General features: G+C 45.4%; 1 protein-coding gene and 1 long non-coding RNA gene across 2 annotated transcripts; one reads left to right on the forward strand and one right to left on the reverse strand.

The window, feature by feature from the left end:
* Nucleotides 1-414: 414 nt before the first annotated feature.
* LOC138916191 (uncharacterized) lies at nt 415-40,134 on the reverse strand. The gene is made up of 3 exons (XR_011423092.1): nt 40,006-40,134; nt 1,413-1,477; nt 415-597 (listed from the first exon to the last, which is right to left on the reverse strand). It is a non-coding gene; the product is annotated as an uncharacterized lncRNA (long non-coding RNA).
* Nucleotides 39,722-81,201, forward strand: HS3ST3B1 (heparan sulfate-glucosamine 3-sulfotransferase 3B1). Its single transcript, XM_001918383.6, has 2 exons — nt 39,722-42,203; nt 77,243-81,201. Exons 1-2 carry the CDS (start codon nt 41,650-41,652, stop codon nt 77,859-77,861), a joined length of 1,173 nt encoding a protein of 390 aa, XP_001918418.1. The 5' UTR covers nt 39,722-41,649; the 3' UTR covers nt 77,862-81,201.
* Nucleotides 81,202-144,179: the final 62,978 nt, after the last annotated feature.

The raw sequence follows: 144,179 nt of genomic DNA on the forward strand, positions 1-144,179 counted from the left end.
GGAGCCCCTCCTCTCCTGCGGATCTCTCCTCAGTGAGTCCTGTGAGCTCTGCAGTCTGACCCTGCCCAGCTCCGTCACAGCGCCCCTCCCCTTGTTCTACTTCCTGCCACAGTGCTCAGCACTTTCTAACGTTCTGGATAACTGACTTGTGGATTATGCTCTTGGTTGTCTGTCTCCCTCACTCCCTCCTCTCCTCATTAGATTGTAAGCGCATTAGGCTATGAATCTTTGTCTGTTTGGTTCATTTTTCAATCTCAAGGTCCTAAAACAATGCCAGACCCATCGTAACCTCTCAACGAAGTGTTATTGCATGAAAGATGTTGAGAGAGCGGCGAGTCTTCTGACTAGAAAATGTTTTCATACAGCGCATTAGTCTTCTCTTACTGCCTAACAAATTACCACAGACTTGCAGCTTAAAATAACACACATTTATTATCTCAAATTTCTGTGGGTCAGGAGTCCAGGCACAGCATGGCTGGGTCCGCTGCTCAGGATGTCACAAGGCTGCCGGCAGGTGCTGGCTGGGGCTGCGGCCTCCTCAAAGTCTCCACTGGAGAGCCTTCCAAGCTCCTCCTGGTTGCTGGTAGGATTCACCTCCTGTGATCGAAGACCGGGGTCCTGTCGGTGGGGGCAGCTCTCAGCTCCTGGAGGCCACCCACACTTCCACTCCTCACATGGCCCTCTCCATAAACCCTCTCATAATGTGGCAGCTTGATTCCTCAAAGCCAGCAAGGGAGAATCCCTCCAGTGCAGGAGACAATGTTTTCACGGGCATGACGGCTCATCACCTTGGCCGTAATCTGTTGTTCAGAAGCAAGTCACAAATCCTACCCACTTTTATGAAGGGGAGGCGATTAAATAGAGTGTGAACATGGAGACATGTAATTTTTCTCTCCCCTCCTCCAACCTTTTTTCCTCCCTGTATTGCATCCTTTGTCTGCCACACAAAGGACTTTAGAAGGTGTTTCAGCTAGGATGAGCTAGGTTATGCTATGCAAGAAGTAACCCCAAAATCTATTGGTTTATTATTTTTTAATGTACTTTTAAAAAATTTTTTGTTCAAACCACGTGTACCACAGGTCAGCTGGGGGCTCTGCCACATCTCTCTGGACTCTGTCACCCAGACCAATAGAGGAGCCATCATCTTAAACGTTGCTGATTACTGTGGCAAAGAGAAAGAAAGGCCTAGAAGGTCTCCCATTGGCAGCCAAGTGCTCCAGCTCACCAATGTTACACCTCACTTCTATTCAAAATGCCCCGCAAGGGGGCCGGCCTATACAATCTACTGTTTCTAAGGGCAAGAGCTGGAAGGGTTGGAGGACAGCACCCCTGTCGCCCCTAGAAAGCCTCTTTACTGAGATGTGGCCCACAGGGAGTTTGTCAATAAAGGAGGTTCAAAGAAGAACAGTTACCTGAAGGACGTTTCATGTCAAGCAGATAAGAGTTACAGAGCTCTCGGCAGTCTGCAGGGGTCCAACTTCAAGGTAAAATGTTCAAAATTAGTACTAGATCATTCACTGATTGGTAATAATGAAAAATTAATAAAGGATGGCTAATTGCACCTAAATGTGCTTGCTGCTTCTTTAGGGTTCTTGTTTTTCATTTGCGTTTGCACTTTGTTTTTTTAATGTACCACAGATGTCAAAACTTAGCTTCCAAAGTATCTTGTCATCATTGTTTCCTTAATAAATTCTGATTGCTCCTGAAGAAAGTACGTGGTACCCGGAATGAAATATTACAAATGACAGTCCTGCAATGTGAAATATCTGAGTCAAAGTGAGCAGGGGTCCTTCTATCTCTGGTTGGGACATTGGAAGTCTTTGTTACCTTGTACTGTAGTGGTTGGTTAAATGTTGGGTTAGGTATCTTGAAACTCAGCCCATAGGCTTTCTGGAAGCTACGAATTTTGGGCTACTTTCCAAAGACTTGCTGGACAGAGGAAAAACCTGATACAAAATCTAAAGTTCTTTTCAACTCTGATATTCTTAAATATTCTATTATGCTCATCCTTGAGCAACTCATTAATACATCATCAAGAGAACTGCCTTGTGAATTGCCCTAAGCTAGTTTTATTCATAACCAAATATTGCCATTGTGACTCAAACTTGTAAACTGTCTCGAACAAGATTCAACAGTGACAACAGACCTGGTTGTGAGTTATAACCCTGACTCTACTACTGACACACCAGGGAGGGCAACTTGGGTTTGCCAAAGGTCAGCATGTGCCTTGTACTACATAGGTACAGTGGTCACTAGGTAGACACCCTCTATCCGTTCTACTCCGAGGGCTTAGGCTCCCAACCCAACCATTGTGATCCCACTTCATTGATAAGGAGTTGGTTTAAGAATGGGCATGTGACTTGATGCTGGCCAATGAGATGTGAGGGGAGTGTGCTAGGTGGCTTCTGGGAAAGGTCTCCTCATTTGTAAGAAATGGGGCCCCTTCTCTTCCTCTAGGCATGTGGTACCTGGATGGGATGCCTGTAACTATTGCAGGGAGAGCAGAGCCAGGAAGCCTGCGTGAAGTAAAACTAGGACCTCTGGACCTACTGTTATTTGAGATAATAAATTGCCTATTGTTTAAAACAATTTCAGTCATTGGCAGTCAAAAGCATCCTAATTGACAACATGAAGGGAAATTGCACAGCCCCTTGCCTATCTTCATTTCCACACGGCGACTATTGGAGGCCCCAAGGAATGTGCTCCAGAAGCTCTGAGCCTGGTGCCACTTTACCAGCCAATATGGACAAAGGGACAACAAGGCAGATGGGTAGGCAGCTTCCTCCGAACACTGCATGGTAGAATTGAGAGACTACGCTGAGCCCCTTGGCCACTCTGCACCAAGATCACAGGCCAGTGCTCACCATCCGTTGTATTAACTATTGCCCATAATCTTGATCTGTAAGATGCCCACTAGGGGGGCTGGCCCCGTGGCCGAGTGGTTAAGTTCGCGCGCTCCGCTTCAGGCGGCCCAGTGTTTCGTCGGTTCGAATCCTGGGGGCGGACATGGCACTGCTCGTCAGACCACGCTGAGGCAGCGTCCCACATGCCACAACTAGAGGAACCCACAACGAAGAATACACAACTATGTACCGGGGGGCTTTGGGGAGAAAAAGGAAAAAATAAAATCATTAAAAAAAAAAAAAAAAAAAAAAAAAAGATGCCCACTAGGATTTTCCCACCTAATTATTTTGGATCTCATATGGTCACTTGGATGATCACAATTCCTGATATATGGATGGATGGGGCTGGAAGGTTAGCTCAAGAGTTACAGGAAGCAGGGATGCATCTGGGGCCTCTTTTCCATCTTAAAGTGCCAACAGGGATTCATAAACTGCAAGGATGTGAACATGCTCAGCAGACATGGACAGAAAGCTTTTTCTCTTTTCTGCTGAGATGGGTCACAGCTTCCATGGCTACATTCTAGGTCTTAGAATAGGGTTTCTCATCCCCAGCACTACTGATGTTTTGGGCCAAATAATTCTTTGTTGTGGGGGCTCTCCTGTGTATCATAGGATTTTAGCAGCATCCCTGGCCTCCACCCACTAGACGCCAGTAGCATTACCCAGTTATGAAAACCAAAAATGTTTCCACACATTGCCAAATGTCCCCTGGGGACATAATCACCCTCCAGTGAGAACCACTGTCTTAGAATGACTCTTAAGTACCCATGGATAAAATATATCTATGTAGTGGACATCCTGTTATTTTCACCCTCAAACCATCCATTCACCTTTATTCTGTTAACAGCACCCTGACTTCTCTGTGCAGAACCACCCCTCTTCTGCTCTCAGCCCACTGGGCTTGGATGGGGCTGGCTCTAACCAGGTACTACAGGGGACTTGTTACCTGGGCTTGATCAGTGGGAGTACAGCATCCTCTTGGCCACAGTGATCTGTTCAGGACTGGTCATGTGGTCCAACTCACGACCCTGAGAGTCAGGTCCAGGACTTTGCCTTGAACTGTTGGACTTGCACTTAGGAGAATATAAGCCTAGAATTGCTGGCTGTCATCTTGTCACTCCAAAGAGAGGGCATCTCTGAGGAAGTAGCCACCACAGATGAAAGGAGAGCAAAGAGAAGGCGAGAGGCTAGTTCCTGACGACATTATCTGAGCCCCTGAATCCAGCAGTGTCTGATGCTAGGTGTCTCCCCTGGAACTTTCTTTTTCTTTTCTTCTTTTTTAATTGCAGTAACATTGATTTATAGTATTACATAAATTTCTGTGTACGTCACTATCCCCTGGACTTTCCACAATGTTCAGCCAATCGATTTCTGTTGGGCTTAAGCTGTTTGTGTTGTGTTTTCTATCACTCACAGGGGATCCTTCCTGCAGCATTTGGGGAGGTTTGATCCGCTTGCGATCTGTAATCTGGCTTCATCTTCCCAATATCCATGCCTTTTTCTGCATCAGGGTCATGGATTACCTGAAGATAGCGTGTCTCTCTTTGCTGGCTTCCCTACCTTTAGGCAATTCTCAAGGATTCTTAGGGGTTGAAAGACAAGCTTGAGGACAGGGAGAGGAGTTCACTTTAGAGGAAGCGGGACTCTCTCCCTCTGGGCCTAGAGAGAAGGGAAACCGATGGGTGAAGAAACAGAGGGTATGATGGTTAATTTTATGTGTCAACCTGACTGGGGCATGGGATGCCCAGAAGTGTGGTTAGATATTATTCTGAGTATGTCTGTGAGGACGTTTCTGGAGGAGATAAACATTTGAAGCAGTAGACTAAGTAAAGTGGATTCCCTCCCCAATGTGGGTGGGCCTCATCCAGTCTGTGGAAGGCCTGAACAGAACAAAAAGGTGGAGGAAGGGAGAATTCACTCTCTCTGCCTGACTATCTTCAAGCTGGGACACCAGTTTTCTTCTACCTTCAGACTGGAACTTAGACCAGCTCTTCTGCTTCTGTGGCCTCAGACTCAGACTGGAGCCACAGTCATGGGCCGCATAACGACGCTTCGGTCAATGATGGACCACATATATGACAGTGGTCCCATAAGATTAGTACCATATAGCCTAGGTATGTAGTAGGCTAGACTATCTAGGTTTGTGTGAGTACACTCTATGATGTTCCCACAATGACGAAATCACCTAACAACACATTTCTCAGAACGTGTCCCCGTCCTTAAGTGACACGTGACTTCGTAGTCTGAGCTCCCCTGCATCTCCAGCTTGCCAACTGCAGGTCTTGGGACTTCTTATCTTCCATAACCAAGTGAACCAATTCCTTCTCATCAATCAGTCAGTCTTATTGGTTCTGTTTCTCTAGAGAAGCCAGACCAATGCAGGGAGGTTTGGGCAGCACAGATGTGGGAGGAAGAAATCTGTGCCTTACTCTGACTCTGGTTCTCTTTCCCATACCTGTTTACACTTCTCTGTTGAAGATGAGGTCACCCTGGCTACTAGCCTTTGCCACTTCACCAAAGGGAGCCTAGTGCCTTAGAAAGAGTCAGTGGAATGAGTAGGGCATGCAGACACAAGGCTTTAAAGAATTTTTTTTTCCTCCCCAAAGCCCCAGTGCATGCTTGTATATCCTAGCTGTAAGTCCTTCTAGTTCGTCTGTGTGAGCCACTGCCACATTATGGCAGCTGACAGACAGATGGTGTGGTTCCACTACCGGGAAATGAACCTGGGCCATCGAAGCAGTAAGAGCACCAAACTTGAACTACTAGGCCAATAGGGCTGGCTCTAAAGAATTTTAATAAAGTCAGTACGTAGTTGGGAATGACTTGGTAGCTTCTACATTTGTTTTGGGGGGCACCTTTTATGCCTTTATGTCATACCTACATGTGACCAGAACTGCCTGGACAGGAGTTGCCTAAGCTGAAAAATAAAACAAACATATTTATATGTAAATTTTATAGACTCCTCCCAAGCACTGTCTTTATTTGTGGGTTATGGGCAGCTAGCATTATATCGAGAAAGACTGATGATTACTCATAAAACCTGGATGGTTTCCTATGTCTAGAGCAGGAAGATTAACAGATTTTGAGACTCCCATAAGAGATGAGGCCCTTACCACCTAGAATATGAACATAGGCCCACACAGGTTTGCAAACAATTTCAGAGCGCCCATGGATTCCCCAGAGAAATCAGGCTACGGGGAGAAATCAGACCGTCTCTGACATGGTGAGGTGGTTTCTTCACAGAATTTTGCCCTGTTCTTTTCAAGTGCCTTAGTTCCCCTGACACATGCTTTATCTCAGGCAGACTGCTTCAGAAGTTTCAAAGAGCACAGAGATTCCTTCAGTCCACGTACTGATGGAAAAATCATGCATTTAGGAGTCAGATCTGAATTCGAGCTCTGGTCTGCCGCTCAGCCGGGTGACTGTGGGCATGTGCACCACCTCTTTGAGCTCCAGCCTGTTTCCCCATCGGTACTGTGGTACAATTCCTAGCCATTTCAGAAGGTAAAGGAAGGATTGCAATACGGTCATGCACCACCCAACGACATTTCGGTCCATGATGGGTATACCACGGTGACCCACAAGACATAAGGCTACTACCATAGAGCCTAGGTGTGTAGTAGGCCATCCTGGCTACATCTGTGTAAGTACACTCTGTGATACTCATACTATGAAATCACCCGACAATGCATTTCTCAGCATGTGTCCCTGTCGTTAATCAACGCACGACTGTAAATATTTGTATTCTTTCCTCTATACTGTGCTGCCTCCCTGAACTTTAAGTTTGACTAATAATTTTGTCGAATTGCCCAATTGTTTTGGCCTCATGCAGACACAGCCAGAGGCTATGAAGTAGAACAAGATTGACAACAAAATCATAATGCCTTGAAGTGTAGGTGTAGGCGTGTGTGTGTTTGCATGTCAGTGTCTGGCTGGGTTTCCTTGTTTGCATCACCCACTCATGCTAGGCAGCTGGTGCTTTCTCCTTCTGCTTAGGTGCTGAGGTCACGATCTGCCCCCACTACTTCTGTCTTCACACAACAGGGCCTCCTGAAGAGGACCCAAATCTCCTCCACGCCCTGTTTCCTCCTAAAGGCTTCACTGTGGCCTTTAGTGTGCCGTATTTCTGTCCTCGTCTTTCAAGGGCACCAAACAACACCTGCTGACATTTATTGAATTGAATCTTCAGCTCTCCAGCTTTCCCTTTCTCTGTGCATGCCCCTAAATTCTCATGGCTCCCCCTTCATGCAGGAGTCATGGTTCAGGGTGCGTAGGCAGCCCTTGCTTCCTCCCCGTGTGTGTTAGTTTCCCGGGACTGCTGTGACAACACACCACAAACTGGGGGGCTTAAGCCCCAGAACTGTTCTCTCACAGCTCTCAGGGTCAGAAGGCCCCTGTCAGCATCCCTGGGCTGAAGTCGTGGTGTCGATAGAGCTGTGCTCCCTCTGGAGGCGCTAAGGGAGAATCCTTCCTGGCTTCTTCCAGCTTCTGCTGGCTGCCAGCATTCCTTGGTTTATGGCTTATGGCCATATCACTCCAAATTTTGCCTCCTTTGTCACATTGCCTTCTCCTTTGTGTATGTGTGTCTGAATTCTCCCTCCACCTCTCTCATACAAGGACATGTATCCTTAGTTAGCACTTCCCCAGATAACCTCCCCATGTCAAGATCCTTAATTTTATCACATCTTTTGCTATGGAAGGTAATATTCACAGTTTCCGCGGATTAGGGCCTGATATCTCTGGGGGAATTTTTCAGCCTACCACACTATAGACAGCCCCACTGAAGGGGTGTGCCCAGGGGGCTGTGTTATTCCAGGCGACCCTATCTACCTGGTCACGGCTGGCTGGGCAGAAGTGGACTCCTGACTCAGGAGAAAGAATCCACAGGCTGGATGGAGTTAATCAGATAGGGTGCCAGGGGCCCAGTTTCAAATTCCTGGGAAAAAGAGTGTCCCCAGCAGCTCAGACCCATGCATTAACATAGTATACGTAAGGTCAGGAGGTGGTAGGCCATGGTGGCAGCTTTACCCACCTGGGTGCCAGCTACAGGTAAGAGACAGCAAGGGCACGAGCAAGGGCTGGTCCTGAGTGGAGAAGGAGCATGGAGGAAATGTACCCGATGGCTCAGACAAGAGAGCCCTCAGCCCCTGAGAAGTGAAAGCCTTCTTGGTTCTGGGCTTCTGGTTCTCGTCCCCTGTGTGAGCAGCCCACTTTTTGTCTCTGACACATGGACATCCATGAAGTTAGCTCTTGCATCCTTTAAAAAAAAACCCTGCTGTATTTGAAGTAGGTTAAGTTAGCTGCTGTTCTTCGCAATCCAAAGACCCCTAACCCAGGCTCTCCTCTCCATCTCTCGTGGCCTCGGTGGGGCCCCCTGTTTTGTTGAGGGGAAACTCTCTTTTACCTTAAACCTGTCTCTACCTCTTCTCACTTCTCGCTCTAACTGCAGCATCCCCAATGGCGTCGACCCACCACAGGCGCGCTGACGCTCTCTCACAGGGAGAACGGAAGGGTCTCCTTCTCCCCCTTCTGCCCCTTCTCCACATCTAGATCAGTCACTCCCGCCAGTTCCCCATTATTATCACCTGAAATTCAAGCCATTCATCTGTTCAATTCTTGCCAAATAATCACTGCTCACAGGCCCTTCCCACCAGAGCTCGTCTCCACCTCTTAGATCATTTCAACCCTGTGTTTATCCTTCTTTTTCTCTTTACATCCCCTGCCATAATCCGCATTGACAACAACATCCATCTTTAATGAACAGTAACCCCTTTGATCTCACGGCTCCCAGCCTCCCAGCCTTGCTTGATTTCCAGCTCCACTTCGCATCGCCACCCACAGGCAGGGCTGCGTCCTTAGATCTCGTTGCTCGCTCCGTACAGGTCCGGAAGAGGAGTCATATCCGACACACCTTTTGCCCACCTCTTACATCCTTACCTGCCCTCTCTCTTTCTCCCTTTCTGTGGACAGCTCCACCTGTGCCTAGCCAGCCCTTTTGTTCATTTCCTAGAGCTGCCATAACAAATTTCCACTAACTTGGTGGCTTAAAATGATGGAGTTTGTTCTCTCCCAGTTCTGCAGGTTGGAAGTGTGAAATCATCGTGTCGGCAGGGCCTCACTCCATCTGGAGCTTCTAGAGGAGGATCCGTTCCTCACCTCCTCCAGCTGCCCGTGGCTCCAGGCATTCCTTGGTTTGCGGCCGCATCACTCCACTCTCTGTCTCTGTCTTCACATGGCCTTCTCCTTTGAGTCTCCTCCCCTCCTCTTACCAGGGGAGGATTTAGGGCTCAATCCTAATCCAGGATGATCTCTTCTCAAGATCCTTAACTTCTGTAAAGACCCTTTTTGCAAATAAAGTCATGTTCACAGTTTCCAGCGGGCAATCTTTTGGGAGACTGCCATTCGAACCACTGCACCTCTCCCGTTTCAAATTTGAAAAACACGCCACACTGTAGGGCCTGGGATCTGGCTTCCTACAGCCAACAAGGGGACAGGCAAAGCAAGCTGGATGTGTGAGGAAGTAACTCCCAACTGACGAAGCTTGACCAATGGAAAACAAGAGAAAGAAGAAACCAGGGAGATGAATCTCGCCCTCCCTGGCCCTCCTCCCACCCCGCTGAAGAAGGCTTACATGTTCCAGCAAGCCTGCCAGCCAAGCTGCCCAGCTCTTCCAAGCTCTTCCTGAAGACAACCCCTTCACCCCCTTCTTCTTCCCTCACCTCGCTTCCCACTGCGGCTCATTCACACCTCCCAGGGCTTGTGCTCTCAAATAAATTGTTAGCACCTTATTCCCTGTCTCAAGCTTTGTTTTCTACAGGAATCAAGCTACAACTCTAGCCGCCTATGCCCTGAGTTTCCATTGAACGGGAAGTGGCACCCTGATCTCCTCAGATACGTTCTTGTTTCCTGTGCCCCTTGTTTCCCACCACAGCTGATTGAGTGAGAGGTCTGTAGGCTGCCTCCTGCCCTGTTGGAAGCTGTGTGATGGACACAGCCAGCAGAGTGAGGAGAAGCAGGAAGGCCGGGAGAGGAGGCAGGAGCAGAAACAGATACGAGAATGACACAACGCTGGCGTAGGATAATGGGGTAGATAAGAGAAGAGATTACTGGGGGCTCATGACTGGAGAGAGGCAAGAGGAGGAGGGGGACAGGTTGGGCAGCTGTGCCTAGACCTTGAGAGATATGAGGGTGACTGCAGAGTGCCTCCCGCACCTCCTTGGCCCTCGGAGTCCGTACGTGAACTCCTGCCACTTGAGCTAAGGAGGGCATCCTGACTCCCGCAGCCTAAAAGAGCTCACTTAACGCGATTTCCTTGGCCCTTACCCTAGCTGAAGGCCCACCAAACATGCTCTTGGCTCCACCAGATGTTTAATCATTGCGCCCTTCCCCAAATGAGCCACTTTCATTTTACCCAGTTCACCACTTCATGCCACCATCATTGCCATCCGAGGCTTTCTTCTCCTCTCAGCTTTTTTCTATGTCACTCTTCAGTCTTAGATTCATAGATATCTTCTTCCCTCTGCTTCTTTTTTATTGTACACACATAAAATTTAGCATTTTAACCATTTTAAGTGTATAGTTCAGTGGCATTGAGTACATTCACAATGTTGTGTAACCATCGCTACTATCTGTTTCCAGAACTTCTTTATCATCCCAAACAGAAAATCTATACCTGTTAAATAGTAACTCCCCCTTCTTCCCCACCCTCAACCCCTGGTAACCTCCATTCTACTTTCTGTCTCTTTGAATTTGCCTATTCTAGCTACTTTGTAGAAGGGGAATGATGCAATATTTGTCCTGTGGGGCCTGGCTTGTTGCACGTAGCACGTTTTCAGGTTCATCCATGTCGTAACACGTAACAGAACTTCTTTCCCTTTTATGACTGGATAACATTCCATTGCAGGTGTGTGCCACATTTTGTTCATCCATTCATCAGTTGATAGACACTTGGGTTGTTTCTACCTTTGGGCCATTGCGACTAACGTGGCTATGAACATTGGTGTACAAGCATCTGTTCAAGTCCCTGTCAGTTCTTTTGGGTATATAGCTAGGATTGGAATTGCTGAATCAGCCAGTAATTCTATGTTTAACTCTGTAAGGAACTGCCAAATTGTTTTCCCAAGCAGCTGCACCATTTTACACTCCCACCAGCTGTGCATGAGGGTTCTAATTTCTCCACATCCTCACCAACACTTATTTTTCATTTTATGTTTGTTTTTGTTTTATGCTAGCCATCATAATGTGTGTGAAGTGATATCTTATTGTGGTTTTGATTTGTACTTCCTCAGTGACTAATGATGATCTTTTCATTTGCTTATTGGCTATTTATATAACTTCTTCAGAGACATGTCGGTTCAAGTCCTTTGCCCATTTTTGAAGTGGGTTGTTTGTATTTTTGTTCTTGAGCTGTAGAAGTTCTTTATATATTCTAGGTGTTAATTCTTACCAGATAGATGATTTGCAAATATTTTCTGCCATTCTGTGGGTTGTCGTATTCTCTTGAGAGCGTCCTTTGATGCACAAAAGTTTTTAATTTTGATGAATTCCAATTTATCTATTTTTTCTTTTATTGTCTGTGCTTTTGGTGTCATATATAAGAACTCATTGCCAAATCCAATGTCATGAAGGTTTTCCCCTTGTATTTTCTTCTAAGAGCTTGATAGATTTAGCTCTTAAGTTTAGGTTTTTGACCTATTTTGAGTTAATTTTTGTGCATGACATAAGGTAAGGGTCCAACATCATTCTTTGCACGTGGTTATCCATTTTCCCGGAACTAATGTTGAAAAGACCGTCCTTTCCCATTGAATGGTGTGGAACTCATGTTGCAAATCAATTGACCACATAAGAGAGGGTTTATTTCTGGGCTCTCTATTCTATTCCATTGGTCTACATGTCTGTCTTTATGCCAGTACCACACTCTATTGATTACTGTAACTTTGTAGTAAATTTTGACATCAGAAAGTAGGAGTCCTCCAAGTTTGTTCTTCGTTTTCAAGATTGTTTTGGCTATTTAGGGTCTTTTGAGATTCCATATGAATTTTAAGATGGATTTTCCTATTTCTGCAAAAAATTCCCATTCGAACTTTGATAAAGGATTGCATTGAATCTGCAGAATGTTTGGGGTAGTATTATCATCTTTACAATATTGAGTCTTCCAATCCATGAACACAAAATGTCTATTTATATCTCCTTTAATTACTTTTAACACTGTTTTATAGTTTTCAGTGCACAAGTCTTTCACCTCCTTGGTGAAGTTTTCCTGTGTTTTATTCTTTTTAATGGTATTGCAAGTGGAATTGCTTTCTTAATTTCTTTTTTGGATTGCTCATTATTAGCATATAGAAATGCAACTGATTTTTGAGGGTTGATTATGTATCTTGCCACTTCGGTGAATCTGTTTATCAGCTCTAACAGGTTTTTGTGGAATCTTTAGGATTTTTCTACGTATAAGATTATGTTATCTGTGAACAGAAATCATTTTACTTCTTCCTTCCTAATTTGGATGCCTTTTATTTGTTTTTGCTATCTAGTTGCTCTGGAAAGAACTTTCAATACTGTGTTAAATAGAAGTGCTGAAAGTAGGTCTTTGTCTTGTTCCTGATCTTAGGGGAAAAGCTCTCAGCCTTTTGGCATCGGGTCTCATGTTAGCTGTGGCCTTGTCATATGTGGACTTAATTATGGTGAGGAAGCTCCCTTCTATTCCTAGTTTATTAAGTGTTTTTTTAATCATGAAAGGGTGTTGAATTTTGTCAAATACTTTTTTCGGCATCAATTGAGATGATTATGAAGGTTTTTTTTCTCCTTCATTATATTAATGTGTATTACATTGATTAATTTTCATATATCAAACTATCCTTTCATTCCAGGAATAAATCCCACTTGGTCGTGGTATATAGTCTTCTTATTATGCTGCTAAAGTCACTTTGCTATTATTTTATTGAGGATTTTTGCATCAATATTAATAAGGGATAATTTCATTACATCCCATAAGTTTTGGTATGTTGTTTTTTCATTTTCATTTGTCTCAAAGTATTTTTAAATTTCCCTTGTGATTTCTTATTTGCCTCATTGGCTGTTTAAGAATATGTTGCTTGAACCTGTTAGAATGGCAAAAAATATCCAAAACCAAGAGTGACAAATGTTGGAGAGGCTGTGGAGAAAAGGGAACCCTCATACACTGTTGGTGGGAATGCAAACTGGTGCAGCCACTATGGAAAACAGTATGGAGATTCCTCAAAAAGTTAAGAATAGAAATACCTTATGACCCAGCCATCCCACTACTGGGTATCTATCCTAAGAACCTGAAATCAGCAATTCCAAAAGTTCCATGCAGCCCTATGTTCATCGCAGCATTATTCACAATAGCCAAGTCATGGAACCAACCTAAGCGCCCAGCAACTGATGACTAGATAAAGAAGATGTGGCATATATATATACAATGGAATACTACTCAGCAACAAAAAAGGACAAAGTCATCCCATTCACAACAACATGGATAGACCTTGAGGGTATTATGTTGAGTGAAATAAGCCAGACAGAGAAAGACGAACTCTGTATGACTCCACTCATAGGTGGTAGTTAACATACGGACAAAGAGAACTGATCGGTGGTTGCCAGGGGAAAGGGGGGTGGGTGGAGGGCACTAGGGGTGAAGTGGTGTACCCACAACATGACTAATAATGATGTACAACTGTAATTTCACAAGGATGTTAACTTGCATAACCTTAATAAAACAACAACAACAACAACAACAGAATATGTTGTTTGATTTCCATGTATTTGTGAATTTTCCTATTTTCCTTCTGTTATAGATTTCTAGTTTCATTCCATTGTGATAAAAAGATATTTTGCATGATTTTGATCTTTTAAACTTATTAAGACTTGATTTGTGGCCTAACACATAATCTATCCTAGAGAATGTTCCATGTGCTCTTGAGAAAAATCTGTATTCTGCTGTTGTTGGGTGGAGTGTTCTGTATGCCTATTAGGTCTAATCGGTTTATACTGCTGTTCAAATCCCCTATTTCCTTATTGATCTTCTGTCTGGTTGTTCTATCCATTATTGAAAGTGAGATATTGAAGTCTCCAACTATCACCAGAATTATCTGTTTCTCCTGTCAATTCTGTTAATATTTGCTTTGTTAATTTTGGGAGTGGGTGTCTGTTGTCTGGTTTGTCTGTGTTTATAATTGTTATATCATCTTGACGAATTGACCCTTTTATCAATATATAACGTCCTTCTTTGTCTCTTATAATAGTTTTTGGTTTAAAGTCTATTTTATCTGATGATAGTATAGCCACCACAGCTCTCTTTTGGTTACTATTTGCATGAAATATCTTTTTCCATCCTTTCGCTTTCAACCAATTTGTGTCCTTAGATCTAATGTGAGTCTCTTATAGACAGCATATATTTGGATGATGTTTTCTTCATCTACTCTGCTTTTTGGTGAGTTTAGTCCACTCACATTTAAAGTAATTACAGGTACAAAAGGACATCTGCCATTTGCCATTTGTTTTCTGTATGTCTTATAGCTTTTTTGTCCCTCATTTCCTCCATTACTACCTTCTTTTTTATTTAGCTGATGTTTTTGTAGTGATATATTTTGCTTTCCTTCTCATTTCCTTTTGTGTATGTTCTATAGATTTTTTTTGATTATCATGACATTAACATTTAAAATCTTAAAGTTATAACAATTTACTTTTAATTGCTATCAACTTGACTTCAATAGTATATAAAAACTGCTCCTATACAGCTGCTTCTCCACCTCTTTATGTTATTTCCGTTACAAATTACATTTTTATACATTGTGGTTCCAACAACATAAATATTTATTTTTATGCATTTGTCTTTTAAAACATGTAGAAAATTCTAAAAGTGGAATTAAAAACCAAAATTACCTTAATACTGGCTTTTATATTTGCCCACATATTTACTTTTATTGGAGATTTTTATTTCTCTACACAGCTTCAAGTTGCCCTGCAGCATCTTTTCATTTCACTCTGAATAAGTCCCTTCATTATTTCTTGTAGGGCAGGTCTGGTGGTAATGAACTCCGTCAGCTTTTGTTATATAGGAATGTTTTAATTTCTTGCTCATTTTTTTTTGGGGGGGGGGAAGATTAGCCCTGAGCTAACTACTGCCAGTCCTCCTCTTTTTTGCTGAGGAAGCCTGGCCCTGAGCTAACATCGTGCGCATCTTCCTCTACTTTATACGTTGGACGCCTACCACAGCATGGCATGCCAAGCAGTGCCATGTCCACACCCGGGATCCAATCCAGCGAACCCCGGGCCGCCAAGAAGCGGAACTTGCGAACTTAACCACTGTGCCACCAGGCCGGCCCCAATTTCTTCCTCATTTCTGAAGAACAGTCTTGCCAGATATAGAACTCTTGGTGGACAGTTTTTCTTTTAGCACTTTAAACATATTGTTCCTTTGCCTTCTGGCCTCCAAAGTTTCTGATGAGAACTCAGCAGATGATCTCATTGAGGATTGCTTGTATGTGTTGTCGCTTCTCTCTTGCTGCTTTCAAGATTCTCTCTGTCTTTGTCTTTTGACAGGTTAATTATAATGTGTCTTGGTGCCAATCCCTTTGAATTTATCCTACTTCAAATTTATTGAGCTTCCTGGATTTGTATGTTCATGTTTTTCATCAAATTTGAACTGTTTTTGGCCATTATTTCTCCAAATAATCTTTCTGCTCATTCTTGGACTCACATAATGCAGTGTTGGCCCATGCATCTGATGGTATCCCACAGGTCCCTTAGGCTCTATTCATTTTTCATCATTCTTTTTTATTTCTACTTCATACTCAGGAATTTCAGTTGTTCTATCTTCAAGTTTGCTGATTCTCTTTTTCTGGTTCTTCACATCTGCTGTTTAACCCCTCTACTGAGTTCTTAATTTCAATTATTTTACTTTTCAGCTCTAGAATTTGGGTTTGATTCTTTTTAATAATTTCTGTCTCTTTAATGATATTCTCACTTTGTTTATACACCATTTTCCTGATTTCCTTTAGTTCTTTGTCTGTATTTTCCTTTAATTCTTTGAGCATATTTAAGATAACTGTTTCAAACTATTTTCCTAGAAAGTCTGATGTCTGCCATTTTGCAGAGACAGTTTCTGTCAGTTTATTTTATTCCTTTGAGTGAGCTATATTTTACTGTTTCTTTGTATTCCTTGTGAATTTTTGTTTTTTAAAAAAAACTATTATAGTGTAACTCTGAAGATCAGATTCTCTCTCTTCCACTGGGTTTGCTAGGATTTTTTGTTTGTTTTTTGTTTTGTTTTGTTTTATTGTTGAAGGATTTTTTGTTTGTTTTTTGTTCTGTTTTGTTTTATTGTTGAAGGGTATGATAGCCCATCTTCCACTGGGTTTGCTAGGATTTTTTGTTTGTTTTTTGTTTTGTTTTGTTTTATTGTTGAAGGGTATGATAGCCCATCTGTTTTGAGACTTTTCTAAACTATTTTTGCAAGGACTATTCCTTGTCGTGTATGGTCGCTGAAGTCTCTGTTCCTTTTTGCTGATGATTTGACAGAGATTTCCTTGGGTATCAGGAACTAAAACACACACACTCACACAAAAACAAAACATCTCTCCTTGTCTTTGCAGATGGGCTCTGTGCTGGGCGCTCCTTCAGCTCTCAGCTAGGCTCACACTGAGCCCAGGGATCAGCCCAAGGTGAACTCTTAAGGTCTTTGTAGGTCTTTTCTGAGCATGTGTCTTGCCCTGGGCATGTGCATGGCTCTCTAAATCCCTCCACATATATGGCAGTTTTTGAATGCCCTAGTTTCCCAAAGAATCTCACCCTAGCTTTCCCTCCAGATCCTGGTAATCCATTGTTTGTCTCAACCCATCTCTTGCCGCAGACATCTGTGGGTCTTTAGTCCACCTTTTGGTTTTTATGAGCAGTGTCCACCATTCATCTTACCTGAGCTCCAAGTTAAGTGAAACAAAGATGAGTGCCTTGCATCAGGTCCTTCAAGTATCCCCCAGACAGGTTTAGAACAGACATACACAAGAATTTGTGAATGAGATCTCCTCTGCAACCTCCAGTTTAAAAGATGGGGTATCGAATTGGGAATACAGGCTGCTGCTACTTCAAGACTAAAGCTGTGCTGGGCCAGGGAGGGACTGGGGTGAGGGCAAATAAAAATGCCACAAAACTTTCCTACCACCTTATAGATGGCTTTTCTTCTTTCTATTTTTGATTTAGTGTAAATATTTGACTTTTGTCCCAAGTTCTGACAAAGTTGATTCAGTCAGTTTCTGCTTTTTTTTTTTTTTTGGTTTTTGTGGTAGAGCAAGAGCTTGGAGCTTCCTAGTCAGCCATTTTTCTCTGCCCTTCCCTCTAGTTTTAGCACTCTTTCATGTGAAAAAGACCAATCACATTTTCTGAGTACCTCCTATGTGACATAAGTACTAGGGAGATTACAGCAAACAAGGTGGACACAGTCCTTGCCCTCATATGGCAAGAGATCATAAAACAAATAACTGAGATAATTGCATTTCTAATGTGCACCGTGAGCTGGGGGAAGGCTAATATAATATAGAGAATGACAGGACCTGGTGGGGTTTGGGAGTGTTGTTTTTCTAGTATGCCAGGGAAAGGCTCCTTGAATTGGGATATTGAAGTGAGAAAGCAGCCCACTCAGTAAAGAGTGGGGACAAAGAGGATGCCAGGCTAATGGGCAGCACTGGTCAAAGCCATGATGTAGAAACATGCTTGCAGGACTGAAAGGCAACCACTGAAATCGCAGGACCCTGAGTAAGGAGAGGAGGGCGCAACACGCAGCAGGGGAACAGGACAGCAGTTGAAGGCCACTGGAAGTTCAATGGGAAGCTGTATTTTAAGCAGAGGAGTGACACAATTTGATTGACCTTTTAACATCCCTTGTTGCTGAGTTGAGAACTGAGTGGAGCATGGTTTTGTGGAAGCAGGGAGGCTAGCTGGGAGGATGTTTGTAACAGTCCCAGAGAGATGTTATGGTGGTGTGCACTGAGGCGGTGGCAGTGGAGATGCAGGGAAGAGGAAGATGTGGTTGTGTTGTGGTAGAGGATGTGGCAGGACTTCCTGACGGATTGATTGGATGGATGAGGGGATGGGCAAGGGAGAACTTAAGGACAATTCCTAGTTTTCTACAGGTGATGACTAGATGATGGTGCCACTTACTGTGGTGGGGGAAGTCTGAGAGAGAAAGAGTGCTCTCAATTTATCTTGAAATATCTATAAGACCTACAAGGGAAAATGTTGAGAAGGGAGTAGAACATTAAACTGTGGTTCAGAGATGAGAAGACTGGGCTAGAGATGTAAATTTGGAAGTCACCAAAATATAAATGATATTTAAACCCATGGGAATTAATGAGATCACCTAGGGAGAGCATGTAGAGAGAAAAGAGAAGGGACAGCTCAAACCTAACATTTAAAGGTCAAGCAGATGAGGTGAACCAGCAAAGGAACTGCCAAATGTTAGCAGGACCCTAAAAGGTGTCCAGAGCAGAGCCCCTGAGCCTGCATTCACTGAAACAGACTTGCTCTGGAATCACCCAATGGCGTCTAATTGCTTGAATTGCTTAGATCGTATCTGTGTTTACACTCAGGAATTGTGGAAGGCGAAGGCAGATGGAAACGCTGCTTTAAAAGGTCAGTGAATCTTCCTGGGTGGGGCCAAGAGATCCCCAGAGCTTCTTCCAGATCTTTGCTGCTATAATGACAACCCGCTGTGCAGGAATTATTCAGGCTTCCTCAGGTGCTTTAGGAAGTAACTCTTTGTGTCTGAGCCACCAAAAAGGGAAAAGAGGGCTGGAGAGAGGTTCCTTGTATACGGCTGTCTCAGTTTCCACCTGAGTTCACTTTTTGTGTTTACGTACTAAATTAGTATGCCTTTTTCCCTTTTATAATGAATATATGCCTTTATAACATCCACATTTAATGCTGTCAAGATTGCTCTGGGGCCAGCCCAGTGGCATAGCGGTTAAGTGCACACATTCCGCTTCAGCGGCCTGGGGTTCACTGGTTTGGATCCCGGGTACGGACATGGCACCACTTGGCAAGCCATGCTGTGGTAGGCGTCCCACATAGAAAGTAGAGGAAGATGGGCACGGATGTGAGCTCAGGGCCAGTCTTCCTCAGCAAAAAGAGGAGGATTGGTGGCAGATGTTAGCTCAGGGCTAATCTTCCTCCAGCCAAAAAAGAGGAAGATTGACAACAGATGTTAGCTCAGGGCTAATCTTCCTCAAAAAAAAAAGATTGTCCTGTAGATCGTGAGCTATGTGAATGCCTGGACTGTTTCCTAGCACAGTGCCTACACCTAGCCCAGGGGGTAGCTCAAGAAAGGCCACGTGAATGAAAGAATAAACAAATGAATAAAGGCTCTGAGCCAGAGGAGGATCCTAAACTCATTTGCTTTAGAATCTAGAGGGTCTAAAGCAGACCACAAACTGACATTTTCCATAAGTATTTAAACTGTTGTTACTCTGATGCAATAATCCAGCATGTTTAATTACATTAATTACTTTGAACAACAACAATTTGTTGGCCACTTAGTGTAGGTCTAGGATGTGCGAGGCACCAGGGCTGGGGTTGGAGGAGGGTTTACACAGAAGGAGAAGGGTTGGCCCCTGGGCGGTGAGCTAAGACACGCACAAACAGAAGAAAAGGAACAATGCAGGAGCGGTCTGGGCATCTCCCTAAGGGGAGTCCTGGGTCCAGAGGCTCTCGGGTGGTAGAACAGAGACATGGGCGAGAAAGCTCTGCGCGGCCTCTTTTGCTGAAGTCTTCAGTACATAGCTGTATATTCTTCATTGTGGGTCCTTCTAGTTGTGGCATGTGGGACGCTGCCTCAGCGTGGTTTGATGAGCAGTGCCATGTCCACGCCCAGGATTCGAACCAACGAAACACTGGGCCGCCTGCAGCGGAGCGCGCGAACTTAACCACTCGGCCACGGGGCCAGCCCCCGAAAAGGAGCGTTTTGACTCAGTGCACACAGAAGTCCTTTTGACTCTAACATTGTTATTTTCCTTGTCTTCAGGAACCATCTGGAAGGCATGGGGGTCTGCACGGGCCAGAGGTCAGAAGGTGGAGCCCCACAGGCCTCATCTACTTGTGTTTGGCTCAGATGTTAATAGCCCTCAGGGCTCTTTTTAAATTCTATTTCAAATTTGTAACATTTAAAATCACCTCATATTTAAAATGCAGGAAATTTCGCATAAAAATCCAGTTTTCCAGGTTTGCTGGAAATCAGATCTAACAACACCAGGAAATGCTAGCTCAGAGGTGGTGGGTGCTGCTTTCTTATTTACTTTGTGCCTCTCGATGGTTTCTTACCTGGCCTGGCTTGGTCTAACTGTCCAGCAAATTTCAGAACAGGTATCTGGAACAGGAGGAGTGCAAATTTATCGGGCAGGCAAGTGATTCTCATGGGGTACGTGCGTGGGGTGGGGAATGGGAGAGTGCTCCCTGGTGGAGTAGATCAGAATGTCAGAGCATGTCTTCAATCCCAGAGATTCTGCAAGCGCCCTCTTCCCACTCGTGGGGCACCATGAGCCTCAGCACAGATGAGAGCATCCAGGTAGGGGGAGGTATGCAATGATCATTTATGTAACGATGAGAAGCGCTGGCATCCATTGAATGCCGGCACAGGTGTGGCACTGCCCTAAGCCCTTACCCCATTTTAAAGATGGAAACTGAGGCACAGAGATTAATAACTTTCCAAAGAATCCTGGGATAGCAGGTGACAGAGCCAGACAGTCTCGCTCCAGATGAACTCAAGTTGAGAGCCACAGGTATACACAACCAAGAACCATGGAAAGTCTCTGGGTGGGAAGGTGACAGGTAGAAATTGTGTTGGTGAGCAAGATGAATCTGGGTGGGCAGAGCAGAGCCTGGGGGCTAAATACCAGTCGAACTGACAGTAATGGCTAGAAAAGCAATTTCCAGCAGAGAGCCTTTACTCCACTACAGTGTGTTACACACTGTTAACCTCCTCGAGACAAATTCTTCAGGAAACCAAGTAAGAGGCAGCCCTGGGTTTTATAAACCAATTTCATTTTGGGTAGATTTATATTTGTGCTTTTGTGCCTACCATATGGAATGGAGTTGAAAGTCTGATAATGGCCTCTGGAAGTTTAAAAGCTGAGTGGAACACTCTGGAGACAAAGCCCACTATTCAGTAACGTAACTGATTTTCATGGATGGCATATGAAAGCATCTTTATTTTATACTCACACTCTTTAATTCACAAAAAGTACCAGGCGTCCCTATTTCAAACAGGTTTCCCAAAAACTCAAAGTTAAGAAACTCATAAAGTGCTAATGGAAGTCAACAGGAAGATAATATTCCTTGTATGGCCGATTTTCCCTTAATGCACTTAGCAAAGCGAGGGAGACGGCCGTAGCATTTATGACGACAGGAAGCTCACTCATCTATCACTTCAGCCTGTTTGGTGACTGTTGGGAATTGAAAATGAGGAATAGGTTACAAAGGTGATTTCCAGAGGGAGAAAGAGTGGAAAACAGAGAAGAGTGCTCAGCAATGAAAGAGGGAAACGCACTGACAGTGAAGTGGGTGTGGAGTGACAGCAGCAGGGAGAGTAAAGGGACGGCGAGGCATAGTGTGGAAACCTCCGGGATCAGCAGCCTTTGGGATGAGAGAAAGTGAAGGATAGTGTACATGTGCATTGTTTAAAAGCAGGCTGGAGAACCTGCTGACTATTCACAAAAACAGGGTAGCAAACCCCTGGCTGCAGGGAAAATTCCAGGGTGAACATGTTTCAAGATTCAGAAAGGATCACAAGTTACATTTCAATGGATTTGGTTTGAGAAAAATCCCCATATGACTTCAGCAACTGTAGCTGTTGGTCAGTAAAACACTGTGGCCAACAACGTCCTGCTGCTTTCAGAGGAACTGGATGGGAATATCTGGTAACTATATGCAGACCTTCAGGACAGAGCATAGAAGAACCACCGATGCTCACAGACACAACTGAAATTTTCCTTTCAATTAAAACAAGATTCCTTTTTAGCCAATAAGTACGTAGAACCTGGTTCACAGGCTCTCAAACTGCCACCTGTGACTTCAAAAGCTCCTTCAACTCCCTGAGCAATTTACTGAAGGGTGTCTGCACTCGTAGGTGTGGTTCCTGCCATTTCCAGCCATGCTCTCTCTCCTGGAAGGAGGGGTCAGTCAGTGAAGGTGGGTTTTCAGAATGGACCTGTCCACATAGGTATCTCTCAGGCCTTGTGGCTGTGATAGGGGAAGTGCGGAAAACGTCCTATTTTGATGGCTGAAAAATACTGATAGGTCAGGATTTTAAGGGCATAGATAGGAAATCTGAATTTTGGTTCAATTTTTAAAATTAAATATTGATGTGACTGAAAATTCTTCATCTGTGTTGCTGCAGATAAGTCTGCTATCCTATAACTGGGCCCAAGTATACTCTAAGGCACACTAATTATTAGGGAAATGAAAACCAAAAAAACCACAATAAGATACCACCTCACACTGATTAGGATGGCCACTATCAAAGTAACAAGTGTTGAAAGGATGTGGAGAAAGCAGAACCCTTGTGCACTTTTGCTGGAAATGTAAAATGGTACAGCGGCTATGGAAAACAGTATGGTGGTTCATCAAAAAGTTAAATATAGAATTACCATATGATCCAGCTATTCCAAAAGAATTGAAAAAAGAGTCTTGAAGAGATATTCGTGTGCACCCTTGCTCATGGCAGCATTATTCACAATAGCCAGACAATGGAAGCAATCCACATATCTATCGATGGATGAATGGATAAACAAGATGTGGTCTACAAATACAATGGAATATTATTCAGCCTTAAAAAGGAAGGAAATTCTGACACATGCTGCTACAACATGGATGAACCTTGAAGACATTATACTGAGTGAGATAAGTCAGACACAAAAGGACAAATACTGTGTGATTCTACATACATGGTCCCTAGAGCAGTCAAATTCATAGAGACAGAAAGTAGGATGGTGATTGCGAGGGACTGGGAGAGAGAGAATGGGGAGTTATTGTTTAATAAGTATAGAGTTTCACTTTTGCAAGATGAAAAGAGTTCTAAAGATTGGCTGCACAACAATGTGAATGTACTTAACAATAGTGAACCGTACATTTAGAAATGGTTAAGATGGTAAATTCTGTGTTGTGTATATTTTGCCACAATTAAGACAAAAACAAAACCCTAAAGCAGTGGTTCTCAAACTCAGGCACACATCAGAAGCTACCTAGAGGTCTTGTTACAACACAGACTACTGGGCCCAGCCCGCAGAGTTTCTGCCTGTTTTTTCAGCAAGTTCCCACATGATGCTGATGCTGCTGGACCAAGGACCACACTTTGAGAAGCACTGCTCCAAAGGTTCCATAAAATATATCTATTTTTTCTTTCAAAAATAATGGGACTTTGAATAGGAGAGTGAGGTCAGCATCATGGCAGAGTGAGATTTTCCCTTAGTCTCTCCCCACTAAGATACAATGAAAAGGACACTATAAACCAACAGAGGACATTCACACAAAATAATAGATGGCTAAGAGATACACACAGCCATACGTCTGAAGGTGGGGGTGCTGGACACCCCCAGGAGGAGTGGAAGGAGGTAAGCAGATCTCCTTTCCCTCCCCAGCAGCAGCAATCTAGGGTATGGGACCTCTCGTGGTGGCCAGTGCATGACTCCAAGAGGAGAGAGGGGAAAACGCAGTCCTCTGCAGGAATGCTTTCTCTCTCAAAGGTGCCTCCCAGCCCATGGGAACACTCCACACTGAGGCAGCTAAGCAACTGTGGGAGCATCTCCAGTAAGCTGAACAGCCCAGGCTGGCAGACAGTGAGTGCAGAGTGGGATCGTGCACATGAAAGAAAGCACCCATCCCCCCTTCCTGCCTGGTGCACCAGCTCAGCCCATGGGCCAGAGCAGGGGATCCCTGCCAGAGTGCCTGCACTATGTGTGTAAAGCAGGGGAAGCCAGTGGGCAAACATAGATGGACCCTAACAGCACAACTGCCAATGGACAGACACAACTGCTGGGGGGCAATGGGCTCAGAAATCACAGTTCCTGCTCCCATCAGTGGTGGCAGGTGGAATCTATGACCAGATACCATCACTGTGCGATGGCAAAAGTCCAACCCATCCAACAGCATGAAGAATTATATTAACACTCCAGACTAGAAGGAAAATGACAAGTACCTGAAGTCACAGTAATTTACAATCAAAATGACAGAGAATTCAAAATAGTTATCATAAAGAAACTCAATGAGTTACAAGAAAACTCAGAAAGACAATTCAATGAACTCAGGAATAAAATTAATGAACAGAGGGAAATCTTCACAAAAGAGATTGAAACTATTTTTAAAAAAGATCATAAATGTTGGAGATGAAGAACACAATGAATGAGAGAAAGAAAAATCTAGGATCCTTAAAAAATAGAACTGATATTATGGAGAACAGAATTAGTAATTTAGAGAACATAAATATAGAAACACTTCAGATGAAGGAGGAGAGAGAACTAAGACTGAGAAGAAATGAAGAAATTCTCTGAGAAATATCCAACTCAATTAGGAAATGCAACATAAGGATTATAGTATTCTAGAAGGAGAAGATAGGGAGAAAGGAGCAGAGAGCTTGTTCAAAGAAATAATAGCTGAGAACTTCCCAAACCTGTGGAAGGAGCTGGAATTACATGTAAATGAAGCTAATAGCACTCCTAATTACATCAGTGTAAACGGACCTCCAAGGCATATATTGGTAAAACTGGCAAAAGTCAATGACAAAGAAAAAACATTAAGGGCAGCAAGACAGAATAAAATAACCTAGAAAGGAACCCTATCAGACTTTCAGTGGATTTCTCAGCAGAAATGTTACAGGCTAGGAGAGAGTGGAATCATATATTCAAACTTCTGAAAGACAAAAACTTTCAGCCAAGAATACTCTATCCAGCAAAACTATCCTTCAGATACAATGGAGAAATAAAAACTTTCCCAGCTGAACAAAAGCTGAGGGAGTTCATCGCCACAAGACCCCCACACACAAGAAGTGATCAAGAAGGCCTTCACACCTGAAAAAAAAGAGGGTTTACAAAGCCTTGAACAAGGAGATAAATAGACAAAATCAGAAAATTGCAGCCCTCTATCAGAACAGGTTAGCAAACACTTAATTATAACATTAAAGATAAAGGAAAGGAAAGCATCCAAAATAACTATAATCACTTCATTTTAATCACAAACTCACAACACAAAACAGAATAAGTTATGACAACAATAACTTAGACAGGGAAGAGGAAAGGAATGGAACCTGCTTAGACTAAGGAAATAAGAAGCTTTCAGAAAATGGACTATCTCATCTACAAGGTCTTTTATATAAACCTCATAGTAACCACTAAATAAAAAATCAGAACAGAGACACAAATGATAAATAGAAAACTGAGAAAACCATCACAGAGAATCGCCAAACTGAATTGGCAGTCAGAAATACCTGGAGCCAGAAACAAGGGAAATACAGAACAACTGGAAAACAAGCGATAAAATGGCAGTAGTGAGCCCTCATATATCAATAATTACCCTAAATATAGATGGATTGAATTCGCCAATAAAAAGACACAGAGTGGCTGGATGGATTAAGAAACAATACCCAGGAATATGCTGTCTCCAGGAAACACATCTCAGCTCCAACAACAAACACAGGCTTAGAGTAAAGGGATGGAAGATGATACTCCAAGCTAATGGCAAATAAAAGACAGCAAGTGTTGCCATACTTGTATCAGACAAACCAGACTCAAGATAAAAAAGGCAATGAGAGATAAAGAGAGGCAGTATATAATGGTGAAAGGGATGCTCCACTAAAAGGACATAACACTTATAAATATATATGCACCTAACACAGAAGCACTAAAGTACACAAAGCAACCATTAATAGACCTAAAAGGAGAAATTAACAGCAACACAATAATAGTAGGGGACCTCAACACCCTACTTACATCAATGGATAGATCATCCAAACAGAAGTCAACAAGAAATAGTGGATTTAAATGAAACACTAGATTAGATGGACTTAATAGATATATAGAGAACATTCCATGCAAAAACAATGAAGACACATTCTTCTCAAGTGCATATGGAACATTCTCAAATACAGACCATATGTTGGGGAACAAGGCAAGCCTCAATAAATTTAAGAAGATTGAAACCCTGTCAAGCATCTTTTCTGACCACAATGCTGTGAAATTAGAAATCAACCACAAGAAAAAAGTTGGGGAAGTGACAAATATGTGGAGACTAACCAACATGTTACTGAACAACCGATGGATAAATGGAGAAATAAAAAAAATCTGGAGACAAATGAAAATGAAAATACACCATACCAACTCATATGGGATGCAGCAAAAGCAGTCCTAAGAGGAAAATTCATAGCAATACAAGCCCACCTTACAAATAAGGAAAATCTCAAATCTAAACTACACCTAGCAGAAATAGAAAAAGAAGAACAAACAAAGCCCAAAGTCAGCAGAAGGAGGGAAATAATAAAAATTAGAGCAGAAATAGATGAAATAGAAACCAAAACAACAGAAGAAAGGATCAATGAAACTAAGAGCTGGTTCTTTGAGAAGATAAACAAAATTGACAAACCCTTAGCCAGACTCACTAAGAAAAAAAGAGAGAAGCCTCAAATAAATAAACTTATAAATGAAAGAGGAGAAATTACAATGGACACCATAGAAATACAAAGGATTATAAGAGAATACTATGAGAAAATATATGCCAACAAATTGGACAATCCTAAGAAATGGATAAAGTCTTAGACTCATGCAACCTGCCAAAACTGAATCAAGAATAAACAGAGAATCTGATTAGACCAATCACCAGTAAAGAGATTGCAACAGTAATCAAAAACCTCCCCAAAAATAAAAGCCCAGGACAAGATGGCTGATTTGGAGAATTCTACCAAACATTCAAAGATTTAATACCTATCCTTATCAAACTATTCCAAAAAATCAAAGAAGATGGAATGTTTCCTAACTCATTCTATGAAGCCAACATCAGCCAGATCGCAAAGCCAGACAAGGACACCACAAAGAAGGAAAATTACAGGCCAAAATTGCTGATGAACATAGATGCAAAAGTCCACAAGAAAATATTGGCAAACCAAATACAGCAGTACATTAAAAGGATCATACACCATGATCAAGTGGGATTTATTCTAGGGAAGCAGAGATGGTTCAACATCTGCAAATCAATCAACATGATACACCACGTTAATGTGGAATGTGTGATCATCTCAACAGATACAGAGAAAGGATTTGACAAGATCCAACATCCATTTATGATAAAAATAAATAAAATGGGTATAGAAAGAATGTACCTCAACACAATAAAGGCCATATATGACAAACCCACAGACAATATCATACTCAATGGGGAAAGACTAAAAGCCATCCCTCTGAGAACAGAAACAAGACAAGGGTGCCCACTCTCACCACTCTTATTCAACACAGTACTGGAGGTTTTGGCCAGAGCAATTAGACAAGATAAAGAAATAAAAGCCATGCAAATTGGCAAGGAAGAAGTGAAACTCTCACTGTTTGCAGGCTACATGATTCTATGTACAGAAAACTCTAACGAATCCATCAGAAAACTATTAAAAATAATCAACAACTACAGCAAATTTGCAGGGTACAAAATCAACTTATAAAAATCAGTTGCATTTCTATCTCTAATAACAAACTAACAGAAAGAGAACTCCAGAATACAATCCCATTTACAATCACAACAAAAAGGATAAAATATCTAGGAATAAATTTAACCAAGGAGGTAAAAGACCTATACAATGAAAACTATAAGACATTATTGAAAGAAATTGATGCTGACATAAAGGACTGGAAAGATATTCCATGCACATGGATTAGAAGAATAAACATAGTTAAAATGTCCGTACTACTTAGAGCAATCTACAGATTCAATGCAATCCCAATCAGAATCCCAATGACATTCTTCCCAGAAATAGAACAAAGAATCCTAAAATTCATATGAGACAAGAAAAGACCCTAAATAGCTAAAGCAATTCTGAGAAAAAAGAACAAAGCTAGAGGCATCACAATCCCTGACTTCAAAATATACTACAAAGCTACAGTAATCAAAACAGCACGGTACTGTCACAAAAACAGGCACACAGATCAAGGGAACAGAACTGAAAGCCCAGAAATAAACCCACACATCTACGGACAGCTAATCTTCGACAAACGAGCCAAGTGTCTACAATGGAGAAAGGAAAGTCTCTTCAATAAATGGTGTTGGGAAACCTAGACAGCCACATGCAAAAAAGAATGAAAGTAGACCATTATCTTTTGCCGTACACAAAAATTAACTCAAAATGGATTAAAGACTTGAGGGTAAGACATGAAACCGTAAAACTCCTAGAAGAAAATGTAGACAGTACACTCTTTGACATCAATCTTAGAAGCATCTTTTTGAATACCATGTCTACTCAGGCAAGGGAAACAAAAGAAAAAATAAACAAATGGGATGACATCAGACAAAAGAGCTTCTCCAAGGCAAAGGAAACCAGCAACAAAACGAAAAGACAACTCACCAACTTGGAGAAAATATTTGCAAATCATATATCTGACAAGGGGTTAATCTCTAAAATACATAAAGAACTCATACAACTCAATGACTTAGCCATAAAAAAAGACAAAATTGTCCCATTTGCAACATGGATGGATCTTGATGGCATTATGTTAAGTGAAATAAGCCAGACAGAGAAAGACAAACATGGCATGATTTCACTCATATGTGGAAGATACACAAAGACATGGACAGAGAGAACAGATTAGATTAGTGGTTACCAGAGGGGAAGTCAGTTGAGGGGTGGGCATAAGGGGTAAAGTGGCACATATATATGGTGACTGACAAATAATAATATACAACTGAAATTTCACAATGTTATAAACTATTATGACATTAATAAAATAAATAAATAAATAAAAATTTTAAAAAACAATGGGACTTTGCTGGAATTTTCACAAACAATCCATAGTACCTTCGTAGAAATAGCCTCATTCTCAATGAGGTGGAATTTAATTATTGCTAAACCTGTACAATGTGTCAGGTGTATTATTAGGCACCTTATTTTAATTTAATTCTTGCAAACTATTTCATTTATTCAACAAATATACATTGAGAGCCTATGCTATCCAGGGCACCATGCCGGGTATTCAATGATAAACAAAGCAGGATTATTTCTAATGGGGGAGAATAATGACACAACATGTGAACAAACAAAATAGCAACATAGTTATAAATTGCCAAAAGTACTGGGAAGAAAAATAGTGGAGTTGAGCTAGAGAAGATAAACTTTTGATAAAAAGATCAAAAAGGAAATCTAAAGAAGTAACATTTAAATTGAAAATTGAAAACTAAAGATTAGAAAGAACTAGTTATTCAAGAGTGACCAAGAAAGCAATTATAAGGAGAGAAATCAGCACGTGCAAAGGGCCTGTGGTGGGGGAAAAATTGGGGATATTTAAGAAACTAAAAAAAGGCCAGTGTAGCTGGACTGTAGTGATTAACTGGAGTGTATAACAAGGTGAGTTGGGAAGGTCAGTAGAGCTGGAGCACGCAGGAGTTTGTAAGCTGTGGTAAAGAGTGGGGATTTTACTTTGAGTATGTTGGGAAGACACTGGTGGCTTGTAATCGAGCCAAGATTAACAACCTTGCCTCATTTGCGGGCTCATAGGGACACAGGCTGCTGTCCCTCCGTCCATCACAGGATGGCCATCACCTTTAGTACCACAGAAGCAGGAACTGAGCCCCACTGAATGGATGTGAAAAGAGAGCAACACACCAAGGGGACTCAGCTGGAGAGAGAAGGAACAAGCAGAACCCCCATGAGAGACCCTTAGCACAATAAAACCATGAGGAGGACAGACAGACTTCAGTGAAGGAGAGCAATTTAGGACATGTAAGCACAGCACAAACAAGGCAGTGTGGGTTTTTAAAACCAACGATTTTGAACTAAAAATTCTGTAGATGAAGGAGAAGATGGACACTGGGAGTTCCAAACGAGTTGCTCGGATGACCAAGTGAAAGAAATATCTCAAAGAGTAAAGCAAAAATCCAAAGGAAAAGAAAAGAGGAAGGGAAGATGGATAGTTGGAGTTAGACCCATGAGATACAACAAGCCTAGCACAGGCGTGCCAAAGGGAGTGAAATAAAGGGAGGGAGAGGCAAGAACTCACCTAATAAAGGAAAATTGCCTTCGCGGAAGATCTGACTCTCCCCTGAGGAGCTTTACTAAGCTCCTGACAGGATTGTTGAGAAAGTTTCCTATCCTCAGACAAGTCTACAACTCCCGGAATAAAGAGAAATACTTCCAGCTTTTAGACAACACAGTTACTTAAAAGGAGGAAAAGAATCAGAATGGCACAGAAGTCAAAAGTTTCTGAAAACATATCTACAGACAAATGAGCTCTTTGAAAAAAAATAAGACTTTCCTGCATCTGAACATAACGAATTTAAGGATATCCATGGTTTCTGTTGTCAATTGCTGCATAACAAATCAGCTCAAAACTTCGAGACTTAAAATGACATTTTAATATTCCTCATGATTCCGTTGGTTAGCTGGGTAGTTTCTTTACTAGTCATACCTGTGTGGCTTGCATTAACTATATTTTCTTTTTTTTTGGTGAGGAAGATTGTCCCTCAACTAACGTCTGTGCCAATCTTCCTCTGTTTTGTATGTGGCACGCCTGCCACAGCATGGCTTGATGAGCAGTATGTAGGTCCGCCCCTGGGATCTGAACCTGTGAACCCTGGGCCGCCAAAGCACAGCACGGGAGCTTAATCACTATGTCACCAGGCCAGCCCCTTAACTATATTTTCTTATTTTCTGTCTTCTGGATACTCTGGCATCTGGGACCTCACTGAGCTGACTGGGGAGAGATTGCTCCTCCCTGGGCTAGCCATTTCTTGGAGACGGCAAAAGACTGCCCAGGAGGGTGCCTATCATATGCAAACCAACCCAGCCACCTCCTCTCTCTGGCTCTTACACTGCAGGAGGCAATATTCCTCTGTCCTAATCACCTAGGGCCAGGTACCAGATTACAAGGGACAGTCCCTATGCCCCAGAGCCCCCTGAGATTATTCAAACTAGCCACTCCTAAGCCTGCTTCCTTGCCTTGCATGACCTTTCCTGCAGAAACCACAATAAAGGCTCTTAATCAAGCTTTCTCTCACTCCCGGTACCTCCTGACCCACACTGGTGCTCTGTCATGTGCCTCCTGCTTCTAATGAACTGTGGGTAAGAACTTCCTCCTCCGTGGCCATCATTCGCATGTCTGCAGGTCTTATAGATCCCGGATATACTTTAAAACATGGCGTCTTCCGTTGGAGGGTCAGCTGGGGGTTGAGCTCAGCTGAGTCTCAGGGCAGCTGAGATGGTTGGCTCTCTCTCTCTATGTGACCTTTCATTATTAGGAGGGTGATGCCAACATTCCAACATGCCCTAATGTGCTAACACTTCTCAAGCCTCCACTTGAGTCATGTTTGCAGTTGTCTCATTGGTCAAAACAAGTCACATGGCCAAACACAGACTCAGTATAAGAGACGACTACATAAGGGCCCAGATTCCAAGTGGCAGGCTTTATGGAGGACCATTAGTGCAACAGTCTGCCACAACCATACAACACATGTATTCCATGTGGAATTTCCAAATCAGTAAAGCAATAAGGGGAGGAAACAGAGAAGCACAGTCCAACAGAAGATCACAAATGAGAACAAAGAAGCAAAGATAACGGATGGTAAACAGAATCTAGAATAAAATAGAAAAATGAGTCTGTGTCATTAATTAAAATAAAAAGGCAGACTCAACTGTCTCTAGAATATTTTATTAAAAAAAGAAATTGTGCTAAAACTTATGGATAGTGGAGTCACAGACGTTTCTTATATTATTTTCTTTGTTTTTCTATATGTTTGAGATATTTCCTAATTTAAAAAATATATATTTAAAAAAGAGTAAGAGAAAAAAGCATACCTCACAAGAGGAATGAGTTTAAAAATCTTATAACGGAGTGAGGAGTAGATAACACACCACATGCTAGTGAGGATGTCAAGCAACAGGAACTCATTCATTGCTGGTGAAAATGCAAAATGGCGCATCCTCTTTGGGAGATACAATGGTCGTTTCTTACAAAAATAAACATATTCTTACCATATGACACAGCAATTGCACTGCTTTGTAGTTACCCGAATGAGTTGAAAACTTATGTCCACACAAAACCTGCACGCACATGTTTATAGCAGCCTCATTCACAATTGCCAAAACTTGGAAGCAACCAAGATGTCCTTCGGTAGGTGAACAGATAAATAAACAGTGATACATCCAGACAATAGACTATTATTCAGCAATAAAACGAAATGAACCATCAAGCCATGAAAAGACATGGAGGAACATTAAATGTGTCTTGCTAAGTGAAAGAACCAGTCTAAAATGGCAACATTCTGTATGATTCCAACTATCTGACATTCTGGAAAAGGCAAAACTGTGGAGACAGTAAAAAGATCAGTGGTCGCCAGGGGCTTGAGGGGAGGAAGGAATGAATAGATGGGTATGTTTAAGGCAGTGAAATATTGTGTACGGTACTGTAATGGTGGATACACGTCACTACACGTGTCGAAACTCTCTGCATGTATAACCCAACGGGTGAACTCTAATGTAAACTCTAGACTTTAGTTAATCACAATGTGTCAATATTGGCTGATCAACTGTAACCAATGTACCACCCTAATGCAAGATGTTACTAACAGGGACCTGTGTGTGGGAGTGGTAGTGGGGGCGATATGTGGGAACTCTGTATTTTCCACTCAGTTTTTCTGTAAACCCAAAACTGCTCTAAAAAATAAAGCCTATTAATTAAATAAAAGTTAGGAATAAGAATAATAATTCTCTAAACTCTCAAAAAATTATAAGTAATACAATCCTTCTGAAAACAAAGTCAAAGAATAGATTCAAGGGGCCAGCCCAGTGGCTCAGCGGTTAAGTGCGCACATTCCGCTTCGGTGGCCCGGGGTTCGCCGGTTCAGATCCTGGGTGCGGACATGGCACCTGGTGGCATGCCATGCTGTGGCAGGCGTCCCACATATAAAGTAGAGGAAGATGGGCATGGATGTTAGCTCAGGGCCAGCCTGCCTCAGCAAACAGGGGAGGATTGGCGGCAGTTAGCTCAGGGCTAATCTTCCTCAAAAAAAAAAAAAAAAAGAAAAAGAAAAGAAAGAAAAGAAAAGCAGCCTGCTGATAGAGACCAGGAAAGAGTGAAGGAGGAAGAACAAAGTGAAGAAATAACAAAAAGGAAAACAATTGAATTTATTTTCAAGGCTCTAGTAGATAGGCTAACAGCAATTATACACACATAAAACCTGGAAAAAATCTAAGATTTAAAATCATCATAGAGAGAAGGATAGGTATGAACAACAAAGATATAATGTATGCATAATTAGTATTCTTGAAAAAATAGAACAAAACAGCAGAATACAAAGAATGCTCAATGTTACAAAACAAAGATATGTTCCTGAGAAGATGAAATAAACTGTAAAGCTGAAAAGTTCTGTTTCAATTAGAATTGATAGAGAAAAGCCACTATCAAGATGCAGGCTGGTGACGTTATTCAACTTTGGAAGTAGTCGGTAATTGGAATCCAGGTTTTGGACAAGCACGTGTTCCAGACTTTCTCCCTTGAATGAATTCAACCCTGAATATGCCACAGAAGCAAGAGATGCCAGTACATGGGGTGGAGGAAACATGAGAAAGCCTTAGGAAGGTAGAAGGCTTTTAGGTTTCACTGTGGGGGAGGAAGATGGGAGCCTAGAGTGGAGGAGGGACAGGTGCCTCAGGTGGGCCGGAGGGGGGCTCCTTCCCCCGTGTCTGTCCTCCACCAGCTCTCTTGACAAGGTAGGCAAGCGGCAGTCAGAAACACCCCAAGCTCAGGTCCCTGCAGTTCCCCTGAGAGGTGGACGATCTGAAGCTGGGAGGGCAGGAGGCTACGCAGGTGGTAGTTGAGTCCTGTTTATAACAGCAGAGCTGCTTTTCCACCCTGAAAAACACATGGAGGGGCCCAGGCTAGGGCCTGGGGTCCTGTCTTTCCCCAGCTACTTATTATCAGCTGATAGCCCCAAGAAGCATGAGCTCACTGAGAAAAATTAGACAATTGAGGCATGCAAACAAGCAGCTAAAAATAATAGACGCCAGATATAACATATACGATGATTGAAATATCGTACTCAGTAGATGTGCTGAGTCGCAGAATGGATGCCATCAAAGGATGAACTAGCAGCCTTCTATGCCGGGAGAAAGCAAAATAAGTTTCACAGGCTTCTAAGTGGAAAAAAGTGTAACCCAGGAATTTTATACTCAGCCAAATTTTTCTTCAAGTCTAAAAAGGCAACAGACAGACATTCTCAAGCATGCAAGATATCAAGAGGTACAGCATCCATAAACACTTCTCAAAACAATATCAACGATAGCCATTTATTCCATAATTCCAGCCAACTACAATATGTATCAAAGATAAAGCTCTCAGATGTCTTGGTTCCCTTGAGTCACATAAAAATAAAACTAAGAGTAGACAACTCATGGAATTGTGGCTAAGAGTGTAAATATTATCAACCTTAAAGTGAAATAAAGTATACACTAGTTAATTTCTTTAAGGTTAGAGGGGTGAAAACAAGTGAAATAAGTGTGCTACTTGATCCACTTTTCAAAGCAAGGAGCGAATAAATACTATCTAACGGTAAAATATGTAGTTTAAAAAAATATGACTCCAAATTCATGCATTTTATTCTCTTCCTTAAAGGTACCTTTTAGGAAACCATACTCCCAAGGATAAAGAGACATTTGTTACTTCAATAATTCCCTCTTTTTTTGTGTGTGAGGAAGATTGTGGCTGAGCTAACATCTGTGCCAATCTTCCTCTATTTTGTATGTAGGATGCTGCCACTGCATGGCCTGATGAGTAGTGTGTAGGTCCATGCCTGGGATCTGAACCCATGAACCCCAGGCCGCTGAAGTGGAGGGCACGAACTTAACCACCATGCCACTGGACCAGCCTCTATAATTCCGTCATTTTTAAATTGAAGTTATATATAAGTTAGCATTTTTAAACACACCCACACACTGATATAGAATGGTCATGGCAGAATGTTACTATTTACTGCTCCCATTAGAAAAAATATATACTTGTTTTTGCATGAAATATTCAGCAACAGTGGTTGCCTCTGGAGAGAGTGACTTGGGGGTTGGGGTCAGAGAGTCATATTCAATTCTGCCTTTCTGACAAATTTGATATTTTCAGTGTTTGTATAAATTTTTCCTTCACTGAAGAAAAAGAAGAAAAAAAACTAGCATAATAAAGAGGAAATGAAAAGAAAGTAGAAACTGTACATGTGTTTGGCTATGAAGAGGAGCGAAAAAATCGGACTGTGTTTGGATGCTGATGCAAACCACACCATAGAGAGGGAGAGTCAGGGTGGGTTCCCAGGCAAGGGTACAGGATGTTTGTGAGGGAGCGCCCTTGGGACCAACACCTGCAGGAGGGAGGAGGAGGAAGCAGTGGCAGAGCGAGAAGGCCAGCTGTGATGCAGGCCCAACATCATTTGCCAACCCCGAAGGAGACTTTGGAGCCGGACTGCCCTTCAGAGATGTCTGGAGTTGGCTGGGATGACCAGCCTTTACCACGCCCCCCCAGCCAGTCATTGGATGAGGACCACCTGGGGGAGGGGCATGACCTTCAGCTGCTGTCTGCAGCAACACTCAGCAACTGTGGAGGGGCTGACAGTGGAGGCTGTGCGCTGACAGCACATCAGCAGCTGGGGCAGCATGTCCTTCACTGACGGGGTCTGGGTGGCACATCAGTGTCCACCACAGGGAGAGAATGATGGCTCAGAGGCCAGGAGATGGGAAAAGAGACATCCTTGAGGTGGGAATGGCTGACATCCAGAGCACCACTGGCGGTCAGGCTGGCCTGCAGCCTCCTCCAGTGTGGCAGAGGGAAGAAGGGGATGGGGAGTGGGTGGAGGTCAGCATGGAAGTTTGGTGGTGGGAAGGTGTGACAATCCCATGTCAGCATCTACCTTCTCAGAGAAGCTTTGAGAAATGCTGTCTCTTGTGGGAGAGAAGGAAAAAATGCTTGTCTCGGGGATTCAGAAAGTGGGCCTCCTGGAGATGCGTGGGAGAGTTGCAGGGCGCCTTTCTGTGCCCAGAGGAAGTTTGTGGTGGGAAAATTGAAGCGGACCAGTCATCTCTAGAGTGTGACTTCCTCCCTCAATGCAGCGGCTCGGGCCAGGAAGGGTGAAGACAGAGTGGGCTTTGGAGGATCTCCATTGCCAGGAGAGTGTGATGGAGGAGGGGCGGGGCTGCAGGCATTTGCCAAAGAGGAGCACGATGATAGACAGGGGTACTGAGGCTCAGAAGGGTTGTGTTTCTTATTCAAAGTCACACAGCCAGGAAGTGGTTGGGAACCAGATGAGGAAAAGTAATGCAGCTCTGCTGAGTCACATGTCAAGGTTCCGGCTTAGGGCACACTCTGGGGAATTTGGGGAGAGTGTTATGAAAGGACTACTTACAAAGGAGCTGGAGGAGAACAGAACGCACAGGAACAGCATAGGACCTTGGCGCTCTAAAGGGAGCCGCCTTTACGGCCCTGGCCCTGAAGAGGTGAGGGGGACAGCCATTGCAGAGCCTGGTGACAGCAAGGCTGTGTGGACAGGACTCCCTGACACGAGCTGTGTCTTCCAGGAAAGGGAAGCAGCCAACCTTTGATGACCCAGCCAAGTGGGCGCCTGGGGCATAAATACCTCTCCCTCAGTCTCCCACCCCCTTCTCTGCCCATTTCCCAGAGGGCGAGGCAACCTTCGGCCCAGAGCAGGGCGCAGCGTGGAGGAAGGATTAGGAGTCAGCGCACAGCCTGGACTCCTCAGCACGCAAGTCTCCAAACCAATTTGGGCATCACACTTCTTTTACTTCCAAGACAAGAGCGATCACCCCTCTCGTGTGATTTGCAGAGGGCTCCCCGTACATGGCAGCCTCACTGTGAGGACCGCTGCCCGAAGCCCGGGCCGCGGGGCGCCGGGTCCATCTGCGACCGCTCCAGACACGTTCCCTCGGGCGCAGATGGAGCTCGGCGCAGGGAAGCGGCTCCTTCCTCGGGGTGGAGCCTCCAGCCACCGCTACGAGGAATTTCTAATCCCCCGTCTGCGTGTGCGGGGCCCACCTCTGGCCGGGAGCTCCCCGTGCGGGCGGCGCCCTCGACCCCGGAAGAGAAGCGGGTACCGAGCGCGGAGACACCCCAACCTTGAGCGGCCGCAGGGGTCCGGAGAGCGCGGAGGCGCCGCAGGAGCCCGAGCTGAGGGTTGAGTCGCCTCCCCCGCGTGCCGGGGAGCCCGGCGGGCCCCGCCTCCCGCCGGCCGGCAGCTGCCGGAGCGCTCCCTGGCGGGCGGGCGTTGGAGCGGCGCCCGGCCCGGCGCCCTTGACCCCGGCGCGGGGAGGAGGCTCGCGAGCTCGCAGCTGTGAACCCCCGAGGGACGGCCTCGCTGGCGGGGGGCTGCGGGCGGGAAGAGGGTACGGGTTCCGGTGACAGGAACCAGGCTGCGGCCACCGGCTCCGGCAGCCCCAGGAAAGGCATCCTCTGCAGCCCGGCATGGAGGCCCCGGGTCAGGAGGCGGAGCCGGCGGTGCTTGAGCAGCTGGGGGCGCTCCCCTCCCGAGCCCGGAATCAGAGACCCTTCAGGCGGAAAATATCCCGGGGATCTTTTGGCTCAAGTCCCCTCTTTTACAGATGGGGAATTTTAGGGCCAGAGAGTGACACGACTGGGGTCACACAGCGGGTCGTTGGCAGCAGGACCTGGGGGAAGAGGAAAAGGAGATGGCCCCTTTCTAAAGGAGAGGGGCTGCCTGCCAGATTAGAACCCTCAGAGGCCCTAGGTGAGCACCCCCATTAGGTAATCCCACACAAACCAGCCAAAAGAAAACATAAAGCTAGAGGCCGCCTGTGGCCAAGTGGTTAAGTTCGCACGCTCCGCTTCGATGGCCCGGCGTTTCGCCAGTTTGGATCCTGGGAGCGGACCTAGCACCACTCATCAAGCCACTCTGAGGCGGCGTCCCACATGCCACACTAGAATGACCCACAAGTAGAATATACAACTATGTACTGGGGAGCTTTGGGGAGAAGAAGGAAAAAAACAGAAGATTGGAAACAGATGTTAGCTCAGGTGCCAATCTTTAAAAAAAAAAAAAAGAAAATATAAACCTAACAGGTGTGCTGAAATTAAATTCGCTCCTTTCTAGATTTTCCGAGTAAAAAGAATCTGAAAAGTTTATCAAAGGTAAACCTTGCTCCCCGTTTGGGTGGCCGCGCTTTGCTGATGGCCAGGCTCTGGCGTGGGGGGACCCGGTACCGCTGAGCAATGGTTAAGGGCAGAGGTGCAAACTGGGTTCACAGTCAGCTTCGCCACCCGCTCGGTGCAGGGCTGGGCCGGGCCTCGGGTTCCGCATCCGCAGAATGGAACGATGCGGGAGAGGGCGTTTGCCAAAGACTGCGCCTGTAGCAGCAGCCGTGCGTGGGGATTTCGGGGCCCATCCCCAGCGCAGCGGGCGGAGCAGCCAAGCGGGCGAAAGGGCCACAGCGTCGGGTGGCGGCCCAGACCCTGTTGTGCCTGCCGCTTCAAAGCCCGCCCGGGCGCTGCTGGGGCCCCAGATGAGCAGCCGACCTGGGGCCGCAGAAACCCGGGCGGCGCTGCGCACCCCGGGCTACCGCATTGTTCCTCGTGGTGGCGACTGAACGCGCGCCGGCTCGACTCGGACGACGACTCGGCTCTGGGGTGCTCAGTCCTGCGGAACACTCCGGGCAATTTCCGACGCCCACATCTTAGCTTCCACTTCCTCCCTCCCTTCACCCCCGGAAAAAAAAAAATCCTAAAATACCCAGCAGCCTCGATTTGTAATCGCTCACTTTTCTTTTGCACAGGACTTTGCTAACCCTTGGGACAGAAACCATTTTTATTCGGATTATCAAAATCTTTTTTGAAAAACAACTATAAGATTCCCACCCATCCAGGCCTGAAGTTAGCCACATGGGAGCTACGATTCGCCTGAACACACACAAATCATAAACCACCACCAACCTCCGCACAAAATCCACCAAAGTCAGCACACTCGTAGCAACCTAAACATCAAAGACAGTAACTTCATTTCCCCCCGAAATAACGTGAATTTGAAGACACACCCTTCGGAGACACTAACGTTTCCCCTCTCACATATCCAAAATAAAGGGTCGAGTAAGGCTCAGAAATACATTCTCATGTTTTAGAAGTTTAAAAAAAGCAATTAATTAATTAAATTTTAAAAACTAAGGGTGAATAAGTCACTCCGAAGAACAAACACAACATCCAGCGAAAGGGGAAAAGAAAAGCTGAAAGAAATTCCTCCTGCGAATACAAAAGGGGGAGGAAAATCCTCTGCCTAAATTATTTCCCCCTCAATAGTTTTGTAGGAAAATGTCTTGGGCTCAAGGTAGTGACAAGGAGGTCGCGCAGAGCACATCCCCGGCGTGTCGGTACCTCGGTGGCCGCTGAGTTATCTGAACCCTCCCGGGTCATCGCCGCCTCTCTCGGCACATTTTCGAACCCGAGGCCCTAAAGGCAGACTGACTTTCTCAGTTTGCTCCCGACAGAGGGGAACCGACCCCGGGTTAGGGCTGCGGGGACTCTGGACACTTGGGGATATTTACTTAGCAGGAAAGTGAGAGCGCGCGGGGCTGGCGGCCGGTGGCCAGTCCGGGACAGCGCGGCAGAGCGACCAGGGCTCAGGTCGGTTCCGCCGCGCCCAACTGCGCGGTCGGTGAACTCCAGCGCGGGCGGCGGCTCTCGGTGAGTCACCTGGTGGGCGACACTCAGCTCCGGGGGCCACAGTGGGGTTGGAGTCGGAGGGAACTTTCTGTCCCGGGATGGCGCGCAGCCGGGGGTTGGAGGCCGGTTGCCCCGCAGGGGACAGGTTGCAGGCATCGAAAACTGTCTGAACACCACCAGGATGAACTTGAGCATCCCGAGCTTCCTACCTCCAAACGCCGGGCAAGAACGCAGCAGGGGGCGGCACCGCTCGCCGCGCTTCCCCAGCAGCTCCTTGGAAGCTCAGATCCTCCGCCCTCGCCCCTGCCCGGGGCCGGCAGGTCATTTTACGAAAGGGAACAGGGGAGAGCGGCTTTCAGTGGACCTTTGACTATTCAATAAGTGCAGCTCAGTGATCGATTTGCTCCAAGTTGACGTTTGACTTAAAAAAAAATATCGGTGACCAAAATCAACACCTATTAGAGTAACAGGTCAGCAAACCAAACTGTCCGAAATGAAGGCAAATGTTGGCTTTAATATTTATTAAGGGAAAAGGCAAGATAGAATTTTTTCTTAAACCTAACGTCCCCAACAAACCCATGTCGGGACAAAACTTTCTACATGTGACTTTCACAATCTCTTTTCGACCGTGAAACTTTACCAGTCTCCACCTCCCAGTTAATTCCTCCCTTCGCTCTCCCGACCTTTCCCCAGCAGTTTGGGAAGCTATGGAAGATTTTTCCTGAGGACAGTTAACCGGCAGCCCGAGAGAGATCAAGTCCTTGCAAAGAATAAGAAGGAAAGACTTAAAATTAAAAAAAAAAAAAAAAAAGTTGACAGTGATTTCCAAACATGCTTTCTTTCCATTTAAACTTCCTAAACCGGTGTCTGTCCGGGAACGGCCCCTCTCTGAGTCCCAGCGTGGGATGGGGGAGTTCGGGGGCCGCGTGACTCTCGCTTCTCCAGCCCCCTCCCTACTTCACTACACACACACACATATCACGAGCCTGCCCGCGAAACATCTGGATGGGGATTCGCGTTCCGAAATCAGGGCAACTACAGCCAAGGCTGGTTCCTGGGGAGCGAGCGCGGAAATGCGCGCGGGTGCCGGAGCGCACCACTCGGTAGGGGCAGAACTCTCCCAGCACTGGGTCACTCCAGCATCCTTCCCACCGTCTGCTCCTGTCAGCAGCCTCTGGCTCCGCCCCTCTGAGCCCGTCTCTTGTCCTGCAGCCAATAGCAATCCCGAATCGCTCTCTACCGCCCCAAACTCTTTCCACACCCCCACATACCGGGAGCCGGTTGGCTGCTGAACCCGCAGCGAAGCGCCCGTATTTGCATGGGGCTCTGGGTTTCTGGTAGGTGGAGCGACCCGTCACTCCGGAAGGCCGGGCCCGCCCACTCCAGCTCGCCCCGGGGCTCTGTTCCTGCGCAGTTTTCCTTCGCAGCCAGCGCCGGAAAGTGCCGGGGCTGCTCTTCAGGCTCAGTTCGCAGGACGGCGAAGGGGCAGCCCCGGAGAGCGGCCGTGCGCACTGTCTGGAGCGGCCAGGGCGCAGAAGTGCAGCCTTCTCCTGGCCCCGAGCGGGGCGTCGCGCCGCAAGAGCCGCCCCTCGGCCAGCAGTTGCCGCCACCCAGACTTTCGTTCCAGTTGCCGCTCCTCCCGGGCAACATGTCAAAAGCCGCCGCCGCTACGGCTGCCGCCGCCACCTGGGGAAGAGCAGCAGCAGCAGCAGCGGCCGCCGCGGGCGCGCGGGGGCAATAAACCGAACCACCCGGGCGTCCACCCGGCCAGGGAACTCTCTCCGCACTGACTACTCCGGCGGGACCGGCGCCATGTGCTGAGCCATGCCCCTCGCCGCGCCTGCGGGCAGCGCATGGGGCAGCTCCTGAGCGGCAGCCGATCCTGCCTCGATGTCCCCGGCCGGCTCCTGCCGCAGCCGCCGCCGCCCCCGCCACCGGTGAGGAGGAAGCTCGCGCTGCTCTTCGCCATGCTCTGCATCTGGCTCTACATGTTCCTGTACTCGTGCGCCAGCTCCTGCGCCGCCGCGCCCGGGCTGCTGCTGCTGGGCTCGGGGTCCCGCGCCGCCCACGCCCCGCCAGCCCTGGCCTCGGCTCCGGACGGGACTCCCCTCAGGCTGCCGTTCCAAGCGGCACCGGCCACCCCGTTGACTGCGGGCAAGGAGACGGCCGAGGGCGCCGCAAGCCAGGAGGAGCAGAGTCCCGAGGCGCCGGACTCTCCCAGCCCCATCTCCAGCTTCTTTAGTGGGTCCGGGAGCAAGCAGCTGCCGCAGGCCATCATCATCGGCGTGAAGAAGGGCGGCACGCGGGCGCTGCTGGAGTTCCTGCGCGTGCACCCCGACGTGCGCGCCGTGGGCGCCGAGCCCCACTTCTTCGACCGCAGCTACGACAAGGGCCTGGCCTGGTACCGGTGAGTTTGCCCGCCAGGGTCAGGGGCGCCAGCTGCGCGATCCTGCCCGGGAGAGAAGAGAGACGTGGCGTGTGCTGGGGAAGTGACATGGGTACAGCCTGGGACCACCGGGGGAGGGAAGGGAAGCGCGGAGGAACGACCGCGCGGTGCTGGCCGGCGGCGCCCAGGATCCTGCCCCAGCCCGGTACCGGGTGCGCCGGGCTTCGCTCTCGCCGCAACCCGTAGAAACTTCTCGAGGTGTTCTGGCGGCTCAGCGGTCCACGGTGCCCTAGAATTCATCAGGCGAGCTCTCCTCAAAAGAGGGGGTGGGGGGGCCAGCGACTGAGACGGCGCTCAGGGAAGGGCGCAACCCTCTAACTGTGGTCGTGTCCCAAACGAAATCAATCCAGTATTGCTCGTATTATATTTTTCCTCTCGGAGCCCGGGACGTTGTGCGCCCCGCTGGTCGCGGTCTCCGCCCTAGACCGACTTCCAGAGCAGCTTCTGCTCCCCAGATGGGGATGGGGGATGGGAGCGACGCAGTCTGCGAGGTCGCGGGGAGGCTGTTAACTTTTTCGTTACAGTCCTTCTCCTTGCTGGAACCCGAAGAGGGTCAGACCGGCTTCGCGGGTGAGCAGCTTGGGCTCGGGAGGGTGAGCTGGGCGAGCGGCCGGCGCCTCCGCCTGGCGGGCGGGTGGCGCGCGGAGCGTGGAGCGGTGCTGGTCCCTGTCGGGCAAAGGCGCGCACTGCAGCCGGCGCGGGCGGCGCGCGGCTTTGAAGGCTTCGCGGCGCCCCGGGCGCGACCGGTCCCTTTCCGCCTCCTGCGCCCGGGCGCCGGGAGAACGAGGGCAGGGACGCGTGTGCCCGCAGGCCCTTTACACGTCCGGGCTCAGAGTATTCGGGGGCCCTTTGATTGAGAAATGCGGGCTGCCAGGAGGTCGGGGCTTCCGGAAACTTGGTTTTGGGGTCGTATTTTGGGTCCGGTTCCAAAGGGACAGCAGCTCCCGGGGTCATAATCGCGACCTCTGCCCAACGCTTCCCGCAGCTACTGGTGTTTGGGGTGAGCTGTGGGATGACCGAGCTTCCAGTGAGGTGCGAGTGGGCAGGGGGTCCAGACTCCGGCCTTGGGAAACCTCGTCGCTAACCAGGGGCCTGGCCAGCGGCTCCCACCCCTTCTTTCCGGTCATCACCCCCCAACCCCTACAAGCGCGACTCCCTCGAGTCCTCAGTACCCCCCCAGGTCCAGTTAGCCTCCAAAAGGCTTGAGACTATGGAAAACAAAAGGGAGAGTCGAACCGAGCCCCACTGCCTGCCCCCGTCCCCCCTTTCCCCCTTTCAGGACCCGGAGAGGCTGGCAGATAAAAGGGGGCTGACCCGGCGGATTAAAACCGCTCTCTTCCCAGCCTCGCCCCCACTTTTGTCCTTAATGTTTTCATTATTGTCAGGAGTTGCCCAAGTCTCGAAGTTAAGCCAGCCGTGACAGTCACCCTTCCCGCCGTCCCGGGCGGTGGACACCGGTGGTGGAGAATCGGGGCTCTGGAGTCCGACGCCTGCACTCCCGTCCTGGCTCTGGCAGCTCGCTAGAGGCGTGAGCCTCAGTGCTCTGTTCTCCGCAGTGGGTTCTCCACAGGGCAGGAAGGAGCGAACGCGCGGGTGCGCTAAGGTGCCGCCGGGCTGGCACAGGGGGTTCTCTCTAATTGTCAGCTGTTGTCTTTATCGATTGTATTGTTATTATTACTTCTACCCCCACGCCTCCTGCTCCTTCTGGGATGGTGATTCCGGGTGGCTGGGATGGCAGGCTATCGCTAGCTCCCTTGTAGTTGGAACCCACCAGAGGCCGGAGGCAGCCCGAGATTTTCTGAGATCAGACACATTGGGGGCCGGATTGGGAGGAACTGGCAGGAAAATAAGGGACTCCTTAATGTCGGGCGGCTTCAGAGGCACCTGGGGCAGGCTGTGGAAATCCCCACAGGAAGATGCGCGCAGTCTCTTAGGCGGCCGCCCTCCACCTGCCACGTTCCTTTTGATTGACTCGAAAACGCCCAATAAAGAGCCGAGGCGCCCTGGAAACCCTCACCGCGCCTGCAGCGGGGAGCGCAGCCCGGGGCCTCGTGCCGGACAGGCGTCCGGGGCGCCATGCGAGCGGCCGCGCGGGGCAGCTGGTCTGGGGGACCGCGGGGGCTGGGCCGGGCCGCGGGAGGTGGGAAGTTCATCATCCCCCCCCCGAGCCATCGCTCTAAACTGAGGAGCTGGACCGTCGGGGCCCAGAGGCCCGGGGTCCGCGGCGCTGACCCCGCGGACCGGGCGGCAGGAGGAGCCAACTGCGGACACAGCGGCTCGCCCCGAACGCTGCGTTCCCGGGGCTGCTCCATCAGCGCCGGGCGTGGCCGCTGGATCAGTGTTTTTTTTAAGGGAAAAAAGTATTTTAAATACCATTTGCTTAATTAAAAATTTTAAATTAATGAATATTCTTGGATGTCTGGGCAGATGTGTGGACTTAATTATTTTAAAAGTTGCCGTTTTAACTTTAAACAGACACACGGGGAGGAGACGCTTGATCGAGAACGCTTTTCCTGAAATCCGGTGCCCAGGGAGCGCCCTGCCCCTCGCTGGAGTTCTGGCCGCTCGGCCAAGCCCTGGTGCTCGCCGGAGGTGCGCTCCATGGTGTCTCCCGCTCGTCCTACAATCAGGCAGCAGATTGCAGAAGAGTATAAATAATAATTACCCAGAGAGAGCTGCAGTTCAGAAACGTGGTTAAAACACGTCCTCAAAACTAGAAAATAAGAGAGAAGGGGAGACATTTTGAAGGCATTAAAAAACTGTGGGCACGGATGGTTGAATGCGAGGGTCATCGTCCTAATGGACTGGAGAACGAGATCTTGGCTGTGTCCGAGCAAGTCGTTAATGGGTCTAATTGGTTGTTACACAGTCTTGGTAGTGGCCTAACCAGTAGCCCAGGGCCTGGACGGATTTGCATGAAGTCTCGGAATTTGATTGCAGTTCCTTCCACTTGACATAACCAGATACCCTCAGCTCCAACAGGGGAGATCACGGTGGGATGGAGCCCACCGTGCTTGCCACGCAGAGCTGACCTTCCCCCGCCCACAGAGAGTGGGAGATTTCTGCTCCCTTATCTGCTGCAGAAGTCCAACGTGCGAGTCCTGGCCCCTGCCGTCCATCTGCCCTGGAACCCAAGTTTGTTTCAGTCTGGGAGTAAGACTCTTGTGGGTTTAGTTGCCAGTTCACTGTCCAATTCTCTCTCTGAATCTGGCCTCCCCAGTTTAGCAGGTGCTGGTGAGCACCTCAAGAGTGGTTTCTCAGGACTTTTGTGAAACTGGCCTTTCTCTTATGCCACGGATGACACCAGCATTTGAGAAATCGGGGTTGTGGCTCAGGAGGACCTCACATATACGAGGGGAGAGAAGGAGTACCCTGTACGTTCATGCTCTTGAATATTGATTTAAACTTTGAATGGTCTCAAATTAAACATATACATTCTTTAGTAAGTTTCTCTTTTTGATTTGGCTTTAGTTTGGTAGATTTTCATGAATTTTAATGACCTCAGTTTGGGAATTAAGTTAGCCAAATGTCGTATGATTATTATTTTTTTTATAGAAATATGCCCTGGATTTTACAGTGGCAGAGACCCCTTCCTCACCTTGACTCCTCTTTCCATTTTTGGTTGTATAAAATAAGCTGACACTTCAATGCTGTGGCCACATTAAAAAAAGTGTAGCGTGTGTGTGGTTTAATAATGTTGGTAGCTAACACTTACTGAATGTTTTCCCTCTGTGCCAGGCACTGTTTCAAGTTTTACAGGATTAGCAAATTTAATCCTCATTACAATCCTGTGAAGTAGGTACTTTTACAGATGAGGAAACACAGGCACAGAGATGTTAGGCAACTGGCTCCAGGTCTCACAGCTGGAAAATGGCAAAGCTGAAATGCCAACCCAGGCAGTCCGGCTCCAGAGGTCACTCTGTGCCACATTCCCTCGCTTAAGTGACCAAAACATAATGTTGGTCATATACGATGAGTTCAAAACTGGGTTTGCTTTAAAAGAGTTGGAGTTTCCTGATGTGCCTCCAGTGACCTCAGTGTGAATTGCTCACTTGGTCATTCGCTTTAAAAGACGGTATCAGCTCCAGGACAGGCCAGTTCCTCCACCAAAGTGGGTTTATAACTAGAGTGAGGCAAATTTCATCACTGTGGCAGTTTCATTTCTCCGCCAGCTCAGGACAGTTGCAGTCAAAGGAGTCAATAAAATGACAAAAATATCCCTCGAGTAGAAAAGCTGAGAAAACATAGCGAGTGTCCCCACTGAGTAGGTTTATTCTCTTCCATTTGCCCTTTTTTAAGGCTGGGAGGTGAGGGAGGCCATAGGGTTAAATGAGATGTTTCAACTCCTAGGAATGAATTCATTCATTTAAAAAAAGCACAGTGCCCTACTCCAAGACTGAAAACTTGTACTTAGTAACCAGAAGGCAATTATAGTAGATTTCTTTGCAATTAGATTCTAAAACCCAGTAAGTTCAGAAAATCCCCTTTTGGAAGCTAATAGCTGAAAATAGCAACTTTACATTTTTAACAAATGCTGAGAAAACTAATTTCTCCCCTATTTTCCTAGTCTGTTTCTACAAACTTGGTGGCAAAGCCTGTTTCTGTCTTCACTAAGGGGAATTTTAGATAAGATCTGATTGGGGATAATCCTTTTCAAAGTAATTGCACTTTCTCAGTCCTGGAGTTTAAGCCAAGTATGTCACTCACTTCAGGCTGCTGGGCGAAGATCAAAACTCTACATTTATATGCAACAATTTGAAATACCAACCATCGTGTTACAAAGCTGTCAAGATTTATTAGCAGGACAGAGTAGCATGTGTGGAACTCTGTTTTTAATTAGGCACCTAAATTAGACCATAAAATGGTTGATTAATCTTTTACAAGTTGAGGGGGAAATATAACATAAATTAACCTAATCATAAGTGTTTTCCCAGATGCTCTGAGTTAATAAAGTAATCAATATTTAATAGCAACCTATTGTTTAGATAAATAAAATGCTGAAATGTATGAATTAAATTACACTTCTTATCTTCCAAATGATACGTTAGAATTGAAGAGGTCTTTAAAAATTAGGTTGCAGCCCATGTGTTAAAAAATATTTATCAAAATGGTACCATTTGACTAAGCTGATTAGAGTTTCCTTTTTAATGGAGGCTGATTATTGAAAATTTACGATTTAATATAGACTAATATTTTTATAAAAGACATCTTCCCAGCTAAAGTTGTATTATTTGAAACTTTAAAATGAACTATCACAGCTTCTGTTTTTCTAGTTTGGTGTTTTCTTTTGTTTGAAGAAAAACTTTTAGATATTTTGGAAAATCAATCATGTCAGAACCTCATTCTGAATGTGTATGTTGATTTATCTTCTTGTTTAGAACATGTTGTAGGACATAAGCTTTTCTGATTATATAAGATGACTCTTTGAATCACTAAAATTATTTAGAATTTAAAAGCACACCAGGAATTTAAAAAAACAACCCACCAGCCAGCTAGTGTTATGAATCAGAGCAGTCGCATTTACTTAAAGCTTCAGAACTGAAATACGTGACCAAGACTGCTCGCCGACTGCTCTGTCAGTAGTTTTTGAATACTTTATGTTCTCACTCTATGAACATGGAAATTAAGTTGATTGACAGAAACACAAAATGTCCACTCTAAAGGCAGAGCATAATGAGCATTTCTTTTGCTGTGAATAGAGTTAGTTTCCAAATAGGGTGCTGCCTCTCTCATTTACCAGTCGGTGATCTCAGACAGTCAGGGAAATTTCAGTCCTGGCCGGTTATGATGGTCAGGAACCCCAGCAAAATGAATTTGCCAAGTATGGGGCATATTTTCAAGGGTAATGAATACAATATGCTGCCTAACTCAAATGAAAACATTTACCGTGACCAAAAAGAAATGAGATACTGATATCTTTGAAAACTACTTGTAAGTGGAGCATGAAACTTTTTTTTAATATTTAAAACATTTCATTGTTAGAATTCTCATATTCCTGTCAAACTATACCAAAATAAAAGTAGCATCCAATAGCATTGACGTTAATGGATATTGATTTTTCTTTCTGATTTTAGATTTGGGGAAAAGTTTAGGATGTGAGAAGCAATTACCAGCTTAATAATATGATAATAAATAATTTTCATTGCAGCCAAGAGGCCATGTGTTACAATACTGCTAATGCTAATAAAGCCCCCCATTAATTTTCTTTGCACATAGATGAGCGATATTTAATTTTCTTTATATTATTTCTATATCTTAAATTCTTCCTTTAAATACACATTACCGTGACTTGAAAAATATTAAAAATAGCATAGGTTACTGGGTCATTCAAAAAATGTACTTCATTGTGTCATGGATGAAACATGTTTAAATAGCAAAGCTATTTAAGAGTTTGTTGGCCTCCCAAAGAGAGCTGTGTTTGAAATTTATGAGTCCAGATCGGTGGAGACAGAGCTGGTTAAAGAGTGCTGCCAGAGAGGAATTTATGTTTTCTACCTGCATTATAAAATTGTGTGTATACACGCACATACACTTACACATGTTCACTGTGACTTTAAGTTGATAAATTTGTAACGGAAGAGAGAAACTCTTGGAACAAAATATTTTTCTTCTAAATACAGCAGAGGTGTTAAAATAAGACTCGGGGTTTAACATCAAGTTGACTCTCTCAGCCGAGGCTAGACTATCTCTTGCCAAGGAGTGAGTACTTTTAACCTCTTTTGACTAGGCTGTGAATGATTGGGGGCGGGTGATTCAGAATCCCTGTTTTCTCCCAAATCTTTGTCCCACACTCCGTAACATGGTTACACTTGCTTAGAACCCCATAAAATGCTGAAAGATTGTTCTGGGTAATATGAGGCTTGGGCAACAAATGGAGAGTGAAAAAAATAACTCTGGGAAGGGAAGTGAGAAGCGGCAGATTTTTCACGCACACTCTTGATTTAGTGAGTGGGGGCAGGAGCAAAGGTCTGGTGACAGAAGCGTCCGACATGGCCCCAGACAGGGCCACGTGGCTCTCCTTCGGGCAGCCTCCGTTCTGGAAGGGCGGCCGAGCGCCTCCGAGGCCAGAGAAAATGGCTCCGCCGCTGGGCCTCGGGAGCCAGTCGGCCCGGCCCCCGTGTGCGTGGGATCACTGCATCTGGTCCCTGGACTGCTGAGCCCCGGAGCCAGATGGCGGAGCGTCCAGCGCTGGGGCGGGGCTGGCGGCCGGGCTGTGCCTCCGCCCGCGCCCACGTGACCGGCCTGCGCTCGGCTCTCCGGCCTCACCTGTTGGGCTGAGCCTGGCCGAGCGGCCCGCGCTCGCGGTGGGCGGTGCCGGCGGACCCGGCCCCGCGCTGATTGGCCCGAGGAGCTGCCGGCACACCAATGGCGTCCCGCCTGGGCATAGCCCCGCCCAGAGGGGCGGGCGGAGCAGCCCCGGCCCGACCAGGCCCTGCTTCCCCGCTGCTCCGTGCTCTCTCCCGCGGGCCCGGTCCAGAGCCGCCGTCTCTTTCAGAGCCGAGTTATCAGCTGATCTACTGTGCTTCCTTCCTTTTTTCCTGTCTCTTTGTCTTTTGCAAGCCCTCCTGCACAAGTGTCCCTGCCTTCTGGAGGGGAGGTGTTTGCCTCTGTTGGGTAGAGCAGTGGGGACAGAGGCGACTCGCCCTCCCTGCCTCCGTGGCGTTGGGACGTGGGCCTGAATGAATGAATGGATGAATTCTTCAGAGCCAGACGAACGAAGTTTGTCCTTAGAGGTCTTATTTTGAGGCGGGGAGAGGGTGAGCTTGCTCGCAAGGAAGTGTAGCAATGGAGTCAGTTTTCAACCAGCACATTTCTTTCCTTTCTCTCTCCCCTCCACCCTTTTTCTTTGGGGGAAAGAAATATATAATCGTCAATTCACCGACTTCTGTAATGGGTGCCTGTAATGCGACCCACCAAATTCAGTAGAGAACCATACATAGCTTTATTTCCATAATGTGGACCGTTAAATGACAGGATGAAGAGAAAAAGTAGGAAAGACTCGGATGGAGAGGAGAGTAGGGAAAGGAAAAGGCAAATAACTCAAGCCCCCTTCCAATTCCCGAATCCCGCTGGACTGGGGCAGAGTAGCCCACTCTCCCCGCTGCTCCCAGGTGCCCTTGAGGTCACACACTCCCGTGCGCCCCCTTCCGCCGCCCATGTGCCCGCAGTCTGTAGCTGCCCCTACCCGGAGCGGGAAGGAATGTCTCCGCCTGGGTGACCTGGAAGCGCCTTTCTGCTCCCCTACCTGCAGGGTGGCCGAGAAGGGGTCTCTGGGCTTACCCTCCTCTAGTGCTGTCGGAGGTGGAATCATGACCCGAAACAGCCACCACTGAGGATGGGATGTACACAGTGGCCCTGAGAACTCTGTTGTGGGTTTGGTTGCGGCAGCCTCTTTTTCTGGACGTTTTTACGAAGGTGCAGGAGATGGCCTCTATTAAAAGGGCAGGAAGCTCACGGAGGACATTGCTCATTATTGCAGGAGATGTTGAAGAAACACAGGATTTTGTCCATACTCCATTAAAGTCATCTCCCCTGGGGAAGAGGCCACGCTGAGCCAACAATTAGAGAACAGTAATTCACCCCCAGATCGCGCCGGGTGCCTTCCCCCGCTGAAAGCCCTCCCCTCCCACCCCCCTCCTCGCCGCTCTGGCTGGAAACTCGTCCTGGCTCAGCCCGGCCATTCCTCTTGATGTGTGTTGTTCGGTCCCTGGTGCCCTCCCGTCTGATTGTTCCCGAGTCTCCAGGCACTTAGCATATGCTAGTGCTGCCAGTTAACACAGATACACAAAGAAGTAAACATCCTGTTCCCAGCGAAGAGCTTTTACAGAAGCCCCAAGCGGGTGAGTGGGTGTGTTGGGAGGGGTTGGAGCCAGAGGGTAAGGTAGGGAAGTTGATCGCTACTTTGTCATTGACTCGAAATACTTAATGGAGGAAACAAAAGGTGACCATTTTAAGTCTTTTTTTATAATAATATGTTCTTATAAGTCATATTGACCTATTTTTTTCCACTTATCTAACAAGGATTTATTGAGCACTTACCTTTTTTTAAATATATAGACTTTATTTTTTAGAGCAGTTTTAGGTTCACAGCAAAGTTGAGTGAATAGACTGATTACATATCCGCCTGCCCTCGCACATGCACAACCTCCCCGCTGTCAACATGCAGTGTCAGAGTAGGACATTGTCACTGTCCAGGAACCTACCCTGACACATCGGTATCATCCAAAGTCCATACTTTACATTAGGGTCCACTCTTGATGATGTACATTTGGTGGCTTTTGACAAATGGATAATGACATGCATCCATCATTACAGTCTCGTACAGAATAACATCCCTGCCCTACAGATGTCCTGTTTGAGCACTTCCGTTTATCAAGCGCTGCCCCAGGCCACCCTTGTGGTGCTGAGGAAGTGCTGGAGACACGCACTTGTCCTTCAGGGGCTGGTTTTAGTCAGTGAACTAAAATCTACAGGCTCACACAGGTCTCAAAGCAATTTAAGCACTGATTTAAAAAAATCGTTAGTCCTGCCCAATCACGAATAAACCTAAAAACCATTTGAAGGAGAAGAGGAAGCATATAATAAAATAGTACAAATTAAGAAATAGGATTTTGTATTTTACTTTTCTAGGAGCTTTCCAAAGAGAGCTAAGGTGATAAGAAGGTGAGGGGGTGTCTGCTACCATGTGATGCCATGAGAAAGAGTGAGGGCCTGGGCTCATTTCCACTTAGTGTGACACTTCTGTGTGATGGTCCCCGTTTCCCAGAGGAGGAAAGGGAAGCTGGCAAGGTCGCCTGAGGTCATACAGCTGGACCTGTAGGTGGCTCAGCCTCTTGAACTCAGCGCCTCCCTGAGGGCCCTTCAGACTCCACAACTCCTAGCTTCTGTACTCGGCTGACATTCAACACGATGTTCCTTCTAGACCAGTTTAAGACATCTCTTTTGTCGTTTCTTTCCCCTGAAAGACGCAGACTTTTCCACATAAAAGTCTCCCCAAGGGCCTGCCCGGTGGCACATTGGTTAAGTTCGCACATTCCTCTTCGGCAGCCTGGGGTTTGCCTGTTCGGATCCTGGGCGTGGACCTACACACCACTTGGCAAGCCATGCTGTGGCAGGCATCCCACATATAAAGTAGAGGAAGATGGGCACGGATGTGAGCTCAGGGCCAGTCTTCCTCAGCACAAAGAGGAGGATTGGTGGCAGATGTTAGCTCAGGGCTAATCTTCCTCAAAAAAAGAGAAAGTCTCCCCAGTATTATATTTTTCCTCTCTTTTTCTGTCACTATACCTGCTTTTTCCTTTGCTCTCCACACTCAATCCTCAGGCCCATCTCTGTTCAACGACATCTGTGTTGATGGTGGCAGTCTCCATGCATGTCATCCTTGCACCAACCTGTCACTTTCACAGCATCCCTGTCACCCTTGCTCCACTGGTGAGATCTGTCTATTTGACGCCCCTTTGCTGAGCACCGCCTCCTTTCATTTCTTCATTTGCCAGCCCATCTCTTCTCTCTCACCTGTTCCTTGAAGCAGCCCACCACGACCACACCGCTCAGATTCTTGGTTCTCAGGATGACACCGAAACCCTCCCCACGCCCCACTATGGCCTGTTGCTTCCCTGACGCATTACCTGACACCCTAAACACCTTTGCCCCTACGGGGCAGATATGCTGTTTAGTACCATCCCGGGCAGCCGTGCAGGAGGTCTGATCATAGAGCAGACCTGGCCCACCCTGACTTACGTCTTTGCCCAAGAACTTGGCCCCCACTCTGCAGCTAGCTCGCCCGCTGGTCACTACCCCTCACCCATGCCAGGACCCACTGTGTGCACTGGCCCTTCTGGATGGCATCCTCTCCCTTCAGGCACCGGTTCATACAGCTCCCCCACACAGGAAGAAGCTCCTGAGAGACTGTGACCTGCAGAGAAACACCACTCTCTTCGCCACTTCTTCTCAAAGTGGCTTTATTCTCTACTTTTCCCAAGACTTCCCTCCATCATTTCTAAGTGTCATGTGCTTTCTTTACTGTATCATTTGAAGAAAATCTCAGGCTCCATATTAGTTTATCTATAAATCTGGCCTATGGGGGTTTTTTTAGTCAAATGTTTATTTCACATATCTATAAAAAAGTTTACAAATCAGGAGTGTGCAGCCTGATGATTTTCACAAAGTCAACATACCTGTCTAATGGTGGTTCACGAACCCCCAAAGCCACCTTCCTGCTCCCTTCCTGTCACTGTCCCTGGCCTGAGGATAACCACTCTCCTACCTTTTACCACTGCAGTGAAGTTTTTGTTTTTTTTTAAAGATTTTATTTTTTTCCTTTTTTCTCCCCAAAGCCCCTTGGCACATAGTTGTACATTCTTCGTTGTGGGTCCTTCTGGTTGTGGCATGTGGGACGCCGCCTCAGCGTGGTTTGATGAGCAGTGCCATGTCCGCGCCCAGGATTCAAACTGACGAAACACTGGTCCGCCTGCAGCGGAGCGCGAGAACTTAACCACTCGGCCACGGCCACGGGGCCAGCCCCTGCAGTGAAGTTTTACCTGTTGTTGAACTTAATGTAAATGAAATCCTAGAGCAAATATTTGCAGATTTTAAAACCATGTAAATTCATTGCCTATATTGACAAGATTCAGAGATTTCACATACAAATCCACATTTTCTGCTTCTTTTATAAGGATGCTGACAGTACTAGGCCTGCCTTTCTCATGGCAATAATGAACTGGAACTGGAGAGCAGCTAGCCTGTGAATGGGAACACGTTCTCTTCCATTTGCCATGGTCCCCACTGCTCCTTATTGTCTCATACTTGGCCAGCTTCACTTAGTTGTTACCTGTCTGGTCCGAGGACTAGATCAATGCTAGACAGAGTGGGGAGCTACACAGTTGCCCCCCTTTTTTCTCAGGTATGCACTATTTCAGGATTGAATTTCCTCAATCCACGTCACCATGGGCATTCTTGTTAGATTTTGGCATTAGCATTTTTCTATTTGACTTAGTTTTTATTTTACACCTCTCTGGGGATCCTGGAAGAGGCTGCATGGAGGTCTTTTAAAATTCTTCTGTTTCTTTAACTGGTTCTTCTTCCATGTGGCCCCCCAATTGGGGTCAGCCTTTTGCTACAGACATTTTGTGACCTTGAGCAAGTCATTTTATCTCTCTGATGTCAACATCCCCAAGTGTACAATGGAGATGGGCCCACCCATGCTTCCTAAACCTGTGCTCAGCAGACTCTGGTGCAGGACCACATTTGTTCCCAATCCGTTGTGGACTGATATGCTGTCCTACTGTGCATGACTAGTACACACCCTATGCTATATGCCTCCTGCCACACGATTTGTAACGCCCATGCTGGTCTGTACCCTGTCCCATAATCTCATTCATCAGGGCCTTAGACGTTGTAGCAATGTCAAATTACTTAATAGGTTTAAACGCTTACTCTCAGATTTTATGTTTATCTCCTTGAGGACAGTTTGCAGGTAGTCTGAGGACCACGCTTCTGAGAAGTACTATCTCAGGTTTTCCTACTGAATAGAAAGTTCTGGAAAGATTAATGGGTGACGTGTAGAAAAAAAAATGGTTCCATGTTAGCATATTAAAGGCCTTGAGAAGTACTATAGCTCAAAACAAAAAATAACAAAAATTTGCTTAATTTTCTTGAACCCAGTATTTCCTCTTGAGTACAGAATCCTCTTCATTCCATAGCTACCGATAGCCTGAGGAGTCGTGTTCGTCCAGATGCGAATTTGGGGCATGTTACTGGAGCAGGTCTCCAGGGTTCCTTGCAGTTTGAAGAGTTCGACCCCTGACCCCGTGTTTGTCCACCTTTCTCTGGGGGAGCAGGCCGCCCCATCTTACCACGTGTAAGACTCCGTGCTCCTCCGGCTCGGGGTGTCATCTCAAACTTCGTGTTTCTGCTGCCCCCTTTGCTCCCAAGACGATTGTGCAGAAAGAGTAGAGGAGCGAGAGTGGAGTCGCAGTGATCGGGGACCCCGGGCAGAAGGGGGCCGAGGCAGGGCAGGGCCGCAGACCTGCGGAGGAGGATTTCAAGTCGGGTCTTGCCGCGAGCCGCTTGAGCCGGCTTCTCCTCCCTCCTCTTCCTCAGGCAGGCTAATTGCCGGTTCAGCTTTCCAAGAAGCTTAGGGCTGTTTTCAAAGGTAAGTGCTCGTCTCCCGTCTCCGCGCTGTTTACAGACAAGATGTTTGATGGCGCTGGGAAGGCACCGTGTGGCCGGGTCCGGCCTGCTTAGCGGTGACCCGGAGGGCTGCTCACCCCGGACCCCGCGGGACTGAGCTCCCTGCCAGCTGAGGATCGGATGGAGAGCCGGGCCACGCTGGCAGCCTCCAGCTGCTCACAAAGCCAATCCCTTTTCCGAAACGTGGATTTCCCCTTTTGTTATCTGGGGCCAAGAGGGAACACGTTAAAGTGTTCTTTCGTCACGCCGCGCGGGAAACGAAGGAAACCTGCAGATTAGGTGTCTCTGGGAAAGGACGCGAGGGGCACCTTGAACAGAGAGACGGGGATCCGTTTACCTGTTTGTACAAAACTTAAGTTACAAGAGGATCTGGCTTTCCCCTCTGAGCGCTCTAAACTTGCTCCGAAGATCTCATTTTCTCCCGATGTGTTGGCCGTGGGCTCCTCCTGTTTGGTGAAACTCGAGCCCCTACTTGGCCCGCCCTCGCCTCTGCCCTGAGCCCCGCGTGCATCCGGGGAGGCGGCTGGCGGGGGTGTTTCACACGGGCTGAAGGCGGGTGGTTTCACGCCAGAATGGGGTCTCTGTGGCACGGTCCCTGACTAGCTTTTCATTCTTATCACACTTCCCTGCCTATAAAGTTACGTATCTCTTAACGGGACATTTAATACCCACCTTCTCTTTCTGCGGGACCTTGTGAAAATCGGGCTGTAACGACACAGCCTTATCGCCAAGTCATGAGCAGGATGTGTAGATGGCAGTACTAGTGCAATAATGCCGTGTCTACCATTCGTTCGTTCATGATTTGATTTCAGCCCCTGGACAGTTTTGGAACACCTAGAGTGGGTCAAGTGGTATGAAAGCATTTGGGAAGACAGCCTGTTAAGCCATTGTGGGAAGCCTCAAGGAGCAGGAGCTCACCCTCTTGGTCAGGGCGCCATGGTGAGAGGCTATATAGAACAAGGTGAGAAATGCTGTGGGAGCAGAGAGAAGGGGGCCAAAGCAGAGGCCTCAGCCGAGCCGGGCTTTGATGCATGGATAGGAGTTTGCCAGCTGATTGTCCCAGAAAGCCAATAAAGGCGTTCAGGGCAGGGCAGCACTGTGTGGGAAAGGCCCAGAGAGAGGCATGGCGGAGTGCAGGGCTGCGTGGAGCAGAGCAAGTGTGGGGATTGGGGGGTGGGGAGCCCAGAGGCTGGCTGAGAGGGGGATGTTTCCTTGAGTTGGGGCCGTCATCTCACTGGCCACTGGGAGCTTTCCAGGCCCGCGGAAACTTCCATACCAGGGAATTCACAGACTTCACACGTGCTGTGCTTTTCAATTCTTTTCATGTATTTTTGAGGAAAATGAAATAATTTGGTATTTCAGGGCAGAGAAAGCAAGGAAACGTATGGAGAATTTTCCAAGATGAACAACCCTCAGCCCCGCTGGATGATTCGTATGTGGCTCTCAGAATTCCAGAACAAGTATCTGTCCTGATGGTGCTCATGGGAAGGGACGGGACACACCTCCTCTCGTCACAGACCCCACGGCTCCTCCCCCTGTTGCCTCCCTGGGTAGCCTAGGTGACTGCTCCAAGGGCTTCCCTTTGTGCTTTGACGTTTTCGGGGAAAGAGAGCCATTTTTCCCCAACTCCCAGCTAAGCTCCAAACGCCAGCTTCCCCAGCGCGGCCCCGTGGAGAGACAGGCAGTCCGGAGCCTGCAGCAGGCCTGCCACCGTCCCAACTCCCCAGATATGCTGTCACTCCTCAGCAGGGCTGCTGAGTGAGCAGAGGAAGCAGGCAGAGAGGGCCCGCCACCGGGCATCTCAGGAGCTCGAGCAGGGAGAGGGCAGCCCTGTTTGTTCTTGGTTGCCAGCGCTCCCAAAGCACTTTAGTCCTGTCCCCCTGTTCCTGTCATGTGTTGTGGAGGGGCTGCATTAAGTTTGGGAGCCTTGCATGTTAGCATATAAAAGTGATCACAGTTAGTGATCGAGTCTGGCTTAGAATTGCGTCTCCCTGATTCAGGTGCCGTTTCTGTTGAGAACAGACCAGATGAGAGGCGGAGAGCTGAGGTGCTCTCATCAGATTCACATCAGCAAGAACCGTGCTCAGGAGAGCACAGCCGGAGGCTCCTGGGGAGGTGGGCCCTGGCAGTGGCCCTGTCCCCTCCCCATCTCTGTCCCCTGGTGGAATGTCTACTGATTCACAGGTATTTCTAGGGCTGTGTTTTCTTCCAGTCCCAGCTGGAAACAGAAGTGCAGAACAAGCTCGTAGAGTTCTTGTGTTCCGTAAAAAGAGCATTTGCCAGGGAGCACGTGCACCAGCCTCCCTTGAGACTTCAGCTGTCATTCATTTTGAGGACTTTGACCAAAGCCACCTCATCTTAACCAGCTGGTGTCTTTGGGGAGGTCAGTTTGAGCGGTGAGAAGTGCAAGAGCACGTCACCTGTTGGTGTGCATCATCATCTGTCGTTGCTCAGCCCCCAGGTGTGGCAGTGGATCTCAGGTCCCAGAAGCTCGCGGTGGGGCCTCAGCCCAGCAGAGAGCAGGGCTGGGCTGGGGTCAGGATCCTCCCCAGGGACTGTGCCGTTCACCTTTCCAATGGGCTTAGTGTCTAAATGTTGGCACCGCCCATGTTTAACGTGTGACCTCCATAAAGAAGTTTCCAGCTGCAGGTGGCTTGTCAGTTATACTCTAATCTGGATGTGGTGCTGCTCTGCCTCACGTGTAAAGTCATTTGGCTTCTCTCTAACTGGTGTGTATGGAGACACAGTCCAGAGGGAACTGGCCTTAGGGGCGTCCTGGAGCATTAGGTCCATGGGAAACCAGCAACGGGGACAGAGAATTGGGGAGAAATCCAGTCACTTTCACTTAGCTCCTGGTGTCCCTGTATTTGAATGTCCCCTGATGTCAGTTTTGTTCCTTATAGGTGCATATTGATTTTATTAATTTATCGAGCATCTATTCTGTGGCAGGCTCTGGGGATGCAAAGATTCATTTCATGAGTATTATTGAGTGCCTATTTTATTAGCACTGGTCCTGCCCTCGTGTAGCTTATGTTCTACTAGGGAGAGATGGGCAGTAAATAAATAACAAGTAAACTAAGAATAGAAGGCCACTTGGTGACAAGAGCCATGAAGAGAAATAAAACAGAGGGAAGGGATGGAGACATATGGGGGAGAGGGTGATGGGAGGAAGGGCTATTTTAGGTGGGAGATCTTTTTAAAGAAGTGATGCTGAGCAGAGGCCTGAATGAAGAGAAGGGATCTCTGGGGGTCCAGGGGGTAGGAAACTGTCCCCCTGAGAAGACACAGTGACCAGAGTGAAGAGATCAAAAGAAGAGGGAGGGGTGGGGGTGGAGAGGAAGCTCTTTATGTTCTTACTGTGTTTTTCCTGTGAAGGGATGCCAGTGGTGGGCTCTGTGAATGGGAGGGACAGGGCCTGACCTACTTTTTAGGAAAACCCTGACCTCTTTGTGGAGGTTGACTCTAGAGAGTGAGAGTGAAGGTGGGGGTGGGATGGCTAAATACAGCAGGGTATGAGACACACAAAAAGAGAAGGATGCTCAAGCCATAAAAATACTGCGGAGGAAGAAGTGATCTCTCTAGGGGAGGGAGGATCTTCACTGGGAAGACTTCAGAGAGGAGGTGCCACCCAAGCAAGGTTTTGACGGATGAATAGGAGTTCATGTGCAGACCATGTGGGGAAGGAGGACTTCTTGGCAGAAGAAATAAATGTGAAAAGGCGAGGAGGTCTACATGAGAAAGCGTGGTGGATGCGGGGAAGGACCAGCAGAGGAGAAATGAAGGCGAGGTAGGACAGCATTGGGGGATTGGTATCTTTCATGAGTCAGCCTTGACATCGTGACTTCAAAGAATAACTAGGACAGTTTATCCTGCACCTTTTTCTTCCTTCTCTCTCACTCAAGTATTTTACTTGGAAGTGGGATTTACAAGATGCTGTTGAACAGTGTCAAGTAGGAATTGCTTCTGCTGGCGATCAGAAAAGATGCCACCCAGAAAACAAGGCAAGTGCTGGAGCTCCTCTTGGGCTGTGTTCCGGGCCCGCGTCCTCTGAGCTGCTTGCTTTCAGCTTACCTGGATGCAGCCTTTCATTAGGGTAAAGCCTAGAGCCATGTAATTAGAAATTCCACTTCGCAGCTCCTCGGCCCACAACAGGAACAGCCCGTGGACGCTCAGTTCTAGCATTCTTAGAAGCTGAGCAGGGCCAGGCTGCCAGTGCCAAAATGCCCAACCTGGTAATTAAGAGGGGGCTTTACAGGCACACACCTGCTCTAAGTGTGCAATTAATGCCTGCCACCCTTCTTACTGCAGCTTAGAGCTCTGCACAGACCGTGGGCAGGGATGGGGGCGTGTACGTGTGTGTCTGTCCCCCCCCAGACCCCCCATCCTCTCTCTTCGCTGTCACCTCTTTCCTTCCTTTCTTTCTAATCTGAACATTTCTTACTCTGGTTTTTTCTGATGCCAAATTTCTGACCATTTAGTTTCATGAAGCCATCTCTCTGGATGTTTTACCAGGAGTAACCCCGGTGGACCATAAACCAAAGCAAGAAAGTCAGGCCCCTTTTGCAGTGTTGTGTTTCTCGTCGAGGAGAGAAACTGCGGAGAAGGGGCCAGCCTGGAGGAGCAGAGAGGGTGCTCCGGAGGCGTTGGTGGTGGAGCTTCTCCCCAGGATTGCTCATCAGATACTTTCCACTCTGCTCTCCTGGTTTATAGCCAGGCTAATTTAATTTCCAGCTGAGAGGCGACTCCCCATATGATGGTAATCTCAAATAGTTAATGAGCTAGAAGAGGAGGCAGCCTATTAGATTGCTTCTTGGGGCTCGGCTCGGTGGCTTGGCAGCACTAATTCATCAGCCTGTTTGTTGGTTTGAGAGGCTCTTTCAGCCTGGCACAGCTTCACAAATCTCCCGCTCTAAAGATGGATGGAGCTGTGACTTCGGGCCTCTAGACGTCTAGAACCAGCTCGCTTTGCCTTTTACACGCCTGGTTTCTTTAAAGGGAAGAAGGAGAGCACAGGGGATAGCCTCAGATCAGCTCATCTGTCTAAGATTCCTGAAAGCACTTTGTGAAAAATTCAGATTCCTTCCTTTGCCCCACCCGGGTGTGGATGACGGCGGGGCCTTTTGGACCCATCATGCTGGTCCGTGCAAGTGTTTTCCTCCTGCGGGACGCTGACACCGTTGGAAAAATAGGGGCTGAAGTGCGCAACACAGAGTGGGAATAGTACCAGGAATCAGGGCTGTGCTTGCAGAAGGCTAACCCGATTATTTTCAGTTTTGTGATTGTTTGTTTCAGTAGGGCTGAGTGAAAAATGAACTCCCCAAATAAAGGCCTTGGGGCAGAAGTGCAGGCGACCAGCAAGAGACTGAGCTCCCACCTTCTGAATTAATCTCTCTCTCTCTCTCTCTATATGTATATTTATTTATTTATCTGTGTGTCTCTTTCATTATAATTTATACCCCATGTAATTCCAAAAATTAATTTAAAACCAAACCTTTTTAGTTTTTATTGTCAGAAAGGGAGGGAAGGTGGCCACCTCTTTAGAAAGGGGTGGTTGGTAAAAGGTGGGTCAGGTGGCTCTGGCAAGAGGGATGATGGCTGTAGTTGAGCGTTTTAATCTTGGAGGCTCTTAGAAATATCGAGAAGTAGGATAAACCTGAGCTCCAGAGTTGAGCGTCCTGAGTCCGAGTCCCTGCTTTGCCGTTGCCCAGTGGTTGGTTGGGAGCAACTCCGTTGAACTTCCCTCAGCCTCGCTCTCCCATCTGTAAAATGGAGCAAACACCCATTGAGAGGTTGTTCCAGTGAAGCAGCGAGGTCCTGGCTGCCCAGTCCTTTCTCGTGTGCTAGGCAGGTCTTCGAGTTGACTTTATAATGGCCAACAAAGAGAGAGAGCCATCTTCTGATAAAAAGGAGCCCATTTATTCTTTCCCAGAGGCAGACTTATTTTTCTGTTGCATGAACATTGAGTATCAGAGCGGGCAGTGTCTTTGTGGCTTTACAAGACCACGTGCAGGCCCATTATTTTGCTAGCTCATCATGTCAATGCTTACTCAAATAGAGAGGCCCATCCTATTTGTAGGCAGTTCAGGCAAAGCATTTGGGGGTGAGCAAAGCTTGTGGGGCCTAAATGTGGTGCTGACCTCACACATGGGTGGAGAATGGGTGTCCGCTCTGCTCTGTACACTGCCCTCCTAATCAACCATCAGGCCAGGTTTTGACGGTAGAGCAGCTCACGTGGCTGGCGGGTTGCTGGTGGGCTGTGTCAGGACTCTCATCCTGGGCACATGGATGGGTCTCAAGGTTCTGTGAACCCCCTGAAGCTGAATCCCGAGGTCCAGGTATGTGTCATGTGTATGCATTTGTGGCACAGAGGGTCCATCCCTTTTCTCAGATTCTCTGCAACCCCTAAAAGCCGAAGAACCCAGCTCCATGGGCACCACTCTGGGATTTGCATGCCTGCTTTGCCATCCCCAAGGGTAGCGTTCTATGGTGATATTTAGCAAGCTCCTTTCTGTTCTGAGTAAGAGGAGAACCATCTCTCTTCTGAGGAGGAGGGGAGCCCGGGAAGGGTCCTTCCTTGGACAGGCACCATATTCATCTCATAAAGAAATCTCTCGGAATTCCAGATTCATGGAGACATCTTAGGAAGATCGTTGGGCACCCACTTTAGGGCATCTTCATTCTGTCAATTGATTCCATTGCTGAGTTTGTTAGCCAATAGTCTTGTCTGCCTCCAAGTGACAAGTTAATCTATGTGCATTTAGCGAGCCCAGGAAAACAGTGTCCTTGCAGGGGTTTGATCTAGATTAATTTCCCAGCCGTGCTAATGGGGCAGCAGAGAGTGCGTCTCTTGTTCTCTCCTTTAGGTGCTGTTTGCTCATGGGCTTAGTACTGTGAGTGCCCAGCCCTGGGATTTGGAAGTGGATTCTTTTGGAAAAGCAGCAGCTTAAAGGTCTTTATTTGGTTTTGTCAGCGAATGGAGAACACCCCTGAGCATTTCAGGGAGAGGTGCCATTATTCTCAGTGCCCGGCCTCCCGGAGAGACCCCCACCCCACCCCAAGCTGACCCATCTGCCCACAATTGGCCTTTCTGGACCCAGGCAACCTTTTCTAGCCTAGAATCTGGAGTGATGCTCACCTCTCAATTTCTGTTTTTACACATGGACACAAAAACCTAAATCCTCATTTATTTATAACATTTCTTGGATGAACACCTAAATCCTGCTGCTGACTCCCGCCCCGAGAACTGTGTGGGGCTCCACAACTTACGTGGGTGAATTCAGGACCCAGAGGCCTCGGCCTCGGTCCGTCCTGCTTCACAACCGAAGGTGGTCCTTGCTCTTGCGTCCTTCCTTATCTCTAACCCGTTACCAGCTTTTCTTTTTTCCTTCCTTCGAAGCGGTTTTGAATTAGCTGCTCTGTCTTTTTCATTCCCACTACCCCCATCCCATTCAGATCAACAGAATCTCGTTTATTTTGTATCTACCTTTTGAAAACATACTTAAGACAGTTTTTAAATGATACCTAAAGGGCTACAAACACATGCAATGTGAGCGTGAAGAAGAGAATCAGTAGCGGCTCGTAAAATGGAGCCAGGCACTGGCCTGAGAAAGGCCTGTCAGATGACTGTGGGCGTGATCCCCAGCTCCCCACAGCCTTCACTAAAAGACAACCTCAGTCACACAAATCACAAAAATGTGCCGTTTCCTCTAAAGAAAGTGTGACTGTTGTTGGTACTAAGATGGGAGGTTGCATAAAGAAGACCCAATGGGGTAACGGCCACGGGGGTGGATAACAGCCTAAGAGGAAGCACACGGTTAATCCAGCCTCTTTCGTTAAGGATTATGTTTCCTTAATGATCATGTTGAGGATTTTATTTCACTCATTATTAATGAGAGAACCAGGCAGATGTTGCCATTGGTTCAAGGAAAAGTCACAAGAACAAAAATTTACTTGGAATAAAGGAATGCTGAGATGAACTTAGGAATTGGCAGGAAAGGGACTTTTCCCTGTGGTGGGAGGTGGAAAGGAAAATCCACAGAACCTCCACCAGAAAGCATTTATTCACATGCCCATGGTCAAGAATTATATTGCGTTGCTATGTTGTTATCTGCGATTTCCAGAGCTGCAAAATATCCCAAAGGTGATAGAAGGCGAGAGTCAGGTGACCAGAAGGCTGTGCTCTCCACAGTGCTCAGCTTTCCATGGGAGACACCTCCTAATCTATTATACTTATTCCAAATTTCTTGACATTTCTTCTGTCCGTCTTCAATAGGGTCACGGAGTCTATCATCAGCTAAAAGCCCAAATCTGTTTCATAGATGCTGCTGGGAAGCCCTGTCTCCCCGACTCCTGATGCATCTTCCTGCCACTCACCTCCTACGTGTGATGTGGCTTCTCATTGCCTCTGAGATCGAATCCCAATCCTGTCTAGCATTTGTTCATTTATGCATTGACCCTTCATTCATCTAACAACCATTTACTTTTGGCACAGTGCCAGTGAGGCACAGTCCAGTGCTCAGCCCCCTCCAGGACCGTGATAGCAGACAGATAAAGGCTATGCTACCTCTGTGTATGTGTGTATGCACATGTGTGTATTGGTGGGGAGAAGACTAGGAGGGGGGTGCTCGTGAGAAGCGAGCAAGGATTTTTATCCCAGACTGGAGAAGGGATGAGTGTCATAGAAATTTATTACAGAGAGGAGAGCTAGAAAGAATATTCCAGGAGGAGGGGAGTCCATGGGGGCAAGAACTTCATGACCCATTTGAGGAACTTCACAGCTGGAGTGAAGCAAATTTGGGCGGAGCAGTGAGAAAGGGAGGCAGGAACATAGGATGCACTTAGAGAAAGTCCGGGACCCTGCCAGGGAGCTGGAATGTCATGTTCAACATTATGAGAGACTGTGAAAGCTTCTAGATTTAGCTTTTGGAAATATGCTTGGCGAAAGAGTCAGGGGAAGGCTGGGCAGGGTGGATGGGAGGACCCCAGCCCATTTTCCAATCTTGCTACCTTTATTTCTCACTATTCCTCAAAAACAAAATCTTCAGTCCAGGCTAAAGGGCCCAATTATCTTGTGTTCCTAAACTTAGGTATCTTTTGTTCTTAACTTCTTCACTCCCACCTACCCTTGGGAGTTACTCAAGGAAGATTTGGTTGTCCCAAAGGGCACAACTTCTGGATGCTTCTTTTCCACGTTTCTCATTTTGCATCAAGTATACAATATCTGTTGGTAAACTTCCTGTGTGTATAATTTCTCTCCTAATACACAGTAAGCCCCTGGAGAGCAAGAACCATCCCCAGAAACGATGCCTGCCTGCCATATCGCTGATGCCTTGATCCTCCTTGATACATATGACGTTTATTTTTCTAGTCTGCTTTCTTCCTGCTACCTAGGAGAGAGATGTTTGGGATATCTCAAGCCCCTATCACTTGATGGATGCCTGGGAATGCAAATGAATTTTAATAACATTAAATCAAAACAATAAGCAAAATAACAATTAATATAAATCAGCTAATTAGAGTCATTTTTCTCATTGTTATTAACTTCAGCCACTTATTAGACTGAAGAGAGAAGATGATTTATTGCCGGCCAGCAGAGGTGGGCCTCCAGATTTTGCTGGTGAGATGTGCTCACGACTTGCTCTGTCCCAAAGGTGAAACGAGGAGCTCTGCTCCTATGCCACACCTGTTCTTTGCTTTAGCTGAGCATTCAAGTTCAAGACCTTCTTTATGTGTATGGCCTCTTAATGTAAGCGTGTCACTTAATGTAATAGATGTGATGATACATAAACGTTGCTCTAGAGTTAACTTCCTTTGACGTCAGGATACTGAGATTATCACCACGTTCAAATCTGGCCTAAATGGTAATTTATGATTCCAGGTTGCCCCCAGTTCTCTTTACCGTGTTTGCACTGCGACCTCCAGCCATTAGCTTTAAGCATGGCCAGCTCATTCCCTTTCACTCATTCATTTCTGGGTTCATTCAGCGAATTGTTTTCAAGCACTTCCTATGCCCCGTGTTTTGTGGTTTTCTTGTGTTTCTTTTGAACCTAAAAATCTTTAAAATCCACCATCTAAACAAACACCAAATGAAACATGGAAGGCAGTAAGGTTCAACCAAACATTTTGTTCTTAGAAATAGTCATTAGGCTTGAAAATAGTTACAGGGTGAGTTTTTCACCCGGGCTAATGCAGGGGAGCAGGCTCCTCTCACCTGCCCTTCCTGGCAGGCAGCTCTCTCACTAACCGTGTGGTTATTTGATCCCCTTGCGGGAGTCATGGGCTGGGGGAGGGAACGCTTTGTCTAAAGTACGGAAGAATTGCTGGAAATTCTAGGACTCACCAGTCGGGCAGCATCATCGACAAAAAAGTTCTCATACCATGTAAAACATAATGAGGGGACTCGCTCAAAGAATACAGAACATTTGGGCACAGCTTCAGCCTCCAACACTTTCCATCTTTCCTAAGTTTGAACATGAAATACACAAGGCAGGTAGGACTCTGTACAGTAACCTGTTGCAAATTTATTGAGTTTTTATGAAAAGTGGTTGACCATGACAATGTGTGGATGAGAATTTGGGGAGGTTGGACTTACTTTCCTTCTGCTGAAAATGGACTCTGGGAAGCTTCCATACTTCCCAAGCTGAGAATTCCAAAGAGTGGGAGCAGGAGGGACTTTGATGGGTATCTTTAGAGTTTCCATTGGCATTGCCGTGTCACTTATGTTTTTGAGACACCTTTTGGTCGGCTTCAAGACTAGGTCAGACTGACTAGGAAGAAGGACGTACCGATGACCATCAGGATCTCAGGGTAAGAAACAGCAGGTTTTTCTTTGTCAGCAGTTTCTCCAAGTTTATACACTCCTTTCGATGTTCTTTCTGGGTAAAAAAGTACTTCTTTCCTTCTCTAAAATGTTCTTGAGCTATTTAAAGCCTGTGATAAGGGAAGTTTATTTGCACTCATTTCCCTTTATTTTAGCTTAACTCAAACTTCTGTCTCAAGATTTTTATTGACGTAATTTCTTTTATACTGTTTTCAGTTGATAACCATAAAATGGGGTTCTGTTTATCAAGGAGAAGGGAAGTGGAGAGCAGGATGGAGCCGTTGTCTTGGACTTAAGTCAAGAGTTGATGAGGATTTCTCTCATCCCCAGCTCCTACTCGCCCCACAGTCAAGGAGGCAGGAAGGTAACTGATTATATCAAGTCTTCTCTATGTGGATCTGGTTTCAGCATTTGAGTTTCTTTTCATCAGCCTCAGATGGACCCCTGCCCCTAAGCTGTGGCTGTTTCTCTCCTTGTAAACCTCATTCTGTGCCATGAGAAAGAAAGAGAGAGAGAGAGAGAGAGAGAAAGACAGAATCCTCCAAAGGAGGTTGTGTTTGTATTAAAGACTGCCTTGTTTCCCCTTTCTCTTTGGCCTGGGTCATCACATTCATTCAGTGATGTCAGCCCAAGAAGGGGAGTTCTGTTTTCCTTTGTCTCCAACATCCTACCAGGGGACTAAGAAGGAAGATTGAAACATGGGATACTTCCTAGCACAAATGAAGAGTTACAGGAAACCAAGACTCTTTCAAATACTTGTTTTTACATGACCCTTTGAATTTATTTTTTTTTTAAAGATTTTATTTTTTTCCTTTTTCTCCCCAAAGCCCCCTGGTACATAGTTGTATATTCTTCGTTGTGGGTCCTTCTAGTTGTGGCATGTGGGACGCTGCCTCAGCGTGGTTTGATGAGCAGTGCCATGTCTGCGCCCAGGATTCGAACCAACCACTTGGCCGCCTGCAGCGGAGCGCGCGAACTTAACCACTCAGCCACGGGGCCAGCTCCAACCCTTTGAACTGAAGAACCAATTTGGTGTTTCTTTTTCCTTAGCAGTATTTCCCTAGAAATATCGCTACTATCTAGAGCCGTATGCCAAAGGAGATAATCAAGAGGAGGGGGTATGAGTAGGGTGCCTTCCAGCTTACCCTTAGGTAGGGTTTTTGCTGCTTTAAGAGCTATTCACCTACAAACTACATTTGAGTCTCAAAAATTTCTTTTGTCAAATATTTCCATTTTACAGATGAGGAAAGACAGCTCAGAGATGTTAGGCAGCTTGCCCAAAACCACATAGCCTGATGCTGAAACCGCATTTTTCTTTCTACTCCACCAAGCACCAGGCTGCCTAACAAGTGGGTGCCTGGTTTTAGGGTGCAGTTGGCATTGACCTCCATCTGAATTGCACTCTTGGGCTTGATTTATACCAAGGCCCCTGAGGTACATTTTGTACACATTCAACCATGAAATATTTATATAGGTTCTAGCTTACCAACTTGTACCAATCTGATGTTGGCTGGAGGAGGAGGTAGAATGGGGTTGAGGTGGGAGAGATGAGATTCTAAGAATCATCTTACAGAATTTTAGAGCCAAGAACGCCCTTTAAACCAATCGATTAATTTTTATATGCAGGGAAACTGAGCCCGATGCTTTGAATGCCTCATCCAAGGTCTTAGGCTCTTGTCAGTGGCAGGGCAGGAACCAGCACCCAGGGCTTCACGTGCCCAGTGCCCGTTGTGCTTTCACTGTACCGGGGAGCCCTGTCCCCCACCCCTGTTTGTTCTCTCCTGGCTTCCCTGGGGTGGGGAGGTAGCGATTTTCATCCACTCTCTGTTGACTGGGGGTGCTCAGTGGTTCAGAAGCTCTTGGGTGAGGAACTGTTTACAAACATTTGCACCATGTTACCAAGGACATGAAAGAAGGCAGCTTTTCTGGGGATGAAGTGGGAGCTGGGAGAGGATTCCCGGAGCATGTGAAATACACAAGAGAGTGCAACTGCCTGAGGGCTGGCCCTTCCTTGCCAGGAAAGTAACCCACCCAGAGCTGGGGCTCCCACCGCCCCAGGGAGAAGGAGCTGCTCCTCACGGGGAAGCCAGCACTGATCAGAGATGAAAAGCTTGGCAAGGCTACTCAGAAGAGAATCTGTCAAAAGTGCAGAACCGCTTCAACTGTGGCCTTTCTGCATCCGGACTCTGGTGCCCTACTCTTCTTCTTTCTAGGCCCTCTGCTCCGCCCCCTTGCCCAATGGCAGGGCTAATTTTACTTTCTAAAAAGTCTACGTCCCAGAAAACTTTTTTCTTTCTTTCCAATGATCAAAAAAATATTTTTTTTTCAGGAAATGGGCCACAGATTACTCTGATTTCACATGATTTGTTCTGGCACACAGTGAGGTCCAATAAACAGGAGCAATGCCCCAGAGAGCTCATCCACAAAAGGCTATTAGCTTTTAATTGAAACCCTCCCTCCAACCCCGACCCCCCAGCCCTTTCCAGGAACAGGAACTCAGGCCTTTGTGAAGCAGGGTCTATAACAGAGGATTCTGCCAAAATGAAAGGAATCTTGAGTTGACCCAGAGGAGCGAGATGCTCTTTTGCACCCCACCCCCTTATGGCATTCAAAGGCTTTTCATTTTCTGAGCAGTATTGAAATTCTAGGACAATGGAGGCCAAATCCTTGTGGTGGGAGTTGGGGGCTGGGAGTAGAGAAAGGAGAGAGGCTTGGAAGAGGAGGCGGCCTGGGGGAGTCCATCCTTTGTTATTCTTCTTTCCTACCCATTACCTTAAAAAAAGGGGGAAAGCAAAAAAGACCGGGTAAACTTTATAATGAATAATGACATCACTTCCGGTAGCCCCACTGCTCCAGCTTCATGACCACAGAGACACTGAGAACAGCCGACTATTTACAATTTCATTTTAAATTATTTTAAACCCTCCCAAAGGAGTTCTTTGATATGCAAACATCTCCCCCAAATGGAGATAATTATTTATGGAGATGTGGCCCTTTGAAGGGGAGCTCAGAACTGGTGGGCTTTGAGGCTTCCTATGAAAGGAAGAAGGTTCCAGATAAGGAGGGGCTGAGCTGATACACATCTTCCTCCCACCCCTCCTCCCGCCTCCCCTGGGAAGAAAGCCGCTTTAAAGAAGAAACTTCCCAGAGTTACAACTTACAGTTCGCGTTTCAGCTCAGGAGCAGGCCTCTGGCTCCTCCATCATTGTCCACAGCCAAGTTTTCCAGGAAAAGTTCCTTTCTCGTCCCTGCGGTCTCATCTTTGTGTAGGAAATGAAAGGGGAGAGAAAGGCTGTAGCTGTTGTCTTTTTGACCCCTGAAGTCCACTGTAATTTATAAGGTCATGAGGTAGAAAGACACCAGGAGTTTTTCCGGTGGATGTTTGCGGTTGGTAGGCTGGCCTTCAGAGGAGGTAAGAAAGGCTTGGTCCACCCTTGCTACTCCGCAAACTCCTGTGACTAGGACTGTGATGACCGTGGGGCCTCCTCTTGCTATCCCCCTGGTTCTTCTTTTGAAAATGCTTTAACTCTTCGGCCTGGAGTACTAAGCGCCCACTGAAACCAGGGGGAGACATCCCCTCCCCGCAACCTGCCGCTTCTTTCACCTCCAGGACTTATCTGGAAACTTGGACATTCACTTCTTGGAAGGCTCACCTCCCCTCCACGCTCCCAGCTGCCCTTTCAAGTTGGCCAGCTGAGTGGGTTCCCTCGAACTCGCTGTGCTGGAGAGATGGTGACATTCAGCTAATGCTGAGCCTGAAGTAAAGCCTCCCCGCCCCCGCCCCGGCTTCCATTGCCCCGGTTCCAGGTCCCTCACTTCCTTCTCTGGGGAGTAGACAGGGTGGGCCCCAGGGCCTCTGTGCCAAGGAGGAGAGGGTGAGTGAGGGACCTGGGTAGCCCCAATTCTAGCAAGACAAGGGTGCAGAGTTCCTGGTAACCCAAGGGCATCCTTTTGTATTGTAAGACATTTTTTTTTTAAAGATTTTATTTTTCCTTTTTCTCCCAAAGCCCCCCAGTACATAATTGTATATTTTTAGTTGTGGGTCCTTCCAGTTGTGGCATGTGGGACACTGCCTCAGCATGGCCTGATGAGCGGTGCCATGTCCGCGCCCAGGATCCGAACTGGAGAAGCCCCGGGCCGCCGAAGCAGAGCACGCAAACCCAACCACTCGGCCACGGGGCTGGCCCTCATAAGACATTTTTATTTTGCATTTATTTTTGAGGCAGAAAGTTTGATATTTGGTCCCTTGTCTTGCACATCTTAGGTGAAGACATGCTACCTTTTATAAATCTCAGCTTGACCCAGGAGGAAAGGGTTTTCTTTTCTCCTGAGTGGTTGGGCTGAAGGAGCCAGTGCGGATGAGGCAAAGCTGCTGTGCTCCTGCGTCCCAGGAAGAGCTCTCAGCCTGGCGTCGCACAGGAAGAAGTAAGAAATGATGGCCTAGGCTCAGGGAGGGAGGGTGTGAGCCCCATTCTTCCCCAAGGAGAAAACCATAGTTCATAGAAAAGAAACCAAGGAGAGACAGCACCTCAGTGTTGTTGTTTTTAAACAGATTTTCTTTTTTAGAGAGTTTTAGATTCACAGCAAAATTGAGGGGAAGGTACAGAGATTTCCAATAGACCTCCCCTCACCCACAAGCACAGCCTCCCCCGCCATCAACATCCCCCACCAGAGTGGTCCATCTGTCCCAACTGATGAAGCTCCATTGACACATCCCCGTCACCCAGAGTCTCTAGTTTACATTAGGCTTCCCTCTCGCTGTTGTACCTTCTGTGAGTTTGGACACTTGTATAAGGACAAGTATTCACCATTATAGTGTCACACACAGTATCTTCACCGCCCTAAACATCCTCTGTGCTCCACCTGTCCTTCCCTCCCTCTCCCCTAACCCATGCGGATCCCAGTGTTTTAGGGTTTAGCTGCTGCTATTTGTGAGTCTTCAGGTACTCAAAAAACGGCACTTTATTTGTTTTACCCTTTCTAAGGGGGCATCCTTATTTCCTAGACAGATGTGGGGTGGTGCAGATGCTAGGAATGAGGAATTCCTTTTAGTGAAAGGGACATAGTGTTCCTAGAAATCTTGATTCTTCTGTTTGTAAAGATTTCTCCTTGTTGCACTTCTGCTTTTTGCATTCTCAAAGGCTGGACTTGGGCTTTGTGGAGAAGCCAACGATGATGCCGAATTACCGTTTCCTGGCCTGCGCCCTGGGGATTATCATCAGAGGAGTTTATCAGAGTGGGAGACCACTGCAGCCTCTGCTCTGCTCATTTGCAGACCAGGGAGCTGAGGCCCCGCAAGGCAGGAATGTGGCCAAGAGGACATGCCAATTAGGAGCAGAGTTAGAAGTGCAAGACGAGCGAGACCTTCATGAACACAGCTTGTCTTTTTATTTTTTAAAGCAACAGTAAATGCATCTATGTCAAATCTTATAAGTCCCTAATTTTCTCTGTCTTCTAATTTTCTCACTTCATTCAATATTTTCCTCAAAATAGTATCAAAACAAGCATTTGGGCAGCCTCTGGACATTCGCACAGGGACTCGTCCTGTGAAAACAGCTTGCCTTAAGATCTTTGCTGGAAAGAGGCAGCGTGGGGAAAGATTTTGGGATGATGGAACTCTTCTATACCTTGATTGTGGTGGTGGTGGTTACACAATTCTATGCATCTGTCAAAATTCATAGAACTGGACACCAAAAAGTGGTATTTTTACTGTCTGTAGGTTAAAAGGTAAATTTAAAAAAGAAGAAAAAAAAATCTTTGTTGGACTTCAGAAAATGGGGGGTATTTCTGTAACCAAGCAAGGAAGTCGTCCTCCCAGTGGGAGAGGAGAAGGGACGGGCCGAGTGTCCCCTGGCTCTCCCCAGCTCTCCTCGGCCAAGTGGCAGATGGGCCTGCCCCGCCGCATGGCCTGCAGCTTGCGTCCTCTCTGAAGCGCCGGCTCCTCCGTCGTCTGCCTTGCATCAGTATCTCGGCATCTGTTCGGGCTCAGTGGGTGAGGTTACACCCATTTCAGCAATCCTTCTTTTTATTGTTGTGTAATTTGCCAGTTCAAACAATAAGTTCAGTTGCCGGACCACGGGAGCAGGCGTGTCACCCGGGGAAAGAAAGAAGCAGAAAAAGAAAATTAGGACAACATGTGCTGCTGGAGGACATCAGAATAAGAGGGCTTTATAGGACTTCTCTGGTTCACTCAAATTTCCTACGCGTTTAAGGCATGAGCTTTCTTTTTCACAGTCTGCTTCTAGCAGGAACACCTAGGAGCCCACCGAGACTTGGGATGTTCCGTTGTAAACTCTGGGCTTCTCCAGGGCCCCATGACAGCCAGTCCCCGGTGGGGAGCTGACTCCGCACACAGGGAGTCGGCCCCCCCAGCTGACGTCTCCAGCTTGGCGAGAGCGCAGGGAGAGGCGAGCGCTGGGACGTGAGGGTGTGATTCTAAATCCTCACGTCTGACCCCAGCCCTTCTCCTCGTCCACCTGCCTCACGACTAGAAAGAGGAAACGGGCCCGGTGGTCATTTTTGACATTGACTCATCTTAGTTTCGTGGGATTTTTTTGAAAAGGAGAATGTAGTTTCATTTTAAGCCAAGAGCTTTGCCAAAGCATAAATCAGATAATCTAGTTCTAGTCCTGTTCTTCACGTGTTTGTTTTCCTTTCCTCTGTTTATGTTGATATTATCTAACTTTTGATGATGAAAGAATTAGATGCATCTGTTCGCCTTTATTATCACACGAGTGAGTAGAGATGGCCTGGTCTTTCTTCTGGTTCCTTCAGTTTGCCTCATTTTGTTTCACTGGAGCCCGATTTGTATGGGATAACTGTGTGTGTGTGTATCTCTGTGTGTGTGTACTCACATGTGTGTTTAGGGGCAACAAACATCCTTTTCTTCTATTTGCGTTAAACCTGACTGCATTTTGTTTGTTCTGACTGTCCTATTTGCTGTCTGCAGTTGGTAGACTCACTCTGGGACCGGGGCTGCTGAGAGAGGATGACCCTGAGTTCTCTAGACTTTACTCTAGGCCTTTGACTCAAATAATGTCTTGGATTAGCTAAACAACTTGCAGTTCCATTGCAATGTTATTCTCTCAGTTTTTCCCCCCACAGTGGCCTTCTATACCCACACAGTGGTGCACGCAAGTATCAGTGGATAAGATAAATGGCTGAAGTGGATGACAGGCTCCAGGCCCACAGAGACCCCAGAATCATGGTCCAATCCTGGCTGCACGTTGGAATCATCTAAAAGACTCCCGTGTTGGGGCCCCACCTTAGAGGTCTATCGTTTCGAAATCTGACTCATATTTGAACAATTATAATCACAGTCATCTGAGCCTAGCACTGAAATACCTATTATTCAGATCCTAATCTATGAACGAGAGAAAAAAGCCCAGGTATCTGTTGAAAGAGAGCACAGATGTGTGGCCGTATGTGGTCTTCATTGTATTAGGAAGAAACGAAGGCAGGTGATGGGAGACAGTGGCGATGGCGGGAAGGAGAAGCCTCAGAGGGCTGACACTGAGTCCCAGCTCTCCACCCACAGGCCCATGACCCCCTCCGAGCGAGCCACCTGCTCTCTTTTAGCCTCAGTTTAATTGTAGTAAATTGGGGATTGCAAGACCTACCTCAAAGGCTTGTTGTGAGGGATGAAATCAGATAATGTGTGTGAACGTTCCTCTGCAGGCTTCAGGGCACTATGTAATTATTAGCTGTGACTATCAGTTTAAGAAACTGGCTTTCACAATGAGCAGCTCATTAACCTGCAGCCTCCCTGCTGCTCGGGCTGCAAGGGTTCCTGGGATGGGCAGGTAGGGCCCCCTTGAGGGGTTCTTGCCATCGGCCCCATCCGCATCCTTTCTCTGAGCCACTGTTGTGCTCCAAGAGATTTCGAGGGTCAGGACAGGAGGGTACAGTGAGTAAAGGGGGAGGGAAGAGGCAGGTGAGACCCGGGAGAGAACCGAAAGGGCTTTTCTCCAGGACCAGGTGGTGGCAGTGGGGGTGCGGGTGGGGGGAAGAAGAGCAGCTGAAAGAAAGAAAAGGGACTTGCCTGTAACTGCCCAGAAGGTTCTGGGCCAGGAGCTCTTCACATAATTCTCAGGTTGAGCTGTGTTCCCCTCTAGCTGGACCCATAGGGGTGTCCTGGGGAGATGCCCAGCTCCATCTGAGCCCAGTATCTGCCTTGGAAGTGCCCCTGGAAGCCAGTGGAGAGGGCTCAGGAGGTCTTTGCAGAAATGATGGAGAACCCAGTTTTGCATCTCAGCCTTCAGCTACTCAGTGTCTGAAACCAAGCGCTCCCAGGGGCCCGTGGCCCTGGAGCCTCCAGTGCACAAGGCCTGAGAAGTCTCTGTCACAGCATTAGTTCCCCTGGCTCTTATTTTGATAATCAAAGAGAGTACTGAGGCCCTTTGAGCCTTCTGACATATGTGTCCAAACTCCAGACCGTCCTGGGGAGAGGGGTCACATGGTGCGGTGACCACAATGGCTTGGGTGACCAGCAGGCATCGGGTACAGGAACTCTGCCCGAAGCTCAGAGACTCTTCATTTACGGCCGAGGAGGCTCTCCCACTTCCTCTGTACTAGCCCCATTCTGTGGGTTCTTATTCGCAGTCGCCCATTGCACCATGTTGTTTGGTTACCACCAGGCCCCTCTTGAAGGATATTGAGGAAATGCAGGCAGCAGAGGTTCAGAGATGGGTCTGAACCCCAGGCAGGCTGAGAACAGAGTCCGGTGTTCCCGCCTCTTCGCCTCTCACACTCTCACAGGCACCGAGCCTTCCCCATTGCCCTTCTGTGGGGTCAAACCGGGTGAGTGACCAGTCTGCTGTGCACAGACCATACTTCCTTACATCCTTGCCAAGATCCTGTCAACAGAAGACAATTGATAGCATTTTCTTAATACCAGCTAGCTCCCAGGCTTGGTACCAAGGTTAGCTTCACAGTCCTTTCAAAAACCCTGGGTTGTGGACATTGTCATTTTTCTCGTGGTTCAAATGAGAAAACTGGGGCATGGGCAGGTTAAGTGACCTGTGACCTATCCAGGGGTGGGGATGCTGAGAGTCAGACCAATGGCCTGACTTCAAAGCCTGTGCGAGGTCAGATGGACTGTCCGAGGACCGACGCCAAGCCCATGCCTCTGCAGTGGCCCTGGAGAACTTTCGGGGTTGGCTCTCCTTCAGTCATGGTGCTAGCACTTCGGTTCTGAATAGTTTACTCTTGAAAACTGCCTGGTTGCCGAGTGTCCCGTTAACACAGGAAAAAAACCTGGACTTTATCAGACTCAGCCTGCTTTTGAGTGAAATGCAAAATAAGTTGAGAGCCAGGCTCTCTTTAAGCCTTGATCACATTAGCCTGACGACACTGCTACATTAATCTAAGTGGTTAATGGGCAAAGTGGGTCAATCCAGCGTTAGCGTAAGCCCGGCTGGCTGCCGTGCTGGAGCAGTCTTCCAGGGAGAGGCTCCTTCCTCTGACTCCCTGTGAAGAAGGAGCTGTCCCCAGGGGGTGGCCCTTGCTGCTCCTGCGAGAGACAGTTTATATCATCATTTCTATAAGTGAGGAGGTGGTCTCAGTAGATTCGGGATGGCTTGAAGCTGGAAGTTTACAATGTCCTACTGAGAGGTAAATATTAAGTCAGAAATGATGTGGAAATTGTCTTTTTTAAAATTCTTGGGCCCAGGTGGGAATCAATCATAAATCTCTATCCCATAGATAATGGAAAATTGTACGTTTGTGACCAGAACTTAGTGTCTGATTACCTAACACATCTCCTTTTGATGTATACACACGAGCCTGTCCACACACATGCTAGACTTTGGTGCCACCATGTCCTGTAAGCTGTGTATAGAACACTATAATAATGATGATAATAACGACGGTAGTAATAGTAGCTAGTATATATCAAGTATATGCTGTTTGTCAGGCGTGTTCAAAGCATGTTATGATCGTTAATTGTTGTAATCCTCATTAAACTCCCAGAGATGGGTATTAGCATCTTTGTTTTTGCAGATGAGGAAAAGAAGTCCAGAAAAGTAAGTTGTTGCAGGTGACACAGCTTCTAAGTGGCAGAGCTGGGACGTGAAGCCAGGAGGCCTGACTTGCGAGCCCACATTCTTTGACTGTTAAGCTAAACTGCTTCGGTTTTACAAACCTCATAACAACTGAATGAAGTTGGTGAAAATCGTTCCAGTTTCACATATGAAGATGCTGAGGCTCAGAGAGCAAATAAGGCACAGTCTTATGTCATTGACTGGTGTTATTTTTTGTCCTAATCACTACCACAAGACTGCTTTTTGGTCCAAATGCATGGCCTGTATCTCCCGTAGGTTCTGACAGTTTTGTCTACATACTTTTGTTTCAATTGTTGCTGTGATACATATCATGCAAGGTTTTTATATGATTTTTGGCTGCTGTGTGCTTTGTGGCCTTCAGGCATGCTTTTCACAGTAAAGGCATTTTGTCAGTGGTCACTGCGGGGAAGCTGGTACATCCTGACTTGGCTAGGGGGCGTGTCCCACAGCACACCCGCCCCAGCTTGGTGAGCACCTGAAGGCAGTCTAGCGAGGGCCCCTGGGTGGCGAAATCTCCAGGAGCCCCACGTGCTATGGTTCAGGAAGGGCGCATGTCCAGAGGCCAAAGGCCTGTGTGTTCTGACATCAGATGTTTGGGGCAGTCTAAAAGCTAGATGCCCTGAAAAATAAGGGCGAGGTCTCTTCTGTGGGAGGGTCTCTCACAAGAGGATCGGAGAGAAACGCATGTCTTACTCAAATTTTTCCCTTGAAGAAAGGTGCCTTCACATTTCAGCTGGGTAGGTCTGGTCTCCAAACTTGAGAGGGGACTTTCATGTGCCGCTCAGCCCTGAAATTCTGCTTGTGGTTTTTCACGTTTCTACAACTAGTCCCAGTAAAGAGGGTGCAGGGATTAGAAGTGACGACAGTGAGACGTGTGGCCAAAGACGTGTCACCTTCTGACTGGAGTTTGGTCTGTTTGCTTTGCTCAGGGACCTGATGCCGAGAACCCTGGACGGGCAGATCACCATGGAGAAGACGCCCAGTTACTTTGTCACCCGGGAAGCGCCCGCGCGCATCTCGGCCATGTCCAAGGACACCAAGCTCATCGTGGTGGTGCGGGACCCGGTGACCAGAGCCATCTCGGACTACACGCAGACGCTCTCCAAGCGGCCGGACATCCCCACCTTCGAGAGCTTGACGTTCAAAAACAGAACTACGGGCGTCATCGACACGTCGTGGAGCGCCATCCAGATCGGCATCTACGCCAAGCACCTGGAGCACTGGCTGCGCCACTTCCCCATCGGCCAGATGCTCTTCGTGAGCGGCGAGCGGCTCATCAGCGACCCGGCCGGCGAGCTGGGCCGCGTGCAGGACTTCCTGGGCCTCAAGAGGATCATCACGGACAAGCACTTCTACTTCAACAAGACCAAGGGCTTCCCCTGCCTGAAGAAGGCCGAGGGCAGCAGCAAACCCCACTGCCTGGGCAAGACCAAGGGCAGGACCCACCCCGAGATCGACCGCGAGGTGGTGCAGAGGCTGCGCGCCTTCTACCGGCCCTTCAACCTCAAGTTCTACCAGATGACCGGGCACGACTTTGGCTGGGATTGAAGGGACAGGACTGTGTAACCTACCACTTGGCTTATATATTGAGAGAGATTATATGTATGTAAAATGTACAGAAATCTATTTTATAATAATTTATTTTTAATTCATAAGCAATTAATTCACTAAGCTGCCTAGCCACACTCTTTATAGAGTTAGCTTCATAATCTGTTAACATTCCAAAGTGTTTGACTCTAATATTTTGTTCTTTTCCTCACAATTGATGGTGCTTCCATTTTTTTTTTCCCTACCCATTATATTTAAAAAGAAGAAAAGCACAACTTGAGATTTTTGTTGTTACGGGTATGCAGCCTTCCATCACCGTCTGGACTCGCTTGCTGTCTCCTTCCAGCTTCCGTTCTCTTCTTGCCTGTGTGCCTCGTAGGGGTGCTGCGCAGCCTCTGCAGTGCTGCTCTCGGGAGGGGAGACCTCACGTAGCAGCTTCCTCGTTCACGTGGTGACATTTCCCAGGATGTAGACGCCAAGCCACAGCGCTGGGTCTTCCCCCAAGTCCGCTCAGCACATGAGGGACTCACCACCTTTGCAGGGACATCCACATCCGTTAGAGTCTGCATGCCAGGGTCCATTTACTTCAGCTTTTGATTTTGATTTTGAAGGATGACCCTGCATCCTCTTCTGGCCCAGCCCCTGGCTCATTAACCAGCCTGAAGTGTATGCCAATGTTAGCCTCCTCTTTCCAAGGTCACGTGTGTGAGCTGCTTGGGTGCTGCTTTAGAAATAAAGATGATCTCTTCTCCTCTGCAAGAGAGCACACCATGCACTGTTCTCCAGGCAGACAGCTCTGCTTGGACACACCAAAGAATCCCTTAGGCTAGCAGAGCCACCCACATAAACCAAGGGTGCCGGGTGTCAAGACCCAAAGGGGTCAGGTGCATCCCAGGCCATCTGCATCTACTGAGATGCTGCTAGATGCAGAGCCAGCCTGTGTAGTGCACATCCCAGTAGGCTGGCCACTTCCATGGGGAGAAAACACGAAGACCCCCAAAAGGACAGGTGGGATCCCTGGCCCCCTGCTGGATGTCTGGAACTCCTCTCCTTGGAATTCCTAGCTCATCTCAGATCGACAGCCTGGTCTGTTGTAGCCAGCAGCCAAACAGCGAGAGCCAGGAGTGGCCCTTGTAAGGACAGGCTGGGAAAGCTGGCCCCACGTGGCCTGTGAGCACTGAAGGCTGCCCTTGTGCAGCTCTCCCTTGTCCAAGCCAGGTCTTGGCAGAAGGGTTGCCAACCTTGTGGCTGCTGATGCTGAATGCTCTCCTCATCCCTCTCTGTCAAGATAGTAGTTGAGGATCATTTATGATGACCAGCTAGTGGCAGCTGGGTAACCACAGAGCAATATCACATAATGACATATTCACTTTATCCTCAGTTTTCTAAACCAGAATGCTTCGACCGTAAAAGACTTGTCATTTGACTTATACTTTCATGCAGGAATATGTGGGAAGATAGACATATTTGTCAAAATGGTTGGGTTGTGATATTTACAAAGGACACTTTTATATGTTGTATGGGATATCTTACCTAATAGAGTAACAAAACTTGTATGAAAAGATAAAAAGGTAATTCATCTTTAGAAACTGATCAGAGGTGTTACTGGTCTTTAAGTGATGTCTTGTCGATAATCTGGTTTGTAGTCGCCCACAAGTTTGAGCCCAGATGACGCTCAGCAGCCAAACTCATGTAGCAGCCTACGTCATGTAGGTTCTATGCAGGAGGCTGGGCATCGGGGGCCCAGTGCCTTCCTGAGACGTGATATTCATTTCATAGCTTTGCTCCTGCCTCTACCAAGTAGAGTAGAAGCTGCACTTGGGGGAGCACCATGATCATAGCATGGTCTCCCCTCTTGCTGTTTAGGAGTCAAAGACACCTGCATAAGGGTGCTAGTTGGCTGTGCATTTTTCCAATCAGAATGCGCCTTTGAAATAAGGCTAAGAACATCTATTTTCAGTTACAGCATAACACTGCATAAAATAAAAGTCAGTAGTCCACCAGCTGATCCTGCCCGGTCCTCGTTCTGGCCACTCTCTTGCTCTGACGTGGCTCATGATGTAGAATTGCAGGGAGGTTCAGAGCAGGGTTTGCAACACAGTAGGAGAGAAATATGCCTGTGCTTTTCCTTCCCCTTCAGGTCCCCACCATCTCTGCAAGCTGGACAGTTTTGATTAAGTTGTTTATTCCCTGCCTTAAAACTGAAACAGGAAATTTTCAGATAGAAGGAGGATCCTTTAGTCACGAACACTGAAGTGGGTCAAGATTCTATGCCAGGTCAAATCCTTGAATCCAAACAGATGTCGATAATTAGCACTGATGGACCAGAGCAAATTTTCCTATGGAAGACAAATAAATCCAGCTTCCTGTGCATCTCCTCCTAGGGGTCTGATAGCTTCTAGTTCCTGCCTGATCCGGACACAGCGTCTGCCCCAAGGTTACAGCCCCTCATGTGATAGTTATTAGAAAGCCTGAGCCTGCACGTCCTGCTCCTGGAGAAGTTAGGCAACACGTAAAATTAAGCCTTGAGTTTCTTCCCGTTCTAGCCATCTGCAAGGCCACCAGCTTAACTTGTTAGCTGCTAGAAGACAAACATCATTTCTGTTTTGGCAATTTGTCCTACCACGTGTTTTGGGTTTCTTCCAGTTTACAGGAAAGGCTCTGATATCCCTTGGAGTATTTATTCCTCTGTTTTGTTTTTCTCATTAAAAACAAACAAAAAGGTTAACAAAAAGATTGAAGGTTTTTATTGCTCTTATCTATCCCATGCTTTCTTGCTGGGTAGTCCCTGGAAAGGTATTTAGGTATAGTGACTGAGTAATAAATACTTAATTGGAAGATGGAGGAGGAGAAATTGTCTTGATGGGATTCTCTTTGGAAGTCGTTTTGAGTGACATATATTTTAGACCTTTGGAGAAACACAGTTTCAGGTCCCGCCAGGATATTTTCATAAGAAAGGAAAATGGAAGGTTCCAGTAAACTAGGAACAGTATGTATCTAAAATGCTGACACAGAAGTCAATGTCATTTTTTGGTTTATCAAGAAAGATGGTCAATAAAACGTAAAGGTGTGGTTAGATTTTTTTTTTCACTTTTGTAACATTAATTTATGAGTGAGTTTCATTCAGCCCAGTAATCTGAAATACTGTGCAAATTCTAGCAGTGTGTCTTCTGTAACCTGGGTGTTAGAATAGCTAATATGTACAAAAAAAAAAAATCAAGTATTTTGTCCTATGTATAACACAAATTAATTTTACACGGAGAGAGATGTTTCTAGGAAAACAAAATTCTGGTAATTCATACTATTTCTTTGTATGAACAAATAAAATATATTTTACCAATCTGTGAGTACCTTTATGTTTATGTGTTGCAGATGGACAAGGAAACGCTACTTTATTCAGTAACTGATCACACGGGTATACATACAGACACGAGCATTCTGACGGCAGGTGGTTTCAGATTGTAAAGGGTTCAGTCCAAAATCCAACTAATCCACAGATATTTGGAGTGGATTTTTGTAAATGACTCTGAAAGCTACGAGATGGGTGAGAGAGCTCCTGTCCCCTGTAGAGCACACCCCTGGAGGAAGGGCTGCCCATTGCCCGGGTCCCAAGAGCACCGCAGCCCTGGGTGCTGCAGCCTCGCGGTGCCTCGGTTTCCGGCCGGGTGGTACGTCGGGGCTGCCATGTGCACACCTGTCACGCGACAGGTGCAGTGTAAGTGGAGCATGATGAGGATGGGTGATTTGGATAATGGGAGCGTTCCCTTCGCACACTGCACATTCGCAGCGTAGTCTCATGTCAGTGGTTTGGAGATCCTTATTTGTAAGACAGAAGCAGCAAAGGCCTTGGACAAGACAGCATTTCTGTCTTTAACCCGTCTCAAATGACCTTCTGTTTTCTTTTGACACAGCACACCATCTGTATGACTATTATCTACTGTTTTAAACATTTGATTCATTCCCTTATTTTACTTAATTTTTTTTCAATTTTTAATTGATTTTAATTTGGTATACCTCTGAGTTTTTTTTTTTTTTTTTGAGGAAGATTAGCCCTGAGCTAACATCTACCACCAATCCTCCTCTTTTTGCAGAGGAAGACTGGCCCTGACCTAACATCCGTGCCCATCTTCCTCTACTTTATATGTGGGACACCTACCACAGCATGGTTTGACAAGCGGTGCATAAGTCCACACCCAGGATCCAAACCGGTGAACCCCAGACTGCCGATGTAGAAAGTGTGAACTTAACCGCTGCACTACCGGACCAGCCCTTCTCTGGTTGCGTTTTAAAGTAGCTGACACTAAATTGACAAATTAAGGCTTGAACTCAACAATTCTGACTTTCGTTTTTTAAACCACTTTATTGAGGTATGATTGACATACACAAAGCTGTACAGGGCCAGCCCCAGTGACCTAATGGTTAAGTTTGGTGCACTCTGCTTCCATAGCCCAGGTTTGGTTCCCAGGCACAGACCTACAGCACTCGTCTGTCAGTGGCCATGCCATGGTGGCAGCTCATGTGCAAAAAGAGGAAAATTGGCAGAGGATGTCAGCTCAGGGTATATCTTCCTCAGCAGAAAAAAAGAAAAGAAAAAAAAAGCTGTACATAATGTTTACAACTTGATGAGTTTAGAGATAAGTATACACCCGTGAAACCATCGTCACAATCAATGCCATAAACATATCCATCACCTCCAAAAGTTTGCTTCACCCTCTCTCTTTTTTTTATGATAAGAACACTTAACATAAGATCCACCCTCTTAGCAAATTTTTGAGTATTCAATATAGTATTGATAACTATAGGCACAATATAGGTAGAGTAGATCTCTAGGACTTAATTCGTTTTGTATAGCTGAAACTTTTATTTTACTTAATTTCAAAGGGAAACATCACAATCTTGGGTAAAAAGTTATCTCTTGCCATAAAGAGGAGGTAATCATGAGAAAATGAATACAATGAAAACAAAGCCATGCTAGTAATTTCCAGCTACATATAAATCAAGCCATGCTTGCTGTGGGCTCACCTGCTGCTCCCCGGAAAGCTCTCTCCTGTTGAAGACTCGCTCGTAACTGAGGTTTGCATCTTGCCATGAGGGATGGAAGAGAATTGAAGAGGGCATGACTTGCCCAATGCTATTTGGTGTTGAGTCCACAAATGCCCAAAATATGAACACCGCCCCCAAATCCTCTCTGCTGGCACTCTGGGCTTCCTCGCACTTTGGGCAACACCAGGATTCACACTAAGAAAACGCAGAGAATTGGAAACCAGCCTCGCGTTTTGGGAAGACAGTGAAAAGAACACGCTGCCATGGCGGAGGATGCACGACGGGCAGGTGGGAAACAAGTTTTCCTTAACACTCGGTTTTCAGAGGCCAGCATTAGAGAGAGACGCGTTCCTTCAAACCTGGGAACATATCACTAGGTGAAATATGTGTGGGCCTTGAGTGCTGACCTGACTTTGCACCCCATCCCATCAATTTTATGCTTTTTCTACAGCACGGTAATAAAATGGACCTAAAATCTACACATTAACCTGATGGCACAGTTTAGAGCAGTAGTTCTCAAGCTTGGGCAAATATTCGAATGACCTAGAGAGGTCTTAAAAAATACTGAAGCCCTAACACACCTCAAACCAATCCCAGGAGAATCTCTAGGGGATGAGGCCCCAGCATTCGTCTGTTTAAAAAGCTCCGAGCATGGACCTTGAGGGTCTTACACTGAATGAAATAAGTCAGACTGAGAAAGACAGCTACTATATGATCTCACTTACATGTGGAATCTAAAAAGGACAAAGTCAGAGAAACAGAGAAGAGTGGTTCCCAGGGGCTGGGGGTGGGAGAAGTGGGAGATGTTGGTCAGAGGGTACAAACTCCCAGTGGTAAGATTAACAAATTTGGGGATCTACTCTACAGCGTGGCAATTAAAGCTAATGAGGCTGTATCATATACTTGAAGTGGCTAGGAGAGTAGATCTTAAATGTTCTCACCACAAAAAAGAAATGCTAATTATGGGATGGGATGGCAGTGGCAGCTAATACTATGATGGTAATCATTTTGCAATATATAAATATATCCAGTCAACGCCTTGAACTTACATTATGTTATGTGTCAATTCTATCTCGATAAAGCTGGAAAAAAATTTAAAAGTAAAATAAAAAGCTCCCCAAGTGATTCTAACATGTAGCCAAGATGGAGAGCCATGGTTCTCAAGGTGTGGTCCCTGGACCACGTCAACATCCCCAGGGAACCGGATCGAATGCAAATGCTCAGGCCCTGCCTCAGACCTACTGAATCAGAGACTCAAGGTATAAGAAGCCCTCTAGCTGATTCCGATTCATGCTAAAGTTTGAGAACACCATGTTAGAGCATAGGCATCATATCATCTTAAAATGAGAGAGCTTGGATTCCTAATCAGACACATTTTCCTCTGTACCATACTCTTCACCACTGAAGTCAATTACTAAGCAGTCACTCCTTGTAATTCTGGATCTCCTTTAAGAGAAACCCTGACACAGTCAATCCCACAGCATTTCAAATAGTGGCCATGTCTGCCCAGCTTCCCTCAGTCCACTGGGCCCTCTTTTATCAGGCAGCCCCCAAGCTGTCATCTATAATATGTGCCTGAAACGGCCTGAAAGAGGAACAACAGACTTATATATCATAAGGGATTTTCTTAAGAGAGCTAAAAATCCTTTAAATCCCCAATTCCATCCTACCTTCTCGATTCAGTCTTCAACAATGTATTTCCAGCACTTTGTATATGATCAATAATTATTTCTTCTTATCTTTCACAACTGAGTATACAATTGACTCCCCGAAGTCCACTGATGGGCCGTTCAAGGTGAAAGTTTCTGCCTGGCCATGGCGTTCTCCATTATAATCAGCTCCTCTAAGCCTGCAGCTCCTGTCACCACCGTCTAGTTTCATTTGTCCATCCTCACTCATTTTTATTATTACTAGGTGCAAAAGATGATAAAATAGTCATGTTATTGCACAAAGTCTGCCGTAGCAACGCATCTGTGGGCTCAAAGCCTGCATTCCTCATTTGAGAGCTTGGGATGTTTCTGTTCCCATCCAACAGTCTATTTTTGTGTGAACTAAAAGCGGCTTTAGGACCCCAGAGCATAGTTTCCGGAGAAAGGTGACTAGCAGGCATTGAACACCCTGCCCGACCTTCACACCCGTGCGGAGTATCAGGAACTCCTTCCTATCTTCCCTTTCAGCCCCAGGGCTCCCCGAGCGTCCCCCTTGCTGTGTGGAAGCTGTTATAATCCCTAGGGAGTCCTGACCTCAAGACGTCTTGACCTTGTGTGCTTTCTCTTTAGATATACTCAGCAGAAGAGATAACAGGGGACACCCAGTCTCCACTGGAAGCAGTAAACAACAGGACGGCTCCGGAACTTCTTGAGAAGGGGAGTCATCTGATGGGAGTGGTGTTCAGGAAAGTTTATTTTGGATATGATATTTCATATGAATTGGAGCAAGAAGAAGCTGGAGTCGGAGATAGGTTCATTCATTCAATAAATATTTATTGAGTACCTACTGCTGCTGGGGCTCAACCCTAAACAAGACACACTTCCTGCTGCAAGGAAGTCACATTCCATGGGGGAGCTGAAGGTGCAACTCACATGCAGTGTGACAAGCAAGATGACAAGGTGCTGTGGGCAGCCAGGACAGGAGTACCTAGCCTGATCTGGGGCAGGTAGGGTAAGGGTCTGCAAGCCTGTAGCCATGTGATTGGGTGGCAGGGAGACAGAGGGAAAGAATCATGTAGCAGGGAGTGTGGGGGAGGGGGGGGAGGATGGTTCTGGAGGGATCAGCATCAGATTGCATTGCAGGCAAATTAGCAGCAGTCCAGCTGTTTTTGAGCTCAGACTCCTCTGTCCATTCGCCTACCCGACACCTCTATCTAGACAACTCTACAAGCATCTCAAAGCAAAACATCTTCCAAATTGAACTCTTGGTTCTCCTTCCTAAATCTTCTCCCCTAGTCTTGCCCGCTTTGGCGTGCTCAAGCTAGAAAACTTGGAGTCATTCTTGACATCTTCACATTCTTCACATCTAATCCATTACTAAGTACTGTCAAGACAACTTCCAGAAAGTCCGCCAAGTCCATTCACTTCTTTCTGTCTCCTCTGACACCATCACCTGGTACAAGCTGCCATGCTCTCTCGCTGGACTCCTCCAGTAGCCTTCCACCTTCCCTCCCACACTTTTCCCCGCTCTCTGCAGTCCATTCTGCTCATGACAGTTTGAGGCATCTTTTAAAAACTCACATTAGACTGTGTACTCCTCCAGCTAAAAGCCTTTAAATAGCCTCCCATTATGTTTTAGATAAATCCCCACTCTTAATTTGTCTTGGAAGTCCCTACTTAGTCTCATTTTATACCCTCTCCTCCTTGGTGGCCACATTCCATCCACAGTAGACTTCTTTCTCTTTGTGGATGCCTTTCTCCCAACTCCTTGCCTGGCTAACTTAGACTCATTTTTCAGATCTCCCCCTCCCCCCACCATCTGCATGAATTCCTTAGCGAGGTTCTCTCTAACTGCCCATGGTAGATGGTTACCCCGTGAACCACACCTCCTAGTATTTGTACCCTTGGGTAGCCCTTTCCCACATTGACTGGGTGCTGGGCCTGTGACTGCTTTATCCAACAGATGCAGTCTGTGCCCATTCCAGGACAAGCCTTTCATTGGCCTGGCCACTTGGCTTCCTCTCTCTTAGGGCACTCACTCTTGGGATGCTCCCTCTTGGAACCCAGCTGCCACGCTATGAGTAGCCCAACACACATGGAAATACCACGTGTAGGCATTTTGGTTAACAGTCTCAGCAGAGCTCCAGCAGACACCCAGCCTCAAATGCCATCTTGGGTGTTCCAGCCACTTGAGCCTGGAGCTGACTGCAGCTACAGCTGACGTCATGTGAAACAGAAGAACCAGTTCAGCTAAGCCCAGTCAACCAGCAAAATCGAAAGAGATCATAACTGCTTTTTGTCTTAAGCCACTAAGTTTTGGGGTGGTTTGATGTTTAAAAATAGATAATTGGAATAATACTCAATCTAAATGAACTCCTGCTCTTCTTTTAGCTCAGAGAATCCTCTTCCATCCTAGCACTTGCCACAGTTGATACTCGTGTATGTATCTGTGCTTGCTTGTTGCCTTTCTCCAGCACCGGGCTGCCATCTCCATGACAGCAGAGACTATGGCCTCTCATCCCCCAGCAACGGATCTTCAAGGCAACTAAGAGTTACTTAATTGTCTATTGAATGAAAGAATAAGGGGTTTGGATTATATCCTGAGGGCGAAAGGATAAGAATTTTAAATAGTTGAGTGACAACATAGTTTTACATGGAGAAAAAAGGTGATATTTTAAAAGCTAGCTTTTAATGAGGACAGAATACTTCTTAGAGAAACTTGCTTATGGTTAAGACACAATAAAGACTTTGGGTTTTGAAAAGTGAAGGCTTTGGGCTTAGTCTGGTGGAGAGAGGATGAAACAAGAGAGGTTGAAAGTTACTGAAAAATAACTTAAAAGGTGACTTCCTTGGGCAGTGAAAAATAAATTAAGAGTTTTTAATCTTTTTGAGATAGGCTCTAGAGAGGGATTTAGAGAGACAGAAACCTGGGGGGAAAAGACATGGAGAGAAATTGGTTCTGCCAGTGTCCTCCAGGGACGTGGAGAGAGGCCAGGTCCCCAGGAGAGAGGGGCAGATCGCAGGGGTGAAGTGAGGAGCCAGGCCTGTGTGTTAGCTTCCTGGGGCTGCTGTGACAAAGCCCTGCAGACTGGTGCCTTCAAACAACAGAAATGCATTCTCTCCTGGTTCTGGAGGCCAGACACCTGAAGGCAAGTGTCGGCAGGGCCATGCACCCTGCTAAGCCTGTAGGGGAGGAGCCTTCCTTGCCTCCGCCAGCTTCTGGTAGCCCCAGCGTTCTGTTCCTCGGCTTGTGGCAGCAAAACTCTAGTCTCTGCCTCTGTCTTCACGTGGCATCTGCCTTCCGTGTCTCTGACTTCCCCAGGTGTTCTGTGTGTGTGTGTGTCTGTGTCCAAATTTCCCTCTTCTTATGAGGACATCAGCCATATTGGACTAGAGCTCACCCTAATGACCTCAATTTAACTTGACTACACTGCAAAGACCCTATTTCCAAAGAAGGCCACATTCACAGGTACTGGGGGTCAGGACTTTGACATAACTTTTTGGGGGATACAATTCAACCCATAATAGCTTGATACCCAATTTAAGTTGTTCTTGCGAGGCACTCTAATTCCCTCCAACATGCAACCCCAAAGCCTTTCCTAACCGCTACACGCTTTGTGAAACTTTGCAAAGGCACGTCGGAGACCACGGCTCTGCTTTGGAATGAAGGGAGGACGTGGGGAACTGAGTAAGAGAGAGACGGAGTACACCACAATGGACCCCCAGGACCCCTGAGCCTCAGAAGGATAAGACGAGAGTGTGGATTTCTTGCACTTAAACATTCTAATTATCTTATTTGGCCATGAAAGGAAAATGTGAGCTCAGAAGGCTGTGGAATTTGGGAGAAACTCATGTTGTGATCAGATTAGCACTTTAGAGAGATGGTGCTGGCTGCTGTGTGGAGTAGATTGAAAGAATCAGGAGTGGAGGCCAAGGGGTCAGTTAGGGGCTTTGCGGTGACCCAGATGAGACATGATGGTGGCCAGCAGTAGGGTAATGGATTGGGAAGGGAAAAGGAGGGAAGTCAGTGGGAACCACAGAGAGCCAACTGAAGGAATTTAGGGGTGAGGAGGCATCAAGGATGACAAACAGGCTTATGGTTTAAGCACCTGGGTGGATATCAACGCTAAAGCTTCGATGTGAAACTAGGGAGGAGCACGTTGCTGCAGTAACGCAGACGTTACAATGAGGGCCTGGATGGGGTGGCGGCTGGGGTAGGGCTCCGGCTTGCTGACTAACCCCTGCTTTTCCAGTTGGCCTGCCTCCCTAAATGTCACAACGTCAGAGTGAATGAACTCAAGCGTCTGGGAGCCTGGAAGGGCAGGTTGAACTGTTGGAAGTCAGAAAATCTTAGCCAAACTCGGGACGATGGGGAAAATTGTACCATTTTATGGAGTTTTTAATAATAATTATTGCTGTTTATAGGATTTTACTCTGATATAATGTCAGTTTAGCTTCTTTCCCGTAATAATCCGTGGATAGAAATATATGTCCATTGATAACTTGCTCAATAGTTGGAGAACGTTCTCACCTTAAGCGTTTGTTCTTCCAGAATTCTTGGGCTCCTAGGCATCCAGGTGTTTGCACAGCATCGAAAGGATATATTACAGGGGGTGTCAAGTGATGAGTGTTTTGAATTGGTGATTGATGCCTCGGCTCAGTGGAGTACTTCCTTAAATTCACTCTCCTCATAATGGGGTGATTCTAAAGCATCTAGTCGGTAACAATTAAAATCTGACAAGCTCTTCCAATGGGGGGGACTATCTTTTCTACCATGTGTATCACTAGTAATGAGCTCTATTTGAGGCTGTTTTAATGATCCTGAATGTGACTGTCCGTTTAGGCTTATGTCTTCTGCCTACGTGACCATTTACTGAGGTTTTGTGGGAGGGCTGATCATTGGTTCCATGAGGAGACAGGCGAAGAGGAGCCTGTAGGCTCGTGAGGTTGGAGACTGAGGCACAGTCTCAGACTATCAAGCCCTTCTTGCCTCAGTTCCCCCAACTTGAGATTCTTACGCCTTCTACCTATAGGCTCAGCCCATTTTCTCCAGATTGGCAGCTCTGCACCACCACTTACTAGCTCTGTTCTTTGGGAAAATTACTAAACCTCTCTGAACCCAAGATTTCTTAAGAGCCGATTGGAGTCTATGCTACTGGCCTAACAGGTTTATAAGGATTAAAAGAGATTTCATCCGTGAAACACTTTTCATACCATCTGGCGCATCTAATATTTGACAAACATTGCTTTCCTTCCCTCCTCGACCTGAGTTAATTTTGCTGAGGGTGGGATGGATATCTAAAGCCTCAGGTGCATTTTTGGTGGTACCTGAAAGTAATTCCATTTGTGTAAAGGCAGTATTTGGTGCTCCAGGGTAAGTCCTTCAAACCCCAGTGGCCTCAGAGCTGTGAGAGTCCCTCCTGCCTTAGCCCCATTGGCCTAGTCGGTGTGAATGGGATTCTGCCTCAGTTTACCTGCTTTAGGATTTCATATTTCCTCTGGAATTAGAGACTGCCCTGGACTGTGATCTGTTTGGGTCCCTAACACCCTGGGTAACTCTTACACTCGGCTCTGATCGCTGTTCCTCTCCAGCCAGGGGTGTGAGCCCAGCACTGACCAGGCCAGTCAGGACTCTAGAATGCTCATCCTGCTGCTTGACAGCTTTTGTGTGTCCTTGGGCTCTGCTCCCCACACAGTGCCTCTCTTGGGGACTAAACTCCCATGTGAGTTGGTGATTTCCTGACCCAGGCACCTAGGGGCCAGCTTGCAGCCAGGTGAATTTCCCCACCCCCCTCCCCATGTGCTGCTCAGCATCTCCCACTCCTGTTCTCACCTCTCAAGACTGACAGCCCGAGGGGATACTGTGGGCAGGAAGGTTGCACAGACAGCTAGGTGTGAAGAGATGATGCAAATGTTGACTCAATCTGTGCCGTGAGAGTGGGAAGATAGGTGCTAAATCTGAGATCACAAAGGAAAAGCTATTGACCTAAGTGACAAACAGGAGTCATTCTAACCCCTCACAGGCCTCAGGCGGGCACCTTTCAAATGATCCCCCTCAGCCTGCAAGAGGAACCCCTTACCACCTCTCTCCATGCAATTTCTCTTCCTCCCCAGGCTGCCTGGAGCCCCAGTGATTCCCCTCTTTCTCCCAGTCCCTTCATCCATTACAGCCCAGCTCAAATCCCATCTTTCCTGAATCTGCTTTTGAAGATTGCAGGGCACACGCTGTCTTCTCCTTTCTCTGAACATCTGCTGCCTGGTTTCCCTATGACACACTCGTCAGCACTCTGTAGTGCGGTCCACTGCCTCTCCTTGGATCATAGCCATTAGTTTATTCTCTAGGATGAGTTCATCTTCTAAGGGTCCTTGTGGCTTCCCCACCGCTCTGTCGGCCAAGACCCGCATCATCTCACCTTGATTACAGAAAGAGCCTCCCTCCAGGCCTCTGCCCCTGGCCCCACCTTGCCGCAACCCACCCTCCACAGAGCACCTGGTGGGGTATTTCTGATTTGCTGTCAAATGTGGTGGTGCCCCCCCATTTGCAGTAACCCATCTACATTCCTCGTCACATGATGGCACACAGTTTGTCACATTCTGGCCCCTGCCTGCCTCTTCTCCTTCTTTCCTCTCTTCCTCGACCTCCACCTCTGCTCATAATTGATGCTCCTGCTACATGGAGTTCTCAGGTGTTTCTCAGAGTACAGCATGTGTCTTTACAGCTCCTTGCCTTTTGTGAGCAATTCCATCTTTCTGGAATTCTTCTATGCCTTATCATTCTCTGTTTGCTTCTGCTTTTTTCTTTCTCTAAGTTTTAAAATCTGTGAAATATGTTTGCAGACAAATACATAAAACATCTATGGACGGTTTAACAACTGTCCCATTTAGATCTATTTAGATGGGGAAATAGACCTTTATCAGCACCCAGAGGCCCCTGCATGTCCCTCTCTGATGGAGTCCGTCACCCCCCCCCCCCCCCCCCCCCCCCCCCCCCCCCCCCCCGCCTGGGAGCTTACCAATATCCTAACCATTGTGATGATCATTTCACGACTTTCTTGAGTTCCGCCCCAGTGAAAGAGGGCCCTAAACACCAGGGATTAGCTTTGCCCATTTTTCAACTGCATGTGGCTGGACTCAGATTGTCTTGAATCTGCTTCCTTCCCCGGCGTTGTCTGGCGAGCCTCACTCGTGTTGCGTGTGGCTGTGGTTCTTACTCTCCTGCGCAGCATTCCATTCCGTGAATGCGCATGCCTGTTTGATCCACACCATTATCAGTGGATATTTGCTTTTCCCTCTGGATTTCTTCTTCCTCACAGTATTTATCTACCACTAAGGATGTTATTGAAAATTCGTCTTCCCCTAATCGAGTGTAAGCGGCCTGAGCGCGGAGACTGCCTGTTTGGTGCTGGATTCCCGGAGCCTCACAGTGCCTGGAACCCAGTGGGCACCCAGAGCAGGTGCTGAACGTCTGTTTACTTCGCAAACTCTTCCCGGTCCTTTGAGGACTTCCTCAAGCATTGCCTCCTCTTGGAGGCCCTCACCAACTTCTCCAGGCACACTTTCAACAATAACAACAACAACAATAATAATAACTCTTGTTGAGCGCTTACTCTGTGTTAGGTAGTGTGCCGAACATGCATTGTCTCGCTCAATCCCGCGCACTCTTGCAAGGTGGGCAGTCCCATCCCGGTTCCGCAGAGGCAGACGCCGGAGCTGAGGAAAGCTGTCCCCCAGCCAGCATCACACAGCTCCGAAGGCGGGAGCCAAGTCAGCGGTTGACTTCTGGGCCGGGTTCTTAGTCCCAGTGACATACTGACTCCCACTAGACTAACTCTGTCCATAGATGTGTTCCTTTTGGCCCACTGGGGTTTTGACATTAAAAACAAAGATCGCTTGCCAATGTTAAAGACATTGGAGATTTTTCACAGGGCTGTTCTAAGAATCCTTGTCACCGCATCACAGACAGACTCAAGGCTCAGAGAGGCAAGGGAATACCCAAAGTCTGGACACAGCTTTCTGGTAACCAGCCGAGCCAGGACTTACACTCCAGTCTGACTCCGGAGTCTGCGTTCCTTCCAGCAGGATGGTCTGCCTCAGCTTTGACAGCAAATGTGAGCAAGAACAGTGCATCCCCAGCCAAGCGGCTTCCTCCTCGCCGGCAGTGATTTTGCCAGGTCCTGTTTCCTGCTCTCCTCTCTCCCGTGGCCCTGGGCTGGCTGCGGTTTTGAAATTCTGCTACAGATTAGGAAATCTATTCAAATTCTTCATGGGCCTTTAACATCTTTTCTTTTTCCATGGTGTTCTGTGAATGGACTGCACTGTTTTAGAGGAAAGAAACATAAATATGTCCCTGAAAAAATAAATTTTAACCTGAAGAGTTTGTAAAATTCAATTCTTTACCACCTTGATCATCTCCAGTCCCTAAGCTGGGGAAATAACATTTCAAAATGTCATAAAGAAAAGATCGGCCCAGATACACAGTGATTGATTTCGAGGGCCTGACAGCGCCAGTACTTAGCTTGGAATTTATGAATCAAAAGCTTTAAAACTTAACCCAAGAAAGTTTTTTTAAGTACTACTATTTCCAACTAATTAAGGACTGTCATACAAATATGATTTATTTACAGTTATCATTCATGTATAGAGTAGAATTATCCAAGTTTTTTTTTTTTTAAATTTCTAATGACTTCTGTGCATTAACTCAATCGAGACTTTCTAAAACTATTATATTTCCCCTTCTGGATACAGAAATTAATGCCTACTTACTGTATGAAATTTAGAAACTATAGGAAAGTATAATGAGAATATAAAAATCACTTGAATCCTACCGTGTGGAGTTAATCATGCTGAACACTTAATATTTTCAATTTATTCTGTGCACAGAAAAATGTACATGTATATTATAAAAACTGGATAAAAACTGTATAGTCTTGTTTCCTGCTTTCTTTATTTAACATCACATTCTTGCTCATTAAACATACTTCTAATAATACACATTGTTAGAAAATATAATTTTAATGACTTCAACGTAGTGCATCTTATGCGTTTACCATAATTTCTTTAGCCTTTCCTCTATTATTGGAAATTCTGCCTGTGTCCAATTTTTTACTTTTATTTTTTATTTTATTTTATTTTTTTTTCTCTCCTGCTTTATCTCCCCAACCCCCCCGTACATAGTTGTATATCTTAGTTGCAGGTCCTTCTAGTTGTGGGATGTGGGACGCCACCTCAACGTGGCCTGACGAGCAAGGCCATGTCCGCGCCCAGGATCTGAACCCTGGGCCGCCACAGCGGAGCATGCGAACTTAACCACTCGGCCACGGAGCCGGCCCCCAATTTTTTACTTTTAAAAATAGTGCTTTAATGAAAATTTTGTACATACATACTTTTCCATTTGGGGGTTATTTTCTTAGTCTAGAAGTGAACAGAATAATCAGGATGAATACAGAATGAAAGGTTATGACCTTTATTTAGACTTCAAGGAATTTCTCTTTTTTAGCAATAGTTATATGGGAAAAATGGTTCTTCCATAGTATCAGATGAAAAAAGCAGGATACGAAATTACATCCTCATTGTTAGCTCAATTATTTAAAACACATTAAAAATATGTCACATGCATAAGAAGGATATATCCTACTGATGGCCTCTAAGTAGTGAATTGTCTTTTTCCCTTTTTTAGACTTGTAAACTTTTATACAATAAGGATTCTTTTGGAGTCTTTCTGCCCCGTGCCCCCTCCCCCAACACATTTTTATGGGCCACCATAGTACACTGTCCTCATCTCTATCCACGCACTGGTTTCTCTTGCTTTTAATTCTCAGTTTACTTTTTTCAAGTTTTATTTGTGTGTGTGTGAGGAAGATTGTTGCTGAGCTAGCATCTGTGCCAATCTTCCTCTATTTTATGTGGGATGCCGCCCCAGCATGGCTTGATGAGCACTGCTAGGTCTGTGCCAGGGATCCGAATCTGTGAACCCTGGGCCACCAAAGTGGAGTGCACAAAATTAACCATGACACCAGTGGGCCAGCTCCAAGAACCATTTAGTTTTAAAAAGAAAAGCATGATGTTGTATGTAAGTACAATTACAGTTACTTAAAATTGTATATAAGTACTAAAGAGTTGCTGTGTATTGGTTTGATATGATTTCAGATCCACTTGTTTATGACTTCAATGAAGATGTTTTAATCCACTTGTTTATAAAAAAGACAAAAAAAAGGGTTTTTTTTGAGGAAGATGAGCCCTGAGCTAACATCTGCTGCCAATCCTCCTCTTTTTGCTGAGGAAAACTGGCCCTGAGCTAACAACCATGTCCATCTTCCTCTACTTTATACGTGGGACGCCTACCACAGCATGGCTTGACAAGTGGTGCCATGTCTGCACCCGGGAGCCAAACCGGCAAATACCAGGCCGCCGAAGTGGAACGCGCGCACTTACCCGCTGTACCACCAGGCTGGCCCCATTTGTTGCTTAGTATAAAAATGAAATAAGCTGTGTCAGGATGTCATCATCTCCTCTGCTGTCATTGATAAGAACCCAGTAGATCAGCTGACGACAAACGCTGCTGGAGACTGAGCAGTAAGGACATGTGGAGAAGCAACAATGGCAAGGGGACATTTAGACTCTAAATGCTCAGAGTTGGTGAGGATGATTTGAGTTTTGGTCTGGGCAAGGCACTCTTTGCTGACCTAAATAAACTCTCCCAAGACCTTGGGGCATTAGCCCCTACCGTCCAGGCGACAAAACCACACACTGGTCAGTGAAGGAGATCCGCCCACCCACCGATACTGGCACCATCGGTCCCCAGCAACGTGCTCTAGCGACAGGGGACTTTTCATTTTTGTTTTGCAAGGGCAGCTGGATGTCAGCTCTTGGTTGGTTAAGCCATCTCTCCTGAGCGCCTCCTCATAGAAAAGGGACACCTGGAACTAAATTTGGACTTTATTTGTTTTATCTTTCCTTATCGGAATAGTGTGATTGGTCTTTCATTGGTTTGGGGTATGTTATGTTATTTCTTTATTGGCTGATTAAGAGACATTATCTTGTGTGCTATTGGCTTGTGAAACTAATACAAATCCCAGTGAACCTGTGTTAAGTAAACTATTGGTAAGACAGTCAGTCTCAGAGCATAATTTTGTCCCTCCAAAACAAAACAAGAGTTTTTAATCATACTGCCTAAAATGTTTCAATTAATATATTTATTCAGAATATATTTATTGAAGACCAACCATATACCAGACAGCAAGTGTAGAGAGATGAGCAAACCTGGCGTGGTCTTTGACCTTGTTCAGGTGATACTCTGTTGGGAGGTAAATGATTCTTGTACCAATTCTGTGGATTTTCCGCCACCGCAAAGCAATTAACTCAATTCTGACACTATCTACCTGGAAATAGCATCAGATCCCACAGGTTAAGGGCTTGTCGGTTAAGTCTTACAAGACTGACACCCATCCCACCTTCTCAAGCTAATCATAAGTCCAGGTTGTCACCTGGGCTTCTGAGTGGCTATAGATTGGAGGTTCAAACGACCTCCTCCTCAGGTTCAATTAATTTGTCAGAGTGGCTCACAGAACTCAGAGACACATTTCACTTACTATATTGCCAGTTGATTATAAAAGGATATAACTCAGGAACAGCCATATGGAAGAGATACATGGGGAAAGGGCATGGGGCTTCTGTGCCCCGTCTAGGCATACCACTCTTCCAGACTATCCATGTGTTCACCAACTCGGGAACTCTACAATGCTGTCCTTTCAGGTTTTTAGTGAAACTTCATTACGAAGGGATGATTGATTAAATCATTGGCTGTTGGCAGTTGAACTCAACCTCAAGCCTCTCTCCCCTCCCGGAAGCCAGGGGTGCGGAGATGGGTGGGGGGGAATGGAGGGTGCTGAAAGTGTCAACCCTCTACTCACACACTTGTTTCCCCTGCCAACCAGCCCCTATCCTTAGGTGCTTTCCAAAAGTCATCTCATTAACATAACAAAAGACACCTTGATCGCTCTCATCACAGGAAATTCGAAGTCTGCTAAGAGCTCTGTGCCTTAGCTGGCCCAGTGGCGCAGCAGTTAAGTGTGCACGTTCCACTTCGGTTCAGATCCCGGGTGCGGAGATGACACCGCTTGGCACGCCATGCTGTGATAGGTGTCCCACATATAAAGTAGAGGAAGATGGGCACAGATGTTAGCTCAGGGCCGGTCTTCCTCAGCAAAAAGAGGAAGATGAGATATGGACAAAGACTAAATATATATTTCTTATTATAAATCATAATATCACAGGAGGAGACGGACATTTAGGAGATAACTACAAGTAATTACAAATAAATATACAATTACAAAATGTAGTTAAGTATTCGAAAAGAAAGCACGGGGCATTATGAATAGAGGGGCCTGATTTCGTCTGAAGTCCAGAGAATATTGTGAGCTACGCTCTGAACAAACAAAACAGATGAAGATGATAAGGGAAGGAAAAATGGAAAAGAGAAGGGTGCTGTGGATGGGTAAACAACATGCGCAAACGCCTTCGTGTCCAAATACGTCAGTCCCCCCTTATCTGCGCGGCGTACACGTTCCAAGACCCCCAGTGGATGCCTGAATTCGCAGATAGTACCCAACCCTATATATATCAGGTTTTTTCCTATATATACATACGTATGACAAAGTTTAACTTATAAATTAGGCACAGTAAGAGACTAATGACAAAAATTAATAAATAGAACAATTATAATAATATACCGTAATAAAAGTTACCGTAGATCTTAGCAAACTCAGCATATGATTTTTTTTCTTATAGAGTCCAGAACTTTCACCTTTTCACTTAAAGGAAGTACTTAACAGTTTCTCTTTGGCATATGCGAATTGCCAGCATCACTACTCTCATGCTTTGGGACTGTTATTAAGTAAAATAAGGGTTACTTAAACACAAGCACCGTGATACCCTGACAGTCGATCTGATGATCAAGAGGGCTACTAAGTGACTAACAGGTGGATAGTCTATGATGAGGATCAAGGCTGCCCCAGGGAGAGACGCCCAAGGCGTCCTGCCCTGCATACCAATCTATATCATCCTCTGGGAAGCATAGGACATCCTGACCTGATCCGATCTGATTCTTACCTAGAGTTATAGGACCACCCAATAACCAGACCCCACCTGCACTGATACCATTTTAATGGCTTTTTTACATAATCTTTCCTTTGTCTTGTAAAGAGGTAACTCACATATCTATGCCTAAAATTTAGCCCTACCCTCAACCCATGTTTGCAGCTCTCACTGCCCATGGGTCCTGTCCCCATGCCTGCAGCTCTTCATTGCCCATGGGTCCTGTCCCCTGCCTGCAGCCCTTCGCTGCCCATGGGTCCTGTCCTCATGCTATTCTCTGAATAAAGGAGCACTGCCACCAGACCTTGAGAGTCCAAGAAATCTTTCTTTCGACTCCTCGGCTCGCCGAGCCCCCATCAGCATACACAGTGTGGATGCATTGGACAGAGGGATGATTCTCGTCCTAGGCAGGATGGAGCGGGATGACTCAAGATTTCATCATGCTATTAAGATAGGCATGCATTTTAAAACTTATGAATTGTTTATTTCTGGAATTTTCCATTTAATATTTTCAGACCTCTGTTGACTGAGGATAACTGAAACCTCAGAAAGTAAAACCACAGATAAGGGGGACTACTGTAATATTGCGCAACTCATGATATTTTGACTCAAATAATCCATAACCAACCTATGAATAGAAATTGGGGTGAGTTGATTATGAGCCACAGTAAGGATTGTAAGCAGGGAAGGCCTTACAAGGCCTTCGGGAGAAACACGAGTTCCAGTACAGACTTCTGTCTTTTTAGAAGGAAGAAGATACATTAAACACACCCAGGATACTTTTTCAAGGAGGTATTCGGTTGCAAATTAGCAGGTCAACACCCACCCTGATGCCAGGAAAGGGACTAATCCGGGCGTTACCCTCAGGGCGTAGGAGGCGAAATATGCATTCTTATCTTAAGAGAGTGCATTCTTTACTTTAATGGTTAAGCAGATATACAACGTATGTTGGATAGGCCTTAAGTCAGGCTGTTAATTTTTTTTTAATTTTTTAATTTTTTTAAAGATTGGCACCTGAGCTAACAACAGTTGAGAATCTTTTTTTTTCTGCTTTTTCTCCCCAAGTCCCCCCAGTACATAGTTGTATATTTTAGTTGTGGGTCCTTCTAGTTGTGGCATGTGGGCCGCTGCCTCAAAATGGCCTTACGAGCAGTGCTGTGTCCACATCCAGGATCCGAACCAGAGAACCCCTGGGCTGGCGAAGTGGAGCGCGAGAACTTAACCACTCAGTCAGGGGTCCAGCCCAAGTCAGGCTTTTTAGTTCAAGCTGAATCAGTTTTGAATTCCAATACTTACCCCATATACCTCAATATGTGAAAATCTCTTGTCAACAGCTGTACTTATAGACTCATTTGTGTGCAAATGAGCAACCTTGGCTGGCGGTGCCTTATCCCATAGATGAATGATTTTGGAACATTCCTCACAATAATAGCTATACTTTTATCGAATGCTTGACATATGCCCAGCACATTACCTTATGTTTCTTATAAAAATGCTAGCATGCTGAGCTATATACTTTTATTACTATGCCTATTCTACAGACAAGGAAATAGAGGCTTGGAGAGTTGAAGCAACTTATCCAAAGACCTCTGGCTCATAGATAGAGTAGACAAGTCTTGAACCGGGTCATCTGATTCTAGAACCCACACTCATCCGCCTTGTTGCCCTGCCTCCCAGTCCTGGGCTGTGGTCCACCTTGGGCACATGTTCCTAAGCTACACAAATTGGTTAGCTGAGAATGCATATTATTAACTTTTTTCTACTCTATTGTCTTTTAAAAATAATATATTCTTGTGAAACCTACAAATGACATAATTTACCCCTATTAATATAGTGTTATTTATAAAAATAGCAGTGTACTTCTTAGGACTACCAATTAACCTTGAGTAGTCCCTTTGCTGACTCAGGGATGAAACGATGGGAGAAAAACAGGTTTCGGCACCTTGTTGGAAGCCTGCTCACGTCCTGAAATGGTCCTTTGCCGGTTGGTGAGAGTTTCACTTCAGCTTTATCCTCTCTGAACTTCCTCTTCCTGTCTGTCCTTCGCCCTTGAAATGCGTATAATCTGAGAAGTAAACCTGGGCCGTTTGGGGGATCCACAAGTCTTAAAGTGCGTTTTTCACTAGTTAGCTTTCTTCGGGAAGAGTTAAAGGCCATTCTCAGACATACATTTACAAATATATGATAAAAATAATATATATGTACACATAAGAACATCTGTACATTTCTAGAACATCTATTTACCAATGTGTTTCAACAGAATGTAGAAAGATATAGAAAAATTGCTATGTACTTTTTGTAAAAATTCAAACAGAAAAAAATAGTTTAATATACCCCCATGCTTACTGATACTTTTCTCTACATACATATGTAAGTGAAGTATGTACTGGTTGCTACATGCCATCAAACCAGTTCCAACTCCTGGCGACCCTATGAATGAATGCTGTCCGCAATGTCCTGTCCGCAACAGCCTGACTCAGCTTCTGTAGACTCAAGGCTACGGCTTCCTTGACGGATTCAATCCGTCTCATAGTTGGTCTTCCTCTTTTCCTGCTGCCTCGACTTCTTCCAGCATTACTGTCTTTTCCAGAGAATCTGCCTTCTCATGACGTGCCCAAAGTAGGACAGCCTCAGTTTTATCATTTTTGCTTCCAGCGATAGCTTAGGCTTACTTTGCTCTAGGACCCACTTGTTCATTTTCTGGCAGTCCAGGGTGTCTGTAGAGCTCTCCTCCAACATCATATTTCAAGTGAACCAATGTGTTTCCCGTCAGCCTTCTTCACTGTCCAGCTTTCGCACCTGTACATAGTAATCAGGAATCCGAGGGTGTGGATGATCTTGACCTTGGTCTCTAATGACACCTCCTTACACTTGATGATCTTTCCTAATTCTTTCATTGCTGGCCTTCCAAGTCTCAATCTTCTCTTGATTTCTTGGCTGCAGTCTCCATTTAACTTGATGAATGAACCAAGGTAAACAAAATCTTTAACAATTTCTATGTCTTCAATGTCTACATTAAAGTTGTGTAGTTCTTCTGTGGTCACGATTTTGTCTTCTTGATGTTCACATACAGTCCTGCTTTGGCACTTTCTTCTTCTGCTTTCATCAGAAGTCATTTCAAGTCATTGCTGCTCTCTGCCACTAAGATGGTGTCATCTGCATGTCTTAGATTGTGGATATTTCTTCCACCAGTTTTCACTCTTCTTTCATCTGAGTCTAGCCCAGTTTTCCATATGATATGTCTGTGTACAGAATAAACAAATAAGAAGATAAATTGCACCCTTATCTGACACTTCACCTATAGGAAACCAAACTGTCTCCATATTCTGTCCCGATAGTGGCTTCTTGTCCACAATACAGGTTATGCATCAGGACAATCAAGTACTGAGGCACACCCATTACTTTCAGAGCAGCCCAAAGCTTTTCATGCTTCACGCAGTCAAACACTTTACTGTTGTCTATAAAACATAGACTAACCTTCTTGCGAAATTCTTTGGAGTGCTCCAGTAGTCAGTGAATAATCGCAATTAGATCTTGTGTGCCTCTCCCTTTTTGAAATCCAGCTTGGACCTCAGGCATTTCTTGCTCCATATGAGGTAAAAGCCTGTGTTGCAGCGCCTTGAGCATCACTTTGCTTGCATGGGAATTTAGAGCAGTGGTCCTGTAGTTACCACGCTCCTTACTCCTTTCTTGGGAATTAGGATGCATGTTGAGAACTTCCAGTCTATAGGCCATTGTTTGTTCTCCATATTTGTTGGCATATTCTTGTTAAGATTTTGACAGATTCTGTAAAAGAGTGATTGATGCAGGCTCGGTGATTCAAGGAGTCGAAAGAAAGATTTCTTGGACTCTCAAGGTCTGGCAGCAGTGCTCTTTTATTCAGAGAATAGTATGGAATAGCATGGGGACAGGACCCATGGGCAGTAAGAGCTGCCAACATGGGTTGAGGGTAGGGCTAAATTTAAGGCATAGGTATGTGAGTTATCTCTTTACAAGACAAAGGAAAGAATATGTAAAAAAAGTCATTAAAATGGTATCAGTGCAGGTGGGGTCTGGTTATTGGGTGATCCTACAACTTTAGATAAGAATCAGATCAGGTTAAGTAAATGGCTGAAGCCACCACTTTGAATATTATCTTCAGCTAAAGACAAAGGAGGATGTTGGTGGAGGTGGGGGGGAGGGGGGGTCAGTTACATGAGGTTACCAGACAAGTATGGTAAACAAGAGTAAGATTATTATGCAGACTTAAGTCCTTGCCTTCCCCACTAAGAGTTTCTAGAGATAAGGTCATCCCCTCTTCCTCCTGGTGCAGAGAGGGAGACATCCCCACAGATGGAGACTTCCTTCACAAATGCAAATGTCTCTCAACAAAAGGCAAGCAAATTCCACCCTTCAGGGTTTCTTTCCCGTCTGCAGTTTTTAAAAGTAACCAGCCCAAAATAATCCTCATCAGTGATCATTCCCTAAAAATTTCTCTACCAAATATTTACTTTTCTCTCAATAAAATATCATGAACATCTTCTCTATAACAATAGAATCATTTTTAATAATTACCTAGAATTCTATGCTTCGTGGTTTTACTTAACTATTCCCCCAGTGGTGAACTTTTGGTGGTTTCCAACATTTTACTAGTATAAAAAAATGCTGTGATGGATATGCCTATACATACATATTGCATAGTTTCCAATTATCTCCCTAGGGTAAATTCATCATATGAAATTTCTGATTAAAGGTGTAAACACATTGAACTGCTTGGTCTGTATAGCAAATCTTTCCTGTAAAGAGAGCACACTCATTTTCCACCAAGAGTGTAGGCAAGTACCTACCTGTTAACTCATCTTCACCAACACTGGGGTCCACCACTTTTTAAAATCTTTACCACTCTTATAGATTCAAAATGACGTGTTCACCTGTTGTTGGCCTGGTCCAGGTGGAAAGATTTTAGAGGAAACTTTCAGCCAAGGGAAAAGGCTGGATGGATGAAACTGACCCTCCTCTTTGAAGATCCAGAAGCTCACTCTTTTCTGGCCCTCACAATGATCAGACCCCAAGACTGACTCTCCCCAATTGAAATGCACAGGGGGCTGAGAGCGATACCTGAAGGCCCTTATTAATTGTCAATGAAAACTGCCATTGTCACAAAGCTCGGAAATTCATGTGTGAACAAGACCAGTACATTTGGTTTCAGAATGCTGTGCATGTTCCGAATCTTCATTGGAAAACTCTCTATTGATTTTGTATGATAAATCGTGGTCAAAGGGAGCAGAAAAACGTGAAATCCATATCATCAGCACATTTTCTCCATTTAAGCCTACTATGTAGGTTCAAAAAGTTGTTCGATGAACAAAGAATCAGAACAAAGACAAAGAGAATATTTAACTGCATCAGAGATGCCAATGGGGTTAGTTTGCCAGAAAGGACAGCATTTGAAGTCTATTGGCTATAATCTCCCTCCTTTAGCTCCATCCTAAGGACAGCCCTGCTACTGACACGAGCAATATTTGCGGTCGACTGTTACCCTGGGCAGCATCCCGATGGCACTGCAAACATGTACTTCTCAGTCACCTTTTTCTGTTCTTCCATTACTGACAATCCCTTCTAATCAACACATTCTTTGTTTTCTCTGTGTTGATCCATTGAGTCGTTGTGAAGTTTTGCTGGCCATCCTCCCTCCTTCAGGTGACTTTACATAGCTATTATCTGACCTATGAAGTGTTCGTTTTTATTCATCTTTTTTCATTCAGCAAATATAATGGGCCAGGCGAAAAAAAAATGATATGTTTATTTGCTATTATTAATCAGGACTCTAGTTATAAGTGACAGAACCCTGGCTTGACTTAGCTCAGAGAAAAGGAGGAATATTTAATGGCTCAAATATCAAAACCAAGGGAATGATGTAGACTGAGCTGGACTTGTAGACAACATGGAATCAGCAATACTAACACCATCCATTAATTCTCCAACTCTTCGTTTCTCAACGTGGCATGTAACTGTAATGGCTTCATTCTCTCCCACCGTTGGCCAGGGAGTAGGGTGTGAATGTGTGTGTGTCAGCAGGGAGGAGACAGCAGGTAGATGTGGCAGAGAGAAGTTCCAGACTCAAGACTTCCATGACATGAGCAGATATCAAACGGCTCTTCCCTTCCAGTTCCCATTAAAACAAAAATTCTTGCAAAAAATCTGATTCATCCAGCTTGGGTCCCATGCCCATCCTGGTGCCATGTGAAAGTCAGTAATATATACATTGTCAATACATGGTTGGGTGGAACATTTTTCAGTAGAATTTGGTTATTCTCTTGTGTAGGCAAAATGGTATGTGTCCACCATGTTTCCCTGTCATTGACAAATAGCGGGATAGAACATCTTTTAATCCCTTTATTGGCCATTTCTAGTTCATCTCTTGTGACTTGTCTCTTCAGATATTTTGTTCTTTTTGAAAATATGTGTTTTTTCATAGCTAGGTTTTTAAACAGAGCTATACATTGGCTTCCTTATGGTGTCTGATCACACAGCTTAGGCACAGTGACAAATCTGGAAACCAGTGCACTTGAACAAGGCATCCAGCTGTTTGTCAGTTTCAAGGGAATTCATACGTAACCTTCCAGAAGATCATTATGGAGGTTTCAAGGGCATCATTGGTGAGATCTCCTTACCCTCCCTGCTAAGGCAGAGAGTAAACCACAATTGTCCAAGTAACAGACTAGAAAGGATGCAGTAAACTACATGCATGTAAGCTCACCAGCAAGGGACTTTTGAGACCTTTCAGAGAAGAAAATTAAGATAGTGTGGTAGGAGGGGGTAATTATCCTCCATGAATCTCAGACAAAACTATCGAGGGAGGCATGCTTTGAGCCTTACATAGCTATTATCTGACCTGTTGTAATGACCAGGGAGATATTTATTATATGACAGCTAAGAATTCTGATGCCACCAGTTACTAGCAATATGATTTTTAGGAAATTACTCAACGTTTAAAGCCCCAGTCTCCTCATGTGAAAGATGAAGATGGCAAACATAATCACCTTAGCAGGTGTGTCCTCATTTAATATTAGAGAGAATGACTTTTCTTTTTGTTATTAGTTACTATCATTTGGAGAGGGTTTGAGTTTTTAGTTTGGATGCTCAAAACGTTTGTAGCAACAAAAAATTCTTTGGAAAATGATCTGCCCTCTACCACGCTGACTCTTACTGCAATGGAATCATAAAACCTCAGAGTGTTCCGTGGGGAGACAAAGGGTTCTGTGATCAAACTGGTCTGGAAAGCATTGAACTTAGCAGGTTAAATAGGGTTTTTAAAGCTTCTGTTCTGCTAAGATGTGTGTAATTGACACAACATAGCCACAGAGAATATTTTGGAAACAGAAATAAGCTCATGTCACTCTTTGACTTAAAACTTTGCAATGGCTTCCCATCGCACTTAGAATCAAACCTGAACCTTCTACTTTGACCTCTGCAGCCCTATGTAGCTGGTCCCTCAGCCTCTCCAGCCTTACTTTGTACCCCTCTCCCTTGCTCACTAATCACTTGCCACACACATCTTGATCCTTGAGCAGATCAAATCCTTTTCTGCCTCCAGGGTTTTGCACTCCCTCTGTGTTTTCTCTGGAGTGGTTTCCTTCCACCTCCTTCCAAAGCAGGCATATTCTCATTCTTTAGTCTCCAAGACTTCCCTCCCTGACCACCCCGTCTAGAGAAGGCCCCTCATCACCTAGTTTATTTTCCTCAAATGAGCTCTTGGTTCACATAGTTCAAATGGGGATTAGCTGAGTGCGTTGGAAAGGATACAAATTTTGACTTCTTTTCCAGATTTGTCTCAATTCTCTATTGTCAAAGACAATTGGTCTTCATTCATCAAGCTGATAATACCTTTGTGTTTTCTGCTGTAATGCAAAGCATCTAGAATTGACTGGAGTTGGAAAATGTATGATGCCTGCCTGGATATTTACAACAAAACGAGAGAATTATGTCGGACCAACCAGCTACCTGCTCTGCATTGCATCAAATGACTTGCTTCACTAATTTTCCCCCCTTGAATTCACTAAATGGGACCATGGGGCTGATTGATGGGATTTATTTGGAATTTAACAAGAACATCAGTTTCCCCCCAGAAGTGGGGAGTTGGAATGGGCTGAGCTGACTGGTTGTGACATTGTGCAGCCACAACTGAAGTGCTGCACTTTCTTGAGGCAGACCTTAACAATACCTTCATTTAAAATTCCTTGGATCTTCCTTCATGGGCTCTGTAAGTAAACTTTAGCCCATCAATCAATAAGTTGATGCCAACCATATGGGAATCTCTGAGGGGCTTACACAGAGGCACATGCTCCTGGTCATCCATTCAGGTGCACATTCCTTGGAGGAACAAGGCGGGATGTTAGGATGTTGGAACTTGAGCCCTCAGAGATCCCAGAGCCCATTCTTGATTTTGCAGATGGAGGAACTGAGGCCCAGAGATGTTACGGGAGAGGTGGATGGGGGGATGTGATGTCAGAGCTGTTGAAACACAGGCATCTTGATTCTTTGTCCAGAGAATTTTCCACCACAATGCAGAATCACAATACCAGAAATAAGTAGCACTCGGTACAACAGCGGGTCACTGTCACAGGGCGTACATAATCGATTGCCAAGCAAGAGGCACAGAGAATGAGGGCCGGGCAGTTGAGGGCTGGGTGCTCTGCCACAGTTGGGAGCAGGCAGGTGGCTTGGAGACCCTGGGAAGGTTATGCTCAGAAGGTAGGCTCTAAGCTGGTCTTGAATCAGAGCAGTGACAAGAAGCCGGGGCGTCACTGGTGGGAGGATTTCAGAGAGGGTCTCAAAGAATGAGGGAAAAATTGGGTGCATTCCTGATGCTCACTGATCCATCATGGCTTCCAGTAAGCTCTCTACCTGCTCCCTGTCTCAGGTCCTTTGGATGGCTTCTCGATTCTTGTTCGGCATCCTCCTGTCTAGATAGTATGGTCTCTATCTACTGCATTGACAGCCTCTCATGCACAATTAGAAGTCCCTAGCGCCTGCCCATCAAGCCTAACTCCTCAGCACAGCTTTTGAAGCTCTCTTATTGCAGATAATTTCTCAGTTTCACCTTTTCCTGTCTCAGCCTTCTCTGATTTTTCTTGCTGCTCCATCTTTCCATGTACCAGATGCCTTTGGCACTTGCTGCCTTTGCCAGATGTTCAAACCCTTAATTGTTGGGTGACTCTGCTCTAAATTATCTGGGCTTCTCACACAGGGTTGTAAACAGTGACCATCTCTGAGGCCCTGGGCTGGCCACCCTGTGCAGGAGCAATTGCTTTCAAGCTACACTAGACAAGGTGTGTCTCTGCTCTCCAGTGGATACAGTGGCCTCTGCTATGGTCAGAATGTTTGTGTCCCCCCAAATTTCTTATGTCAAAATCCTGACCCCCAGTGTGATGGCATGAGGAGGTAGGACTTTTGAGAGGTGCTTAGGTCATGAGGGTGGAGCCCTCATTAATAGGATTTGCATTCATTAATAGGATTAGACCCCATGGAGCTCCTTGCCCCTTCCACCAGTGAGGACTCTGCAAGAAGTCTGCGATCTGGAAGATGGTCCTCTCCTGACCATGCTGGCAGCCTGATCTGGGACTTCCAGCCTCCAGAATAAATTTCGGTCACTTATAAGATATCCAGTCTGTGGTATTTTGCTATAGCAGCCAGAAGACTAAGACAGCCTCTGTGAGTTTCATCATTGGAGATATCCACCTGGTGCCTGGAAGCATTGAGTTTCTAAACCCTAGTGTGAAGGCGTGTGCTTAAATATTCTTTTTTTTTAAAGTTGTGGTAAAATATACGTAAAATTTACCATGTTAATCATTTTCAAGTGTATTTTCAGTGGCATTAAATACATTCACCACCATCAACCATCACCACCATCCATTTCCAGAACTTTCCTCATCATCCTAAATTGAAGCTCAGTACTCATTATACGCTAACTCTCCATCCCCTGCTTGTGGATGTGGCTTACACTGGAGTGGACAACTCTGTACGGTCTATATGTATATTTGGCTCCCTGCTTGTAGGTACAGGCGGCAGGAGGGCCTTTTCCCCTAATGACTCTCAAGGGTGCAGACTGTTACAATCTACAGGGCAGTAATGGGAACTTTGGGCTGAATGTTATGGCTGACCTCTGCCACCTCCCCACTAAATGGTTGTAAAAATGGGGGAGTGTCTGGGTGAGGGATTTCTGTTACCTTAATTATTTTTGAGTCTTGAGAAATTAATCAGTGTCCCAATGATTGTTTATGTTAGGTCACACAAGAACGGATCCCAGCATAGCCAGCTCCTCCAGCTGTTCACAGATGTTGAAAGGGGCCATCAAGAAAATCTAGGAGACTCATGAAAAGTGAAGCTGAAGATATTTTCCTAATGATGTGTAACTAGTCAAAAATGACCTATTTAGTTTCTGCCCCAAATTTAATTTCATCCATGACCTTTATTTGCTCAGAAAGGAGGAAGTTTGAAAATATACTGTGACTACTGAACTCCTTTGAAAATGGTGGCTTTCTTTCTGGATGGAATAATTATTTCCAATACCTGAAAAATATGGCCGCAAAACAAAGGTTTGGATTTTGAGGATCTGGTTTATTTAGTAACATGAATCACTTGTAAATATCACCAAATTGTTTTATGGAAATAAAGGAGATGCAAGTATGTCCTCAGATTTCTTTTTATCAATTCCTCTTACAGGTTTGTCTATGCTAATAATTTCACACTCTTTATGAGAAAAGGGTTGGCTACACACTGTTAATCCCAGACTAGGCATAATGAGAATTTATTCACTGGTCTTTCCATTCAATGAATATTTATTGAAAACATACTGTGAGCCAAGTGTCTCAGTTGGGCTCACTTCAAGGTAGAGCCTGAGGCAAGGACGTGAGTGCAGGTGGTTTGTTTGTGAGATAATCCCAGGAAACGGGAAACCAGGTGGAGTATCAGAATTGTCCACGCATAGGACAAGAAGGCTGGGGCATTTATTCCTGTCCCTTATTGGTTGAAAATTACCCCTGGGGCTATTAATTTGATTGTATACCTCTAGCAAACTCCTAAATAGAAAGAAGCAGTTTCTTGAGATGGGGAGCTGTCAGCTTGCAGAAACCTGTATCCTCAAAGGTGGGCCCAGGTAATGTGGGGCGGCCAGTGACAGCGTCTGCTCTACCACTTGGGCTGGTGCTGGGGATACAGAGGCACAGAAACAAGGACCTTCTCTGCTCTCAGTTGTGAGGGAAGACAGACACTAAGCAAACACACAAAGTATGGTTATAATTGTGATAAACGCCTGCAGGAGAAGTCCAGGGGAAGTGCGTGATGGGGAGACTGACCTCATCTGGGGGTTAAGATGATTTCAATTTCCAGATAAATGGACTCTGAGTTAGTATGATTTATTGAGTATTTATTTGTATACTATAAGAAAAGTTTTAAATTTGGTGTTGTGACTGATTCCTATGAATTATTGTGATCATCCTAAGAGCTACCAATCTATACGGGATACCAGGTGACAAAATAATTCAGGAAACTTTGGGGATTCTGGAAGGCTGACTGAGCCTAGATTGGTCTCATTGGACTGACTGAGCAATGATGGTGGAATAGTTTACACATGGACACATTTTAAAAAATAATACTTATCTTCTAATTGCAAGAAGGGTATAGATTTACTAGTGAAAACAAGGAAATATATAGTGTATATATTATACACATAATATATAGTGATTATATATATAGCCTGTGTAATATTTATTACAAGTAATATACATATACTATATATATATATATACACACACACGTAGTGATTTCATATATATAGTCACTCCAGAGTAAAATGCGTTGTTTAAGGGTAATTGCCTTCCAGTCTTTTTTATTCACAGGCATTTGGTAAGTCTTTGACAGTCATCAATTTAATATTCAATTTCCCTTATTCTTGGATGATCCTGAAAATCCATTGCATGTAGTAAATTGTAAAACAGTAGAGGTGTGCATTTGAATCATATACTAAATGAGTGAATGAGTCTAGCCAACCAACAAGCAGATTCATTTTATGGGAAAAGTTCTATTTTCTGGTGGTGGTTGTACATTTGGAGACAGACAAAAATTTCCAGGCCGCCTGTCCCTTGTGAATATAATAGACGTATCATTTGTGAATGTCAAGATCATGTGTGTGTGTGTGTGTATTTCTTATATATTCAGTTGAAATATGCAGTTTTACATCCTGTTTTAGTTAACGTTACTTTTTGAACATTGCAATTTTTTTCATCATGATAATTTTGATGGCCGAATGAGATTCTATAGCATTTGACAAGCCAAATTTCCTTTTGTGTCCAATTCTATTATCGGAATGTAAGTTACTTCCAGGTTTGTGTTATTATAATCAATACTGTTGTGGATATCTTCAGCACTAACCTGTCTGAATTTTTGACAATTTCTTAGTGTGGATTTCTAAAATTGCAATTTCTGGGTCAAAGAGTATGAATATATATTTTTTTTAAAGATTTTTTTTATTTTTTTCCTTTTTCTCCCCAAAGCCCCCCGGTACATAGTTGTATATTCTTTGTTGGGAGTCCTTCTAGTTGTGGCATGTGGGACGCTGCCTCAGCGTGGTTTGATGAGCAGTGCCATGTCCGCGCCCAGGATTTGAACTGACGAAACACTGGGCCGCCTGCAGTGGAGTGCGCGAACTTAAGCACTCAGCCACGGGGCCAACCCCGGAGTATGAATATTTTTAAGGTTTTTGATAAATATCAAATTACTTTCCAGAAAAATTGAAATATGGATATAAATTTTTAAAAAACTATGCAAACTCTTCAACTATATTAACTAACCTGTTTCGTCAAAATAATCAATCTGGTTCTGTATTCAGAGCTTTTAGATGCTTTTATTTTCATTTAAAAAGTAATAGGAATTCCTTAAATGATGTTGGGAAAAGACAGAATGAAGAACCTCACCTTAGCTCCACCCCACCAGGTACAACACCAAGGTTTTACTGTACATTTAATTAATATGTTATAGTTTTGAAGTATCTTCTGGTTTTCTTCTTTTTGGTAAGTCTCAATTTTTTTAGCTCATTCTCGCAAAAGCCTTGTTGGTGAGTCTATATGGGAAAGCGTGTACCTATGTGCACATGTGTGGGTGGCCAGGGTAATGCTGGACACTTCCTCCGTTGTTTTTTTTTAATGCCATTTTTATAGTAGGCAAGTTTACCACATTCTTCTAATAGACACTCAAGATAGTTCCCTTATTAATATAGTCATGCGCCATGTAACAACCTTCTGATCAACGACAGGATGCATGTATGAGGGTGCAGGACATTTCCTCAGTTTTTACCTTCCATTGTTCTTATATTTTTCTTTGATTATTTTTTAAAACCAAGATGTTAAAGGTAGTTTCGGAATGACCTTTTTCTATCCTCACTGAGATTATCTTTGAAGACCTGGTGTACCACCCGAAGCCTGGATGCCATGGGCAAGCATTTGTTTTTGTTTTCTAAAAGAGGCTTTCAGAATGTTTTGAAATTGCCAAAGATCAGTGTGGCATGAGAATTTGTGCTTCTTCAAACAAGGACTCTCTTTCGCGAAATAGAGACTACCCATTGACAACAGAGTTTGGAAACGTGGTTTCTTGGGTAGCAGTTTCTCTTGCTCTCAGGTCAGAAGGTGGAGGAAGGACGGGAGGCCTTGAGCCCTTCTGCTCTCATCTATTTGCCTGATTCTATCAGGTTGACCATTGGAACCGATGAGTCGATTAGGTCAAATGGTTGACCAATGCAAGTTAAACAAGTTCCTTGCTTTAAGAAAAAAAATAAAAGCAACCTTTTTTCTTTTTAACCACTCAATTGATCAAATGAAATTCTCTCCCTCTTTCCCTCTCATTCTGTTTGTGTGGTGTTGACGGCCAGTCGAGGCGGCCAGGACAGAGTGGTGACTAGGACAAAAGAACCTGATAACACTTGAGGTTCTGGCCGACAGAGAGGTCAGAGGCCAGAAAAGCAAGTGGAGATCAAGGGACACTGATAACTGGGGCAAAGCGCGTGCAAACACTTGGTCCCGGGAGAGTGAAGGGCTGGAGAGGCCGCACAGGCCGGCTGGGCCCATGGCCGCCCGCCCGCCGGGAAACTGCCTGGAGGCAGCTGCTGGTCCAGCCCAGCTGTACTTCCTCCCTTTCACCCTGGTGAGAACCAGCCTCCTTGAGTTCTGCCTGGGGACCTGTAGGTGCTGAAAACTGAAAGCAGCTGGCAGGTGGAAGCCGGGGCAGAGAGATTGCAGGTCTTGGCGGAGGCGGTACGCTGGGGTTGCGTAGGGAAAGAATGGGCCTTATTGTTTCTTGTCCAGGCCACACTGTGTTTTAGGAACACTTTGAATCCCCCTAAGAGAAGGGGCAGGGTGCAGGGAGCAGCGTTCTCAGTTTGTGGGGGGCTGCCCACCCAAGTTTGACCTAATCTAAAAGGAACCAGCAAAAGAGAAAAGAGTCAATTGAAGCCTCAACTTTTGGCACGTGCTCCTTTAAATCAAGCTCTAGCTTGGGTTTCCCACAAGCAGCCCCCAGACAAAGATTTTGTGCAAGTAGTTAATTTGGGAGGTGATCCCAGGAAATACCAGGAGGGAAGTGGGAAATTGAGATGTCGAAGGAAACCAATACAGTGTGCGTTATTGAGCAGATTTCCAGGATGGGCAGCTGGGCTCTGTCTCTGGGGAACCCCAAGAGAGTACAGCAAACTCCAAAACTATCCCACCCAAGAGGAGTGGGAGCTGAGTTATTTATCCATCAACTCTTGCCAGTCATTGGTTGAGGATTTTCCCAGGACGCCTTATGTCCCTGGGTTGCCCTCACTCCAGCTGAAGGAGCTTCCAGTGGCCAGACCGAGGCCAAAGGCAAGGAGTCAGGATGTGAGCACTGGAAGCCATTCCAGTCAGTGTTCATGGCAATGGTGGGTGCTAAGGGATGTGGGCAGAGCTCCAAGAGTGTGTGCTCCAAGGTAAGTGGGTATGCGCAGTCATTAAGAAAACCCAACATTCTCCTCACAGAGGCATGCAAGACTCAGCCAGGAGAGTCCTCGCTGCTTACTCCCCGACTAATGGTCACTCTATCAATTTCATTGATCAAAAGTCAAGGCTGCTCTTCCCCGGCCAGCCTGTCCTCCATCCCTTCCATCTGTTTTGGTGGTTTTTGTTGTAAACCTCAGGAATGCGTCTCGAGTAAGGAGTTGTGTGTTTTTTGGTATGAATCACCCCTTTGTACAAATCCAGGATTAGAATGCAATGCAATGTGGATCACGGCAACTTCCAAGGCAGCACAAATCTGGATAAAGTGATCAAGGAGACAACTCAGTGGACAGCCATGGAACCACACATGTCTGTTTGCCAAGTTCGTAATTTGTGAGATAGCAGCCTTCTGACAATTTTGATTTATGTTTCACATAATCATCTATTATCTTAATTTGTACCATTTCTTTTAAACCCACCCGAGGGCATGTTCTTTCAGAAGCTCAATTATGTGCAGCTAGTTGTTTGACAACGCTTTTGGCAAATGGTTGTTCTGCGAGCAGGGGCTGTGTGTTTGACAGACAGCGGGACAGAGCGGGCTCCTCAGCAGGTGCCTCGAGGAGGGGCCCCGGGCTGTGAGAGGATCCTTGGGCGGATTTCCCACGAATCGCAATGTATTGATTAGCATGGAGACTGAGAAGTCCTGACTTCTTACTCAGCGCGCTCTCCCAACGAGGAGTGGGGAGGGAAGTGTCATTCAGCTGGAGCACTGACTCTGTGCTGAACCAGTGACTGCTTTGGTCTCAGAACCGTTTACACTACTTACCATTATTGAAGACCACAAAGAGCTTTGATTCATCCGGCTAAATGGATATGCTTTTATGGATACTATATGGATATTTATCAGATTAGAAATTAGAACATAAAAAATGTGAAAACTTTGTTAATTTATTCAAAAATAGTGATAATAAAACCATTACATGTTAACATAAATCATATATTTTTGGGGAAAATAACTGTATTTTCCCCAAACAAAAAAATGTATAGTGGGAAGAGTGGCATTACTTTACATTTTTGCAAATCTCTTTTAAGTCTGGCTGGTTGGAGACGGCTGGATTTTCACATCTGCCTCTGCATTCAATTTGTCGTAATATACTGTTCTGGTTGAAGGATCTGAAGAAACTCTGGCCTCACACAGATATATGGTTAGAAAAGGGAGGAGTGTCTTAATGGCCTTTCAGATAACCATGGATATTTTTCTTTGATACAATATCCAAACTTGACAAGTAGTAGTTTCTTTTTTTCTTCTCCTTTCTTGCTTTCATACAACTTTAGCCATATTTAAGTGTATGGCTCAGTAGCATTAAGTACTTTCACATTATCGTGCCAGTGTCACCACTGTCTATCTACAGAACCCTTTTCATCTTGCAAAACGGAAACTCTGTACCTGTTAAACAGCAGCTTCTCATTCCCCTCCCCCCAGTCTGTGGCAACCACCGGTCTACTTCCTGTCTTTATGAATTTGACTCCTTTAGGTACCTCATATAAGCAGAATCATACAGTATTTGTCCTTTTGTCTTTGGCTTATTTCACTCAGCACAACATCTGTGAGGTTCACCCATGTTGTAGCATGTGCCAGAATTTGCTTCCTTTTCCAGGCTGAATAATATCCTGCTGTGCGTCACATTTTGTTTTGCCATTCATCCATCGGTGGACACTTGGGTTACTCCTACCTGTTGGCCATCGTGAATAATGCTGCTATGAACATGGATGCGCAAATATCTGTTTGAGTCCTTGCTTTCGGTTCTTTTGGTGTAAACCCAGGAGTAGAATTGCTGCACTCGATGGTAATTCTATTTGTAATGTTTTGAGGGTCTGCCTCACTGTTAAGTAACAGTTTCTTAAAAGTTAGTTACAATGTGGAATCTGTAACTGTATCAATGTACTTTTTGTGATCTGTCACATTAAAATTTATGTGTCTGCCTTGCATTTTGAATGGCTCCTTAACCCATGCATGATTCTTAAAATAGGATGCGTGGGTCATTTGGAAAATATTGTTTCAATGAGTTTTGTGGATCTTCCAAACAATGTTCAGTTTTTTATTTTTTTAAGGATTGGCACCTGGGCTAACAGCCGTTGCCAATTTTTTTTTTCTGCTTTATCTCCCCAACCCCCCTGCCCCCCCCGACCCCCGTACACAGTTGTATATCTTAGTTGCAGGTCCTTCTAGTTGTGGGATGTGGGACGCTGCCTCAACATGGCCTGACGAGCGGTGCCATGTCAGCGCCCAGGATCCAAACCCTGGGCTGCCACAGCGGAGCGCGCGAACTTAACCACTCGGCCATGGAGCCGGCCCCCAGTGTTCATTTTTGATACAATATAAAGCAATCACATTCATTAATATCACTGCTGATATCATCAGAAAAGTCCTTACAGTGTTTCAAAGCTGTCAAGTTCATGGTGATGGATACAAGTTTCTAAAATTCTAATTTTCCCTTGAAAGCTTTGTGTTTTATCATTGGCGACCAGCACTGTCAGTTGTTTTCCTTGAAGTGACGACAGGCTCCTTTGTTCACTTTCAGGAACAAGTCTATCAAATAGCCAAGTCTGAATCACTATTGCTTGTCATTCTTCAAGTAATAATGATATTCCACTGGGAGAAAAAGCTCTAGTTCAGTGTGCAATTCAAGCAACTGCCCAAGTACTTTTCTCTGAGACAACTTGTCCAGCAGAAGTGTTTCTGTGTACTTTCCATTTCGTTATGCAGAATTTTAAAAACACAGGCATTCAAGGATCACTTAGGATTCAATAAAATTAATCATAGTTACTGTTTCATCAAGGACACTCTTCAGTGACACTGCATTGTTTGACAGCCTGGGTGCCGGCAGTGAAAAATCAAATGTCTCCTGTTCACGTTTGGCTGCCGCTTCCGCTTGTGCTCAGGCTCCAGCAGGTTTAGCCATCAGTGCAAATATCACCACAGTGAAAAGGCAAATAACAGCTCAGGATTTTTGAGAATAGTTTGGATTTCACAGACTTCCTGAAAGTTGTCTCTGGGACGCTCTGGGTCAGTGGACTGTCCTTTGAGAACCATGGCGCTCAACACAGTACAATACAGTACTGCTTGGCCGAAAGTTCAAATACATATGGAACACATATGTGTAGTATGTACCTTCTTAATTTGTTAAAAAGATTATTTTTGCTTTTCAAAAATATCACAGATCTATAACAAAAATTAACTAAAGCAAATACATCACAATAAAAATGACCAGTAACCTCATCACCCACAACTATTATTAATAATTTGCTATTTGTGCTTTCAGATGAATACTTATCTCTCTATCTATTTATCTACGTTTGTCCATTTTGGGTTTTTTTTTGCTTGAGGAAGATTCATCCTGAGCTAACATCTGTGCCAATCTTCCTCTAGTTTGTATGTGGGATGCTGCCACAGCATGGCCGATGACAAGTGACGTAGGTCCATGCCTGGGAACCAAACCCAGACTGCTGAAGCAGAGTGCACTGAACTTAACCACGAAGACATGGGGCCGGTCCCTATATTTGTACCTTTTAAAAATGGAATCATAGTAAACAAACTATTGTATAACTTGCTTTGTTTGTATAACAATATGGCATAAATATTTTTCCATGCCATTAAACATTCTTATATAAATATAAAACAAATGGTTGGCATCACATCCTATGGCTACACCAGAATTTATTTTAATCAAACCCACCTGTTGCAAATGTAGCTTATTTATTACTGCTTTGTTATCATAAACATTCTCTACCAACCATTCTTAGACTTGAAGTGTTAGATGTATATTTATATTTTCTTCCTTACTATAAATTTCTAAAAGTGGAGTTGATAAATCATGGAATCTTCATGTTTTAAAATAAAAATGGATTTTGTCTAATTGTCTTCTGAAAAGTTGGATCAGCCTCCCTTCTCTTGGGACTCTAGGAGACTGCCCAGTCGCCAGGTGCTGTCCTTTGACCTCTGACCTGGAGTACATCCTCCTTGTGCCTGTGTGGGAGGGTTTGTCTCTGCCCATCCTTTAAGGAGGGAGGATCTGTGCAGACCGCGTTTGCCGTTGGCTTATTCTCTGTCCAGTTGTCTAATATTCCCCCCACCCCTTTATAGCACACACACACACACACACACACCCCCTTCATCTACAGAGGGAGGGCAACGTTGATGTGCACATCTGCCAGGCCACCTCCTTGTAGGATTTCACTTATTCACTCTGTGTTGTTGAAATGTCATCTTCTACTTCTAGAGTCTAGGTTTCTGATACTCCAATCTGATGAAAGACACAGAAGGCTGAAATTCCAGTAGGCGTGGTGTCAGATTCTCTCCCTCCCTCTGGCCCATGAACATCTTCCGGTGCCAGGGCCCCACTCTTCAACTCACTGTAGGGCCTTGGGTCGGTCTGAGTGATAAGCTGGTGCGTAGGAGAACTGAGGTTATCCCACCTGAAGAAAATTAAACCCAACCAACTGCATCTAGCACTGTCAGGCTTGAACATTGACTATATTCTAAATTTTCAGAGAGAGAATAGAGTTCATTACGGCCCACTGATTTTTTTAAAAATTATCTTTAATTGTGATAAAATATATATAACATTAAATTTACCATTTTAATCATTTTTAAGTGTACAGTTCAGTGGCATTAGTACATTCAAGTTTTTGTGCAAGCGTCACACCGTCCATCCCCAAACTTTTTATCTTCCTCAACTGAAATTCTGCCCCCAGTAAACACTAACTCCCCATTCTCCCCTCTCCCACTGGAAACCACCATTCTACCTTCTGTCTTGGTGAACTTGCCCACTCTGGGTGTCTCATGTGAATGGAATCATACAGTGTTTGTCTTTTTGTGACTGGCTTATTTCACTCAGTGTAATTGCCCACCGATTTTGACAGCCTGCTTTTACGAGCCCTAACTGGCAGCACCAGGATGTTTTGATTCGAATGTATTTGCAAACGCGTAACGTCAGGATTTCCCTGTTCCTGAGCAAATGTGGTCAGGAAAGGGGATGTGTAAACACAATTCTTGTTCTTGAGATGGAGAACTCGTCCAAATGCACTTTCGGAAGAAATGGCACAGCATCGCTATTAACGAAGCTTCCAGTGAATGTCTGTTGATTTAAACAACAAAATTGGAATTTCAGGTGTGTATTTTCTGTGGTGAGAAGCACACCATCCTGGATCAGTGAGATTTCAGAGTCGCTGGGACTTCTTTGTCTGTATCCTTCCTCTGAAAGGGAAGGACTCCTGCTTCCGAAGGCTGGTTTGCATCTACTGTTCCTGTTCCCCTGGGATGGCGCAGCGTTGCCTGTGTCCTTGTGGAAATTTGAGTGTAGCACAAGCATTCACACCTCAAAGCGCTGTGTCAGTGACATGCTGGTTCTTTGTTAAAATTAATTTAAGCTATCAGCAAAGTCTAAAGAATGCCAACACTCACAGGATTGCAGAGTCCGCCGTGCACAACATGAAGACCGTCCTTTTCAAAGAGGGCTGCCTTTAATGAATGGCGGTAGCCTCTGACTTCTCCTGAGGGCTGACTTTGGGCCACACATGCGATTACTGAGTGTATCAGTTCATTTCATTTTACAAAAATGCTATGAGGTGCTTACTCTTAATGCTATTTTTGCAAAATAAGAAATAGAAAATAGAGGGAATAAATAACTTCCTAACATTGCAGTACGCGGTGGAGAGGATTTGAATTCTGGATTGTGGGGCCTTCATAAACCCGTCCTAAGATTCCTGATCTCTCAACAGACTGCTGAGTAGTTATTAGATGGATCTGCTGAAGAAAACCCTTTTCAGAGTAACGTAACAATTTTATTACAAATTTTAATAAAATATAAGGTGCTGGAAGTGATACTCTTTGTGATTATGTAAATGTATGATGAAAGTTTTTTTAATGTGTTCTTTGAAAATGTTTTGAGGGGCTCTGCAAGCAAAAACATTTGAAAACTCTTTAGTTTAAAAGTGATTTTGCAAGAGAATGATGGTAATAATCTAATTTGATTAGAAATTGAGAAAGGATAAAAAATTATTTAAATCTAATAGATGAAAAACAGTACTTTGACTCTCACTTTAACTCTCTGGAATATATCAATGCGATACTAGCCAGAGACTAAATAAGAGATTGTTTTCAATATCATCATGAAAATTACTTCCTTTATGAAATACAGAATCAGGAGTAATGTTGTTCTGAGAAAAATGTTATTAAATGAAGCAAGTGTGTAAGGCAGGCAAACGGGATTACACCTAAACTACCACAAACCCATCAAGTAGAAGTTAAAGTTTAATGTCCTTTTTTCCTTGTTAATAATGATATAGGAAGCTATGTACTACTTTTTAAACTAGCATAAAAGGCCTATCATTTCATCCAGGATTATGACAGTGGATTAGGCAAGGCCCACAGGGAGATGATGGATGGTGACATGACTCCCAACCATCTATTGAAAATTTAAAGAAGTTTTCTGCTTTCAGATCCCTATCAGGTCCTCTACTTCACTGCAAGAGGCGGATTATTACAGTCCCCCAGGAACCCATCAGAGGGATCTCGGGGCAAAGAGGTTATGTGATTCGATTACAAGAATATTAGATGCTTATCCATAAGGAGCTCAGAGCTGTGGTCATTGAGGCCAGTTTTGGGGAGACAGAAAAGATGAGTAAGACATGTGCTAGTTCTTAAGGAGTTTATGGTCTTTTTAGGGAGAGAAGACAAAAGCACATGAAGTAAAGAGAAAGTGGGGAGTGAGAGAGGATGTTGTCACCACGTGGGTGCTGCAGTCAGTAAGTAATGAGTGAGTGCCTGGGCGAGAGCGAGAGTGGCAACAGTGGTGGGAAGTGTGAGACCAACGTGGTGCACGGATGGGAATCTAACGTAAGCATGCTAGTGCTCCCCCAAGAGGAAAGCAATGCGATGGAACAGAACTAAGAATGATAATTCAAGAGAACTTTCCTGAAATGCAAGAAGATTGAAAACCGCATATTGAAAGTTACCATGACCCTGAGAATATCAACCCAGAACAACCAACACCGAGACATATTCTAACAAAAGTTTTGGACTTAAAAAAAAGAAAAGCAATCTTCTGGACAAGAGGCAAAAGCAGCCATTGACTCAGAAAGGGAATTAGATTATCATCAGATTTTTGATAACACTGCTGAATGCTGGGAGAAAATGGAGTAGCATCTTTGAGATAGTCCCTTACTGAGGAATGTTCTAGAAGACTGAAATAGATAGAGAGAGCACCATCGGGGCTGGTGTTGAGCTTTCAATATCAAGTTACTGTAGAACTAAGATTAAACAAGGGTTAACAAGGAGACAGGACAGTCATATGATGGCTATATGATCTGACAATGCAGGGAGGGAACAACCATAAAAAGAAGGGGGAAATGGGGAAAGCATATTGGAAAAAAAATTTTAAACAACTCTCAGAAATTAGATTGGGTGGTAGAGTCTGGTATTGCCGCTCTGAGACTGTCGTGTGTAACGTGGACCGAGGAATCGCCTTTTCATAGTCTCCTCATTTTACTTACCTGCGGGATAGACCCCCCAGACACGACATTGGCCTTTTATATCTCTCTTTTATTAGTTTAAAAAAATTTACCAGTAGCCATGCTGGGAGGCTTATCTTACACTGTATGACACTACTGCTTCTTGAGCCCCAGGTTTCCAGTTCTGGCCTCTGCTCATTCCTGTTGTCATTCTCGCCGTATCCCTGGCTGTCGGGTTTAGAATGTTTTTAAATCTCAAAGATTATTTATCTTCAGACTGCAGATAAGGACTTTTCATTTGTTTTATTAATGTCTAAATGTCTGTCCTGGACCTCTGATAGCTAGTGTCCATTTCCGACCAGATTATGAACAGCATTAATCCATCATTCCACCGGGACACTCCCTTCTGTTGAAAACCCAGACTCCCCTCCCCACTATGAATTTATCAGTCGTGATAAATGTTCAGCGTGGTTTATTTAAGGTCATTGAATGGCCAGTGGCTTAGTTCCCTTCTCTCCTTTTTGTACTTTCTATGGCAGAAAGGAGAAAATGTTGGGGGCCCCTTACTCAGAAGCATGTATTTTATTTTTCTTCACAGCACTTACCGTCACGTAACTATTATTTACGTGTTCATCAGCTCTCTCCCCACGGCAGCAGGGTCCCTGTTTGTTTATTGCTGTTCCCTCAGCATCTGGCAGCAACGGTATCTTAAGAAATATCTGTTGAATGAATGAAATGCTTTCAGATATTCTGTATTTGCAATAAAGCAAATACGTATTTCCTAAGGGAATGTTCCACTCAGTGTCCTAGGCTTTATCACAGACATCTACAATAGAGGGGCGAGAAGGACGGGCAATTTTCTCAAATTCCAGAGAAACATTTCCAAAATGACTTCTGGTACCTCCTATTCTTCAGATTCTCTACACATCTTCCAGACTTGAGGAGGAAGCTTAATTGTTTTCCCACCAAATAGCTAGCTGTTGCATGATATTTCACCTACATAAATAAATGACAGCATAAAACAAATGCTAATATTTTAATAGATTGGGACAGGGTTACCATTCAACAATATTATATACCATCACAAAACATTATAGTTTTGGTAAGAAAGAAAATTATTTTTTTCAGCTAAAGGAGAGCTACTTTATGCATAAAAAAGCAAATGCATAGATAAATTTTTCCCTTAGAAAAATAAATGAATGTAAGCATGCTATATTTATTGTTTTCACCTCGACTTTTAAAAATTTCATATTATATCTAGAAGGTTGTTCCATATCAATGCATACAGTTTCCTCATTTGCTATGGCTGCGCATCATTTAATTGTGTGGATTTACAATAATATATTTTATCAGTCACCCGTTGATGGACATTTAGGTAGTTTCTATTCTCCTACTACTAGAGGTAAAGCTGCCATGATTTGTGGTGTATTTAGGTGATTCCAGAAATCTGAGAGTATGTGCATCTGTGGTACCAAGTCTGAGAAGTGGACTTTCTGGACAAAGGGGGTGTGTATTTGGATTTCTATAGATTTTGCCGAATTGCCTACTGTAGAAGTTGTATCAAGTTACACACGCCAGCAATTTATGAGAGAGCCCCAGAGCCACTCTTTAATGGGCACTTGGGACCTTATTTGTGGCCTGGAGGGGACTGTTAAAGGCACTGAAGCCTTGGATCCTTTCTGTAGTAAGGTGACCATAGTTTTGGAATAAAAAATGAGGATCTAGGCTTATGGAGGAAACAGGACAGAGTATTTGTACTTAAGGGAGTTGTGAATTTTCTGGAATGTGTGGCTACATTGCCAAGCTCAGATACACACATAAGTGTGTGTCGGGAGCTATAATTTACTGGGTAGGTGTCTATCATCTAAAGTAGACCTTGGCAGAATTTGTACTAAGATATTTCAGGAGTGGGAATGTGTTGTCCTTGGAGCTTCGGGCCAAGGCGCTCTTTGGCCACTGGACCAACTGATCCGTAGCTGGTTTTGTTTTTTTTGAAAGAAAGTGAGGGAGACCACAGATCAGGGAGTGATTTCTGTACGATCGATGAGCTCAGTGGTGGCATGGGTCCAATTTCATCATTAAGGCCATGTGTACATGATGTGAAAACAACCTGTGAATTCCGTGCGTTCAGACATTTGGTCTGTTGAGTGGGGGGCCGGACCGCGGGGTGGGGGGACAATCGGTTAAAGTGATTGTTAGATTTAATTGACTGGCTGCTTGAATTGATGAGACAGTTCCATTAAAATGGTCTATCCAATCAGGCATGTAAGATGATTGAAAACACAGGATCAATCACTTCTGGTTTAGTGTTTCATTCAGTGCAGGCCTAGCGATGGGACCTACTGCGCAGTCTTCATGCCAAGTCCCTCGTCCTAGCACCTGGGTGGCCCGAGCATGACTTGGGCTTCCAAAGCGTGCCATTTAATCCTGGGAAAGCCCAGGCGGTGCAAGCAATTTGCCTCAATAATAATCGTAATAAATGCAGTTTACTCCTGTTTTTATTGTATTTTGAATCACAAAGGGGTAGGGGTAGCATAATCGTTTTAAGAGTCGAGATGCTCTAAGGGTCTTAGTCCTGCAGACACAGTGACGTAAATGTTTGTTGTCAGGATTTTACGGCGCATTCTCGTGTGCTCGTGGCCCAAGAAACTCTTGGTTAATTTCCTCAAAATTCAGTCAGAAACGACTGCCACGCATAAGACGGAGCCCTGCTATTGGTCGGCGGTTAAATAATGAGCATCGCATGATGATCTGAGGAACAGACCAGGGCTGCTTTTCCGCTGAAAATCTCTCCAATGGGAAATAGGGCCCTTTATAAAAACAGCTAAGCTTAGCAACGTGACATTTCATGTTATACATCACAGTAACGTTGTCTCATTGTGGAAGAAAATAGCCACACGAAATTTGGAAAGTAAAGAAAAAGAAAAAAAAAATCCCAAATCTATCCCTCTAGCCAAATTCTGATATTCTCCACTTGGAATTTTGGGGGTAAGAGGTAGGTAAAAATAAATCAAATGAACCTTGTATTTTAGGATTCTTTTCTTTTTATAAGATAAGAAAATTGTGAAGAAACTATCAAAAAGGCACTTAGGTACAAATGGTTGGTGCCTTTCCAATCCTAACTGTGTGCACAAATTTTGTCAGAATCTTCTTTAATTTGGGGAAAAAGCTTTTCCATGCCTCTCATTCTTCAGATCAAAATCCTTCAGGTATCTGGGTCTTGATTCTCTCTCTTAGGAGGGAGAGTTGTCCGACTCTGCTTTTTGCAAACGTAAGGGAAAACACTACTTTCCTTGCTAATGTTTCCTGTTATCTCCTCAGCTTAAGAGAGACAGCAAGTTGTCTGTGTGTGACGGGAGTCTCTGTGAGACTGGGGGTCCAGGTTGTCTGCATGTGACGGGTGTCTCTGTGAGACAGGGGTCCAGGTTGTCCATGTGTGACGGGTGTCTCTGTGAGACGGGGTCCAGGTGTCTGCATGTGACGGGTGTCTCTGTGAGACAGGGGTCCAGGTTGTCCCTGTGTGACGGGTGTCTCTGTGAGACGGGGGGTCTGGTTTCAGTCATGGGGCCTTTGTGGCGATAATTGCCAATTAGAAGCTGCCCTGTCTTTGGGGCTGGGGGTGAAGTGAGCCGAGTCTCTTTTGGCTTTCTGCTGCTAGTTCTTAGGATCGGAATTCTAAATAAAATCATCCTCTTAACCAGTGGCTATTTAAAAAGCCTGCTCCCAACACTGCACGTGCACTTAATGGAGTTCAGTGTGGGCCAAACAACGTGTTCTGGAAAAACTGGGCTCTCTCTCAGTCAAAATAATTTTAAACACCTTTCTTAAATGAAAAAATAAGCAAGATAAAAGGAGGGAGTGATCCCACACTTGTGCCACCACAGTCTCATTCACACAGCGAGTCACAGAGGGGAGACACCAACCATTCCATCCAGAACCCACTCTGAGCAGGCACTTCTCCTCGCCTCACCTTGTCTAAGGACGGGGTGGGAAACTGAGTCACCTGTGCCAGGAGGGAGAAACAGATCAGGGGAGAAGGGGTGAGGGAACAGAGGAGGACAGATTCAGAAAGGCCAGTTCCCCTTGATTTTTTTGGCATTTTTTTATCTTGCTAAAATATATAATAGACAACATACAATTTACCATTTTAACAACTCAGTGGTATTAATTATATTCACAATGTTGTACAACCATCGCCACTATCTATTTCCAAAACTTTTTCATGACCTCAACCAGAAACCTTATAACCATTAAGGAAGAACTCCCCCTTCCCCTCCCTCCAGGGCCTGGGAACCTCCATCTGACTTTCTGTCTCAGCGGATTTGTCTATTCGAGGGGCCTCATACAGTGGACTCAGATAATATCTGTCCCTCTGTGTCCGGGTTATTTCACTCAGCATGTCTTCAAGGCTCACCCATGTTGCAGCGTGTGTCGCAACATCACTCCTCTTTATGGCCGAGTAATATTCCATTGCGTGGATACATCATATTTTGTTTATCCACTTGTCCATTGGTGGATGCTTGAGTTGCTTCCACTTTTTTCTATTGAAAGTGCTGCTACGAATATCAGCATACAAGTACATCTGTTCCAGTCCCTGCTTTCGATTCCTTGGGGTGTAAACCCTGGAGAAGCAGTTTCCCTTTGAACCCTGACCTTCCTGGGCTGTCTCTAGATAGACGGGCTCCACGGTGCCAAGGTGGACAGGAGAGTCGGAGTCAGGAAAGCAAAGCAGGAGTTAGCAACAAAGGGTTTTGATTTTGTGTTTTAAACTGGAAACAGACTTTAGGGGAAAAAACGCAAATAAAATCAAGGGCTCCCATCCCCCCGTTCTCCTGCCTCCCCTCCCCCAGTGCGTCACAGCCACCTCCTCTCTCCTCTCAAGGATGTGAAGAGTGACTGGCCTCCTGTGTTTACAAGGCCGCTCTGCAATGCGATCACCCCTCCTGGACTTTATTAATGACGTTTATGGTTCCCATAATACCTGAACCACGTCGTTCTCTCAAGATCAGGCCTTGGAGAAGTCATTACCCTGGTGATCACAGCGAAACTGAATTCTGACGGGCTGCCCGCTGGTGCAATATGCTGTAAGTAACTCCCTGTGTTCTGGCAGTAAAAACAAATTAAATTAAAGATCCCTGTTCACCAAAGGCCTAATTCTAATTTTTGCAAAGTTTCCATTAAACAATATTGTCTACAGAAAGTACGCACTGTCATTCTCCCCCCGGGAACTAAATGGAAAGGAAATTCCAATAGGAGAATTATTAAATTTCCCCATTAATTTTGTGTTACACCCTCTAAGCGTTTATTAATAATATTAGGAAGATTTAAAGATTTGTCCTCTTTGAATTTGTAAAGCATTTATGGAAAGCAGATTTCACTGGGGAGATGTGAATTGCTGAAAATCAGAAATGAACAAAGCAATAGATTGAAAGAGAGTTGTTTCAGTAATAAATATGGTAATGGAGTTTCTCCCTTTTATTAATGGTGTGGAAACATTTCAGGGGATATTTTAATATTGTTTTCCCCTGTAAGAATCTCAGTCCAAGGGTTTGTTCTTCCAGCATTTAACGACAGTGATTTTCACCTTGCCTTTGGTTTAGCAGTTCTAGAAAACGGTGCATGGGATCTGGGAAAAAGAGGTGAGGAGTCCACACTGCTGGGGGCATGGATGAAATGACCGCTCTGGGAGGGGGTGTGTGGGTGGGCTTCCCACACCATTGGTTGGCTGGTTGGTTGTTACTTCGAGCTTACAGGGAATTGTTCTGTTTCTTCCATTCCACTTTATTTGAGATGGATTCCAGGGTTCTCAGACAGGATTTCCTAGGTACGTGGGAGCTGTCCTGTGCTTAAACATGAGAGTGGAAAAGTTGGCAGAACAAGAGAGAAGAACGTTTTGAGCATCTATCAAGTACTGGGGACTGTACAAAAGATGCTTTTGTGTATCTCTTTTTTTATTTTGATTCTCACAGCACACTTTTCTTTTTTTTTTATTTTGGTGAGGAAGATTGGCCCTGAGCTAACATCTGTGCCAATCTTCCTCTATTTTGTATATGGGACGCTGCCACAACATGGCATGATGAGCGGTGTGTAGGTCTGTGCCTCTGATCTAAACCCACGAAACCCAGGCTGATGAAGTGGAGCACGTGAACTTAACCACTATACCGCCACGCCAGCCGCCACAGCAGACCTTGAAGGTAAGTATTTTTATTCTACATTATGGACAAGATAACTTGCCTTAGGTCACATAGCTTGTCAGTGGCAGAACTGTAATTCATTCATTCGTCCATTCGACATACTATTCTTTGGTACTGATTTTATGCTAAGCGTGGTGCTAGGCTCTGAGGTTAACAAGAGTGAACAAGGCAGATGTTTATTGTCTAGTGGGGGAGAAAAACAAAAGAAGCAACTATGATAGAGATGGAGAGCCTGTTGTGAGAGAACACGGGGGCACCTTACGTTGGGTGGCCAGTCTGGCTGGGCTGGGGCTTAAAATCCAGTGGCGACCAATTCTGAACCCCGTTCTCTTTCCCCTGCACCCTGCTGGATGTACTGAAGCAGACGGGAGAGCCCACGAATCGCTCAGGGACTCAGGCCCCAAACCACCTTAACCCACCGTTCCTACCGTGAGGCCTCGGAACGGACACTAGCCCCTCTGTCCTGCTGTTTCCAGGGTCACCCCTGCAGCGCCATTTAGCCTCTGGAGTCCACAAACCTGCAAGGGCCAGGTTTTAGGTGAATGGGGATCCTTAGGGGTAAGTGGGAGCTTAAATCAATCTGAGTGTTGCAGGGGTCGAGGAGAGTCCTCTCGAACTGTGAATTGTGAACCACAAGGATTGTGAATAAATCCTTGGCCAAACAGGCATTGTTTGCGCCCAGTATGGCTTGCCTACGTCTGAATAAAAAAAGAGCAAGCTGTCGTCCAGGTGTTCCTAGCTATCTAGAGGAAAAGCTGTCTGCACCCCTCAGAGCCGGCCAGAATCGGGGCTTAGTGATACATCATTGGGGCAGATGAACAAGGATATCCCACCCAGGGAAACTGTGCAGAGACGAATTTCCCTGGTGGGCCGCTAACATCAGTTTCTAGAAGCTTAGGACTCAGAACTGTTGAGGAGCTGACAGATCAAAGGACTTAATGGTGGGCTGGCAGGCCCACGGTCCAGGTGGGCGGGGGCGTTTGGCTGGGCCCTGTCACTTGATGCTCAGCTCAGATCCCACAGGCCCCTGGCCTTCCTCTTCAGTCCGCTTTCTTCCTCTCTCCCTGTGGGCATCTTCTTGCTTCCCTCTCTGAGTCCCTATGTGAGGGTATATCTCCATGTTCTGCTCTGATTCCCTTTGATTCCTTCTAGGGCCTCTTCCTTTCCTCTTCTGATTTATGGCTTTCCTTTATTGAATCACAGTCTGTGTCTTAGGTTGGGGCTCCTCAAAGTGGAGGGAGCTGAAGATTGGTGTAAAAGTGAATTATTTGAAAGTGCTCTTGGGGAAAACTTGTAGGGACCTGAGGAGATGGGACCAGGAAGGGAAGGGGACCACAGTGACGGCACGAGGTCAAGCAAAGCCCCTTGGAGGGTTACGTCGGCTCAGTGTTTGCAGGGACAAGGTAGGTCACACCTGGCAGCCACCCCTAGGAGGGGCAAGGAGTAGGCATGTCTGTTTAGCTGCCTCCCTCAGTCACTGGTCAAGGGCTTAACCCAGGAACACAGAAGTTGCCAGGTGCTCCCAGCTCTTGGGGCACAAAGGCCATGTGGGCAAAGAGATCCAGGTGCTGGCCCTTGGGAGTGAAAGCGCAGAGGCAGCTGGGGCACCAGAAATGGAAAAGGGCCCTGGTGGAGCAATGACAGTGTCTACTGCAGTGCAACAATGATATGCACACACGCTCTTTGTATTTGTGTCATTTATCGAGATGTTTTATAACCTTTTTTCCCTTAAAAAAGAGCAGTCAAAATCAGAAATCCCAAGAGTCCCTTGCACCTCTATGTTCATCGCAGCATTATTTACAATAGCCAAGATGTGGAACCAACCTAAATGCCCAGAAACTGATGATTGGATAAAGATATGGTATATATACACACGGGAATACTACTCAGCCATAAAAAAGGACAAAATTGGCCCATTCGCAGCAACATGGATGGACCTCGAGGGTATTATGTTAAGCGAAATAAGCCAGACAGAGAAAGACGAACTCTATATGACTCCACTCATAGATGGAAGTTAACATATTGACAAAGAGAACTGATCGGTGGTCACCAGGGAAAAGGGGGGTGGGGGGAGGGCACAAAGGGGGAAGTGGTGTACCCACAACATGACTAACAATAATGTACAACTGAAATCTCACAAGGTTGTAATCTATCATAACATTAATTTAAAAAAAAAAAAAGAGCAGTCAACGTAGGGGGTTGAATGTTTCATATGTCCTTTAAAAAACAAAGTTTATTGATGTGTACTAGTCTTTTGTCTCTAGCTTTCAGTGATTAGGTTTTCTTTTTGCTCTTCCTTTACAGCAGTGCTTCTCAATGTGTGGTCTCGGGCCCAGCAGAACCAGTATCATGGGGCACTTATTAGAAATGCAGATTCTCAGGTTTCACCCCAGATCTATCTACTCAGAAACTCTAGGGGTGGGACTCAGAAATTCAGATTTTAAAAAGACCTCCTGGTGATTCTGATATTTCTTAGCATTTGAGAATCATGGCTTTATGGACTGGGCAAGTGTCACAGAGATAGGAAAGGAAAGAGGGAAACACATTTATTCAGCATCTATTTTATACTAAATAGAGTCCTAAGTACTTTATGTTCATGACGAAGGTTATTACTCATGACTCGTACCTCCTGTGAAGTCAATGTTGTAAGCCACATTTTCACTAATTAATAAGCTGAAAGTCAAGAAGGTCAATTGATTTGCCTAAGCTAGAATCAAGGTCCGGATTTGAACCCAGGCCTGGCTTTAAAGCTCATGCTTTTTCCAGCGCATTGTGCTGCCTTGGGAAACCAGATGCCAGAGAGTGGTGTTCATGGTGAAATGTAGAGACAAGCACAGACCTATGAGCATGGCCTTGGGGAGGATGCAGTCCTACCTGGGGTGCCGGCTGTGGTCGGCACAAATGCAGGTGGCGTGCTACAGAGAGCAGCAAGTCCCAGTGGAGGAGCAGGGGCAGTGCGGATCAACATCGCAATGGGTGTGAGACAAGAATCTCTTCCTCTCAAATATTCTGGAGAAAGCTGAGCCTGAAAGGGAGTAGGCAGAAGCTAACCAGCTTCTGCTAGTATGAGAATAGGGGCTGTCGCAATGGCAGATATTTGGCTTTGTGATAATAACAAAGTAATAATTGCATAAGTGTGTGCTAGCAATGGTGCTGGTGGTGTGTTCATGGTGGAGGTGGTGGAGGTGGTGGCAGTGATGGTGGAGGTGGTGGTGGGGATGGTGGAGGTGGTGGAGGTGGTGGTCATGGGGAGGTGGTGGTGGTGGTTGTAATGGTTATCGGGCCTACCATTTACCAAGCTCTCATTAAATATCAAGTATTGTATTATAATGAACTTTGCGTGTATGTCTCATTTAATCCTCATATCAACCCAACGGGAAGTGGGAGATGGAGGGTGCCATTATCACCATTTTACAGATGAAGAAATGGAGGCTTCTGAAAGGTGCCTACTTTCCCAAATTGAAAGCACAAAAGCTAAAATGGGGACAATCTGTGCCCTGATAATAAGGGTCAGCCCTAAAAGAGTGTTTGCTCCATGCCAGGTACTCTGCTTAGCATTTTAGTTAATCCTCGTAAGCCCTTTATTAGGCAGATATCATTGCCTAATTAAGATAAAATAACAGAAGCACAAGAGTCAGGGTTGCATTGCTCGTAGATTTCTAAGCAGCAGAGGCAGGAACTGACCCAGAGCCCACATTTGACCACTAAACTGTACTCTCTCAGCAGATATTCAGTGGGGAGTTGAATCTTCAGAAGATGCCTGATTCTTTGCAAGACTTCACGATGACTTACTGGATTTTTCTGGTGCTTCCCAGAGAAATTGTTGCAGTTCCTGACTTTACAAGCCCCTGGGAACTTCAGTTCCCAATTTTCAGTTGCATCAAAGAGTTGCATGTGTTCTCAGTTCTTTACCTTTCCACATTTGGCACATGAAATTGCACTCATCCAGTCCAAATGCCGTACTAATTGACTGATTGAAACAGGATTCCATTTCAAGTGCGCTTTGTAATTGAGCGCTGTTCTCTGGCTATAGCTTCAGGTCATCCATATAAAAGAAAAGACAAATCCTGAAGTCTTATCTCTTTCTGAGAGAGTAACCATAATTTGGCTTATTTTGCATCCTACTAAAGTGGGTTCAAAGCCAGCGAAATTACAAAGGGCTCCGGCTGTCACTCTGGAAGACGCCTTTTTGTACGTCCGTCTGGAAAGGATTTGTTCCCATGGAGGCTTCTGTACCTTACAGATATCTGATGCTGCTCGGATGGGTGGGCTGGGACTCAGAAATCCTTTCATCCCTTTAAGACTTTCTTTGTTATTGGAGTACCCTTTGATAGTGTTTGACCTGTACTGACTTCTCCGAACACCTTTGGTTAACAATCCTAGTCTCACGGAAGAAATGTGGATGCTGTCTGGCAGCTTGAGAGGCAGCATAGCATAATGGGTTGGCTGTACTACTCAAAGTGTGGTCTGCCCATGAGTGTTGGTCTAGAACTCATGGAGAGTTCCCAGGAGATCCAGACCTCACACCAGAATGTAAGTCAGGTAGGAAATAAGCACACTGTTTAGCTGAGCTGATGTTTTCATAGCAAGACTTTCTCGATGAAGGAAGCACTGTGTAGATCTACAATCTGGTGTGAACACCTTATCTTCTCACAGAGCGGTATAAAAAAGTTTGAAGTCTAGCTACTTTATTTAGCTGTAGTTTAGAGCACAAATTCTAGAACCAAACGGCCTGGGTTCAAATCTTAGCTCTGCCACTTATTTATTAGCTGGGTGATTTGACGTGGGTTACATAAGTTCTTTGTGACTCAGTTTCCTCACCTATTAACTGAGAATAATATAAGTGCCTACTACTATTAAATACGTGTATATATATGATATATACCACATAGTAAGTACTACGCAAGTGTCAACAATAACAACAACAATGATATGAGTAAAACAAGCAGCGTGGTCCCGCAGGGACAGCTGGGTACGTCGCTCCTTTGAACCAAGATGATTGCAGGATGGTTGAGCTGGTGAGTTGGAGAAAGGAGACGCTGGGCTGAGCTTTGTAATTGATAAGGATTTGCTCTCCGGGGTGTTATTTGCTGACTCTCCAAATTGCGGGCCCTGCCCTCTTCTATCTCTGAACCAAGATGAGTTGGGTCCCAATTAAGAAGTGACTGGGGCTGCGGAGGAGGAAAATGCTTGTCGCCTGTTGCGATGATTTGCTCAGTTGAGCGCAGGTGCCGCAGTTGAGGCCTCCGGGAAGACCGTACTTGTTATGTAGCAGGCACTCTATAAATATTTGTTGAATGAATAAATGAATGACTGTGAACGTCACCAGCAACGCAAAATGGTTCACGCTGCGGATGATTTGAAGTCTATAAATTAGCAGGCTTAAGATATAAAACAAAGAAAGTGACTTTACAAAGGTTCTCCCTTCATATTCGTCACTGTCTTAGCACTGGCTCAACACAGCTGCCAGGATTCTCTCTAGCTTTTTGTCCTTTTGTTTAAAGCACCAGGTGAAAACTGAGCTCCAAGCAATTCACCTTTGATGTATCATGGTTACACTCTTATTACATTGTGAACAGAACTGGAAGTGTATCTTACAAGTTTTGTTTTGTGTCCTAGAATGAAAACTTCAACCTTTCTCCATGCTGAATACCGTTTACCTACGATGTTGGAAAGTCATGGCCTTCAGAAGCCCTGAGGGAGAAATTCTAAAGACCCCTAAAACCGAGAATTCCAGGAATATTGTATTTAATAAAGAGAGGCGGGAGAGGAAGCAGGCCTGTTGTTTTTATTTCCTCTCCTTTCCCCACTGGATAAATTGAAGATTGGCAGAAAATACCGGACTGAACCAGACACTGGATCCAGAGAACTTAGGTCAAGGAATCAGGCTACCTTTTGGAAAGCTGATTTTGATTTTAGTTATTTTTTAAAATTAGTTTTAATTGTATTAAAATATGCATAGCATAAAACTTACCATCTTACCCATTTTTAAATGTACAGTTCAATAGCACTAAGTACATTCTCATTGTTGTGCAACTGTGCCCACCATTCATCTCCAGAACTCTTTTCATCTGGCAAAACTGAAACGCTGTCCCCATTAGACAATAACTCCCCATTCTCCTCCCCTCGGCCCCTGGAACCACCATTTCACATCCCATGTCTGTGAATTCAACTATCCTGGATGTCTCATATAAGTGGAATCATACAGTATTTGTCCTTTTGTGTCTGGCTTATTTCACTCAGCATAATGTCCTCAAGGTTCGTCCATGGTGGAGCGTGTGTCAGTACTTCTATCCTGTTTAAGGCTGAAAAATATCCCATTGTATTTGTAGATCACATTTTGTTTATCATTCATCTGTGGATAGACACTTGAATTGCTTCCACCTTTTGGCTATTGTGAAAAACGCTGCTATGAACGTGGTGTGCAAACATCTCTTTGAACCCTGTTGTTTTTAAAATGAGTCCTGATATTTTAATCTGAGGACCAGAGTACCAGTAGCCTAAGATAGTGACTTACAGTAGCTTCCCAGGTCTTTGTAATAGACCAATTTTGTCTTCTTTCTCTTCTCTCACCCTCTCTGTCTTTGTCTCTCCCTGTCTCTGTCTCTCTCTCTGTCTCTGTCTCTCTGCGTTTATGGGGGACATACAGGGACAGACAACCCCTCCTACCCTCACAACTCCTTGCAAGGTGTGTAGATTTACCAGAGAACAAATAGGAGGGTTACCAGACATAACTGCGGAGAAATGGACCAGGTGGAAATAATGGATGAAGCTTTAGATTTAAGGTAGATCTACTGTAAATGTTAATGTCTTCACATGGGTAATGCTCTGACTTAAAGATAGATACCCCGGATTTAATGGTTATTTTCATAAAATGAACTTACTGTCAGAGTGCAAGTCAGCATTGGTGGGTAAAGTAATCTGAAACAACGTGTTGTCCGGTCAAAAGAGGGAAAGGTGAGATTCGGACAACGGAGCATGACACGCTAAGGGCATCTTTGTAGAGCTGTGGGATTCTGATTTCACTTAAGAGAGAGAAAAGGCATGAAGTAAAGCTGGCCAAGGAAAAGAGAAAAGTGCATGTGTGTGCTGGAGCTCCACGGCTGCCCTGCCGGCCTCCCCGGGCGGGTAGGGCTTCCGGGGCTGGGTGACACCCGTGATTTTGGAGTGAAGCTAAGGTGAAGGCAATGCTGGCAAATTTCTGGAGCCTGGAGGAAGCTCCCAGCAGTTGCAACTGTGCAATCTTTTCTCCCACTGACAACTTGCCCGGTCCGGGCATGCATGTCCTCAACTAGTGGGCAGTGATGTTGAAATGGAAATGGTTGTGTTTATAATTATGAAAAAATATGCAGAAGTAAAAAAAAGGCTGAAAAGAATTACGCCAAAATGCTCAAATTTGGTTTGGGCTGGTGATGCTTTTTCTTTTTTTAGTGAAAACTTTTTTTGTGTGTAATGGAAAGCACTGTATTTGGTAAATTAGAAAAAAAAAGAGACATGTCCATTTGACTTGATATTCTTAGACGACCACTGCTACTGCTAGTGCCAAGTCAAGGCCCATGCCCCTGGCTCTGGGCCTTCCCTGCAGCCCCCTTGCTCCTGCCCGGCCTGTTGGAGACTTTTGTCCTGAATGCACACTGACATTCGTTCTCTTTTCCTGAAAGGATCCAGGCTTCCTTTTGGGGAATCGCTTCTCCACCTCTGGATGCTCTCTTGGCATAATGGTGAGTAGCACCTGCCAAGAAGCCAAAGGGGCCTGGGGAATCTGCTACTGCTGTCCTCCCTCTCTTCCCTCTGCTTCAGAAAAGGGGCAGACCTGGGGCTTGAGTCCAGCCATGTCGCTGGAGCCAAGCGGGAGCTGGAGCCGTGGAGCTGTGGAAGGGGGGCTGCCCCACGGGGGCTCACTCCAAGACAGGGCTTCTTTTTCTTTTCTTTTTTTTTTTTTTTTTACAGGTTTATTGAGATATAGGTCACGAGTATACAATTCACCCATTTAAAGTGTGCAATGGTTCTTAATATATTCACAGAGTCGTACAACGATTAGTTTGAAACATTCTCATTACTCCAAAAAACAACACTGCACTCATTAACAGTCACTCCCTATTTCCCTCCGCCTCTCCCTCCCCCGACTAAGCTACTTTCTGTCTTCATCAATTTGGGTGTTCTGGACATTTCACGTGCAGTTGATTCTCATTATCCGCGGTAGTTAGCTTCCACAAAGTTGCCGCAAATACTGAATTAGTGAAGACTGAACCAGTGCCCTCCTGGGGGATGTACAAGTTCAGGTTCCTGTGAGCCTCTGGTCACAAGATTTTCATCAACAGATCAAATAGATAACCATGTTTTACGTGTGTTTCTGTTTAAAGACACCTTATTTCATATCTATTGTCCATTCACTAATATTCAGCCTCCAGTCAACAGCACTGCAGCTCATGCCTGAGCAAAGCTTGGCCCACACCGTTGTTTCTGTAAGGCATGGCCTGGCCTTCTTGCAGTAGAGACACTAGACGGCACCTCAGGGCTTCACTTAGAAGTCTTTTTAAGCAGCAAAATCAGCAATAAAAAACATAAAACCATGAACCGTGACAATGTGACACCAAAAAGACCATGAAAAGGACACTTGTTTCTAATACGAGAGCTGGACCAAGCAGGGAGTCGCCTGATCATCTTCAGTTGGGAAAGTGCGTGTGAGGCAACTCAAACTTTTTGCCACTCTGCGTGTCTGTGAATGACCACGAAAGTGCCCCAAGCGCTCATTTTGGGGTTACAAATAAAATTTTAGTGAGTTGGCGAATTTGCAAAAATGGAACCTGAAAACAATGAGGATCAGTCGTAAAGGATATCATACGATATGTGGGCTCTCGAATGGCTTCTTTCACTTAGCAGAACGTTTTCAAGGTTCATCCACGTGTGGCACGTGTAGAGCTTCATTCCTTCTTCTTGGCAAATAATATTCCGTTGGCTATTCTGAATAACGCTGTTATGTAAATTTCTGTACAAGAGCCTGTGTACATATGTTTTCACTTCTCTCGGATATGTAACTAGGAGTGGAATTTCTGGATCGTATGGTAACTCTAGGTTTAAACTTTTAAGGAACCGCTAAGCTGTTTCCCAAAACAGTTGTGCCATTTTGCATTCCCGGTAGAGCTGTAAGAAGGTTCCAGTTTCTGCACATCCTTGCTAACACTTCTTACTATCTGACATTTTGCCTGTAGCCATCCTACTGAACATGAAATGGTATCTCATCGTGGTTTTAATTTGCATTTCCCTAATAACTAATGAGTTCTGGGCTGCCCGTGCGTGCGTACGTGCGCTTATTGACCATTTGTACGTCTTCTTTGGAGAAACGCCTATTCAGATCCTTTAGACAGGGGTTCTAAACCTTTTTTGTGCCATGTACCCCTCACGCAGCCTAGAGAAAATCGTGGGTCCCTTCTTGGAATAAAACTAATGGATTTACAAAGAAAACCAATTACAATGTAATAAAGCTATTAAAAATATCTTAAAAGCCAAATGTGTCATATAGTCATTTTAAACCTCCTTACACATTAAACACAATTGAGAGGCAGATTCCTTACTGCCATAGTCTGAAGGTAGTGATGAGCGTTAATAATATTTGGAGATATCCACAGCTGTAACAAATACAAACGTGTATTTAATGTTGATTGGTGTCAGAATCACAGCGCTAACCTTAATAATCAGTATTAGTCACTAATGTTACTAAGAAGTATTAGTCACTAATATTACTAAGGTTTGTTGCCTACACTCATAACTGAAAGAAATGCTAAATTTCAGTCAAAATGTAACGAAAAAATGGTGTAATTTTTTTCCCTTCCAAGGTCACAGACCCTTAGAATTCTATTTATGTCTCCCTTGGTGGGGTCCATAAATCCTGTGTTAAGAAGCTGTCATAGAAGGACACAGCCCCTTCCAGAACCATGAGGCCCATCCAAGGATGGATCAGGGGAAGAAATACCCGAGCCCGTCCCTCCCGTCACCCTCCAGTCTCCTGCCGTGTCTTCCATCGCCTGCACCCAACTGGAAGCCAAGGGCCAGGGAGTCGGGAGGGTGCAGTCCACAGGGGGCAGGGTCCTGTGGCGCGGGAGGCATAGATCAGGGGCTGGAAAGGCCATGGGAAGGGAGTGAGGGTGAGGTGAAGCGGTGGCGGTGGCACACTGAGATGAAGCAGCATAAAGCCCGAAAGACTCGCAACGTCCTGCTCTCTGTTGAGCTTCTACACCAGGAAACGAAAGAGAGGAGGAGGCTGCCTGCCAGGTGGAGTTGGGTGGAGAGCGGGGTTCCTCGCGTGCCTTTCTCCGAGATACCCTGGGAAACATCGCACCATCTATCCCTCATTCTGGTTTTGGACACTCACAATGCATACTAGCCTGTTAAAGGTTCTGAGAAGAGCTGAGCCATGAGACTTTTTTGAAAGTCTAATTTCCTCAACTTGTGGGAGCACAGAAACGTTCCTCACAGCCCTCCTGCTAGCAGCGCTCTGCAGAACACCAGCTTGGGACGTGCTGGTGCAGAGTCCCGTGATTTATACTCCTAGGTAGCTAGCTGGCAAGAATCTTTTACATCCCTTGTCTCATTTAACCTTCACAGCATCCCTGTGACTTAGAATCTTGAGATTCAGAGAGGGTGAGTGACTTACCCAAGATCACACAGCCAGTGGAACAGGAAATAGAAAAACCAGTTCTCCTGATGCCCTATAGTATAATAAATATCTTCCCCCATACCTTTCTCTCTTTTTCTTTTTTATTTTTTTGCTAATGCTTCATTTGTTTTCCAGACGTCACCCAAATGAACCCAGTTGCCAACTTTGCCCCCTTGTGGGGCAGCTCTGAAGATAATCAAGCCAACAGCTTTCTACCTCTGTGGCCTTGTTGTGTCTTCTGGCTCAGCTGCATCAGGAAGCTTCCAGTTTTTGATATGAGCCCAGAAAACGATTTTAAGAGGGAAAGATAAGGATTATCCTGCAGTTTTTCTTACTTGAAACTACTTCCACAGACAGTGTAAGGGAGAGGTTTCACCCCCATGCCGTCTTTCAGAGCACCTTCCTGCTTTTAAAAAGTGACTATTCTAGAAGGAGAGAAAGATGCCCAATGTAGCACTCAGATCGCGGGCTCACCAGTCTTTGCCCTCAGTAATAACGGGCTTTCCCTAAGGGGAATGTTCACAGGAAACGCTGTGTCCTGAAACGCACGGAACACTTTCATATTTGATTCTCTTAACAGTCTTGTGAGGTGGGTGGAACGACCCGGCTGAGCGAGGTCGCACCGGCTGCCCAGCCAGCAAGAACTAAAGCCAGGGCGTGTCGTGGGAAGACCTGGCCATTCTGGTTCAGGCTCTCTCCACCTGCGCAAGCCTGCTGTGAACTGTGCGCAATAATGACGCGTCATGGTTGTGCAGAAGCTGTGAGGAGTGGCAGGTGGGGAGCTGGGAAGTTTTGAGCTGTGTTTTGAAGAGAGGGAGAGGTGTGGACTAATAGAAAAAGGAAGTTAGGCATGCGTCCTGAGGGGCACTTGGGGCACCACATTGCTAGTGGGGGAGAAAGATTTGCTTGGCTATCAATTAAAGAATAAGCAGGCCACCAAGTGGTGCCGGGGAAAGGACAGTGCAGTGCTAAGAGATGGAGGGCCCCAATCCCTGCTCCGCCACAAAGAGCGGTAAGAGCTCAGGCTGGGGACGTGGCCCCTTGTTGCCTACTTCTCCAGCCATTAAATCAAGGAGGGGGCTGGGCCTATAGAATGAATACAAGATAAGGTACGTAGGAGCAGCTGCTAAGTTAGGGCGACTCCATCTTCAAGTGGCTTAGAGTCTAGTGGGGGCAGCAGCCTGTGGCATGTAGGGGAATGCAGCAGGTAAATGCGGTGCGCTCTGAGGCCTCTCGCCTCATTTCCCAGAGATGAGGAAGGATTCCCAAAGAACTTGACGTGGAAGCTGGGACCTGAAGGATGAACAGGAGGTAGCTAGGTGCAAGAATGATGACGGGGAGTGTGGGGAGCAGTGTTCCAGGGAAAAGGAGCAGAATGCGCAAGTGCACAGAGGCATAACTCTTTTGAAGAATTAGAAGGAATTGACTTGAGACTAGGTGGGACAGGATTAGTGGAAGGTTTTGTTTTCAGCTCTCTTCTTTTGGTTTGTGTATTATTTTATTGAATTTTATAAATATGCAATTTATGAACATATAACATCCCAAAGGTATAAAAGAGTATAAAATGAAAAGTATGTCCTTTGCGCCCTAGACTTCCATTTCTGCTTCTGAGAGACAACCATGGGTGTCAGTTTCCTATCAATATTTTCGGAGAAATTTTATGAATTTACATGCATATAAATGTGTTTCTCTATGAATGGGAATATTTTACACACCATTATTACTTTTATTACTTAGCTATGTACTTTGATTTTATTACTTAATCACATTCCTTCAAAGTCTTTCCATTCCTTTCAATGGCCACTCTGACAGGGGACAAAGTTGTCTCTCATAATTTTAGTCCCTGTTATCAGCAAGGTTAAGCTTCCTTTGGTATGCTTCAGAGCATCTCCACTTTAAATTCTGTGGACAATCTGTTTATATATTTGCCCTTTTTTAATTGATTTGCCAGAACTTTTTACATATTGGGGAAACCAGCCCCTGTGATATGACTTGCAAATATGTTTTTCTTGGTTTGACATTTTTCTTTTGGCTTTCCATTATTTTTTTGTTTTGTTTTGATATTTTGTCATGCAGAGTGTTCCAATTTTTTGGTAGTTAAGTTTATTAATAATTTCTTAATGGCTTCTGGATTATATGTAATATTTTTAGGAAGATCTTATTCTAAGAAAAAGTCTCATTTTATTTTAGTACATTTATGGGTTCATTTTACATATTTCAAATTTTTACTTATCCGTAATTTCCTTTTATTGTAAGGTATGAGTTAGAGACCTCAATTTCTTTCTTGTTTCCAGATGGCTGTGTATTTTCCCAACATGACTTACTTTATAAGCTGTCTTTTTTCCTCATTGATCTAAAGTGCCACCTTTATCATACACTAAATTTCCAGATGAGTTTGGATTTATTTTCAGACTTTCCATTTGATCTCATTTATCTGTCTGTCTATTCCTGTCCTGGTACCACACAATTTAAATTTAATTTCGGTCACACGTATGTATCTAATATCTGGAACAGCCGGCACGTTCTCTCACAAGTCTCCTGCCCACCGCCCTGAGGGAGGCGCCGCAGGGACCCATAGCTAGACAGCATCATTAGTCTTTCGCTCCGTTCGCAGGTCCTGAGGTCTAACTTTTCCTTCGGTTCTGTCTTCCACCGGCTGCTTCAAGGAATTACTGGATTACTAGCAATGAGCGATCTACCCTGTTTTTGATCTGCTTTCCCAGTGTCTTTATTGCTCCTTCCTGGACTCTGGGATGTGGGATGGAGAGGTTCCTGGTGGTGGAGCTAGGACTGGAGCCTAGGATTTCCTGACTCAGTTCTGGACTTACTGCTATTACTACTACTATGATGACGACTTTTATTACTACTAATGTCATCACCCTCCCAACCCCCACTGGTCCTATTAAAATACAATGTGCCGGGCTCTGTGCTAAGTTCTTTACTGTCTTGGCTGTTTCATCCTTACCCAGTGCTCAGAGGAGATGGAGTGTATTTCTCTATCCACACCTAGCTGTTGGTGGTCACTACAGCATGCATTCCACCCTCAAACACGTTCCCTTTATTGGCCACTTTCCAGCCTCTGACCAGGAGCCCAGGCATCCAGACTTCCTAGTGCGACAGCAGACAAATTGCTGTATGAGTGTGTTTTTATTTCCAAAGTTGTAAATTGCACCAAAATAGTTTTTATACAATTTACAACGTGTCTGACAAGAAAACAGGTTGTTGCTGCCAAACCCTGATTGTTAATTGAACCTCTATTTGAGTGTGGGGCACAATAAATAGGTCTGCCCATGGGGGGCATAAGGCAACAGTAGAGGCATTTGAGAATGTCTCCTGGGAAAGCCAGAGGGCAAAGAGTCTGCAGTTTTCTGGATGCTTTGCTTACATTGGTTATTTTTGAAATATCTCTTAAAGGGCCCTTGCAGGGGAGTCAGTGAACTCACGGCTGCCATTTTGACAGCAGTCAAGTAACAAAGCAGTTCTCTTGAGCCACAGGGGCCGAGTTTGGGTTTGATTTGACATTAATAGGGTTTGGTAATCCCTAGGTCACCCAGGTTTGTCATCCCCATGCCTGAAAAGTCATTTTGCAAAAAAGAGAGGACTTCCCCATCTTGTTGGGCCCTTTGCTCAGTGGTAGCTTGTTGGAGAATAAGGATGTTTAGCATTTTCACTGATGCAGTGAAAGAAGCCCCCACGGGCAGCTGTGGTCTGAGTCTTGGGTCGCTCTACCAGTGACATGATGTCAGAAGCCAATGGCAGTTGGGCAGTTGATCCACAGCGTCCCTAGGTCAGTGGGGCCGAGGCTGCCCGGAGTTCCCAGCAGGGATGTGGGAGCTGGTGTGTCTGTGAGGAAGAGCATCATGGCTGGTGTGCCGTGTTAGTTGTGAGAAGAGACAGGAGCCAGCAGAGACCAGGAGACACTGGCCTGAGTCATGAGCCCTGTAGGCCCTCAGGATGTGGATGGCCACTGTGAGCCCTGAAGGCTGGTGTCCACGCAGCTGTGGGCTCAGTGCTGTGGACACCCCAAAATGTTCACCATTTCTTACATTTGTCCACGATCTCCCCTGAAATTCCAACGGTCCTGCCGTCTGGGTGTTACCATTCCTTACTTGCCGATACAGAAATTGAGACCCGGAGAGGCTAGCTCGCTCAGAGCTGGGGGACGGTAGGCGAGGCATGCCTACTGAGCTGTTTTTCTGACCTTCACTGTCAGAATTCAATATGAAGATAATCCTCTAGATGAGAAAACAAGAAGGGATTTTTTTTCTAAATAAATCTAAATGTTTTGCCTTTTAGAAAGTCTGTTCCTCCAGCCCGATGTCTCCCACAGATTCCACGCATGCCTTCTGAAAACGTGAACTCTCTAGGAGCGCTGGGAGGGAATACTCCTCCTCTTTTATTTTTCCACAATTAATACAAGACTCTCTTTAACACACATTTCCCATCACCGCCCGGGCGCTGGCACTGTGTAAATTATAGGACGTGAGGACACAAAACGTGACATATTTTTAAGATGTTTCTATGTGGAGACTTTGCAAGCAATACATTAAAATATCCGATAGGGCTGTCCTCCAATTATTGCTCACATATTCATTTTAAAAAAAACTTTCCCTGCCCAGAAAATTACTGAAACTCTTCTTTGTGATCTTCAGAGTCTGTGGTCCACTCTTCGGAATTACCTCATTAATAGCAGATTTTAGGCTTTTGAGGATAGATTGACTTTTGGAAGCTGGAAAAATCATTTAGAGCTAAGTCTGGTAAATAAAGGGGGTGATATAATTTTGGTTTTTAAAAAATGTGCTGTTATAGAAGAGAATGGTTTTTTTGCATGTTTTAAGTATATCTCCGAAGGTGGTTCCTCTGCTTTACCAATGGGGGAAGGCTAGCAAGTGGTGTAAAACTATGAAACTATTTATTTAGAAAGATGAATTCTGGTGTGTTTGTCAAAAGAAGTCACTATTATTACTGGTATAGTTATACCTACGCTTCGAATTTAGAAGCTACTTCTCAGCCAGCATATTATAATGTATGTTCGTTATACGAGATAGAAAAAGTTTTCCATTTTCAATTTTTCTCATGTCAGCAGTCAACTTGAATTTCTCATAATTCTTAGTTTATCGCCGAGGATTTTGACAGGGCTGCCCGAGAGTCACATATGTGGTGAGACAAGCACGTGGCTCAGCTAAGCAATCTAGGTCTTTGCTGTTGAGAAGAAAACACATAGCTGTAGGGTTTCGACCAGTCCTTTCTGTTCAAAGTATTCAGAGAAGGGAAAAACTATTAAAGTTCCTCTAAGCTGAGGGCTAAAATAACTCATATTATTACAAAATCAGTTCAAATGCTTTTATTGTAGGCCAAAGATTCGTTCAGTTTAAAAGGACACTAAGAAATGCTAGTGGAGTGAGTTTCGCTAACAGCCCTGTGTTATGGTCACCAGAGAGCGCTTACCTGCAAGAGGAGAAGGGAGGTCCCCAGGTTATCTTTTATTTGGGAGACAAGAAGAGAGAGAAATCTTGACCAATCAGATGAGAGTCTTGCAGGAACTCAGCTTTTCAATAGTGACATCTGCATTTCTTTTCTTTAACAAACGTTTATAGTCTGTGTGTCCCTGTATCCCTTGCTTCTTGGAAGAACAAAGTTGGGTACATCAAATAATGAACCCAAACCAACAAAATATCTGAAGAACTTGTTGGCCTTTTAGGACCAGGCTCCACTTGACATTTCTCACACTTGTTTGCACTTGCGAACTCTCGCTTATTTCCTTTCTCAGCTGGAAATGCTGAAATAATTATCCCGTTACTAAGTCTGGTGCCTGGATGCTTTGGGGTTTGTCTTTTTCTCCTTAGTCTTGTAATTTGAGGGGCCACCATTTAGCAAAGAGATTAAGGCACCTGCCATGTCTTAAGAAAGGCAAGGTTTTTGCTTTACTGGAACTTATACCCTGAGATGGAAGGGAAGATAGAAAATCACAAAGAACACTGTAGCTGAAAATGACAATTTCGAGTACTGAAAAGTGCTGAGGAGGCAGTTATCATCGTGAGCAACCGGCACGTGGAGGAGACTCTTCTAGATCACGGATGGTATTATTGAAGAGGTGATGTTGGAACTGAGATCCAGAGGGTCCGTCAGCAGAGGGAACACACACACAAATGCTGGGGAGGGGCGGGGCTGACCCCGATGTGGGAGGGACAAGAAGGAGGCCAATGTAGCTAGAACAGACAGCAGCAGAAAATAAGAGGAGATGAAGTCGAAGAGTAGGCAGGGGCCAGGCTGCAGTGCCTAACAGTCTAGGAGATATTAGACGCTTAGACATTATTCTTAGAATGAGGGGAAATCAATGGAGCTTTAATTTATGTTTAAAAAGATTGCTTCGGCTGCTGCGTGGAAATGGATTGCTCCACTGTCCTTGTCCTTGTTCCTCTGTATGTAATATGCCTTTAAAAAAAAGTGTTTTTAAGATTTTCTCTTTATCATTGGTATTGAGGACTTTCATTATTGTGTGTTTGACGTAGTTTTTCTCCTTGTTTCTTTGCTTCTTGGAGTTTGTTGAGTTTCTTGGAGTGTGGATTACCTAGGTATAAAAATTGGTGGCTAACTACAAAGAGGAGAAGAGGGCTGAGGGTCGAATTCTAGGGCTCTGCAATATTTAGAAGTCGAGGAGGGAAGCAGCAAAGAATCCTGAGGAGGAGGAAGAGTCGATGACATAGGAGGAAAACCAGAGGAGTTTGGTGTCACAGAGCCAAGAGAAGAAGTGTTTCAAGATCTGGCAATGTAGAAATATTTATTGAGAGTAATTTCAGTGGAAAGCAGAGACCAGTGGCCAGATCTGAATTATGTTTAAGTATAGATTATTCTTCCAAAAAGCTAGCTGAACAGAGGAGAGAGTTAGAATGGTATCTCAAGGCAGACTCAGTTCAGGAAAGGAATTTTACAAGCATGAGAGAAACTTGAGTGTATTTATAGCAATAGGGGGAAGAAAAAATAGGGAGAAGTTGAAGATATAGACAAAAGGAGATAATTAGTGAAGGAGACTAAACAGCACAGAGAAGAGACACAATCAAGAGTACGGGAGTGGTTTTGTTTTGATGAGAAGAAAGGATGTGTCATTCTCTGAGTCTGGAGGTGGGATGTGTAGATGGGGACAGATCGTTGAGATTGATGCCCTCAAATTTCTTAATGAAGCA

The sequence above is a fragment of the Equus caballus genome, chromosome 11 (genome assembly GCF_041296265.1).
Source record: "Equus caballus isolate H_3958 breed thoroughbred chromosome 11, TB-T2T, whole genome shotgun sequence".
NCBI classification, from domain to species: Eukaryota; Metazoa; Chordata; class Mammalia; order Perissodactyla; family Equidae; genus Equus; species Equus caballus.

Bases quoted from the DNA above. Each gene is read 5' to 3' on its own strand.
- HS3ST3B1 (XM_001918383.6), top strand. From the start codon at position 41,650: ATGGGGCAGCTCCTGAGCGGCAGCCGATCCTGCCTCGATGTCCCCGGC. The intron at 42,204-77,242 runs GTGAGTTTGCCC...TGCTTTGCTCAG, and splicing joins AAGGGCCTGGCCTGGTACCG to GGACCTGATGCCGAGAACCC.